This window comes from Cydia pomonella, unplaced genomic scaffold (genome assembly GCF_033807575.1).
Source record: "Cydia pomonella isolate Wapato2018A unplaced genomic scaffold, ilCydPomo1 PGA_scaffold_202, whole genome shotgun sequence".
NCBI classification, from domain to species: Eukaryota; Metazoa; Arthropoda; class Insecta; order Lepidoptera; family Tortricidae; genus Cydia; species Cydia pomonella.
In genome coordinates this window covers 696,697-840,875 of record NW_026907842.1, presented here as the reverse complement: position 1 = coordinate 840,875, position 144,179 = coordinate 696,697, and the positions used below count along the sequence as shown (strand labels likewise).

The 144,179-nt window shown below is 37.1% G+C and overlaps 6 protein-coding genes across 7 annotated transcripts in view; 5 read left to right on the top strand and 1 right to left on the bottom strand.

Moving 5' to 3' along the window:
• The window catches only part of LOC133533701 (actin-associated protein FAM107A-like), a 42,871-nt gene extending 3,078 nt beyond the window's left edge, over positions 1–39,793 (top strand). The window contains exons 2-4 of the mRNA XM_061872732.1: positions 22,131–22,326; positions 31,751–31,854; positions 36,779–39,793. Of these exons, the coding sequence (XP_061728716.1) occupies positions 22,131–22,326; positions 31,751–31,854; positions 36,779–36,924 (446 nt within the window). The 3' untranslated portion in view covers positions 36,925–39,793. The remainder of the gene's footprint in view (positions 1–22,130; positions 22,327–31,750; positions 31,855–36,778) is intronic.
• Positions 39,794–43,546: 3,753 nt separating this feature from the next.
• On the top strand, positions 43,547–62,063 carry LOC133533708 (probable serine/threonine-protein kinase clkA). Its single transcript, XM_061872741.1, has 4 exons — positions 43,547–45,662; positions 52,177–52,368; positions 53,874–54,055; positions 61,871–62,063. The coding sequence occupies exons 1-4, from the start codon at positions 43,584–43,586 to the stop codon at positions 62,061–62,063; spliced, it is 2,646 nt and encodes an 881-aa protein (XP_061728725.1). The 5' UTR covers positions 43,547–43,583.
• Positions 62,064–77,069: 15,006 nt separating this feature from the next.
• Positions 77,070–91,291, top strand: LOC133533768 (protein yellow-like). Its single transcript, XM_061872810.1, has 8 exons — positions 77,070–77,201; positions 79,584–80,020; positions 80,593–80,714; positions 82,384–82,610; positions 86,759–86,873; positions 88,158–88,238; positions 89,415–89,525; positions 90,175–91,291. The coding sequence occupies exons 2-8, from the start codon at positions 79,591–79,593 to the stop codon at positions 90,313–90,315; spliced, it is 1,227 nt and encodes a 408-aa protein (XP_061728794.1). The 5' UTR covers positions 77,070–77,201; positions 79,584–79,590; the 3' UTR covers positions 90,316–91,291.
• A 3,353-nt stretch (positions 91,292–94,644) lies between these two features.
• On the top strand, positions 94,645–114,305 carry LOC133533744 (lambda-crystallin homolog). Its single transcript, XM_061872777.1, has 6 exons — positions 94,645–94,768; positions 97,308–97,495; positions 110,281–110,471; positions 112,538–112,713; positions 113,003–113,167; positions 113,981–114,305. Exons 1-6 carry the CDS (start codon positions 94,731–94,733, stop codon positions 114,183–114,185), a joined length of 963 nt encoding a protein of 320 aa, XP_061728761.1. The 5' UTR covers positions 94,645–94,730; the 3' UTR covers positions 114,186–114,305.
• Positions 100,563–108,087, bottom strand: LOC133533748 (glutamine synthetase 2 cytoplasmic-like). 2 transcript variants are annotated; one of them, XM_061872780.1, is made up of 7 exons: positions 107,854–108,087; positions 105,668–105,726; positions 105,039–105,236; positions 101,945–102,320; positions 101,618–101,875; positions 101,279–101,418; positions 100,563–100,807 (listed from the first exon to the last, which is right to left on the bottom strand). In XM_061872780.1, the coding sequence occupies exons 2-7, from the start codon at positions 105,693–105,695 to the stop codon at positions 100,659–100,661; spliced, it is 1,149 nt and encodes a 382-aa protein (XP_061728764.1). In that variant the 5' UTR covers positions 105,696–105,726; positions 107,854–108,087; the 3' UTR covers positions 100,563–100,658. The 2 variants fall into 2 exon arrangements, with proteins under 2 accessions (XP_061728764.1, XP_061728765.1); XM_061872781.1 differs by lacking the exon at positions 107,854–108,087 and adding an exon at positions 107,216–107,287.
• A 1,671-nt stretch (positions 114,306–115,976) lies between the features above and the next one.
• On the top strand, positions 115,977–143,916 carry LOC133533700 (serine/threonine-protein kinase STK11-like). The gene is made up of 6 exons (XM_061872731.1): positions 115,977–116,838; positions 118,442–118,627; positions 119,745–119,881; positions 137,774–137,962; positions 140,080–140,234; positions 143,801–143,916. Exons 1-6 carry the CDS (start codon positions 116,296–116,298, stop codon positions 143,914–143,916), a joined length of 1,326 nt encoding a protein of 441 aa, XP_061728715.1. The 5' UTR covers positions 115,977–116,295.
• The last annotated feature ends 263 nt before the right edge of the window (positions 143,917–144,179 follow it).

The following is a 144,179-nucleotide window of genomic DNA, read 5'->3' as shown; positions in this document are numbered from 1 at the left end:
TTCATGTGGACATGATTCCGAAACCAAGTCACAGGGTCGTACCCCTGTCGTACGAAAATTATCACCCAAGATCTGCTCAATTGCAATGTCTTAGTCTTACTCGCCTTACGCTTGAGAGACCAGAGAATTTGCAAATTGTGGTAACTAAGTATTTCATTAACGCCTTTTGTGTTTAATGTAAATGCGTATTTGACACACATTTCGCAAGGCCGCTTTAAAACACCGCACCGAAAAGGAATAATGCAATTAAAACGCTTGATCAAGTTATTAACTTTTACGGTATTAGTACTAGGTTAAACGATTGTAAACTCATTCAACTGTGTCAGACTCACACGCCTGGAGTTCTGACGGCTTCCGTTTCGCCGTTTACGTCACTGAACCCTAATTGATAATTATTCTGGCTATATATGCTGTTGTGCCGCCTTTCGCGCGTCGAGGACTCGGGTAAACATGTGACGTCGAGATCCATAACAAATATGGGTCGAAGAACGCACTTAAACTGGTTCTCCTGAGACATGACAGCTCGTGCTCGGTAAGGGATTTGAACGGCGCAATAATGTTGCACGGATACGACGCAAATGTAGAGAACACTGCAGAAAAAATCGTTCAGTAAACGACTGCATAATTTCAACATACATCTTGCAATGCGGTTGCGCGCGTTTGCCGCTAATTTGTGTTGATACAAAAATATACGTTGCCATCGAAAGTGACGCAGTGCAAATAGGTAGATACAACGATCAACTGTATTGCGTGATTAATAAAAAGAAGAACATCCAATTTGCTGTGAACACTATTATTTAAATAACCAAATATTTATTTAAATAATAGTGTTCACAGCAAATTTACACAGATCGACCTTGCCCCAAACTAAGCAAAGCTTGTACTATAGGTACTATATATAAATATATATATACGTAGAAAACACCCATGATTTTGGAACAAATATCTGTGTTCATCACATCAATAAATGTCCTTACCGGGATTCGAACCCGGGATCATCGGCTTCAAAGCCAGGGTCACTAAGTCACTATTCACTACCCACTAGGCCAGACCGGTCGTCACGTCATTTAGAGGTAAAAAAAGAACATTATTTATGACGTTCGTGCAGCCTATACTGAAATTCAATTATATTCATAGGATGTATATTACGTAAGCAATGCTACGTACGGATGGGTACATGAATCTATGTAGCTGTATGCCACGAAAGTATATAGCAATAAAATAACAAAACAATTTTTACCGTTTAGACTATTATTTATTTAACTGATAGCTCTTTTACTCGTAATTATTTAAATTCGCGCTGGTCACATAGCTTTATTCGTAAGAAGTATGTACCTATGTATAATTAGTAAGCTCCAGTTAAACGTCATGAAGGCGTCCTTTAATGTTAATAAAGTTATATTATAAAATAGAATAAAGTGCACATTCTAATGTACATATTGATAGCTCTATTACTAAAGTAAAGTTCACCCCTTACCGTCATATAGTGATTCCCATAGGTATGAGTGGTATATGAATTTATGTTATCACAATTACGTGTTACTAAAGTCTAATTTATTTAACATTATAAAAGCTATTAAACGATAAAGCGCACTTTACTGCCCGTTTTAACAATTACTGAAGAAAGTTTGCACCCCATACTGTAAGTCAGATGTTATGTTTGAGTTGTAAGTATATCAGCAGCCACAGTTGTACACGAACGAAGCATAATAGCAACTAATTTAAAGTTAGAAGAACTATAAAGTTAAATAGTGCACTTTACCGTCCATTGATAGGTCTACCACTTATGTCAGGCGGTTGGTAAAAAATAAGTTGCACAGTGATTTTCTAGAAGGTAAGGTCGGTGGAGAAGACCGTCACACTGTGCTGGATCGGCCGAAAAGAGGACATTCGTACTTTTTTAAGAAAATCATTTCTACTCGATGGAGAATTGTGTAAGGAACAAAAAATGCGGTATAATTTTGTTCAAAATAGAAGAGCATCGCTCTTTCTGCTATACCGACCTGCTGTAAGTGGAGTAATAAATATAATAAAATAATATTATATATAGGGACATTCTTACACAAATTGGCTCAGCCTCACCCTCAGTTAATCGCTTCTTGATCTATAACGATGTATTGAAGCCTCTATTGGTGAAGAAAGTTCGATTGCATGCTCGCTATACCATAATAGTCATATATATTCATAGAAAGTATGTTATGCTATATAAGAATGTACGGCTAGTTGAGCTCGCCACCCATGGAGCTGGCGTTTATCCTGCTCCCGATCCCCTTTGTCCGCTCCCGTGCCAAATGCCGGGCTGCACGCTGCATACTTAATGTGCCGTTTTGTACACAATGCGATGCACAAAAGATAACTGTGGAGTATCCGCGTAGCAAGTAGCGACACGTGAATCGATCATTATACTTTAAACTAGCCGAAATCAGTAGTTGGTAAAGTTAAAATAGTTATGTTAGAATACGTAAACTCGGTCAAGCCATACTGCATTTTATTAATTTCTGAACGGAGCTACTGTCATACGAGAATGTCATATTTTTTGGAAATGCCGTCTCTTTTATGCACTCTTGCCAGCCATCATGCGATTAGATTTAGGGAATCTAACCCTGGTATATTCAGCAAAGAATTGCGGTATGCACTGTAAAAACGTAGGCTAGTTGAGGAGTGTTTATATATGCAGGGGGTTCAATTTTGCAGAAGTTGACTAAATCAAATAAAAATTATATATAGTCTTTGGTCTACTTACTATTAGGCAGTAATTTTGATTCCCATTTGTAGACCGCCTGTTGTCTGCCTCTAAATGTAATCAATTGTTTATTTTTCTTGTATATTTTTACTGAGGTGTGCCAATAAAGAGTATTCTATCTATCTAGTCTTCAAAAGAAATCATAAAGTCATTAATACAAAAATTTATAACTTTAGTAAAAATACATTTATAGAACCATGAACAAATTCAAACGACCGGCAAAACTCCCTTTATATAAAACTAGCCATTATCTTTAAATTAGAATTTCTTGGCATTAAAGTAGCATTTCATTTTGAACATTCAGTTATGTTGTAATATGATAATTGCAAATTCTACGACGCCACGATCTACCTAAGTGCTAATAAAATAATAATTGTAAGATGTAACACTAATTTCATTTTCCTTTGAGCATGGGCAGCATGCGAACTTTCTTCTAAAGTGAATAACCGGCAGTAAATTGTTAGAAGGTACTAGTACTACAGTATAAGTGCGTTCTGTCCTTTTATGGCTTTTAACAATAAATTACACTTTCTTAGCATTAAATCTGCTTTTCACCTTGAACATTAAGGTTGCAGACGTAGAAGGCGATAGACATCAAATGGAAACTACTCAGGCTAGCCTTTGCTCTACTATAGCGATGGCGATACCAATTTGCTAATGGGCTGGGCAGCGTATAGCGCATAAAAGTGGAACACTAAATTCCAAATATAATAGAAACGGCATACAAACGCGTAATATTTTTCACGTTTTTTCCGCTCATTGCGCGTTTTTCGCCTTTTAAAAGAATGCTGAGAATAATATCAGACGAGTTTTTGATACAGTTAAAGTTAATGTTGTACCTTTAAAGAGTTTTAAGTGTTAAGAGGAAAGGGGACGACCGCCCCGAGGAAAATGAGGACTACGTTTGTATGGAGAATCGATTTTCCTCTTTCCTCTTAATGGATAAAATTCGAGTTAAAAGTAACATGAATCGCATCAAAAATTGTTTACAAATCTCATGTTGTAGACCAAAAAGGAAGTCAGTTACGGAAATATCCTGCAATGCGTATACGATTGTTCAATTTCTTGTGTTCTGCAGAGCGCGGTACAAACAATACATTCATGAATAAGTTATCATTAAGTATACCATAACCAGTAATATCGTATTGCTGATTGTGTAACTTATTATATTTATGAGCTGAATCTAGCAATCTAATAAAGTATCCACTTATTCTGTTTCGCAAAAAGACGTCCTTGCACTACATCTATACTTATCGTTCGTTTTCGCGACTCGTAATAAAATCAAACGTGATTACATCAAGTAATATTCATGAAGTATTTCATATTCATGTATGCATTGAAAGTGTCCCTGCTTATTCAAATGAGCGAACGCACGTTAACGACTAGCTGCCATAAAGGGTTAAAATATTGACCGATTGTTACTTTCACGTGTCTTTTTTGACAGAACAATATTTAACCTTACATCTATTTAATTGTAAATCCATGTATTACTTATTTTGTATCCATGTTTAAGATGTTTAAAGGTTAATGTGCCTAACATTAACCGTACCCCGAAATATTATGCGAATACTTTAGAAAAATATTACCTTGCTAATCCGTGAGTTAAAAACGTGCTATTCAATCAGTGCTAACCTATTATACTTACTTGCTTATTTTTTACCTGCAATTAAGTTTCCACCCTCCTACCGCAAAAATAAATACGCAAATAAATATAACAAACCACCACCAAAAGGAATGCCAACCATCTAAGTATATTTATTTATTTATAAGAATGATCACATGTTTTTTTTTTATATCTACATTTTTAAAAGGAGCCTTTATCAATGAGACATGTCGGCTCCATTGGGCCTCTACATTACAGTTTCAATGTGTTACGAGTTGTCAAAAAAACTGTACACGAATTTCGCAGTTTTAGACAGGGGTTCCGCCAGTATCGAGTAAAAAACCCCAATATCAGTTACTGCATAACCCCTAGCTTCAAATAGTTGCGCCCTCTTGTCTCGAGTCCGAACACATTCCACTAGGAAGTGCTGTACATCCTCGACAGAGCCGCAAATATCGCAGTTGGGTGACTCTGCTTTCCTCATCAGATGAGCAAACATATTTAATGGAATGTGACCGGACCGAAGCCTGTGAGCACGTACAATATTCGCCCGGTTTAAGTCAGCCACTTCCCACCAAGGTATCCGAGGAGGCTCACATTGGATGGTCTTGTACCATATTACTTTTTCTTGCGATCTTGCATCAAAGAACTCCTTCCAGCGACCATACATTTTTCCTTTATACTGAGCGACTATTTCTAAGAAGTCTGGAGCAACATCAACCTCAGATCCCTCAGAATGTTTACATGTAAATAAGAAAATATTTTATATTACATTTATACATATAAACTAAATATAAAATACCTCCCCAAAGCAAAATACCTTCTGGAATACTCCCTAGGATGCTAGCAGCATTGCCCCTTTGCACCGCCAGGCTCAATCTTTGGGCAAAGAAGGAGCCCGCCCTGTGGTCGCCCGAGACACCTATTAGTCGGACCGACACTTCCTTCATAAATTGCCTTGTGTCGCTCGACCATGTTTCTACCAAAAGTGCAAAACTCGTCACCAAAAAATATGCAAGTATTATAACGGATTAGCATTAGCACTGATTAAATAGCACGGTTTGAACTCACGGAATAGCAAAGTTATATTTTAGTTTCCATTCATATGGATTTCCGCAAAATAAATATTTACTTTTTTCTTTTATTATTCGATTTTATTATTCGTTTTATTATTATTCGATTCGATATTTCGATTATTCGTTTAATACATACTCATTTTATGGAATTCATTTGTTTAATCTTTTATTTTTCCGTTAATTATGAGATTTAATGGCGTTAACAGTAGTTTGTTACTAGGTTACTACGTAAACTATGGAATTGCATAAAGTAAGACTTTGTTGTATTTAACTTGCGTAATGAGACGGATATTCAACTAGCTAATACTTACTGGCAGCTGGCAGTTTTTGTCAATAGTAGTCCAGAAACTATCAACCTACCTAAATTAGTGTGTAGTGATGAAATTAAATAGATAATATTAATGCCATTCTCGTTAATGATGATATTCTTACTGTAATTTCACAGCTTTATTTATTGTATCTGTGTTGTTGTTAAAAACCAATAAACTGCGTGACAAGGGCATATTAACTGGGATATAAATTTTCTGGAAATCTATATTAAACGCTTTTCTCCAGCTCGATGGAAAGTTAGAAGACAATATCCGCAGTAATCCGTGCATTACCAGCGACATCTTCTTATGAAAGCATGGAATTGTCTTACGACATGGCCATTACGAGTTTCTAACGAGAGCGGAGCAAACTAGTTAATCTAGAAAAAGGCAATTTTGTTACTTAGAGCCTTGCCTTGTTCTTTGAGCCTAATTTACTACAGGTACAGTCGACGGCAATAATTATTTGCTTTACAAGGGGACAAAGTTGTTGTGCAACCCTGCATGCTAATATTAACACCCGAGCAAGCAAAAGATTCCAAAATTGAATCACGACCATAGCGAGTACTTCTAAAGAAGGAATCTTCTCTCACATCAAACCGACCGAACCGAGGAAATTATTGTAAATGAACGTTATTAAATAGTTATCCTTCTACCAGCCAACACGAGGAAACAATTAAAAAAAAAAAATTAGATTACTTTGTGATTCTTGTGGATAAAATGCCGCTTTCTCATTATTGTTTGAAGTATAGGGAGAGCCTTTATGAGCTGTTGTGGTAAAGAGATATTTTTATACTTTTGCACCTTAGTCCTATATGATAAGTCGAAACGACGAATGTAAACATATCTTTGACGTCTGAACTAACAATGAAAACGTACTTCAGCATGTTTTGTTATTTTGTTATTTTCCTTGTTACAAATTGACTTTCTTCTGAACGCTTGGTTTTTACTGGCCTCTATTCCTTTTATTTATGCCACTCCTTTCCATAATAAAGTCCCGTCTTTGTAATATTGCGTAATATGCAAAGGATAGGCGCGCAACGGGTATTCAGTAGGAAAGGACCACGCTTTTATTAGTTTCCACGCCTTATAAGATCACTGGAACTGCAAACTTGTTAAAAAGTGCATTCGCTATTGGATGCGACGCGTCGAAAGCGAAAGTGCAATCAAGTGCGGTGCGGAGCTTTGATCAGGCTGGACTAGAGAAAACTGGGAGAGTCAAGGGCTGGTATTCCAATAGCTTACCAAGGGCATGTCTTTGACCGTCTCTGTGTAACCAATATAACCAGATTCGTTACAACGGTGCGTAATCGAAGATGACACTTAATACTGGTTTTCTTGAGACGAATGCTCGTCGGCGCTTGAATAGTGAAATAGGAATACGGGGCAAGAGCCTCCATTGTCTAGGTGCCGCGGACAGTTAGGAGCATATTGCCTATCAGCTAGTGTGTGAGACTTTATTTGAGCTGAAAGATGGTTGGTTTAATGCATCAATTCGTTTTCAATGCTGCGGTTCGTCCGATTCGTTGAACATCTCTAAATGTTCCTAAAGACCATTTTCAGTTGAAGAGATCTTTTTACACTAGGAAGCTTGGTTGAATGTTAGCTAATATTTATTAGAATTAGCGAATAAACCACTTACATGTTGCTACTGTGTTTTAAATCTTAAAGTCAGCAGAAACAGTAGGTATTAAATATAATGGTCGGCACCGCTGACGCGAGCGCTACTTGCAACGGGCCACGGGGGTACTTCACGAACACTTACATAATTTCAAGTGCGTTTTTCCGACACAAGGCGGCCCTTGAGCACGATTTTCGGCTGAGTGTTACTCAGAACGTATTTTAGTGCATCCGGTGAAGGAAATCTGTCGACAGAAATGTTACCGAGGTTCAGGAACCGTTAATAGCCTTATTTTCTTTGAAATAGTTTTTGCCGACGACAAAGTAGCATGATCGTTCGTAGAACGCTGGTCGTGTTGTAGCCGCGAGAAATCTCATTGATCTGTCGTGTTCTTGCGAAATGACATGACTGGAGATGATGATCTTCCTTCTTTTTTGTCTTGGTCTAGTTCAGTAAAAAGTTGCATTGATTCCTACTTTTACTCAGTTAACTATTAAGAACTTTATAACGAAGTAGAAGTGGCCATAATTAAGGATGTCCACGTTAATGGCACTCCCTTGCAAACTTAACCCTCTTAGGTAATTATTCCCAGTAAAAAGTATCATCTATTATCAAGCTATAGGACTAAAAACTACATTCTTTTAAGTGAAACAAGGTAATGAAATGGAAGACAGGCGGAATTATTTTCGCATTTATTTAATATGACCATGGAATAAAATCGCATTATTACTGATAACCAGTCTTTTTACAAGCGACTCTTATGAAGTTTAATTTTGTTTAAAACGATTAGTTTATTTGGTGTGACGTTTGAAAATTACATGTGTTTATTATGCGAGCTGGGCGGGCGGGCAAGTAGGGCGAGACGCGAAAAGCTCCGTCTGCGGGGTCAACGCCCTCGCCCTGCCCGTGAACCGCTGAAGGGATGGCCTGCACTATCGATGTTTATACAACTATTATCGATATTGTTTACACGCCGTCGATAATGAGATTGGAATGCGAGCGAGATCGGTTTTCATTTGTTTTGTTTGCATGCCCGGAGGCAAAGCATGTTTTAATTGTTCGCGTTTTGTAAACAAAAACTATTCGTTTTTTTCTATGTATTGAATTATACTAACACTGTTATAGCTATGCTTCTGCATGTATGTCAACTGTTTAGATAAGTCATTTCAGATCATAAGTTCTGTCACAAAGATTGTTACTGATAAAAAAAGTTATAGGTAGGTACAGATCTCATATTATTCATATATATGGGTTGTAAGCTTATTTAATGCTCAATTATTTACAATATAATTTAATGTAATTTTATATCTCAGTTTTGCGTAAAATCTGAAATTTTCGAAAATAGTAATAAAAAAAATGCAAAAAATACGCGGCCTCTTCAAGATGATTTGGATACCTATTTATTTATTTTTCTTTTTTCAATTGTTCTATGTTACATAAAACAAAAGCAGCTTTAGATATATATTCATATATTCATGGGTATTGGCCTGCCAAAATTGCAACTGTTAATGTTTTACCTTTACCAAACCTACTTGTTGGATGGCTGTCAAAAATAAGCATGTTACTGAAAAGTACCCTAAGTTTGAAGGGTATTAGCTGAAGTACTCTTACAGCCTTGTTGGAGAACTAAATGCTGATGATAAAATAACGTTCTAATAAAGTAGGTTCGTAAAAATTATTAAACAATTGTAGCTATTTAATTGATGTGACACTGATTTTACTTCCGTTTATGAAGTATAATTTTTCGCAATCCAGCCGCGTATTCACGTCTAACGACAATCCCAAAGTAAACAATTAGTAAATAGTCGCGATCTTATTTTTAAAATAATTATATCACGTTTTGATCAGTATAAAACAAGCTTTCAAATAATGGCTAACTTTTTTTTATTAAAACCTGTTTTTACATTTTTTCAGTCAAGATCTTTGGGACAGAACTTATGACCTGACTAAGTATTACTTGTTACTATTAGGTATGTATATCCTAAAGAGCAAATGTGAAGAACTTTATGCATGTAAATTATTCAAAAAGGACATGGAGCTTCGATTCTGATTTTAATAAAAAATGTAGCATTGGCAATGCGTGAATTTTGATTCGCCTCAGAGACACGTGTGAATGCCTTAGTTGATAAAATGACCACCTTATGATTCACCCGGTAAGTCTACTGACATATTTCACTATTCCTCGTAATAACTGATAGTTATTTTTTAATCCGACAAGCCGCCCCCGGCGTCACGCTATGGGAAAGCCACCCCGGAACGGCGGCGCCGGTATTGTACAGCCTAGATAGGCTCACAAAACATGTCTCTGCTGTCACTGGTGTAACTTGACCCGGAGATTCTCAACAACTCTGCGTGACCGGACGTCAGACTTATACTGGAGACGTGGCTAAGTTTAATTATTACAAAAGGCAAGGTATCTGAATTACACCTGCCGTAACTACTCCACTACATGGTCACTGTTGCCCGGGGTTTCTGTAATTAAAAATACAGGCTTTTAAAGGTGGAAAAGTATATCATTAATTGTGTTAAATTGTGGGTGGTAAACGACTCTTGAAAACTTTGAATCGTGTTTCACTTTTTAAACCTGTTTATGAATATTGAACATTGTTAATTAGAAGAGGGAAGCGATGAAAAATAATAGTAAGAAAAGCTTAAACATATGTGTTTTAATAACAGATTAGTGTAGAATATTATCGTACCGATTTTAGATCAGATTTTAAATTTTAGAGTAGCATATCAATCCAACTTATTCACCTTCATCTTAAAATTTGATTTGGCTGATAAAAAATTCTTAACACTGGTATTAAGATATTTTTAGATGCTTTTTGATATTTTAAGGAGAGTTAGGTCAGGAGCTAACTAAAAAAATAGATACTCGATAAAAGCAGCACGTTACTAATAAATTAAATTAATGTGATAGTTCGCGAAATGCATCAACTCCATCAAACTCCGTAAACGTATAATAATATTGCCCTGCCCCAGATGTTGATATTGCTTGCTCTTTCTTAATCTTTATCGTATTTAAGCGTTAGTGATATTGTAGGGCGTAAATGTTTCGTAAAGTTCGGTCATGAGGATTCATTTTGGTATCTTGAATGATAATACGAGAATAAATGTTTGTTAGATAAGATAAACTGTATTCTGTGTTTCTAGACATAATAATTCTTAGGAATGTGATGGTCCATTCCATGTGTTAGATATCTCAAACTTATAAAAAAAGAGGTGTTATTTGTATTGATGAGTCAGTTAATAGTTAAATCTGTACTGTACGTCTTCAAGTCGAGTCACTGATGATTAATGATGTGTTGACAAAATGCCTTTACGATATAGAGTGCACAATAAGGAAACTATATTCAGTAATTTATGATTTCTGATATATGATTCATATATCGAGTCGATTTTCACATTTAAACTGAAATTGGACTTAATCGCGTGCACTTACTTATATTATTCCCATAGAAAGTAGGACTTCAGTGATTAGCAAAAGTAAGAGTGATGAAACAGAGTCACAAATAATTGGAAGTCGTCGTGAGTGTTGTGTGTAGACAAAGTGACAACGTATTTCGCTAGAAAAGTAAATACTTAAGAGTATCAAAACGAAGTGCGGGTAGTTCGCAAAACTCGTGCAGCCAGAAGATGATGATACAATTCCTCGCCAGTCTGTCTGCGACCACGAACGTAATAGCACGTTAGAAACATTAAACCTAATGAAAGTATGCGCACGTGATTAATTCTCGTTTCAGTTATGAATGTTATGATTCATATTCGTAGACAAAAACACTAGTGATAAGTTAAACATATGTCGTGTTGTTGACATCGATAAACTATAAATTTACCTCTAAAATACTAATAAAATGTAATAAAGTGGTGTGAAGTGTAGAGTGTAAGTCCACGTGGCGTTTAGCGGTCAGTTACTATTTTAGGGTGCGGTTCATAAACATTGTTCATGCATCTAGGTGGCTACGTGCGTAAGTGCAGACATATACGTATTAGTTAAAGCTAATATAGGTACGTATCAGCAGGTACTTACCTACCGCAAACAAGGGGACATGTACGCACAGTCACGGTCAAAAATATGTATGCACATTTTCACCTTATTCCCATGACACAAGGTGGAAAACTGTAATATTGACTATGACGGTGTCTTGACCGACATGGACGACAGGCGCCGTTTTTGTCTAGGACGGCAGCGGGTATGTCGTGCCACCATATCTGAACATAATATTGGGGTCGAAGCCATTCGTCTGGTAGTCCTCGTCAATCCTTACTGATTGACAAGCTTGACAAGTAAAACTACTGACGTACTATTTAGTAGTAAACGCTATTAGGATTCCTAATGTCTCTATATAAAAGGATTAGTTTAGAGATAATTAACTATCGCCATAACATCAGCAACATTAATCCATGCTTAGACAAGAATTTGGAATTAGATAAAATATTTTCTCGTTAGTGTAATAAATCGTTTATTTGAATTCATTAAACTGATAAAGACCGAATTATTACGATCGCAACTATCTGAGAGCGCCTGAATAGCATGCGCGCCTAATAGTCTCCTATTTCAAATTAATCCTGACAGTGTTATGCAAATTGCGTGTCCAGCGAGAGGGGTCATTATGTTTTTTAGGGGTCAATACCACTATTAGAAAACGAATTTTGTATACTTAGTATAAAATCGTACTCTACAGATTATCAAATGTAGGTAGTCCTTTAAGATGACTAAAGTTCTTGTAAATACAAACTAACTTGGTTGTTGCTCCAGTTATTCCCCAAATCGCTCCCTGCGGTTAGATAAATTCCCTAGCTAAATGTCCTTGCCGGAATGTTTACGAACTACGGTTAGCTGAGAATTCAGGCAACCATTTCTTTATAAAATTGATGTGCATGCAAACTCCAACTTATATAAATTGGCTTAAAATAATACGATTTTCTCTCATATTTTAAACACCGTACTCACTTTTATTATTAAAATCTAATACGTTTTAAAATGGTCGTACAAAAATAATATAATGGTGTATAAAAATACCTCGAATAATATTGATGGTACGGTAACTAATCTCATCTAAACCATAGAATTACCTATACTGAACCACAATAGCGTAATCCGAACTCGCTTTGAAGCAATTTTTTTATTATAATATTGGCCAGAGCATGATAATCAGTACTTTAATCAAAATTTTAAAGATTACAGATGTCTGTCACATGAAATCTCTCCATAAAAAGTAGCATGAACTGTGTATATGTTTGGCTCTTGTTGCCTTTTTAAGTTGCGCGGGAGGATAGTGTACGGTACGGAGCGATCAAATGGGGACGTCCCCTTATCGCCATCAACCCTTTACAGTCACACCCCACTTATTTTGAAACACTAGCGGCTTGTGATCTACATTTGCTGTAGGTATTGTGATAGTAAGATTAACTAACTAACTAACTATAAATCATGGAATACAGTATAAAAACTCATACAAAATGTACTTTTTCAATGGTTTTACGTCGAGGTAAAAGCCGTATTGACTCTTTAAATAGTTAACAGATAAAATTACAATATTTCATCGTTTTAGAAGCAAATCATTAATCTTTAGGCAATCGAGTGTTTAGACTATGTCGACTGTTGTATTTTGTAATTAGATAATTTTCTTGTTTTGTCGCTAATTGCTTAATTAGGGTGTGATTAGGAGTGATAAGTATAATTACCTGTAAAAATGATTGTAGAGCATTTTTTTTATTAAGTACGACACACACAAATTAAGTTGTTATTGTATTTATCAAGTAAAAGTAAATATCTGTCAGATGTATGACGTTTACTGTGAAAAATATTGTACGCCTCATACTCTACTATATCAACTAAGACAAATCTAAAACCACCATGCACATGAGACATACAATGATTACATGATTACAACATGACTTACACTGTGATAATTATTAGTAATCCACTTTAAAAGCTATTACTGTTACAAGTTACAACATAACATCTAACCTCAAACCCGCATAATTCATGAAATTAATGTCTTTTTAATTCTACAATTAAAACAAAGAAACATGACCTAAATAGTAAAAGGCTGGTTCATTAATTTAAAACAATGATGTTCTATTTGTCCCATTAGCTGTGCAGGCTTTCTCAGTGCATCTTTGGTCGAATTATTTGACCCCAGTAAAGAGCCCACGGGAACGTATTTGAAATCATAACTGTCATCACGTTAACTGATCCGTACACCCGCATGAGGAAGTGACTTATTGATTGAGCGAGAGCATCCACGGGGGATCGGCTTGACTCTAATGCTGATTGCGCACGTCATCACTATTGCCAAGCCGTTCTGCGCTGTTATTCTCATTGCTTATTGGGTGCCACCAGCAACCGTTCGCCTCGTTAAACCAAGGGATATACGTACCAGGAGAAAAAATATGAACAAATATGCTTCTTTGGATGGGCTGGCGATAACATTGGTATATAATATTCGAACCTGTTTGGAACAGATGGCTTGCACGACGTTTTCTATTAGTTAAACTTTAAAGTCTTTAACTTCTTAGTTCGCATCGCTTTTCCGCTGCTGTCTGATACTTACCTAAGCTTACTAAGCGATGTGAATAAATTGCATGGACTTAATTTACTATCTACTCGTTATGCAGTAGCTCATACATGTAGAGTATTCAAAAGTGTTCCCCAGCCATAATAAGTTACGAGCAATAAACATCCGACCCCAGCTCACACGTGCCTAGGGAATTATAAGCCCAAGCAATAATTTGTCTCGTAACACTTTCTTCGTCTAGATATAAACTCATCGGTTTATTGTCTAATGGTCACACCTGTTTCGAAATGTTGAAACCAAAACCCTGGATTTAGATAGCAGTCTGTGAAATCAAATCATGTAACTATACTCGTGTGGACTATTTAGTTATTCTCAGTAGGTATCACTGAGTGCTATACTGAGAAAAACTATTATAAGTCTAAGCAATTATTTGTCTCGTAACACTTTTTTCGTCTCACTCACCGCTATATTGTGTTATGGTTACGTCTGCTTCGAAATGTGTAAAATCAAGCTCTGGATTTAGGTCGGTCTTATCAAATGACGCAACGTACTGTTGCTACTTGCATGTGCTATTTGGGTTATTCCCAGAGAAGTTACCACCCACTGGAACTTACTATTGGGGAAAACCAAAGCCACCAATCGCGGGAACTAACCGTTATAGCATACAATATTTAGATTTTGTGCTATTACGGTTATGTAATTTTTTTTAATGGTTTAAATCCAAATTTAATTTATGCGTAACATTATCGAAGTTATTTTAGAAGTAGGTATTTTTACATAATCAGTGTATTTTTTGTCGTTGTCGATCATATATGTGTCTTTAGGGTGCAACCAAACAGCGCCAATTAAATCTTAAAAATTGTAAGTGTCATAAGTAATTTTCATACGCCATAATATCTTATTGGCTTGATTTCGATGCTGCTGGTGTAGTTGTGGCGGAGGTTAGACTCGGTCATGTCGTGTTATAAACACGTATCAATTAGGCGGGTAAGGCACATTGTGAAACCAAATAATGGTGGCTTGCGTAAATCCGAACATAAATCCCACTCGTTATTGTCGATTGCCGCAGACAGATAGAGCAATTCAATTAACACAGATTTCCTATTGTATAGGTACCGCTTTTTAGTACAGTCGGGCTCGGTAACTGTGCACTAGAGTATCTACTTCGTCGCAATAACGCGTAAAATGCCATGGCAGGTTATATACGCCAATCCACAAAACGTAACACCTTGTCGCAATTGATCACCGACTTTGAGCCCTACCGTACAATCGTGCGTGCTATGTCGCTCAATTCATTTCACATAGTCACGAATGTCCTTTGGGTGCGTAATGCCCTACATTCAAAGGCATGTTTTTGTATCTAACAATAACATAAACAAAAAACATTTTTATTGTGTAAGTTCGCCACAATTGGACTCCGGGGTCATATATTTTTTATCAAGGCGCGTTCATAAAAGAAAGTAATGTAAGAAGCAAAAAGTCGTCAAGTGACAATAATATTTGTTTTCACGACGACTACGTTATTTTAACGGAAAAAAACAAGAACTTCTAAAGAGCTTTCAAATGCTTTCACGTAAAAGGTTTATTGAGTCGATGATTAAAATTATAGGGTGTCCAGCAATAAATCTGGTCCAGACAGGATAATGGACGTATATAATCCCTCTTTTGTGTGTGGAGCAGGACATCGAGTCACGGCTTTTGTTATGAAATCTGGTGACTCTATGATTTTAGTCGCTTTGAATATGAATAGTCTTGTCTGCAAATCAACAAGTTTGTTTTTTCATGTAGAAAATATTAGAGGCATTTTTTGTTGTTTTATGTATTTTCTGAAACAGCAACTCTAACCCACTTATATCTTAAGATTGGGACTTAATGCGGTCACTGGTTACTGGTCGAAAATACAGATCTTGAAGGCCATACTGGTAAGATCCATGTAAGAACAACATGATCAATCTCCCCTTCGTTAACCACTTTATTTGCCTGTGCAGGAAAGATCATTAGTGATAAAACAATGGACTTTGCAAATGAATCTATTGTTTCATTTTTTGTTGTGCGATGCCATATTGTTCTCTGTTACTTTGAGTACACAGGCTTATTAGGTTGCTAAAGTAAACAAGCTCGCTTGTCACAAATGTCACAATAGCATCGCAGTTTGTATTAGGCACGGTAATAAAAAGAGGAAATGTAGAGCTGGCGCGGAACCCGCAGCTCTCTGAATAGAGGGAATACGGCATAAGAGCCTCCATACAAAAAACTGCGAGGAAAACTTGTAAGCAAAGTATTCAAAGGCATCCCATCTCTTAAAGAGAGTCGAGTGTTCCACACTCCTGTTTCTACTTGAACATTTTCCCTTTGCCTCATACACACCGTGGAGACGTGGGAAATAAAACCTAATAATTAAGCAAATTGTAAAGCTCAAGGCTTGAACGCTTGAAATACCTATTTTGCTATTTCCGACGTTTAGCGGATTAACTCGGTAGATTTAACATGGCAACCTTCTGTTATGACGTCAATTGTTTTAGCAAACGAGCCACAGCGACCTTGCCCAGGTAATATAGCTGGATGAGCTAAATATATCCGTAGGTCAGGGGTCAGGCGATTGGCATCGATTTTTAAATGAGCTGCGTGCAGATTGTATGCGTGCTGGCATGGCAATAACGACTGAATGCTTTCCTACTAACGATATCGGAATGATGATGAATGATTTCAATACCATAAATGGCCATAGGATTATTGCTTGAACTGTATGTATATGTATGAGACATTCTCATATTGCTTCAGAAACTTCTTAGTGGTGAAAAGGTTATTTATTACAAATCTATATGCCGTAATGTGTTGATGACGTTGAGAGGCGCCTCGCTTATCTGTAAAGATAATTCTATAATGACTTTACGACGAGCACTTAATCCTTAAATTTTGATAAGAGCAGTTTACGAAATGTGTCTTCTACCATACTATCACCGACACCTAAAGCAGCCTCGCTCCTGATTACTCCTGAAATACATTGCCCAATTGAATTTTCCCCCGCCATTCAGCTAGGACCTTGAAAAGGACTTGCCCCTGTACGCAGGCGACGCGACCTTCACAGGCTGCTGGTTCAATAAACGGGCCCACTGCGTACCTTATCCTTTCAAGGGCGCTCCTTGAAACTGTGTAAACATGGGAGCATTATCGACCAGTCATGTTAATACTCTATGATAGTGAAGTTATTGGGGGATAGATCGCCAATGGACCTTATCACTTCCCTTTATCTCTTATAAAAACACTTTTCATTAACATCTGCCAAAAACATCAACCAAAAATCTATCTTGTCGTATCTTGACGTTTCGACTTTTTGACGACATTAAAACATCTCGCCAAGACGAGCAAAACGAAGCGCAAGGGCACTACCTATTACCTTTTCTCGAAGTGCTTCGCCGTTTTTGAACCCCCATAACTTGGGTTTGGATTATACCAGATAAACAAAATTCTCGGGATATCATTTCAATAGTCGACTTATAAAGTATTTTTTTTTATTCATATCTAAAAAACCACGAGAAACACTTCGTCACTGACTCACTCACTGATGATCATCAAAACCCTTAGGGTACTTCCTGAATTTACTAAGAAGTAAGTTGAAATATGATATATAGGATAGTATTAGTACACAATGAAATTTTTAGCCCCTTAGAGGGTGAAAAGTGGGGTGGAATTTTGTATGGGGAATCATTAACTGTTGAACCGATTTAGTTGAAATTTGCTATAAAGATAGTTTTTGTTATGGTGAAGGATATATAATAGTTTTCAACCCCAAAAAAAGGGGGAGGAAAAGGGGTTGAAGTTTGTTTGGGGAATCAGTAAAAAAAGCAGATTATATAAAATATATGTATTTCAGATTTTTTTATAGTAAATCACCCCCAACCCTTTAAATTAGAGGAGGATCTCTGGAAGATTGCCACAAGCAACTTACAAAATAAAATCTGATCAAAAACATTTTCATGTAAAATGTTGCGACGAAACCATAAGGCTCGCACTGTCAAGAATTTATCAGATCTCTTGTAGAGCCATGCTTCTAACTCTACAAGCCCTAACTTCATAAACTATACACCTTACTCAAAATATGTGGCTTGGCCGTTTCGTTACTACAAGAAGTATTGTGTAATAAACAATGATTCATAGTATATCAATTTTTCACCTTACGCCCATGTGACGGTAGCGAAACGGCCAAGCCATACATTTTGACTAAGGTGTAGAGTTTGTGAAGTTAGGCGTTGTAGAGAAGAAGCTTGGCTCTACAAGAGATTAACTTTTAGACAGTGCGAGCCTTATGGTTTCGTCTTGGCAACATTTTGCATGTAAATGTTTTGATGGAAACTAACAAAGCCATAAGAAAGCAAGTATAAGAAGAAATTTTCAATGGATATTGCCTATTAGTTGAAAATATTATTGTAACAAGGGTTTTTACGAAACATTGTAAAGCACCTTAATTATAGTTTAAACTCGATTCGTTGCGTCTATGGGTGATTAAGTGAAAATACCTTTATAGCTCTAAATATTTAGTTTGCTCGAGTCGCATTAACACTGTACGTTTAGGGGTAATTTCACAAGTAAATACTGACAACATCCGGTATGTGTAGTGTCCGTAAAGGTATAATATTTCCTGGATTATGGCCACATTAGCGGTTCGTGAGAATGTCAGTACTAATCGTATAATGTAATAACCGCGCTAATGAGTTGTTAAACACTTCAAGCGAATTTAATTAACTTTTCACTAAGAGATTTTCTGTTTACGTAATTGAAAGTAAAAATTTACATTCGGCCCAATTCGAAGAATGATTAAGACACGTTTAAGATCTTGGGAAGATCTTTATAAGATCGATAAGTGATCGATAACTAAACGACATGTCAACGTTTATATTCGATTCCGGTGTGATACCAATAAGATCTTAATGAGAACTTGTCTAAAGCAGAACTTATCATTATCGTATCTCATTCATTGAATCGGGCCGCTTGTTTGAGGTCAAAAATATTCTTATGATTTAAGGTCTATTAGAGCACGTCGACCTAACTGGAAAAAGAACGTCGCGAAAGTGTAGGCCTCAAATGAACACCTATTTTCTTTGTATTTCTAAAGTTGGTACACATGCCTTACTAATGAGCTTAGGTATAGTATATCTTACGTTTAAAATTTAAAACTTTCGCGTTTTGAACACATATTAAATCACATTTATAACCAGGTCTATAACGAATTTGTTTTATTACCTTTATTTACCAACGTTTCGACACTGGTCATAGTCATGGCCAACTGATGTCTCAGCAAAATATCAATACAGAGATTTATGTAACTACCCGATGAAAAGTCTATGAAAATGTTTGGGGTAGATAACACTTTTTCAAACCACCCACTACTCAAATGGTAATTACATATTTGTCAATAGTCTGACACGCAACACGCACAATATCCACCGACACATATCGGTAAATAGAGGTTATAAAATAAATTAGATTATAATTTAGACCCGGTTATGATTGTGACATATACCTTTACGCATATATTTATTTTTTACTGTTGACGGCGTGACGTCATCGAACTAATGTAAACGCACAAATCCCTGTTTAAAAGAGCACCATAAAATTTAAGCTGAGTTCAGGGTCGCCATTAGACTAGGTAAATCTCCAGCTCATAAAATCCATGTTATTAGACAAGCTACGCACGTACTCAAGAGTTCTGTACTTAAAATGACATAACGCACACACTTTATGGGTCTAGAACGCTGGGTCATCGCGGCAAACTGTGACAAAAGAAACGTATGCACGTAACGCCACGGTTTACTATTTCGACGACTACCTCAGAATTAAGTAGGTCATGTCATGTACCATGTACAGATAAAAGATTGGGAAACAAAGATACCTCTGGAGGTACGATAGCTATGTAATATATCTGTACATAAAGGGTGCCTAAATAACTAACGTTGTCTTGGAATGATTCGCTTCGAAATAGTGATATGATTAAACAATGGCAATGGCGTAAAAGAAAATTGAAAAAGTTCCAAAATTAGGCTTACAGGTACCGTAAAATACAACTATTTTTATTGCAATATTTTAAATTATCATAATTCTAAAATACTTAATGACACTGTGACACCAACAAGTTATTGTGTAGTTTCAGGCACCACTCACGTCAGTCTAAAGTTAAGACTCTAAACTCAGCTGTATGGATGGTTGACCTCGCCTACATATAAGTTTTTTTGCACGGGGGCTCAACTATCTCCACATACCTAAAATACCATGAGGTAGTGGTTGGTAGTGGTAACTTTATACTTAGTAGCGAAATAAACTACAATAGTATATTGTGTATTAAGAGCGGTAAACAAGAATTTACGAACAAGTGTTAATTAAGCCCGAAGCCTAAGGCCAGGGCTTAATTAACATGAGTTTCCCGAAATCGCAGGAATAAAAATTGCCTGTTTCATACATTTTGGCTGTCTGACCTTGACATTTTCTATGGGAGAGTAATTTTTTTTTCTCGATTTCGGGGTTTTTTCGCGATTTAAACACCCCGTATAACTCACTCCATCTCAGTATGCTGGCGTTCAATAACACCGTTTACGAGCAAGTGTGATGAAAAATGGTTTATGGTCCTAAAAGGATGTCTTATTTTGATGGTTAACACGGCAGTAAATATGTTATTTGATAACATAATGCGACATAGAGGCATTTGGCGCCGACACATTATGTAAATTTGTCTTATGTCACACATAGGTAACATGTGAGCTTACAATTTGACCTGCTTTGCTAGATTAAGGCCATTGCTTCGCAGATTATTAATGACTGCAAACATTCATGTATCTAATTCGATATAGTATTGCCGAATATCAGAAAAATCATAATAGTTTCATCAAATCGTAAAAAAAATCGTAATTCATCGATTGTAATTTATTACCCATTTGTTACATTTTCGTAAGTAGGTAGATAATCGTAAAAGACTTGTACGAGTATTAAGGTTTTAATAGTTTAGTTATAAATTATCGTCTCTTGCTAGAGTTCCGTGACCACAACGAGCTTCAACTTTTTAAACTTGGTGCTCGGCCCGCCCGGCACGGGCTCGTGAACAAAATGAATTTTAAAGTTCATAACTCAGCCGTTTCCGTTTATCTAAAGTGCCAGAAATGAGGCCGTGGCTGCCCGCGATAACGAGCGGGAAAGAGTGGTGAAACACAATCATTGCACTGCAGGGGTTGCAATTGCAATTGTGTACCCGTGACGACTCGCTTTGTAATAATGCTCAGATTTCGAAGCGAGGCGCGGAAGTAGGGCCATGGCACGCTTATTAGCTTGATTTTATAGGAACCGCAATCATAGTCGAAACAAACGAGGTCACAATCACAACCCCGAGGAACTTATTTTCAACCTGTCAGTAAAAATTTAAATCTACTGCTGATGTTACGCAAAGAAGATGAACTATGGAAATGCTTGCCATGCATTTGCGTGAAGCAACCTAATGGATTTCTCCTTGTATTTTGGCCGAGCGCCAAGAGATATGTTCGCGAAGATCCTTTTAGATTGGAGCATATGCGCAAAATATGTAGGTAACATAAGATGATGTCATTCTGTTACTCATTATTAGCAAACGTCTTTGTGAACCGGTCTTACCTTTAAAAGGATATCTTATATATTTTTAATATACGTGTATTGAAAGGTCGAAGACTTTATGCATTCTTTCTCTGATTTATGGCAGGCGAATACATTTTTAAACCTACGCATGAGGTCGGGGCGCATACTTGGAAGTCATGCATGTATGTGCATTAAATCAATGCGGAGCCTCGGTTGTAACCTCATTCGATTCATAGATTAGTGAAATAACCTTTTATTAAATGTCCCCTAAGGTTATGCTTTACTTTTTTACATAGTCTTATTAAGTACACGCATACTGCTTCGGGCTTAAAAAAAACCATTGCAGCCTGATAACAAAAGAAACAAAACACAAACACAAACAACAAAAGTAACAAAAGAAAATCTATAGTAAACTTATAAAAAACTATATGAAAAAAAAAAGTTATAAAAAACACGCGTTAGCCTTGAACGAAGAATTGATTATCATATACTTATTATTAATCCAACAAATCGTGTGTGATGTTAACCGATTAGAAAACATGAACTAGATGTATTTATGTATGCCAAAATAAAACCGGACGTTAAAGGAGGACAACACGAAGTTCTAACATTTAAATCTAATTTGAGAGCTTTATCTAATCATCACATTGTACTTGTTGCAGTCGTATCTCGTAGCGCGTTGATCGCGTCCGGCAGCGTGGGGCTGGTCCCCGTCGGAGCCCTGGGAGCGGACGAGATGGTGCAGGAGGGGGAGGGGGCCGCGGGCGGGCTCATCGCCCCGCGCCGCCTGCCCAACCCCTGCCTCGACAGCCCGCAGAGGATGGACCTGCATCGGGAGCTGTTGTTCAACCAAAAGATGTAAGTACCTTCTGCTCCCTAGAATTTTGACGTATCCTACCGCAACTCCAGCACAAACCCTAGGTGTACAGTTAGCCAGCCTGCCAGCGCTGCTTGCAGAAAAGATGATTCTGCACCGGGAGCTACATTTCAACCGGAAGAAGTACCTGTCGCAACAATTCCAGAAGTTATCGAGGTGACGTAGGGTGAATTAGGAGTCTCATCGCCTTGTGCCGCCTACCTTTGTCTCGACAGTCCGAAAAGTATCCTTGCTTGGACCTGTACGAGTTGCTTTAGCAAGAATATTTATGTAACGCCTTGCTGCTTTTAATCAGCATCTTATGAAACGTACCACACATACCAAACTTGGTCAATGAACACTTTGTCATTCTGGAGAATCTAGATTCTCCAGGACTCTAGAGTCCTCGCTCGACATTGCCTTCTTGGAATTCTTAATGGGCAGAAAGAAATAAAACGTTGACTACTTACTTACATGACTCCATAAAGGGCTTTTAAATAAAATAATGGTATCGCTTCGGTAAAAATTAATTGAGGATCTCACTTGAAACTGATAAGAAGCTGGTTAAAGGCCAATGTACAAGAGAAGTGTACATAATAAGTGCAGCGATAAAAGTTACTTAAATATCTATGAGTGAGGCTTTAATTATTGTGTACGATCTTCACTGTATCAGCAATCGCCAATAACTTAGTTTTCATGGTGTCGTTATGTGTAGCAAATCATAATGTATGCACATAACTTTGGGTGGCTCGATAGTCCGCTATTTAAGGAGCCGTTGACGTCTAGGCATGTCTTAATACATATCAATTCTATTAATCATTATAGTCAATTCTTACCCGTGACTTGTCTGCATAAGTGCATAGAGTTTATAACAAATTCGGACATATTAGAGTTATCTATTTCGTCCATTCTATGATTGTAATGACTTTGAACTCGGTCGCAAGAGCAATAAAACCGTATCCTAAGATATGTTAGAGGTCAAATACTTTTATCTCATTCTACTTGCTAACTGTGGATTATTCGACTCCTTTTATAGATCTAATCTCTGGATTAATCGTATGTTTGGGTGGTATATTTAAGTATTGGTTTAGCCAGTGTGTAAAATAATTCCAACAATTTAGATTATGTAATAAGTAGGTTGTGAATAATTATTATATTTCAGCACTGCTTACTTTCTGAAAACACTTTCATACACTATCTTACTATTATTTGTGAACTGTATGTCTGTGTGAGCATAATTTTTATCTCGTCCGTTTTCATAATACTTTTATCGACTTTTTCTTACATATACATGTACTATTTATTTTTATTTTATATGAGAATATTGTGTGTACATTGACAACGACGTAGCGCATCGTAAAAGTACGGGCTGGCAAAAGTGGAGAAAGCTTACAGGAGTACTCTGTGACCCGATGATGCCCATCCGCGTAAAGGGCAAAGTGTACAAAACTGCTGTCAGACCAGCAATGTTATATGGTGGAGAATGTTGGCCTCTCAAGAAGCAACAATCCGACTAACTTCACGTCGCTGATATGCGAATGCTTAGGTGGTCTGCAGGAGTGACACTCATGGACAAAGTACCGAAGCGTTAGGTACATCAGAGGCTCGTTCAAAATAAGACCTATACAGGACAAGCTAATGGAAACACGACTCCGATGGTATGGTCATGTCATGAGAAGGCCGGAGGACCACATGACTAGAAAGGTGCTCGAATGTATGAAAGAACCGAAAAAGAGTGGACGACCTCGACTTACATGGCTGTCCGTAGTTAAGAAAGACCTAGAGAATAAGAATATACTCGTAGACCCAACGGCGACCCGGAACAGATATAACTAGAGAAAATTTATTAGGAGAGCCGACCACAAATAAAAATAGGATAAGGCTAGAAGAAGAAGATGTGAATATTGTGTGTGCTAAGCGACTTACTAGGTTGTTTATGTACATTGCAATTTCACTATAAGTTACTTACGCAAGTAAAACTTACATGTTTAAACCCGGCCTTAGAAAATGTACCTATCACAAATACGTATAATATAAACGCCTTTTCAACGTCAGTTCAAGAATTCACCATTTATTTTAAAATCACTGACACTTGACTCACGTCACGACAGAGCCACGTCTATTGGCTTCCTTTAAGAAATGAAGCACTTTCTATGATACCTTCCCTCATTGTTCCCGAGGACCCTTCTGGGAAGCACTTCGCACCTTCCACTCAATACGCTTTGTGCAAAACTGGAAAGTTCGCTCTCTAACAAGCTATCTCGCCGGTGTAAAGATACGTTATGCGGTATTCTAAAAGGTAATATATTTTTTTAGAATATACGTCTAAATAATCGGTATCTCAAATTGTCAAATAAAGAGATAACCTGTCAATACCGAAATTTTCAATATTGACAGGTTGATTGATATGATTGATAATACTTTCTGGTATAGTCCAGAGAGCTCATTATAGTATTTTATGCAACAGTTGTATAAGAAGGGTCAAAAAAGGCGAGTGGCGTGAGTTACAATGTGAGCCGGAGCCGAAGGCGTAGGCGAACATTGTAAAGGAATACGCCACGAGAATTTTTTGACCTACTTATACAATGTTGCATACAATATTTTTCCTACGAGTCAACAAAAATAAATCTTAATTTAGGTAAACAAATTACAGCAAAAGTATATAGCCAAGACGCGCGCGCATACCTTGTGACGCGCCCGGCCCGCCCCGGGCCGCGGCCGGCCGGTCGGCGACACCTCCTCGTAACTCATGAGGCCCTGGTACTTGCTACTTGCTAAATTAAGTTTTTGGACAGTTTTTTCTCAATTTTGGCCACCGTAGCCTACGGAGACTAACAAGCAACGCTAAGCGGTCTTCGTAGTCTATGGGTGTTGCTATATTACGGGTGTCACATGCGTGTTTCTGACTTATGAAGTAATTATTTTTACTATGCAACCAAATGAATATTTAGTTTAAAACTGTATTCGTTTTTGTTTTGTTAGGTTGGTAGCCATTAATCGCAGTAACATTATAGCTTATAAAAGCACAAGAGCTTTTATGAGGAATAGACAATATAGACTTTTCTTGAAATCTTTTATGTATGTTCTTATATTCGTGTTAATGAATGCATAAATGACAGATAACAGTAGAGGAGTAGGAAAAACAAATTAAAGAGGCGAGGAACTTCCTAATTGAACAAAATCTTTTATGCATTGGAAATAATATAACACGGACTTGTCATTGTTAAATGCCGACAGTTGTTTACTATATAGATGGTAACAATCGTTTTTGACTGTTTTTGTTGCTTACCTATTTTCGTGTATTTGTTACGCACGTGTCACAGTTGTTTTGACATGCAAAATTGACGTAAGTAAATACTCCTCATATTTTCTAGAAATAATGGGTAACAGTAAGTTTGTAAAATAATATCTTCATAGAACGTACTTACATTACACATCGTCAAGTACGGTTCACTATTGGCTCTGAATTTGTGGTAGTAATTAATGTGACGCCATAAGTGTAATCTTTTGTTCGCACCGAGCAGCTAAGTAAATATTATCAATATTATCTTTGTAAATAATTACAATTAACGTACGATTAAACAGCTGCTTCATTTCTAAATTCTGTCACTGACAAAATGTACGCGTGAGCCGTATAGTTACAATCAGTATTCAAGTAAGTGTACGGCAGGTTATTTGAACAATAGATCGGTTCCCAAATTCTTCACGCCGGGAACCGACGGGTGCACTTTTTGTGGGCATTCTTGGCTTGAACCAACGAGAACTTACTAATGAATGCCCGGGAAGAACGTATAGCGTTGAAAATTAAAAAGAATTAGGTCTCGAAAATTCTTTAGTCATATTTAGGATTACGGATAACTAAAGAATTACCATACAGAACTTAACTACACAAGTTTCCATCTCTTTAAAATTGCATTTCATTGAAAGTAAACCTAGTTTTTACGTATAAAAACAGTGTTAGTAAAATATCTTAGTTAAATCAAAAGCCTAGACTAGAAGGCCTAATTGATAAAACCGGATGTTAGTGAAGGAACTTAACGTTAATAGTTGTCTGTCGGCCCTATAATTCTAATAAACAATGTGTGACGTTTTTGATTGAAGAAATGTCACTTTGGCACTGACAGATCGCATCGCTGTGACATCTTATAAGCATTTTTCAAATTGGGCCGTGAACCATCATAATAACTATAAAGACCTCTTACAAATTAATGTTTCTGTTTGTGTAGGTACATTTCAATATCTATTTGTAGTATGACCGGATGAAATACTGAAATATGAAAGCATAGTTTTACTCGTACAGAACATGGAAATGTACATAAATGCGCATTGCAGCACACATGTTGGCTTTTTGCTATGTTCGGATTCTTAGAGCACAGGTGCACCGCATCCTGCCTCGTCCTGTGAGCCCGGCGTAATTATCCAACATCTGTCTCCGAGCCGCAACTCATAAAATAAATTGCGTTTAATTTATATTTATACACTTTTATAAACCCGTTCACTAACGTTCAGCTAGAGTAGCATGGTTTAGAGTAGTATATCTGCAATAAAAAATAAAGTTATCTTAGCCCGTACCGTACGTAATGCATTTTGTTTTGTAGTGTTAACATTTTCAATTATTTGTAAACAACTTTACTTATTACTATTTTTGGTAATGAACGATATGTCAATCTTACTGTTCACAATTGCAGTCAGACATTTTGGTGAAATAGCAATTGTTTTTTTTTTATATATTTATTCCAATTGTTTTAATAATGCTCTAATTAGGAACGAGCAGTCTTTGTGCCCAAGAGTTAACCACCGAACATGCTAGCAGCTGTAATTATTTTATTGTCACTGTATTTATACTGTTAAACGTCATTATCGTTTATCCATACAGCCACTGACCCGGTTATCGATTAGCAATTTCTGTTTTTATTCCATATACCACAATTGTTTAGCGAACGTTATGTCATATTCTCACATTCCTAATAGTTGCTACATGAGTTTTGCAATTGAAAAGAACGCGTTGCTCAATAAAAGTATCTCACCGGCATTCCCCGGGGTTTGAATTGGAAATAAAAAAAGCTGGAAAAAACGTGGGAATATTTCCAGTTTAAGAATCTATTGGGTTTGGTTGTAAACTAATGCTTTATAATTGGGCCTCGATCCAATTGTTGTTATAGGTCGGGATTTGTTTACATTATCTCCCATGAAACCGGATGCCGAAACTATTGAGTTTTATGAGTTTATGTAAGGTTGAAAGTTATATAATAAAAAAACTTAATAGTAGCCGGTAGCGCACTGTGGGTCCCGCAGCACCACAACAACGGCTCTTGTTACCGATTTAAATAAATTGTTTAACTTCTAGGAACCCTAACAACCGTTCACAGTCAGACCAGAAAAAGTATTTAATAAAATAAAATATGTTAAACATTTCATTTACAGCTGTAAAAGCGCATGGACACATTAAAGGAATTCATTTATAGTGTCCACGCACTTTGGCATGGATATTATTTGGACTTACATTATGGTATAGGCTCTAGCAAGACTTATAAACAGAAATCATAATCTTGATGCTTTCACTATTAAATGGTATTGGGTTATATTTGGAGAGCTAGACCAGTAACTCAACAATTCTGCATCTTGATTATAAACTACGTGTTTTGGCCGTAACAGTTTTCCCCGTACAAATCTATAAGAATAATTTTTATTTTCATTATTTGCCTTGAATATTATGTCAAGTAATAGTTTCATGATACGAAACACCGAACAGTTGAAATCTACAGTCTACACACAATACCGACGCCGTCATATTGAAAATAATAAAATAGCGACTCATTTTGAGTGTTAGGTACTTGTTGATTCAGCTAATTTCCCGATGAGCGTGCCGTCACCATCTCGGTCTGGTGTGCTATTCCAATCGTTTCCCAATCGTAGTCGAGTCGCACGCTACTGCCAACCACCAACCAGTATAAGTGAATAGCTGAAAATTTAAACACAAGTCAGAGTTACATTTGTTGGACTGGGCGCTCAACTTTGTAAGCAATGATAACACACGGTCTGTTATTTCCGCGCCGCCGGCAGTGCGCCCTGACGGAAGGAAGCAATTCCCAGTCGGCTAACGGGAGTGCAACGCTATACGCAAACACTGCAGCTATAGGAATGTTCCCATCACACCACTGAGTCGTCTCGCCGCACTGACTTCCCAGAGTTTCCATTACAACAGATGGCTAAGACGGTAAGCCGAGGAAATCCAACTTTTCTTAGTCGAACTTTAATCTTACGTTATAGGAGCATTCTATGCAATTATCAACCGTTGTCCCGTAAAAACTCGAATTAATTTCTGAAGACTTGCAGGTACAAGAGTTTCCTTTTCTGTGACTAATGGACAAAAAGATGCACAGAAAAATAATCGCCTGCTTTCAACGCCGAAAAAACTCGCAACTCAGGAAATAAAGTTCGTGGAATGCTCCTACAAATGTTCATTATTATTTAGGTACCACAACGGGAATTAAACGTGTAAAATGACTTAAGTTTTAAATTTACCGGTTTTATTTTAATAATTTAGGTGACAACGCAGTCCTCGAAACGTCGGAAGTAAATTTAATTTTACGTGATTAAGTCCCGTTGTAGTAAATAATAATGAGTGAAATTCGTGAAAGTGTGTTCATGCTAATTTCTTATTTATTGATAGAAGTAATCACAGCTTTCAGCCACATTCGATTCGGGCATCGCGTGAAATGCCCGAAAAGTGCAGGTAACCAAATCCAGTGGAAGTATAAGCCATTTCCCGATTAATCAGTTGTAAACATAGCACGCAAACATTAAACTTTGCTATCGACATCGCCGATCTGATCGCGGAAAATCAATCGCAAGACGTTTATATCTGATACGATAACTTCGTTACTTCGCAGTTGCCGACTTGCATTTACTCGCTCCGCGGCCTTTACTGATTGCATTTCTGATAGGTACGCGCGTATTTGAAGTCTGGAGGCCCAAAATATCCTCATCGTTTGCCGGTTGCATATTCTTATTTCCACTGTACAAAATATCGAGCTTTTGGTATCCAAATTGTTACATGAAAAGTATTTGAAGTGCCCAAGGCAAGTTTATCTAGTCCCGAGAATAGCCGTAGGAACTAGTTTGTGCGAAAGCGACATTTATCTGAATCTCATCTTTCGACCTTAAGGGAAAATTAGGTAGAGTCTTGTTCAAATTTCTCAAGTAAGTGGACAGCTTGACTTATAGAAGTTCTTAAGAATGTCTTTGCTGCCGTTTTGACGTGTCTTTAGCCCTTAAACAATTTGATATTGTTTTCTAGTCATTCGATTACGAACTCTTCTTCTTATTCTTCGATTCTTATTGTAAATATGCGTTTTTGTTTGAACGATGGCAAGTTTGTTGCCGCTCTGGACTTAGGGTTAAACACAGTTACTGCACCTAAACTTATGATCCCCGTCGTCGAACTCGAACCTCGGGCGCCAGTTACTTACTCTGTTCTGCCTGGTGGCCTGAATACGATATGTAAATAGCGTTACATTTCTCCAACACCGCTCGGGCTGTAATTAGTCGGGATTAAACCGTTGGTACCCGTGGTAATGGGACGTCAACTCGATTCCAGTGCACTTCTCCCGCGCCGTTTGCAGGCCAATCGTAAATTTCTGCTCTGCTGAACTCGCTGATTGCAAACTTATTTTAGGCTTATATAATGGAAAATATCTACGTGTTTTTGTTTGATGTGTGTACACGCTGTCCGGCTTTAATTACCGACTGGTCTTTTTTTGCTGAAACAGAGGTGTGAAATTGAATCTGTTTATAGCAATTTCGGATAGTATTCAAGAAATAACTCTACTTATAGTAGTGTAACATTCCTGTACATGTATCTCTGTTGTATCGTTAGTTATTGCATAAAAAATAGACGACATGTTTGACGTCATAAATGCTGCACACATGCAAGTTATATATTCCTTTGCGTGGGAAATATTTAAAGGAACTGTAGTCAACACACATATCTATCTCATCTAATATTGAGTGCCTACTGCATTAAATTAACAACAATTGCGTAATTTTATTGTTTATCAAATGCATAGGTATTATTGGGTTGTTGAAATCACTACATGTTTATCACGTTGAGTAGATTATAGGTACATGTGGGTTGGTTAGTTAAGTAAGTGGGAGTACCTAACTACTGATAATTATTAACCACATTAATATTTGAGTAGGCTAACCTATGATTTCGTATTAGGTATGCTTTAATGGTTTGTATCAGTAATTATTAGTGATCATTGATCTGTTAAACTGAAAACTCCTAAAAAATCTTTTTATTTTATTTAATAGTATGAAATTTTCCTAAATGATATTCCTAGATATATTAAATATATTGGCTAGTAACAGTAACTTCTAGAAAAAATAGCTTATCGATGCCTACGGATTGAACCGACCTTGTGCGTAACTATTATAAGAGTACGGTTCACGCTGCTATTTTAGTTGAAACGTTTTTGTGAGATTAGACGTGTGAGGTGCGAGTAAATGTTTCATACAAATGACCTGTCTGGTTACTATCAGCACTATATCTTAAACACGATCTTATCACCAATCCTTCAGCAAACACTATAAATACGAGCAAGCATGCAAACTTTATTCTCCTTGTAGTCAATGTTTTAATGTGGAAAATGTTTATCAAACAATAGCAGTGCAAACGATATTGCTAATTAACACGTGATTAGTGTTTGGTCGTCCAAACATTACCTTATATGGCCATTAAAAAAGGAAGTGATAACATTCAAGTCTCCGATAAGCAGCTTTGAATTATCGCAAGTTCACGGTAATTCAGAGCGTTAGGTTCTGTTATATTTAGGGTTGCCATAATTATTGAATTGAAACTAATACGGGGTAAGGGGGTAGTAATTAGTTGGAGAGACACTGGTTCAACAGAGATGATTGTTACCATATATTTATGTAGGTATGGAACAGCTAAAAATACGGGACACGATACTTAATACGGGATGTATGGCAACCCTAGTTCTACTAGGAAACCAAGTATACGAGCCGCCGGATAGTAAACGGGTGCCTTAGCTTATCGCTTGCCAAAAGGCACATGTGAGTTGCCGACTTTTTATGTATTAACGACAAAATTTGTCAACATCAAAGGTCGGCAAATCGCGACTCGCGGGCCGGATGCGGCTCTGTGGCTCTGCAATTGCGGCTATTCAAGACATCTACCCAATAATACAGTATATCAGATTTATTAGATCAGTGAAATTAACTTATATATTACCTACGTTTTGCATTTTTCGATTCTCGTGATAGAGAACACTTAATGCTCGATAACTCAATAGCTAATCAATCAAAATTAAAAAGGCTAATTATTAATGTATTTGATAACATTCAAGTGAATGTTCTTTGTATTTATCCCTTTATTAAAGTTTTCTATGTTATCTATTTCAGAGGCAAGAACGTCCTGAACCAGAAGAGCGAACTACAAAAGGCCCTTTCAAAACACAAAGAAAAGCAGATCTTAAATCAAGTTAAGGAACACAAGGAAACGCCAGGTAAAAATATTTTCTATGGTTCTTATTCAGTTAAATGTCAAGGTTAAAAGCTTATCTTAGGTATTATGATGTATGACGTCATAATGCTTCTCAACAGATAAAATTGCTAGTTTTACTTTGAGTAATAGTTTAATTTAGCTTGTGGTTTATAGTTTAGAATTAAAAACTATGCAAGAAAAATAATAACGATTTGACTATGTTATCTGCAGTATCGACACGTTACAAATACGACATGATTTTTTAACATTATTGGGTCATAGGTAACGAATGTAAATAGTAGTTTATGTGACTGCTACATAATGAAAGGCATTAAAACACAAGTGTGGGTTTAAGAAACGAAAAGAAAGTGAGTTTTAATGCCTAATTATGTGGAGTTACATACACTATTTTATCTACACAAATTATAAACTTTCTATGATATATTCACTAACCCAAATTACAGCCAACATTGGGGCATCGTTGCTCTTTTGGCGGAACTCGCGGATATGTGGCGGCGTCGCCGAAATTTGTTTATCGCTCATTTTAAACGAAACTTTTGCTATAGTTACTTTAAAGACAACAAACAAACTCATTTTATATTTAAAACTAATTAAAAGATAATCTGTACATCAAATGGCGGTAAATGAAAACTTTTTTCACGCTTGTCCCACATTCGTAGTTTTTTATTTTTATTCAGAGACTTTCCGTTTCGTGCGACACAAACCAACATGCGAGATTTGTCAAAATTGTATGCAATTTACGTTATAAGTTTGATATGTATAAGAAAATCAATATTATTTTCTAAATGAATTGTGCTAATTACCTTGACCGAACGATTTCTAATAGGTATGTATAATTTAGATTCCGCTAAATTCAACTCATGAATTAAGTTAAAAAAGTACTTAATTAAATTTCCTTAATTGCTAGGTTGCATTACTATTGATTGACGGTCAAGCAATAATTTCAAATGTGAAATCGCTGCAAACTGCGGATGATTTAATACAATACTTGCGAATTGAACGATTCTATAGATTATACAGTGTGTATTTTTTATATAACCGCAAACTTAAATTAGACGTCAGTTTTAGTGTTATAAAACGATTCTGAAAGATTTTTTCAATATAGTCTTAACTACCCGAGCATAATTAATTTTGAAATTTTTTCGAGCGGCAATTTATTCCGTACAACATGGTCACTTGTGACAGTTGTGACGTCGTGTCATTAAAAGCGACGTTTTGAGTTAAAACAAAGTAGTGATACGTTGCTTGCTGAATTATTTTATATCGAAAAATAAAAATCAACCATTTTTTATAAAAGCTATGAAAGTGTGTTCATTAAAGCCTAAACTAACTACCTTTTAATTATGCGGTCGTATCAAAAATACACGCTGTGTATCTTGCCTAATAAAAAACTAGTTACCAGTAAAATTAATAACACTACATATCTTGTGTTATACAAATAAATAGCGTAATCGTCATCGTAAAAATATACTTACTCTTTTTTTACTTCGTTGAAATAAGGTAAAAAGTTAACTTCATAAAAATCTTTATAGAGGTTGCCCAGTGCCGAATATATACAAACGTGCACTCCCAACATGGATTCGTGTTCCTTATCAGTGACAAGTTAGAAAATTATCATCTTATCCGCGCCGATATATGTGATGGTAACTGTACATAAGTTGCATAAGGCCATAAAACTTAAGGTAAATAAACAAAACTCGATAATCTCTATGTAACCTATCGGAAAGGAGAACAATTATGCAATATATCACCCGAACTTGAAAGCTCCCTGAGCACTCGGACGTCGGTATTCGATACCAATCCATATCGGTATAAGGACGGTATTGCGTTCGATTGTTTAGTCGCACGTGCCGCATAATATTAAGGGAGTATCCGTGTATGGCTACTATTGGGTACAACATAATTCATAATAATAGCGACAGTAGAAGACGCTAATAATCTTGGCGGAAGGAAATTGATGGCTCAGATTTCTTGAACGATATTCGACTAATAATTTCGGTGTCAAATTATGGCGATTCATACAAATCGACGAGACCATGAACTAATCTACTAGTCCATGACGAGACTGAACTTTCAATGCCAAAATCAAATTCGATAGTTTAACTACCGCTTATTAAAAATTAATATAATTATGTAGGTATTAAAAATGATTTTTAATGTTGCATTGGAGGGATATGCTCAATTAAGAGCAGGTCAAACGAATCCTTTGCTTTCTGCTTAAAATATCTAAAATGCAAAAATGCTTTTAACTTTTACATAACTTCATTATTTCCAGTCGGCGCTATTGCGTTTACAGCAATGGAATTCTACACTTTCCAAAAGTTTAATAGCTAAATTGATAATAAATTGACATTGTTACTCAAACTTGCTAACAATGTTAACTTGAAAACATGTAAACAATGTTGCTAAAACAAAAGCAAAAATCAACTTGTTATAAACAGAGTTCATGACATGGCGATCATATAGTGACTTGTGATACTTGAAATGGGCGTAAATATGATAAATTTTATAATACGAAGAGAGTTAATGTGTTGTCACAAGATTCTCAATATTATTGTGAGCTTTCAGAAAACACTGTAAAATTGCGGCTAAACGTTAAAAATGTGTTAACAATGTCGTTCAAATACTGCAGTATTCCACAATGCAAGCTTTATTTTCGCACTTATTCCGGTATTATAAAAACTGGTTTGAGGCGAGTTATCGAAGTTGTTTTTGCGTGCATATTCGGCCGGGCTCCGGTCCGGACCGAGCCCATACGACACAGGTGCAACGGACGTTCACCTCGATCCCCACATGTCACTCAATCTCCTTAACCTACTACCTCGCTTTGATATGCGCTCCAGCAATCGTTCTCTTTCGCGAATAAATACCTATTCATGGTGTCATATTTTTCTTTGACATGGAGATTGCTTTAGCTGAGTTATCCAAAGATTGCTGAAAACCACTACCTATCTTTTACGAGTGTTGCTTGATTTAGAATGTCAATAAGATTGAAAAAATGTGCATATTATTTAAATTTTATTTAATCCCTCAATTATTTCTTTTATAAGTACATTAAATTCTCTGAACAGGTATGCGATTATTATCAAAACTGCATTACATGTTTCATCGAAATAATGCAGCATAGTTAGCTTAAGTTATGTGGAATACTTGCGGAAATGATCGATCAATACATTAACTTTAATATGCGAGTTACAATTTATTAATTGTGCATTAATATTGCTAGTTGCTACACATATCTTCTTTGACTTGTTTTAAATTTCTGGTACTTGCACGGATGACTGACAAAGATAAAATGACGAGGTTTAGTAATTCTTAGGTAGGTATCAAGTTTAAAAATACTTGCGTGATTAGCTGGTTCATTAGTATGTACTTATTCATTTTGGCTAGTCGTACTAGATTGCCAGTTATTCATGTATTTCCTTTACGGATGTCGATAGCCAAAGTTAATTGAAAGTGAAATTACATGCAGTGTCCAGTCTCTAAACCGAGCGAGTCTAGCGTGGGAGAAATTGCCTTATGCCGCGGACTGCATTGCAAAATGCATACATTAATTCACTTGATACTTCCTGATTGTTAGTGTTTACACTTGTGTGAACAATGTTCATTAGTGTTTTGTCTTGTAAGTTGCCCCACTACTAATTAAAGACGGTTGATTCAGCGGTTGACTTCAAGAATATGTCTCAGTCATATTATTATTTGATGAAGTAGAAGGGCACCCGACTATATTATTTATAACTATGTCCTTCAAGTCATTCTTACCTATGATGTATTTTTTTATACTTGTTTAAAAAAAGTTGCTAGGTTTTCTTGGAGATTTGTTTTAATCTGAAATATATTTTCTTAACTGATACATGAAATACAAACCAGTTTCAGAAATAAGCCTTGTTTTTTTATGATTAATTACTATTTATAGTTAGTATTAACTTGCCGGGACCTCCAAACCGAACAGTCTACACACTGTTTAAATTAAAACGATAATTTGGACCAAGCAAACATTTAGATTACGAAATGACGTTATTTAAGGAAAAATAATACTTGCGGCGTGACTGTGTGGCTGTGGTACCTACTATATATACCTAGTCAAATTCCAAATTATTCGTGCATGTGACCAATAATGCCAAAAATACCTAAATATTTCGTTAATGAGGTCGTGTACACATATCTATTTTGGTTTGAAGGTCATTCTAGAAGGAAAGCAGGAGAACGAGGATCCTATAAGTAGACTAGGCTTGCATGCTAGTCTGTTCACGAAAATAAAGGGATAAAGTATTGGTTTGAAAGTTAACCTAGCACGGAGTCTCAAATGTCTCAATAATGCATAGAGAAGCCGGCAGATGACCGAACGAGATGCTATTATGGAACTTTCAGTTGGAGTAGCAGAGAAAGTGTTATGATTGTTTGTCCTTGATACAGTCTAATTTTTTATTCTCCACCGTAAATTTTAGTATGGCTTATGGTGGGCTACAAATAACCCGACCAAATTACGTAGGTTGTTTTTGGTAGGTTTTTTCAGGAATGTTAAAACGTGTTTTTAAATTGGGGCATTGCGTAATATGTTCTGTCCCTCACGGGCGCACGCGTATAGCATATGTAGTTGATCCTATCATCTATGCAATAATGTAACTACAGGCTGGTTTTCGATAAAGTTTACAAGGTGCGAAATGTTAGCCAATTTTAGTAGTGAAACTGTTTTTAAATTTTTAATTTAAGTCATTAGTTATTTTATCCCAGATTTAAAACTTCCTAGTAAAATGTGGGTGGTGCACATAATTGACGCGAAATCGATCGGAGTCGTAAGGGCGATATTGTATTTATGCAACCAAATCCGGAAACTTATATCGCCATAGTTTGTCAACGCACCGCGCCATCTATCGAACGACAGTAGATGTTTGCATAAGTGAGCTGTGCTTTTCTCGTTGCAGAACTAGAGCGAGCCATAGCGGAGCGCGCGCGGCGGCTGGAGGCGGCGGCGCCGGCGCCGGAGCCGGACCCGGCCACCAACGCCACGCTGCAGGAGCTGCGCGCGCGCCTGCGCCACGCCGCCCCCAGTGAGCCCGCGGCCCGCTAGGTGCCGCTACTAGCTGCTTAAATATTAGTGCTAATATCGACACTAATCGAACCCTGAAAATTGGAGAGTGAACTGAAATAGTGACCATAGAATGCCGCTCCTAAACTGCCAAATTCTCGTTTTACTAGGCTTTTGATATTTTGGAATTGCTCGACACTAGACAAGGTTCCTTTTAAAACAAGAAAAAAAAAGAGAATAGTCATACATCCGATATTTAAAAAATAAATTTTGGTATTATGACAATTGAGAACATGATAATTCAACCGTCAGCAATGCCTAATTATAATGATGTACCTAAATGTGGGAGGTGCAATATTGCTAATAATTTTATGGTAATAGCTTATGGATAACAAAAAGAAAATGACAAGGCACTGAGAATTTAGTATACATATTTCTGTAGGCCTAACATATGTTTTTCTAATTGTGTTAATTAGAGAGGGACGGGTAGCGTAACTCGCGGGCGAGATACTGTCGCGCCGCTCCTGTGCTGGGCCTACTGTAGCGGCATCTAGTATATTGTAGATCAACCCCTTATCTAATTACATGTTGTTAATATTTATGCTTAGCAGTCATCAGTATTCAATTGCCGTAAAATTAATATTTACTATGGCTAAATCATACCATTTTTGGCTAAGCTTGAATATTGACATAAATAATTTCCAATTTCATGTTGAGTATTACATTAAACTTCTCGTTACCTTCTTACTAAATTCTGTAGTGAGTGAACCTAAAAAAAGTATACAACATTGCAGGTAAAGCCCTTTATTCAAAATGAAAAAAAAAAAATTGTTTCATTTTATCTTGAAAGTAATTTAATATTATCAGTAACGACTAGAATTAAAATTATAGCCATGTTCTTTGTAGCCATAAATTAAGATTCTGTAGACTATAAAATACTTGACGAATAATGGAAATAAACATAAAGTCGATATTAAGTGAGACTACTCGCGACATCTAGTAAGGGCATTCAGTAACTCGAGCCCCCTGTTGAGTAGGGTGACGGAAACTTCGGGCATAACTTTAATTTGAAGGGTTATTAAAATATAATATTGTTGGTTGAATGAGTGATGCGATAGCGGGTGTATTGATTATATAAATAGCATGAGCAAATGTGGTAATAATGGTGATGTGTGCAGTGTGCTTTGAATGCGAGTCATAGTTTTACGGCTATTGGTTGACCTGTCGTACAGGTATTTGGGATTCACTTTGAGTGTCGCAAATATAGCGTTGCGTTCTTGGCATTTTGATTGCACTATGTGCATCGGTAAAAGTTGCTTTAACGGCTACTTAGGTGTGAATACAAGGCGCTTCAATCGTCGTTCGTACTAACTTTGGTTACACAAACTGTATTAACGACGATGGAATCGCCGGAAGAACAACCCCATAAATTATTTATCTTCAGGACAGGAACTATTATTTTGTTACCGTATATTAAGTACACTATTATTTCAGTTCGATACTACGTATACTTATAAATCTTATAATTATCGTCTCGAACAAACGACTGAGAAGGGACTGCATGAGGTATCTAATTATAATAAGGGTAACGTCGTGTAACCAAGAGAATGAAATATTTTTCTAAACTTTTTAATGTCACAAACTTAACATTTTGTCGTCTGTAGAGTTCATTTATAAACATTTACTGTTCTCGTTAACTCCTTACTTGTCTATCATAATACCCATGTGTATCGAGGTAATTGTGTAATATTAACTATTTTATTACATACTTATAGAGTAGGTAAATGTTGAAAAAGAATATAGAATGTATTATTAGTGAAAATAACTCGTAAGCGTGATTTAAATGTAATAAATTATTTTGAATTACAAAATAGAATTCTTATGAATTGTAGAATCAACGATATTATATTCAGAAACAAACCCATAGAGACTTAGACCTAGTTTATTTACAGATAAATGTTGCACAAGTATCCAACTTCTATGAACTTATTAAGTGCACCAATAACCTATAGATGACCAGTACGTTTAAAAGTGTTCATAAAAGTGATAGATGATAATATTTTTGTATACATCATTATTCCGTAGACTAAATGTCTGCAGGATTAAATTTTTATAATGGTTGTTTTGTTTGGTTACCCTAGTCCTACGCTTTTTAATTGGTTTTTAAAAAGTTAATTACCTAACTAAATGTATGGAGTCAAATTGAAATCATAAATGCATTCTAACGAGATGCTTCGAAATCATAATGATACCAAATCTTAATGTATGTCTATTCAAGTTGGTTTAGGGCGTGTAACGAATCTCTGGATAATTACTATATTATAAAATAACCACATTCTACCTTTTATATGCTATGCAGTGTCGTATAATTATAAATTGTAACTTTATTTTTTGTTGCTCTCCAAATAAATATACACAAATGGTATGACAGTTCAAATTATGACCAATAATGCCAACCCACTTAAAGGTGTAATTTCTAAAATATTGGGTTCTCTCCATTGTGCCTATTATATATACATATACGTAGTTGTTATTTACTTTCAGAGTATTAATTATTTATATCAGATTAAGGTAGGGATATTATAAAGGATGAGAATTCTCGAAAAGCTACGAAATTTGCATACCATTCCACTTGTTATTCTTTCACTACGATGTTTTTTTTTATTATTATTGGGAGCTGCTTTTTGTATGTTAAGTGTTAAGTTGTTTGTGTCCTAGTACAAAGTCTTCAGTGCAGGGCTATTGTTTACCTGATCTTGTGTAAGCAACGTGGCCATTTTATTTTAATAATTTAATGTGAATTATAGTATTAAGTAAGTTACTCTTCGTAATGGCAGACAACGTTTTCACAATGAAAACTGTATTAAGAATTCAATAATTTCTATAGACAAATAAAAGTGTTTTAGCAAAATTTAGTTTTATTTAGTGTGCACATTAAAAAAAGTACCTAGCGAATAACTATTATATGTATCATACTGGCAAAGAGCATATAATCACTACGTTTTCATACTGGTATGCAAATAAAGATCTCTATCTCTAAAAAAAAAAGTTAAAAAACAAAATGGACGACCTACATTCCACAGATAAAACACAGATGATACGCAATTTTGGAATTATTCGAACAGAGTTGCTAACCCGCGATTTTTCAAATTTGCCGCGTTTTTCTACTGACAAGATTTGCTTGACCAACATGTGACCCAAAGAGTAAAGTAAGTTGACCTCAATTAGTAAGAAGTTGTGACAAAAATAGTTCAATATTTCAATATTCTAAGCTGTAATAATACATATTAGATATATAAACACCTAATTAAACTTACAAATGCCCATTAGACAAATAGTTAAACTTAAGTACCTAAGAATTTAAAAAATAAATAAATGGGGGTAGGTATAGAAAGATGTCGATTTTTGATGGCTAATTGATGTCTAATTTAAATGTGCTCATAATATGTAGAACCTAAGTACAATATAATGCTAAGTGTCTAAAAAATAAACATATCGGTGCGGACAGTAATCATCTTAAATTAATAAGATATAAGACAGATAAATAAACTCTAAGAAAAAACTTGCCTCGAAAAATCAAGAAAAGATTATGCTCGAATAGATGGCGATATACCTTTGGCCCATACTCGAGAAGATGTTGTACACCGTTTGATATTTAACACATATCTGAGAGAACATGGGCCAAATAGCTATATGCCATTCTAGGAGTTTTAGTTTTGTATCGAAAGATGGCAGTAAATTTATAGACTACAAAATTTACTTTGACAATACGCCTCTATACTAAATTCTCCTTGCTAAAAGTAAAGAATTATTGATTGTAATAGAGAGGTTAAATAAAAACGTGCCCCTAGTTTCACAGCCAAAATAGATGGTGCTGTATTGTGCCATATGTTTTATGAAGTTTTGAAGAGCTCTAGGTCATGAGAGCGAACTTTGGGTTGGGCCGAAGTTTCGCGAACGCCCCAGCTGCATGTCGAATTCTAGCATTTATTTCAGCATCTAGGTCGCTTGCTGTTATAGTGCCACCAAGATACCTAAACCTGTCCACTCGCTTCAACATCTCGTCACCGATACATACACTTTAATTTGGCGCGTTATCAGGAACGTTAGCCATGACTTCAGTCTTTTTGACATTTTGTTTAAGATCAAATGTAGTGCAAGTATCATGATGTGAACACTTGACATTAATCTTTGTAGACCTTCCGCATAATTGGAGACAAAGCATAGATCGTCCGCGTATGTACATATTTTCTGTCATGACGGCATAGAGTACTTTGGTACGGGATCTCTTCTTCTTCCTCGCGTTGTCCCGGCATTTTGTCACGGCTCATGGGAGCTTGGGGTCCGCTTGACAACTAATCCCAAGATTTGGCGTAGGCACTAGTTTTTACGAAAGCGACTGCCATCTGACCTTCCAACGCAGAGAGTAAACTAGGCCTTGTTGGGATTAGTCCGGTTTCCTCACGATGTTTTCCTTCACCGAAAAGCGACTGGTAAATATCAAATGATATTTCGTACATAAGTTCCGAAAAACTCATTGGTACGAGCCGGGGTTTGAACCCGCGACCTCGGTACTTGGTACAGGATCTAAACCTTGAAATATTGAAAAGTCCTCCATCCATACGGAACCGAATGCCTATGCATTCTGACCAGTAGTCATGCTACGTGACGTATGTGCAGGCGACTTAGACTGTCCAAGTCTCCAATCCAAAATATACTTTCGAGCTCCTCTCAAATTAATGTGGTCTACACACCTCTTCAGTCTACCGAAGACAAAGACTAATGCCGGAAAACGTGCACCTGTATACAGAATGGGCGACCACTACAATAAGTCTCTTCTCGAGATCGATATATTCTCAAAATCCCGCGCCCAGAACAAGACAGCAGTCACAAATTTATACTGAAATAACATTATAGGTAAATACCTAGGTAACTTTTTCCTTCCTATTTAGTTACATATATGTAATTAGTATATATACTAAGTTTACGTAATTAGTTTAAGTGCATACGTATATACACTAAGTCTCTCTAAACACTTGTAATGTTGTAAACCGCATGTTAGTGAAGTGGTATTAGGTATATGTTCTTCGTCCATATAGAAGAATGCGGATCGGAAAAGCTGGCAGCACGCGTCTCGCACTGATTTCGTCCGCTCCGAAGTGGTATTAAGTATATGTTCTTCGTGAAATACGTATATGGAAGCATCTGTATTTAAGGACATTTATGCTATTTAAGTTTTTGTTCATGTCATGTATGTTTTCTGTGTTATCTCCTCAATAAATAAATAAAATACCTAAATAAGTTCTTCAAAGACAATGCAAAGTAAAGTGCAAAAAGAGCCAGTGCAAGAACGCAGCCCTGCTTGCCCCCGCATGAAACGGAGAAAAGCTCAGGCGGTTCACCGTTGATTGTAATGCAGCACTTCATTTCATCGTGTAGGAGTAGGAATCGCAGTAGTTTCACAAACTTGTCAGGCCATCCAAGTTTTACCAAAATTGTCCAGATTGCTTTGCGGGGGACGCTGTCGAAGGCTTTCTCATGATCTACAAAGCACAGGAGGTTGATGTTCAGTTGCTCTCTGCTTTCCTTAAAATGTATTAACAGTACATATGGTGCTACTTTATCGCCCTAGTGCGGTAACTCGCATTATACGTGCGTATGTCGAAAATTTAAAGAGCCATATGGGCTGTAAAACGTACAATAGATGCGCGAAAAGGTAATTCGCCACGCGTTGCGAATTTCCTATTTTCGCATTTGTATCGTAATGTATTTGCTTTTACTTACTTACCCTTATATTATATTCAAACAAAACAGAATTAAATACCTAAGTAGTTGAAAATGTATTGGTATCATGTTATCCAATGTTTTTCGTTAACAAGCTTATCATAAACGACGATTTAACGATGATCGTCAATCACGATGAAGTTTCCTTACTTAAATTATGCTTGTGCTTGATACTTAGAATAATAGAAAATAACAGCCCAGCCCGCGTAGCCAGCATGCATGTCAATCGTTAACGCTCCGCAGCGTAGCGTAGCCATCTCTCTCTATCACTCTTCCATATTAGCGCGACAGTAACAGTACAGAGCGTTAACGATTGGCACGTTGGCTAAGGAACCGCACAAAATCACCTTTTAATACAAACGTAGTCCTCATTTTCCTCTCTGGATATTAGCATTACTGAAAATATTTTGACACAATTGGTTGTATATCAATCACGGTTATGTAATTTTTAGTTATTTTAAGAGTTAGGACTATTTAAAAATTTGTGGAATATCTGTTTTTGGCTCTAATTTTTATAATAATCAAAAAATCTAAAAAACTCAAACGTAGGGACCATGTAGGGACATAGCTATGGTTAATATAGGCACATCAAATTTTGCAAAAATATTTTCCATAATGTCAATACCCCGAGAGGAAAATGAGGACCACGTTTGTATGCAGAAGCGGCCGTCCCCTTTGAAAAGGCGGAAGGTGAGCTTGAAATGACACCTCGTTACTGCATATTACATGGTAACGAATTACAAGATTATCGAACTCAAAGCATAATTAGCGGGGAAAATTTGTCGCGGTTAGTAAGCGTGAACGCTTTCGTTTTCTCATGCTGGGGCGGCGCACGCGCCCGCGCCTGAGCGCAGCAGTCGCTCCCGGCACTCCACCCGCTGACCACGCTCGGAAAATGTACACAGGAATAGACAATCATGTCTCGTAAAATATTCCGCGTCGCGCTCTTTTACCTCCTAGTCCTAAGCCTCGATGCGAAAAAATCCAGGAGAGTCAAAACTACTAAATCAGAAGACGACAGCAGCCCGCAACCAAGTGTAGTTTCTTACTCCACATTTGGCTTCAATGATGTCGGATCCTATGATGGCTTCGTACCCAGCTCTCCGGACTTTGCTACGTATTTGAGCAGTAATGTTAACAATCAGGATTCTCATCCTCCGAGGTTGTACGGGCCGGCGTTTCCGTCGTCGTTAGAATCATCTGGATTGGGTAATATAGAATCACAGCCGCAAGATGGCACCTTCAGTTCCGGCGATGACAACAATGCGCAGCCAAGCATATTGCAATATAGTGCAGCATCCTATTTCAACTCCGGTAACAATAATGATCAGGGGCAAAATGGTTCGCCTGAAGAAAAGTACCGACGGATAGTTGACGAAGAGAGCAATTCGCCAGTGTATGGAACTAAGTTGGGTGGCAAAAATAAACATAGATTGTTTAACCAATATAATGAAACTGCAGCGTTTGATGTTTATAGTAACGGAAACTCTCATCCCAGTGAAACAAGATATCCAAATTTTAAAGTAACTGAAACAACTCACGATACAAAGCCAGTATCATATGGTGAGACGGCTAGCAGCCACCAAAACATTTACAATTACGCTCCAACGTACCCGCCGACCGAAGCAGATGAAGTAAAGCCCTCATCTAACAACACATATTCCTTTAATTTTCCCAAAGTAATTGACTTTACAAAATATAAACAATATTATCCCACAGCAGTAGAAAACAAATTCCCTACTGCTACGTTTCAACCAGTAACAACTAAGCAAAAAGAAATTAAACAACATAATAACTATGACACTCACAATACTAATAATTACGAGAGTCACAGCAATAATAACTACGAAAGTCACGGAAATAATAATAATTACGGAAGCCACAACAATAACTTTGACGTGCACAGTAGTAATAAGAACTACGAAAGTCATACCAGTATTAACTATCCATCGCAGTCATTCAAAAATACCTATGAAGTCAAAGAAGAAGATCAAGAAAGTGATCTTCCAAAACCAATTTCCTACACAAATAATGCTTATTCAAATAATTTTGTAAGTTACACTAGTACCAAATCCAGTTTAAAGGATACAAAACCAGATTATGACTACAAGGATAAAGTGAAACCCACTCCGCCATGGTCATATAACAATACTATTAAAAATTGGAGAAACCCCTTAAAAGGCTACGAGTACTCTACTGATTATAGTAACATGAGTTTTAAATATGATAGTAGTGTACCACCAAAAGAAAAACATACAAGAAATAAGCCTTTTCATAGTTACACAGATGAGCTTACACCCGCAAGCAGTAATGTTGTAGATTTATCCGACTACAAATTTCCTGAAACTGACTACTCAAACTTTAAGAAGATCCCCGGTATTAAAGCACATTACGATGACGATGACTATTCTAGCTTACAAACAAAATACAAAGATTTGTTTAAATCTGATGATTACATTAATCAATTTAAAAACCTGTATAGTAACAATAATGCACCGTCAACAAGCTCTCTTTGGGGAAATGTTTACAAAGGCCCGGAATTCACATCTTTGAAATATCCTTCAACAAATTCTCACTTTAGTGATGAGATTACTAGCGATGTAGTTCATATAAAACCCGGTTTAAAGAACAAACAGAAGAATAGATTCAGTTATAATAAATACAGTGATAGTAAACCAAGTGAATGGTCATTTCAAAATAAATACCGGCCTTATAAAGCCAACAAGCCCAACGATTGGACTAAAGATGTGTCTCTGACGAGATTCAAGTCAGAGGAAGACTTGTTAGGTCTCAGAACTCACGATACATCCCACCCTTCATATATACCTTCGTATAAGCCTTTTAACGATGTATCAGATGAATTTGACTACAAGAAGCTCGTAGAGAAATGGCGGCAGTCCTACCTGAAATCAAAATACAAGGAATCGTTCCGCGATTTCGAGACCTATGCGTCAGATGCGAAACCCGTACATGTACCTATACCGAAGCCATACGCGGTAAGTCTTAGTAAATAATCGATTTCTATCAGTAATTTTGAAATAATTCGAATATCTCCGTCTTTTTACAAGATTTAGTAAAAAATGAACAAAAACCATATAGAGGAATGCGGATCGGAAAAGCTGGCAGCACGCGTCTCGCACTGATTTCCTCCGCTCGGGTAAGATGACGCGCGTGTGGCCCAGAGAAATCATGAAACAAAATACACGGCAATTTCATTCAGTAATGCGTTTGCTCGTGTTACTTGTCTTGGGTGCAGACTATAAAATGTTATATTTACGACCATTTTAGATATACAGACAATAACCCAACATATTCTTAATTTAATTACGAACATTGGTTTATGGTTGCGGATTTTTGGAGTTTAAGGATTTGCAAAACTTTCATGTAACTATTTATACATGTAATTAATGTTCCCACCCTCCCAACGCAAAAATAAATACGCGAATAAATATAGTATAACAACCCACCACCAAAAGTACAAATCTCGACACGTGTTTCGCCTCTCTACAAGGCATCCCAGGACCAGGAGGTGCTGGAGATGTTGACGGTCTGACGTCCGACAACTCAATTAAGTTAGCACTGATTGACTAGCACGTTAACATTTCGCGGATTACCAAAGTAATATTTTTTGTTTTAATAATTTACCTAGTTTGCTTCGTCCATTGCAAAAGTCCTGTCGAGATTAAACATGCCTAAATTTCGTTCTCTAGCTCAACCCTCATTGAAAGTGAAACGGAGGTTTGACCGAAGTACAGGGATAATCAATGGTTTTGCATAATGGACGCCTCGGTCCATCGTCCGGCGTTACGGGACATTGGCTCTTCTAAGTTATATGGGTAAGATTGCTTTCACTAGCGGTCAGATAATTAGAGTGTGCATAAAAGTTGATGGAATAAAATAATCGTGGTTAAAAACCGGAACATGGTTTCCTTGAGTTGTAGTTGTGGTCTAATTTGTGGCAATCAACTCATTTCAATTTCGGACACAGTCGCTTATAAATTACATTACCGTCCACGGTAAACTAAAAGCGATTACATACATCTCATGTAACATTATCGAGGACGTCCCCTGATTTATTGTTATGGCAAAATTGTTGACGTGGACGTCCACGGAAAAGTATAAAAGCCCCCAATGAAACCAAGAATAGGGCACAGCTCACAGCTCATCTGTATTTTATATGAGTTAAATTAAGTTATTAAATACTAATGTTTTACTTGTCATCAAACGCTTGGTTCGCGTGCGACTGAAAATGCTAATGTGGCGATTTACATTTGCGCAGGAGTTTCCTCCATTCACGGTAATCTGTGGACATTATAAATAGATGCGTGTGCGTGTATTGCTAGGATATGATGCTATGTTTAAAAAATTCTAATATAGGTACCTAAATACGGAATATTATAACTGCTTTTAACTTTCATTTTAGTAGATGGTCCGCTATCGTTCTGTACCTCTACCATACCTTAAATATCTATCTAGGTAATGTTTTTCTACCCGAGTATTAAGAGGAAAGGAAAGCTGCGGGGGCGGCTCCTAAAATGAGTACGATAAAGAATTAAGGACAACTGCAGCTTGGCAAAAAACCTGCGAAATAATCTCAGAAATCGAGGTTTCGTTCACGACATTTCCACCTCCAAGACTTAACCAATCGTGACGAAATATTCGAAAGATATGATTGATTTTTGCGTTTATTGTTGCCGATTCTGTATGCCATTTACGTTTACGGCGCATTTATTTGGCCGTTTTTAGCGCTTGTTTGAAATAACACTAGTTCTTATATTATAAAAACAAAACGCACAGACACAGGTACTGGTGATATTGAACTCATATAAAAACTATTCATCTTGAGCTAAAACCCAGAGAGGAAAATGTCGATAACGTTTGTACGTAAAAATGAGAACTAATCTTTCCTCTTAAGTTTAGGTAGGTATGTAAGTATATTTTTGTATTCTTAGGTAGGTACATATTCTATGTATACAACCATATCGTCAAAACTACTCTGCCTATTTCGTTGAAAGAGTAAATCCCTTTTTTCACGTTATTTATATATCTTAGTCTTACTTAGTACTCTTAGTTATTATCACAAAATACTACGTTGACTATAGTTGGTCAAACCAATTTGTCAGTTAATAAGAACAAAAAAAACTATACTCGTCCTTTTTTTTGGGTGCTAGTACTAGTGTAAAACAAAGATAGTATGATTCTCTCTGTCTATGTTGACATGAGATCGTCCTTTGACAAACTATATTCAACTTTTTTTGTGAACGCGTTCTCTGTTTTTAAGTTTTAACCGACTTCAAGATTTCAAAAGAGGAGGTTATCAATTCGGTTCTGTTTTTTTTTTAAATTTTTTTTAATGTTTGTTACTCCATAACTCCGTCATTTCTGAACCGATTTTGAAAATTATTTTTTTGTTTCAATGTATATATATAGAGATTGGTCCCGTTTTTGTCAAAACTCAGTTCTGATGATGGGATCCATGAGGAATCGAGGGAACTCTTCAAATGTGAAAGGCATACATATAGTGATTTTTAAATTTTCATCACCAAACCAAGCATTTACATTTGTTAGGCAAATTAAGTTCTCGAGACAAATTTTTGTCAAGCGCGAGATCTGATAGTAGAATCTATGAGGAATCGAGGGAACTCTTCAAATGTGAAAGGCATACATATAGTGATTTTTGTATTTTCATCAACAATTCAAATATTTCCATTTAAAAAAGTGACATTTGATGAAGTGGAACTGCTGATGATGATCAGAATGGAACTCTTCAACGACGCATAGTTCCCGCTTGGCGACTTGTCATCCTCTTTATGTTTGTTAGGCAAATTAGGTTTTCAAGATACATTTTTGTCAAGCTCGAGATCTGGTGGTAGAATCTATGAGGAATCGAAAAATCTCCTCAAATGTTAAAGGCATACATAAAAAAGTGCCATTTGATGAAGTGGGACTGCTGATGATGATCAGAATAGAACTCGTCAACGGCGCATAGTTCACGATTGGCGATTTGTCCTCTTCGCTGTGTTTATTAAGTAAATTAGATTTTAAAAGCATTTTTTTAATATAAAATAAAAACAAAAAATAAATATGTATTATAGGATACCTATTATTAATCATCTTTCTTTCATCGGTCTCCCTCATTGAAGTCGGTTTTTTTTCTTAAAAATTATTCGCTCAAGCAAATGGTTGCTTTTGTAATGTAAGATTTACAACACAGTACCTAGTCGATAGTTACAGTTACAGTCTTATAGTGAGCAATTGAACATGCATCTTAGGCGAGACGCCTCTTGGCACGGTAGTTGCTTGGGTCAAAATGAGCTCATCTAGCGTTTTAGCCAAGCGAGTGACCTTCCATCTGAAAAAAGAGGGGAAAGGAAAGCTCCAGTGATCCAGTCTTCTATTTACCTGTTGCTATGACACCATACATGACCTGATAACTACTCTACTATTCAATTTTACCTATGTAATGTAATGTAATTTATTAGGTAAGTATATAATTACTTTTTAGTAGCATAGGTATAAAGTGTCTAAAGGCCAAATTATTGGACAAAAGCACTTTGTAGACCCACGACGAAAGGACAATTAACCTGCGTCGACACGGCCTATTTTCACAGTAAGCGTAATCTGGGTCTCAAAATTAAATCTTTTCAGCAATTTTTTCGGAGAGGTAGGTACACTGTCTGTTTTTACAAAAAGCTCATTCTAAATATGATATCTTGTAATTAGTATTTTTTTAATACATCTGCAGTGCCAGCATAGTTCCTTTTTTATCACTTGTCAGTATGCCCGTCACTTTCGCGCTTACATACTTGTTAGAACGTGACAGACATGGTGACAAATGATAAAGAGCCGACTATCTTAGTCCTACTGGTTAATTTGTTTTTGAACATTATATAGGATAACATTCACAGTCCCTTGGCATGTATTTTGGAATAATCTATTCAGTCGTTTTCAATCTATTACTTATAGTATAGGTAGCAGTTCAAAGTCAACTTTGCTTTGTGAAATTTTTGGACGTTTTCTCATAATTTGTTAGACTAAGTAGTAAAAACGTTTTAGTATAATAAATACGTTGTGTAATCTACTCACAAAGCCCTTTCATTTGATACAGTACCATCAGTACCATCTGGTAGGTTTTAAAGAAAAAAAAGTCTTTGTACCGCTGACTTTAATGACGTTACAGTTACTACCCCGCCATTTTCGCGCTTGTCATATATTTGTATACAGGGCATCATACTGAATGCATTGAACCATATATACCCATAACTGAGATGACTTGAACGGAAATTAACCATAAACCTGATTTACCAACCTACTACTACGGCGACACGTGATTGGTAAAATCCATTATAGTTTACTAAAGCGTTTCGTAATGAGATCGTTATAGTTGAGTAAGGTCCGACCGAGAACGCTTTTTTTGTCTCGGCCGAGACCGAGACCGAGACCGAGATTCATTGGGATTCTCGGCCGAGACCGAGACCGAGACCGAGAATTTATAAAATAGAGAAAAAATACGAATTTTGCACTAAAATTGTTTTTATAATCGAAATTCGACGATTTATCAGAAAAAAGTTATCATAATCAATTCCTAGCGCTATTAAACAGTATTTTCAGGGTTCTGTAGCCATAATGGCAAAAATCGAACCCTTGTAGTTACGTCATGTCCCATGTCTGTCGGTCTGTGCGTATGTCACAGCCATTTTACTCAAAAACTATACGGTATATTTTATAACCAAAGTTTTTTTTTTTTTTATAACGATAGGCAAGCGTTTGACCACGATCTCACCTGATGGTAAGTGGTGATGCGGTCTACGGTGGAGCACGCTTACCTATGAGATACCTATTTACCCTAGCCTTGTAGAGACCCAGATTGTACTCATGCGGAAACACAGACTCGGGCAGGGCATTCCACTCCTTGGCAGTTGGAACGTAGGTGTAGATGTATTGTGTAAGTCGCTTCTTAGTTTCGAAAAAAATAATGTAAAATATATTCTCAAATATATACTCCGTATAAATGTAACAAAAAGTTAAAAAAAAAAACATGTGGCTCATCATTAGATAGGTCTTTAAAAATACAGAAAGGTTGCTAACACGTTTTTTTTATTAAATAAATACTTTAGTCAATAATCGATTTAAAAAAAAATTGTGTAATCCCCTCTAACTTTTGAACCGGGAGAGCAAAGCCATTAAAAAAATTCTAATTAAGCAAATAATTTTTCAGGAAAATTATTTTGAATATGGAAGAGTTATAAAAAAACTGATCTTATTAAAACCACAAAAGTGCCACTAACATACGCTCTTTTGCTTGTACGGCTTTTTTGTATTATATGAAGGTACGAAACCTTCCATTATGCGTGGTCCGACACGCACTTGGCCGGTTTTTCAGTACGGATATGCACAAAAAGAGGTAAAATAACAATAATCAAAATAAAGAGTTCTATATTGTAACCCAAAATATCCGCCACAGGTGTCGTTTTGTTCTTTGCTTTTTCCCTTTGACACAAACTTATTTAGTATCAAAATATCCAGTGTCATCTTCCACTCACAACAAGTTAATCTAAGTTACATCCCGATAACAATATACACCCATTTATTCATCAATAACAACTACCACAAAACGAAAAAAACCAAATGAACAAGTCATTACTTGCAACCGCGCCTATCCGATCCCAACACTTAGTATTTGATAAGTAATTGGCTTAAAATGTGACTATGAAACCAATTTAAATCACAAAAAACGTCACGCCAACCGGGCGATGCAACCAACGAGTGGCTTAGACCCCGGGGCTCGTGCGCGGAAAATTCAAATTCACCAATGATAACTCATTGCTTATTCTCGGTCTCGGCAAGAATCTCGGCCCATTTTGGCCGAGAACCGAGACCGAGATCTCGGCCCGATTTTTGGCCGAGAATGCCGAGACCGAGACCGAGACCGAGATCTCGGTCGGACCTTATAGTTGATTCAGGAGACCATAGTGAAAAATATGCGATTATAGTTTGGTATACAATTCTTAATTCAACCATTAGAATCGACGAGTAGAAAAACAATATTTGTAGAGACCACAATCATCATCTTTCTAGCGTTGTCCCGACTCGTTGCCACGGCTTATGGGAGCCTTGGGTCGGCTTGGCACTTAATCCCAAGAACTGGCGTAGGCACTAGCTTTACGAAAGCAACTGCCATATGAACTTCCAACCCAGAAGGGAAACTAGGACTTTTTAGGATTAGTCCAGTTTCCTTACGATGTGCACACGCTTGTGAATCTATTATAAAATCTTTCGCTTGCACGGGACTTAAAATATGCACTCGAAGAAATATCAAACTTTGCTCTCTTGTTGTACAAATAACTATATAAAATCAAGAACTAAGAATAATAATATATAATTCATTAGTCAGTTTAAAAAATAGCGAAATCAGCATCGCATCATCCGAACCTGACGTAAAAAAATAAAATAAAAAAAGTTACACAAAAGCATGAATACGCAAAATTTGACTCGCCCCGTACTCCGCAGATTGAAGTGCCCCGGCCCGTGATCGTGCCGGTGCCGGAGCCGTACCCGGTCCGGGTGCCGATACCCAAGCCGGTAGCCGTGCCGGTAATCAAAGAGCTCAACGTGCAGATCGAGAAACCCGTACCCTATCCGGTCTATAAAAAGGTCCCATACCCGGTGGAAAAACCTGTACCCGTACCTGTTGAAAAGCAGGTCAGTGTTTTATAGTTCGATTTTCATAAAAGTTTACCTTGAGCACTTTTCAGAATTTGAAATATGTCTTTTACGATTCAAAATTGCTTTGATGTGAAGAATAATTTTGTTTTTTCTATTTCGCCGCAAGATTCATTAAAAAAATGAAGATATTTGGCCACGAAGCAAAGGCCTCGGAAATGAAATGAAAACCGTTTACTTTGTATGGAAATAGCGAAACAAATTTAATGTTTTTGAGTGTAAATACTACTAATTCTGAGAAAAATATGGATGCATAATAATAATGGGTAAAAAGGTAAACTTTATTGTGAAAATGCCTAATTGCGGCTTGGAATATTTGGAAAATTATTAAATATATTGTTTCCTGCTTACGTACATTAATTTACTGTTAATTTAAGTAATTAAATAATTGAAGGTCATTGCGTATCAGTATATATTAAAATAATATGAGTTTTTATCATTATGAATATTACATATGTATAAGTTATTATATTTATCTCAGTTGGACGTGATGAGTTTATATTCCGTTGGATTGCGTTGCTGGCAGCTTTTTATATCCGTACATTGTATCTTATACAAATATTTATTACATACATTAGTGGCATTTATATACAATTTATATAGGTCCTCCTCATCGTTTTCGATGACGGCGATCCTAAATAAATATTATGGACGTTGTCTAGCATTTTATATACGTATGTATACAACAAATATGCAGGTGCGTACTCGTATATGTATATGTTGGTGTTTTTGCTTTCAGTCTGGTTTTCAATTTACTTAATTAATAGGCACTGCTTAATTGATTCTAATTTTAACACTACTCTTTAATTAAGTACTTAATAAACAATGAACAATGACAGGCTTCTTATTCCCCGAGCTATACTTAACGAGTGAACGTTTTTGCGTGTGTCTTATCGAGATACAGGCATAATGTCTTGTGTAAACTAGACGAGATTCTAGAATAGATAATTCATTAAAATATTTTTTACTGAAATTCGTTTGAATGAATTATCTGATCGAAAAAACGTCTGCTCTGGCTCACTTGCTGGCATTCTCACAACAACAAAAAGTTTTTTTAAGGATTTACCTACTGACGAGTATAACGAGTAGTGACAAGCTTAAAGTTAGGTAAACAAGGTGGCGCCTGTATAGGATTAAAATTAAATTAATTAATTAATGCGTTTTTGTTGAAGCCGCTTGGGTATAATCACTGAAAAACTAATATGTATAATTACTGAACTAGTGTATATATTGTATATAAGTATAACTAATAAAACTTAACAATTCCCTTGTTTTTAAAGTACTTACATCCTGCCCTGCTTTTTAAGTATACATATTTTGTGTAGGCGTAACAAGAAAAACTTTATTTAAATATTAATTTCATTCATGCAATTTGAAGTTTAATACCATACGTTAGGCTCTTAATATTGTTTGGTGATAGTGATAGCATAATATAAAGTCTATGAAGATTACATCCCAATTTCTACCTAACTTTTATAATGTAGGTACCCGTTCCAGTGGTGAAGCCATATCCAGTGCCGGTGCCGCACATAAGGCCGGTGTTCCACCACACGCGGCCGCACGAGGAGCTCGACGAGGCCGGCACGGACGATGAGGAGGACTATCTACCGCGCCCTGATGGCTACAGGACGAGTAAGAAAGTGCCGTATTCTAAGCGGCCTAAGAGGTGAGATATGATTACATTCTATCACTTAACTTTTGAGCCTCTGTTGCATATTAGTGTAGTTGTTCCATTACGACCTCCAATAAATAAAAAATGCACGAAGAAATGACTTATATGATTCTGTGTATTACTAAAATATGTTTTGTGATGTCGCAACTATAAAACACTTTCATTTTACACAACTTAGTGAATTAACATAAAACATTAACAATATATATTTTAGTTTTATGCTCTGAAAGAGGGTCATCGTTGTTCTAAAAAGTTTCGATAAGCAATTGAAATTTGATGCATATGGATTTGATAAATAATATTAATTCTGATATTTAACTCCCCATTCCATAAATAACGATACTTTTACTTCAATGGTTAATCAAAAGTACTCTCAAGAAATGATTTATAAATATTATCAAATATCAAACATTTATTCAGCAAATAGGCCACAGGGGCACTTTTACATGTCCATTTTTACAAATAATAAAAATTAAAAATATATTTACACACGTTTCAAAAAACACATGTATTTTACTTTCCTCGAAATGAGAAATAGAGTCTTTAACTCGGGTAAAGTTTCAGCCTCAGACTATTGACGTTCTCACTGCGTTCGACCGCCTAACTACCTCGGCAGAAAATAGTGCCTTTCATCCCCTGGTTTCTTCTATTTTTTCCTAATCAGTACCCCTAGTGTAAATTTAATCGACATCATAACGTGACGAGCGCGTTTGCGTTAAGTCTCATTTTGTATAGGATTTTGAGTTTCCAAAACGTCCCGCTTGGCGCGCTCTTTCTAAATCACATACAAAATGAGACTAAACGCAAACGCGTACGTCACGTTTCGAAATCGAATTTATTTACACTAGGGGTACAGAACACGATACCCAATATGCCCGTGAACTAGGGTGACCAGATCTGATTTCCGGTTTTACGGGACAACTGCATTGAAAATACGGTGAGAAATCGGTAGATAATTAATAAATACAATTTTATATCGTGCAATAAAGTTTAAAAAAAAAATACGGGGTTCGAGGTCAAAATACGAGACAGGCTGCTTTTTATTAATCAACTTTTTTTAAATCATAAAATTTGTCATAATCAATGAAATAAACTAAACAATTGCTAAATTTCTTTGAAAGACTTTAAAAAACAATATTACCTAAATAATATACAACACAACAATTTTCATATTATCTGGAAGGGAAATTGTGAAATAATCAAAATAGGTATTTTTTAAATCATTAAATGCCATTGGATCTCAAAACTAAACCCATAAAATACGGGACATCTGGCCATCCTACCTTGAACGGATTCCCACTGTTTTAGGTACATTCTGTATTAGGTTGCCTTAATAGGTACTTAGGGTGTATTTTTCAATTTCTATTATATATTTATTTCGAATCTGGGCGATCTAGTAGTGTTAGTAGAGTACTACAAATCTTAAAATTAATTAAGGTTAGTGACATACGATTTACAAATCATTTAATAGACACATTAAGATAGATAACACAAATGGGTAGTATAATAAATAATATTATAACATGTAGACTACATTTTTTCATCTTTTGGGGTTACCTAATGTAAGTTTTTGGTTACAATTATATATGTACAATAATTAGTAGAAACACGATATATAAAGAAAACAATGTTTTTTCCATACTTTTGGCCTTTGGGGTGTAAATTACATGAAAACTTTAAAAAATAACGCAATATTGTCCTTAACTGTTACGACTAATAAGTCGCGTTTATATTAGAGTTGCTATTCAATTTTTTTTAACAAATCTCAGTATCAGCTTTCATTAGTCCAAATCTACTATTTCATTGAATAAAATCCCATCAAAAACATTTTCATGTAAATGTTGCCAAGACGAAACCATAAGGCTCGCACTCAAAAAGTTATCAGATCTCTTGTAGAGCCAAGCTTCTAACTCTACAAGCCTAATTTCACAAAGTCTACACCTTAGTCAAAATATATGGCTTGGCCGTTTCGCTACCCTCACATGGGTATAAGGTGATAAATTTATTCACTAATCATTATTTTTCATTATACAATACTTCTTGTAGTAACGAGAGGGCCAAGCCACATATTTTGACTAAGGTGTAGAGTTTGTGAAATTAGGCTTGTAGACTTAGAAGCTGGGCTCTACAAGAGTTCTGATACCTTTTTGACAGTGCGAGCCTTATGGTTTCGTCTTGGCAACATTTTACATGAAAATGTTTTTGATGAAATTTCACTTCTTTTTGTAAGTTGCTTATGATAATCTTCCATCCACTAATTTAAAGGGTTGGGGGTGATTTACTATTAAAAACTATTAAATACGTATCTGGGCGAATGTTTTATACAATCTGCTTTTTTACTAATTCCCCATAGAAACTTTAACCTCTTTTTCCTCCCTAACGCGCCTTTCCGCCCCATTTTCACCCTTACGGGATGATTTTGGGGCTGAAAACTATTCTATATCCTTCCCCATAACAGAACTATTTACATATCGAATTTCAACTAAATTGTTTCAGCGGTTATTGATTCTCCATACAAAATTCCACCCCCCCTTTTCACCACATTAGGGGTTAAAATTTCAAGCTTTTCATTTTTTTTGTTATTTGTATATTAATACTATCATACATACCAAATTTCAGCTTCCTAGGACATCAGGAAGTACTCTAAGGGTTTTGATGATCATCAGTGAGTGAGTGAGTGAGTGGGTCAGTTTTTAGTCAGTGGGTTTTTTTTAGATATGAATAAAATCCAAAGTATGAGAGCTATGCAGTTGAAATTTTATATGCTTAATAAGTCCACTATTGAGATTGTATCCCGAGGGTTTTGTTGATCTGGTATAATCCACACTCAAGTTATGAGGGTTCAAAAAACGACGAAGCGCTTCGAGAAAAGGTAGGGAGTGCCCTTGCGCTTCGCTTTGCTCGTCTTGGCGGGGGCACGGAGATTGATATATTCGACGGATCACTGTCGAATATGGAAAGTGAATGCAGTCACTACTGTATACGTTATCAATTATCATCAAAAAACGTAATAGGCCTCATTAACCGTTTTTCAGGAAACATTTACTAATGACGGCACTGACATTGTAATATCAATGCATAACTACAGCACTTTCAGCAGTCTAAATCGTGCGTGCATTACATAACATACCGTCGTGCCGTAACTCATCAAACATGCAACTGAAGTTCAAAGACTTATTCAGGTTGTGTTTAACATTACGATTGATATACATAGATATATTCTATTATAAGCCTATACGGTGTCCAACTGCTGGGCAAAGGTCTCCCCCCTCGATCTCCACTCGTCTCGGTTTTGAGCAATCTCCGGCCAGTCGTTGAGATATGCGTCCAGGTCGTCCCGTCATCTCCGTCTGGGCCTACCCGATCCTGGCCCGTCTTGCGGCGCCCATAACGTGGTTATTTTTGCCCACCTCTGTGGGTGCATGCGGCAGACATGGCCGGCCCAGTCCCATTTCAGCTTGGCGGTCTTAGCTCCAACATCATTAATGCTTGTTTTTGAACGCAGCGTAGAGTTACGGATTCGGTCCGTTCTAAATCCGTTTTACTCTTTGGAAAACCTTCAATTTGGTATTTTACATACATACATAGATATTAGACAAATATATATAAGTAAGCATATAGATCGCTTGTCGCTACTATACAGTACAGAAACTTATTCATTCGTATACGTAAGTAAGTACCTAAGTAAATATAAGATGCAAACAAATAAGTTACCGATATTTTAAGAGATTAGATAAAAACAATTAACTTTAAATAGAATTTAAAAAAACTTTTCATAACTTTTTGTTGTTTTAATTTCACATTTTAAAATTTAATAAACAAAAAATATAATTTGTTATCTATCTAAAAATAATCGCATGTGCAAATAACTGACAAGATGTCTACACTATGTACTTTCTGTCATTTCAACATTTTTTTCTTAAATTTCATAGTCAACGCATGCCAATGTGTCATTTGATTTATCAACGTGAAGTGGCCAGTTAAGAGTTAGGTAAAAAAGGTTCTAGAATCTGTTCAATGAGGTCTCATGTTTAATTATCTCATTATCAGGGTGTTTTTATGTAGCAAATTTGTTTTCCAATTTTCTCCCAAAAACATCATAAAACTTATAATGCTTCATACACTTACAATAAATATACTCGAGGATCCGAGTACTATCAGCTGTAAAAATATTGCTAACTAATTTGTTAGCACCTTATATAAGGGCTGTATCGAAAAATAAGTGGACAGGATACTATAAATACGTACACGCAACTTTAATGAATTAAAACTGTTTATTACGTAGATTAAAAACCTTATGTATGGGTAACATTTAATATTAGATACTATATCACAATTCCTTTAAAATTATCAAAATGGGGCTTTTAATTAAGTAACGGTTTTTTTTATCGATTGGTGCAAAATTAAGGATACAACAATACGCAAACTCGTTAAAAAGTGTAAGTTACAGGCATACACAAACTGCTAAATAAGTTCGGAAACATTGACTATGGAAGATCTGCTCAGTTCTTGAAGAAAACATGGACCTCCCTGCATTGCATAAGAAAGTAGTACCCGGGGATCGGAAACCGGTATTTTTTGTATTGGAACGAACACGGTATTTTTCAATTTCTAATTGGGCAATCTAATAATATACTAAGTCCTTATCTAAAACACAACTGACTCCTACATTTGGAGTATAAAATTAACCGAAATACATGGTTATTTCGAAGTTTTTGCAAAAAACCGTTTCCGATCCCTGCGATTTTTTTTTATTCCAACTTTTTCTGTCCGAGATGCTGCCAAGATAGCTAAAACATATGAAGAACTAAAAAATATGTAACCTAAAGTTAGCTTAGTTAGTAAACCTACACGTCAAACAGAAACAATCTAAATGAGAAGATGAAAGCGTCACGCGAATGGTATACTCATTATACTTAACCGATTTTACACACACAATTATATTATTCACAATACACAATTATATTACTCATTTGACCCAAAGAACCTCAATATGGCTCTTAGTAATATAAATGAAGACTTACTAACTATAGCTAAGTGGTCGCAGAAAAACAATCTTGTGTTAAACCCATCGAAGTCGCAATATGTAGTTCTGGGCAATAAACGACAACGCACATCTATCAAAGAACAGAACCCAAGAGTACTGATTGGTGACGAGCTTGTTGCCCAAGTAGAAAGTGCAAAAAACCTAGGTCTTATTTTGGATGGTGAACTGCGTTATATAGATCATATTAATTTGAAAATCCGTAATGCCTTCTACAGACTCAAGGTATTATATAATATCCGCAAATACCTATCAGTTAAGGTGAGAGAGATACTAGTGGAATCGCTGATACTCTCTCAATTTAACTACGCAGACGTGGTGTACGGGCCGAGACTCTTAGCGGTAACGAAAAAATCTATACAAAGAGTACAAAATGCATGTGTTCGTTTCTGTTACGAGGTTCCCAAACGAGCACACATTACTCCATTTCTTAACGACAAGAAACTGCTAAACATGGAGAACCGCAGGCAGCAACATTTAGCTTATACAGTTAGGAAGGTGTTAGACTTCCAGAGGCCCTACTATCTGTATGAAAAGTTAAAATGGATCAAGGACTCGCGCTCCAGGTGGCTGAGAAGCTGCACCAAACTTGCCACGCCCAAACATAAAACAGCTTTCTTTAGAGGGAGTTTTAAATTTGCTGCTTCCAAAGTATGGAATGACCTGCCTCCACCGCTCCGAGAGCCGATATCGTTGTTTAAATACAAAAGGTTAGTACAGGCTCACCTCTTGGCCAAGCAGAGCGATGAGGCATTCCCTCCCTCTTAAAGATGACTCTCATAAGCGTTCACAACCCACTCACATACACATACTCACACACACTTACAGAGACACACAAGCATAATCGCGAGCAATCCTAATCTGTTACTTTTTTATATTAATTATAGTTAATAGTTACCCATCTTTGTAATGCAATACACTAAGAAGTACAAGTGTTGTTACTAAGAGTGACTAAGTTTATTGATAGCTCATAGAAACGGGACTTAATAATGTGTAAAACCGTGAAAGTTTAATCAGTGTTAAGTCTATTGTTGTAAAATTTACCATGTTTTTTTCTTTCAATCTTTTTCTTTCATGAGCACAAAAGTATTAGTATTATATATTTCGATGTATTATGTCCGACCGTCCTTAGTCTGGGACCGGTCTGAAAACCAGCGCCGGGCATGTCGGCCCGGCACACGCTGAGACTGGAACCCTTTGCCCAATACAATAAATACAATACCGGTTGATCTGTTTAAATTATTAATGTATCTTTTTTTAACTATTATGTAACCTTATTCTCCTATGTACTTGTATGTGGCAATAAATGATTCTTATTCTTATTCTTATTCTTATTCTTATTTTTCAGATGACAATCCCAAATGTAATTAAATGTTGGTACCCAAATATCAGATTGGGGGGTGCAACTACATAAATAGCTTGGCTACAAACTGGGTAAACCATTTCTCTAGGCATTCTACAGCCGTATCGATATACGGGACAGGTATAAAATACGGTACGCGACCCTTCAATACGGTGACAGTCCCCTATACACGGGACGTATAGCAACTCTACCTATAACAATCTATATAAATAAAAATGAATGGCCAAAATGTATGTGATCGCATAACTTCCGAAAGAGGGACCGATTTGGCTAATTTTGATATTGCAATCAGGGAAGGTTTAAACGGTGAGATAATATGAAAAAATTAATAGAGCCATAACACGAAAAATTGATTGATTGGGTGCGTTCAGAAATGGAATATATGGTAATAATTTATTAGAGACCTTAACTCCCCCTCCTCGCACTTGGCACATTAAACATGGCGATAAATAATAGACCGCGAGCCAGGAACAATTTCTATGACCAATTGCCTCCCGGCTGAAAACTCGTGTAGTGGTTAACGGCTAGGTATGATGAACCCTCGTGGATGTCAGCTGTCGCTTCGTTGGTGGGTTGACCGGAGGAATGGCAGCCACCGAAACACGTGAAACAAAAAAAAATTCATCGCCTCCCGTTTGATACTTTGTCAAATGATAGTTCAGATGCTGTTGTCAATTAAAAAAATCGTCAGCCGGTTATATCGCGGTGGTAAGAACATCAGCTGGTCGCATGTAGCATTTCATCAGGCGGAATCGCCTAAAAAGCCATCAACGGATTACGCAATCTACACATTACGCATACGTTGCCGCACATATAGTGGTAGGCGCATATTTTTTACATGTTCATTTATAGCTGACGATCATTCCACCGCGATAGAACCGGCTGACAGTTTTTAAAGTATAAAACAGCATCTAAACTATCATCTGACAAAGTATCAGCCGGGAGGCGATGACTGACGAAATATGCTCCTGGCCCGCGGTCTATATTGTTACAAACGTAGTCAATTTTGATGCATTTTATTTTCATATACATTAGGTATGTGGCATGTTCAAGTGATTTGATTGATGTTGCAATCTGATTAAACAATGGAAGTCCATATGCATTACCTACTTTTAGGAATAGAGATTATTCATCGCGAAGGGAATGAGGCAGTGCAATTGTTTAGGTTTTAGGTTTAAATATCTTAGTCTCAATTATAGCAGGTTTTATTTCATGATAATTATTATTAATTTCGAATGCTATTTTTTGTAATATTGTTGAAAATGCCGTGGAGCCGATTTTGGTATACCAATATTACATGCTGGGTTGGATTAAACATTTGACAAAGCCAAATTAAGCTTCCTAGCATAGCAAAACAGAATGTTGTGCATATAAAATAAAACTTCGAATTTAACTATTTCAGCCCGCGCTACCGTGACCGGCCGCGTAGGCCCCAGCGAGCCCCGTACCACGACCGGAACAGAAGACAGTGGCCAGACAGGAGGCCTACCAGGAGGCCCTCGGAGCTTCGTCCTTCGCCGTTTAGATCTCCCTACGATGATGAGTTTGAACGCAGCGACTACTACCTGCACTGCCAGAGAACCAGACTCTGTTAGCGTTATTCCAATTCATGGGACAATGTATTGTTCTGCATTTGTTTACTTTCTTAGTGAGACTGGTTTAAAATTTAAATTAAGTGATGAAGCAAGCTTTTCAATAGTATTTTATGTGACTGTATATAAAAAGCATTAAAATACGAGTGTGGCTTTATGAAACGAGCTGAAACGAGTTTCAAAAAAACATACGAGTGTTTTAATATCTACCTAATAATGTACATCATATACTGCTTTATCCACACACATGTTATAGCTAAGCTCTCTATGATGTATTCAACAACCACTATTGCGGCATTTGATCACACTGTTTGCAATTGTCACATAGCATTTCGAATAAAACTTAGACTTAGAAATAAAGTGAAATCAAATTCTTGTATTTAAAGATGTTGAAATTTGAATGGCGTTATTAAATCAACATTGATATTAATAAAAAATAATATTGACAAAATATTACTACTGCGTAGATTTTTGTTCTAACAAAATAGTTTATGCTGGCCGTTTGCGGTTATTGAACGCATCATAGGCATGTGTCTAAATAAAAATTGTAAAATAACAGTCTTGTGAAACGCAGTTTCCAACCACCGGTAAATCAGTGTACAGTCAAGTGTAAAAATATGGGTGTACACATCTTACTCAAAAATATGTCCCATAGCATCTTATTTCAGTGTAATAAGAGCGTAGTACCATATTTATGAGACGATTCTTTCGATAGGTACATATTTTTGCACTTGACTGTACCCGGCTCATTTGAATGTGAGAGTTGCAACGGGTTGGGTGTCAATTTTATTTATCTTTTTCAGCGTATTAGAATTACCTTACGATCTATGAAAACAAGAGCTTATTTTTTATATTCAGACTATGTGCCAATACGTATGTCGTATATCTTCTTCTTTAAATTTGGTTAATTAGTTGTTTAATTTGAACAAAGAATGAATAGCATTTTGTTATATTTGTATAGTAAATGTTAAGTGTTATAGATTGAGTAAATATTTGTAATAAACAAGGTCGTTTTCTTCTCTTACGGAGACCACTATACTCGTGCAAAATATAAAACATGTTAATAGAAAATTTTCAGACCATCAGACGCCTGAATTCAGCCTTCAACTAGGCATATTGCTAATTAATAAAAAACAAAAGACGACTTGTGAACACAAAACTTATGAAACCGTCTTATTTTGCCCTGGATGGTAAATAATCTTAAGTGGGGTAAATCGTCAATTACTGGCCACTCTTTCGTAAGGTATAAGTACCTACTCTTTAATAATTATAGGGTAATATAATTCATTTTTAATATAAGGTGGCCTGTTATTAAAGAGTGGTCAGTAATTGACGATTTACCCTACTTACGTTTGTTTTTGGTACTTATAGCTCTCATACTTATCGAGCCGATGGATGTTCACACTTTCTGAAAAGTAAGAACTCGGCAGGAAACCTCAGGTGGATCTGATAATTAAGTTGTCCGTACGAGATCAACGTACGGTCGCGCATGGCTGCGCGCTTTTCCCAACGCTCCAATAAACAGGGTGCATCTTACGCATGCGCGTCACGATTAACCGTTTTCCTGCTAATAAATTATTAAAACTGCAGTGACCGTCTGCGAAGCGAGGAATTAAATAGTTAAAATTATCAAACGGGGCTTACCTCGAATAAATTTGCATTGATGTTTGGCATGTCTTTCAGAGTTCATGGTCTCGGTTACAAAGTTGGTTTAGTATAGATTACTGAGTGTTGGTGAGTGTACAGTACCCCTAGTGTAAATAAATTCGATTTCGAAACGTCACATACGCGTTTGCGTTTAGTCTCATTTTGTATTGGATTTAGAAAGAGCGCGCCAAGCGGGACGTTTTGGAAACTCAAAATCCTATACAAAATGAGACTTAACGCAAACGCGTTCGTCACGTTATGATGTCGATCAAATTTACACTAGGGGTACAGATACCTACACCGGTATGTTGTAAAAAAGTTAATTTAAGATAAAAACAGTGTTTTTGCTTACCAAGTACATAGAGCAGAACATCTGTCAAAACAAGTATCTATAGCGGCTGTCCTATATCAAAACCCAGTAAGTGCTTCAGATCAAATTTTATAGATAAGCCTAAAAACATAAAATGAATCAGTCTTCATTTTTTAATTTATTTTTAATAACATTTTGTACGTGAAGGGGTAAATTACTAAACGTTGTATATATCAACATCTAAATATCCCAATAACAATATTATATGCACATTTTATACCCCTTACTAACTTCGAACGTATAAGTACCGATGTTTATTTATTTAAACTTTATTGCACAAAATAAACTTATCGTACAAAAGGCGGACTTAATACCAAAAGGCATTCTCTACCAGTCAACCTTAAGGTAAAGCAGAGAAATTGTGGGCGGTGCTATTTATGTCTGACTTAATCCCGCTCTAATAGCACTATATTAAGTGTGAAGTGTGTGAACTGGTATATCACTCATCAACTATCAAGAGTTTTCGGGTTCTTCCCACTAGTTATGATCAAATTTTTACCAGTGGTAACAACTGAGAAAGAAAAAAAACTATTTACTATTAAATTCCCGGTTAAATTAAAGTTCAGTAAGGCTGAACGACGACGTCCACGCCAAAACCTAGTATGTCTAAATTCTTTACTGATATGGGATTTGTGGCTTGCTGAGTTTTACAATGGTAAACTGTCACTAGACATGCTACTTACTACGTTTGGAGGTGTCAAAATCTTTGGTATTTATGGCGAATTTGGAGCAGGTGTCCAAATAAGACAAAAAACGAATCTCCAGAGATTTGTCCCTTAGTAGGTTTTGATATAGGACAGCCTATAACCTATTATACATGTTTATATTTATATTAGACATAAGTAATCAATAATGCAAACTATCTCTTAAATTTAGGATCCTCGAAATGAAATTAGCATTTTAAGAAAGCATACATTGTAAACCCAGGGACCCTCTGAAATTCCCTAATGTTTTTGTGTTATACTATATACAGCTCAGTTACTAGCCCTTTACAGTATACATTTGAGGATAGAGATATTATATGACAATAAATGACCACTTTCGGTATTTTTGTGTATGTACCTTAACATCTTTTGTATTTTTTTCTTTGCAGAATATTTAGAAGTGAGGAGAGGAAGTGATGAGACTTGAATCGTGTATTTTTAAATCTTGACCGTTAAAGGGTTAAAGAATGTTAAACCGTGAACCCACGTATAAGTTTAATTATATAAATTGGCAGCCGGTTCACGGTCGCGGTTGCGGGTCACGAGTTATTTCGTTGTGGTGCTGCGGGTTACTTCCATCATTTAGCGCGCACAAGCCTAGTACACCCAGTACACTAGTGGTCTCCGACTGCGCCTGAGTGTTAAGGTTGTAAAGCTCACACCTATGCTGACAAGTAGGAGGCAAGATTAGTAAGCTAAGAGAATGTCCCGGGCCGTTCTCTCGCGATGACACTTTTCTCACCATGCCCAAGGGCATTTTTATTTGTGCGTAATTAACAACACCTTTTGTTGATTACGACACTTTGTGACAATTCCGCAGATGGAGTTGAAATGCTGTTTATCCTATAGGTAAATTATATTATGTAGAACACCTAGAACACCATACACAGCACGCCGTACTGTTGGGTTATTCTAGTGCAAAATAGTTTGTTACACTAACATATGTTTTACGATTTTATTATTTTTCCTGCTCTGTTTGTGTGAATGTATTCGCAAAGCGGAAGAACTTAGAGAAGGTGAAGGAGACGGGAAACACGACCTATTAAGGTTGAGACGTAAGTACTAAGTATACTTAACAGTCCATAAAATTATGTTATTTCTACAACTACATACAATAATTATATGTAGATCGTCATTCGAAGTTTTAAAATATCATCTTGGTGCATCGTGACGTGAGATGTGCTTCGAAAATAGTGCAAGCCAAAGCGCTGCGAGTAATATCATATCAATATCAAATGAAGATCAGATCAAAACTCGAATAGGTACTGCTTTTAAGAATACATACATATTACACCAATATATCTGAAATACAGGTTGTTTATTTAATCATAGAAAATGTCAAGGTCAGACAGCCAAAATGTATGAAACAGCTTGTTTTCTTTTCGTGATTTCGGGGTTGGTGCCATAGTAAAAGTTGCTCAGTATGACCTATATAATTATTCACCTCGTAAATTATTGCAGGTGAATAAATAAACATCCTGTATTTCAGATATATTGGTGTAATATGTATGTAAATAAATAAACAATCTGTATCTGTATAACGTTTTTTGCCTGAAATAATGATATAACTGTTAGGTAAACTTACAGTACTGAAGTGAAGTCAGTAAAATAATCGGAGTTTCTTGTATTTATTTTTAATTTTGTAAAGTTACTGGAGAAATAATGGATAATTTTATATTTAAATATTAAAAGGCAGACGCTAATGCAAGCACAAAAATTTCAATTGAAGACAGTAGAGACAGATCTAGTAGAAATGTAATGGACTATATAATAAAACTTACATATTCTACTTAGACCAAAACACACAAAAGTGTTACATAACGGTCTTAGCACCTATTGCATCTAATTGTAATTACCTATCAATTCCTTAGTTTATTTTAGCTAACTAGCTTTGCATGAACATTACATCGCTCGATGATACTGATGATAGCAACAATGTGTAATTTTAAACGGAATTTATTTCACTGAGTTTATGATTTTGAGGCATGTAGTTATTACACTAGATGTTTCTTTATAGGTACAGAATAAATCATCTACCTTCAATAAAAACAATATTATTACATTACGATACAAGTGCGAAAAGCGGGAAATAAACAGCAACTCGGGTCGATTTAAAACACTCACTTCGGTAGTGATTTTATCGCCACTCGTTCCTCATTACCTTTTTGCACGTATATTGTACAACGTTTTACAGTACATAAGGCCCTTAAAATTTTCGACATACGCACGTATAGTGCGAGTTACCGCACTAGGGCGGCAACGGAGCACCATATGTACTGTAATAGTACATTACGATACAAATGCGAAAAATAAGAAATTCGAAACGAGATACGACCGAAGGGAGTGTTTTAAATCGACACGAGTTGCGAATTACCTATTCGTACATGTAATCGTACAACGTTTTATAGTACATAATATTATGGCCCTTTAAGTTTTCGTCATAGTTACGTAATGTACTAATTATCGTTTATGTGGCGCTATGCCGTCTTTAATGTAACTTACAAGCACAAATGTAGTATCTCACAATTTTTTATTATATTTTTATTAATACAACCCGGCAGCTTGAACATGTCATGCTCGCTAAAAAGTCTTTACTTACGGTGGCGTCGTTGATCGGGTCGCCACTTTCCCGAATGAAGGTTGAGGGAGGCGATGGCTGAGATACACGTCATACTCGTGAACGGGTGCTGTTTGTGGAGACCGATCTGTTTAAGCTTACACGGGGTACAGGTTATGTTAAAGTATATAACTTTACTTTTGAGTGACATTAACGTGAGACACTTCATTCGGTTCTTGTCTGTTTTATTTTTTTTGTCTTTTAATTATTTATATAAGAATTCAAGCCTTGGCGACCCTCTACATCTCTAAGGATAATTTAATATATTTTTTATATTTTATCTCTGACACTTAGAGACTTATACATCTCTAAAGAATTTTAGTATTTTATGGTTTTATTTTTTTATCATAGTTTTTTTTTGTGTAATTTGACATTTAGAGACAGTATACATCTCTAATAAAGTATTTATTATTTCATAGATTCGATATTTGTAATTGTTTTTTTTATTTTATTTATTGTTTGTAAAAATGGACATGTAAAAGTGCCCCTGTGGCCTATTTGCTGAATAAATGTTTGATATTTGATATTTGATATTTGATCGCACTAATGCGGTAAAGTAGCACCATATGTATTGTAAAAATAATTGTTTTACCGATTTGCCATTTCGACTACGGGACCCTTCATGGAATAAAATTACTTTTAAACTGTCAAATACAAGTCTGGTGGACATTAAAGTTTTATTTATATTATATATACTTAGTCAGGTCATAAATTCTGTCACAAAGGTTTTGTCTGATAAAATGTAATACAAAGCTTTTATTTAAAAAAGTTTGCCTTGATTTGAAAGCTTGTTTTATTATACTGATCAAAACGTAATATAATAGTTTAAAAGTTAGATCGCGTCTTTATTTACTACTAGTTTACCTTGCGATTGTCATTAGACGCGAATACGGTAATAAAATACAATTACAATTGTTAAAATACAATTAATTGCTTATGTGTATGAATCTACTTTATTAGAACGTTATTTTATTACCAGCATTTAGTTCTCCGACAAGTCTGTACTTCAACTAATATAATCTTCTTCAAACTTTTTACTTTCTTTCTCTTTATTTTTCTTTTCTTTTTTTAACTGGCATCCAACGAGTAGATTCGGTAAAACGCGTACAGTTGCAATTTTGGCAATAACAATACACATGAATTATATATTCGAAGAAAGATAAAAGATCTAGCTTTTGCTTTATGTAAGATTTAACCATGTAAAAAAGAAAATTAAATAAATGGGATCTAATTTACCCTGAACAGGTCGCGTATTTTTTGCATATTAAAAAAAATCCGAATATTACATAGAATTATGCAAAACTGAAACAGCAAATTAAGTTAAATTATATTGTATGTATTTCAATTCAAACCATATATATGATAAATAAGGAATCTGTACCTATACTATAGCTTTTTTTCAGTCTTAACCTCTTTGACAGAACTTATGACCTGACTAAGTATATAGTTAGGCAGATAACCTAATTGAAATAAAAAATGCATCCACTGCGTTTCATTTTCCGCAGAACAATAGCGTGAAGATGGCTAACTTATGTAAATCATAGATTGCTGTGTATGGATACCGGTCTAGATTCTTGTCTTTTCTAATTACTTACACTACTTAAATAAGAAGGTTGCCTGAGTATTGTTTTGTTACTTTTATATATGTAACATTGTTTAATACAAAGCTAAATAATGTAAAGGCACCAGTGGTCAGTCAGGAACTCAGGAATAGGAAGTAGTCAGCACACGCCTATATTTGGCAATTGCTTAAATTTTCTTACCACTGTAGGTATACCGTTTTACTGATGCTGTTGGTAAGAAGTTGTAATGGTCAAAGAACTACATGTCAGCTGCGGACTGGTTGAAGGCTTGGCTGCATCAACCTGATTTGTAGCAGAGCTACAGGTCGCAATAAGCTTAGCTCTGCATATGGTCTTTCTCTTGGTAGTGTTATGGCAAGATAAATACAATGTTTCTGTCCGTCTCGTCTAATGTTGAATCGTAAAACATTACCTTAATTAACTAAAAGGACGTCACGTTGGTAAGAGATAATAAACGTTATTTCTTTTTATACCAGGTTGGTTTATTGCTAATTAATATCCCTAGTTACTATCCCTTCTAAAACAGTACTTCAATATTTAATTATTTAATAATATAAATATTATAAATACGAAAGTAACTCTGTCTGTCTGTTTGTCCGTTTGTTACCTCTTCACACTTAAATCGTTGAACCGATTTAGAAGAAAATTTATATTTTGAGGCACGAAGAGGCCTGAAAAATTACATAGGGAGGTTTTTTCAATACGTCACGTATTGAAAACGTTACGTATACGTTATTTTATTAGAACAAAAGATAAAAAAATATTTTTTTCGAACAAAAGTTATTTGCAATAACCGACAACAAAACAAACTTGTTTAAGCCTTTTAACCTGTCGATATAAAGTGCGTTATTTTTTGGAGTTTCTCGTGATAACCTATTAAGACGTTCATAAACAAATATGTGTTCTATTAAATTTTGACGTTTAAATAACACTTGCATAGTCTGGGCTATATAAATTGGTGCTAACTCACTATCTAACCCTATACTCCTTCTACAAACAAGCAAGCAGAGGGCAGACTGATATCTAATTTATTTCGGGCTATTCTGATCTATCGACTCACGACAAAGCTGACAGATATGGAGCCTTCGTGTGATCAATTTATCTTGAACCAGCTAAAACGGCAAAATCCCGGTAAAGTAAAAAGAGTGTAGGTAGTGCACCTTGATAGCAATATATATCATGCACGACTTTATTTAGATTCACGAACAGCGGCATTATGCAAAGTAGGAAGGTTTTAGAATTTAACGATTAAGACTTTCCTTTTATCAGATACCTGTATTATATATGTAACGAACGAAATATTGCTACAAAACAATAATAAAATAATGCTTTGTAGAGAAATCAAACCTAAACAAAATTTATAAAACCGATATTTGATACCGTAGATATTGTATAAACTGTGCCGTTCCGCCGTTACTCCCCTAATAAAGAGCACATTTCCGTTATATTTGGTTCCCTAGGGTAGGGTATAAATATGGTATAAGGTATGGTAGGGCAGGTTATATGACGCAACCAACTAGTTCAATTAGCCAACTAATTGGTCGCCTAGGTCGTTTATTAAATGACGGCATCCAACTTGATGCCGAGGGAGATAGTTAATTTAACTAGAATCACTCAACGTTTAACAACTTGGTGTCTTGAAAGTAAGTCCTTTGAAAACGACTGATTCACTAAAACCTAACCTAAAATACTTAAAGAAAGGAAATAATATAAAATACAAGAAATAAATTTGCAATACATTGCAGACGCTACCGGTGATCGTAGAGCTGGCAGCTTCCTCGCACAGAGAATAAGTATTGCGATACAACGACGAAATGCTGCCAGCATCTACGGCACCATGCGGCAGGGGGATAGTTTTTAATTATTTATTTTAAGATTAGTTTTATTTATTTTGAGATTTAGATTTTAAGTTTTATATGTATTATGTTGTTGTTGGTATTAAATTATATATTTTATCAATTATTTACATAACTATATGAATTTTATTAAATGAGACCACAGGTAATTTCGGTTCAAACATTAAATAAATGAGACATAAAATAAAACAATTAATAAATACAACAACCTAACCTAAACAAACATTATAAATTCAGCATGTCCAATTTAACTAAATGACTAGGTACACAACGTTCAGCTATATAGTCACACGTTGCGCTCAATGATTTGGCTGCTTGTTCTCCAGTCTTTGAATTAGATGCTAGCGTTTAATAAACAGGCTAGGCGTCTAATTAGCTGGCTAATTTAACCAATTGGCTGCGACATATACATCACCCGAAGTGCAATGATTAACCTTGCTCGGCGCGATAACTTGCTCCGAACATTTTCTACTCCATATTCGCCGTATAAAATGAGCTAATAGGTAGTAAGGAGTTAAGGACTAAGAACTACACTAAATAATCTACGTGGAGATATATCATATTAATGTGAGATGTCAATTATTTTTTAATACTCAATTTCAATATCAATTTCAATAAGCCTTTATTTAACAATCTTATTAACTAGTTTACAAAATATAATAAACATCTTATTTCCTAGTTTAACTTATCTTATACTTTAAAAACTATTATTATATATCGATGCTCAGTTTCAGACATCGGAGTCGAGATTGTCTTGCTTTCCAGCATAGGCCTCCCCCAAGTTTCTCCAAAGTTCCCGATCATGGGCTTTCCTCCGCCAAGTGGCACCAGCAAGAGCTTTGAAGTCGTCTTCCCATCTTCGTAGAGGTCTATGATTTTTTCTGCCACCTTCCCTAGGATACCAATCAGTCACTTCTTTGGCCCATTTGTCATCCTTGCATCTAAGTATGTGACCTGCCCACTTCCATTTGGTTTTTTTGATAGTATATGAAACATCTTTAACACGTGTTCTTCTACGTATGGTCTTTAAGTTGACACGATCTATTCTCCTTATGTTCAGCATACTTCTTTCGATGTTATGTTGTGATGTTTCTAATTTTCGCATGTGTTCGTTTGTTAATGCCCATGGGCATTTTTTAATTTGTCTTAATTTAATGACTATTTATTGAATTACAGTTATCGAAAGTTTTCGAGTTAAGATGTCTTCGTTATCGGTCATACATTATGAGGACATTCATCCAAACGGTATACTTATTTCTTATTTATGTTTGTTTAAACTTCTTGACGTTAAGTTGCCAGTAGACAGTGTGACTTATTAATTAGCTACGTGTGAAAATTTGTCGGTTTTATTATGTCTTATATTCCCAGTTGAATAATGTACTTATCTAAAAATTCATGACCTAAGTATTTAAGACAAAGAACGTGTTATTTTTATCAAAAGCGATTAGTATACCTATTGCATTGTAATTCATACAATGTAAGCCAAAATCCGTATGCAATGTTAAAATCTCTAATAAAAAATATTCCTGGACTTATAAATCTTATAATGTATATGAATGTCAGAAACGAAAAAAAAATTAACCACAAAGACTTTATCGATGGTAAATGTGTCTTACATATAGGTACTTAGACAATATTCAAATCTATCCAAATTTCCAACCATATAGGTATTGTACATTGTAGAGATATACATTATTTGTAAGTTAATTATAGATTTATAATCTGCGTACATTTGATCGAAATGCAATACAAAACATGTGGAAACCGGAGCTAAAGACACACGCAAGTCCTTTCAAGGCGCGTAGCCAACACGCCAATCGTTAACGCTCCGTAGCGTAGCGTAGTCATCTGTCTCTATCACTCTTCCATATCAGCGCGACCATAACAGTTGCGTTTCATTCGCTACGGAGTGTTAACGATTGACACGTTGGTTACGCGCCTTGAAAGGACTTGCGTGTGTCTTTAGCTCCGGTTTCCACAAAATCATGTTAACTTGTCTGATGAGCGGACAGAAGAATGCAAATGAATATTGCTAAAAACAAAATTGGATAACTGCAGAAGGAATGCTTTTATTAGGGCCATTAAGTATTTAAAATGCCCGTAAATCTACCTCAATTTTACTCGGTGAATAAGTTATTTGATTATAAATAAGACGTATTCTCGTAGTTAAGTTAGTAGCATGATAGATTTCAGTTAAGCATGAAATGTACATAAATAAAAATTTCACTCCTGTAACATTCGCACGCCAGAAAAAGGTGTAATATGCAGTTTGCATATCTATTATATTAATGTAATTTAAGACCACTGTAACCATATTACTGCGAATAAACTATTTCTATTTTGTGCGATATTTGCGAGAATAGCCACCGATCGGCGAACAAGGAGAGATTTAGAGCGGAAACCTTGGACACCTAGGTATGCAACTGTCACACTAATATGGAAGAGTGGTAGAGAGAGACAAACGAAACTTCGTTGTTGTAGCGCAAGCGAATGTCACCTTGGCTAGGCACCCGGGTAGGCGTTTGACGAACGTTTCTATTAATTCATATGGACACTATCGCGGGAGTACCTGGGTGCGTAGCCAATATGCCAATATTGGCCTGCCAATCGGAAACCTTGGACATCTAGTTTACCGCCCCATAGCCTCCTAAAGCTGACCGCAAAATTCACCTTGCACCTTCTTTAGCAGCCCGCTACTCCGGACCATGGTCTTCTTTTTGGTCCAGGGCAAATACGCCCCTGGCGAGGTACTGTAGCCCGCTGTTACGTTTGGTAGATAACATCAAGCGTCTCGCGGCAAAGGAGTGCAGTATAGCACAAGCGAACAGCTGGCTATCATCTTGTGTGACCATTGTAAGGCTAGGGTGTGAAGCCAATATGCCAATCGTTTACGCTCCGTAGCGAACGAAATGCAACTGTCACTGTCGCACTAATATGGAAGAGTGATAGAGAGAGACAAAGCTTTTCGCTGTCGTAGCGCAAGCGAATGTCACCTTGGCTAGGCTTGGTAGGCGTTTAACGTACGTTTCTATTGATTTAGATATTTTAGATGGACGATGTATCGCGAGTACCTGGTTGCGTAGCCAACATGCCAATTGTTTACGCTCCGTAGCTAACCAAACGCAACTGTCACTGTCGCACGAATAAGTTTGGAAGAGTGATAGAGAGACACAAAGCGTTTCGTTATCGTAGCGCAAACGATTATCACCCTGTATCGCTAACGCATCGCAACCGAATTGCTGCTAGTGCGCTGCATAAAGTATCCATGTGTAACTGGTCTAAGGCAGTGTCTTACCTGAGCGAATAACTCGCGAACGCGAAGCGGCGCGGCGCGGCGCGGGTGAATTCAATCCTTTGATACCTATGGAAGTGTCCTACGTGGGCGATCTCTGAATGCGCCGCGCCGCGCCGCGTCGCATTCGCGAGTCATCGCCCACGTACGCCGCTGCGTAAGAGTTACTCAACCCCATATTTAATTGAAATCTATTCGTCAGCTAGACTAATCGTTTGAATAGGTGGCGGATATGTCCGTCACGGGGCTGGCCTTGAATTACCGCATCCAATTCATCGTGGGCAATAGCTTCGTATAAATGTGACTGTAATCACATGGCAAATTATCTGATTTGTTATTACACCGTCATGTAAAGTCAAAGAGTCAAGTTATCCCATCGGTATTTTCCTACCTTAAAAGTTATCCAATGATTTAATTCTCGATGCTACCTACTTTATAAGCCCGGTCAAAACTCAAACTACTACGCCATTTTGTCAACCAACGGATAAATATAAATAAATAATATAGGGACATACATCTATTATTGTTTTTAAATCAATATGTCGTCGTCATCGTCGCACGCAAGATTCTTGTTGTTGTTGTTGCATCTTTACTGCTCCAGGCAGCGTTACCTACCTACATTAGTGAGAAATGAACTATGTCACCAGGGCTCGGTACCCGTTAATATCGTTCCAAAACGGTTATATTATTTCGTTCACTAAAAACCGGTTAATTAATAAAACGTAAACTAAAAAAAATCATTCTCTCTCCTAATCGGTAAGAAGAGGGAACGGAATTTTGTGGTTCGCGGGGAACGATATAATGTAATACCGGTTAATTTCGGCTTTCGGAGACTTTCGGTTAAACTCGATCTAATATGTGAAAAAGACAGCAATACTTACTTCTTCTATCTCGCTTCCATGTTTTCAATTTAACCGGTTAATTTCGTTCTACAAAAACGGAAAGCGAACGAATTTAGCACAAACCGATATCTGAATAGAACGGTCATTTAACCGGTAACCGCAAACGGAAACGAAATCATTTTCGTTCCCAGGTGAATGAACGAAACAGGTTTATAAAATAAAACGGTTTCCGACCCCTGGATATCACTGTCAATTTCTTTGATAAGTTATTGTTGCTGCAGTTGTCCTAATGCTGTGGTGATTAGCAAATTAGAACATTTAATCCGTCATTCAAAATGAGTGAATAAATGAGATTGCGTGGAGGTCGTGATAACGCCCGTTTCACGTTGCTGCAAAGCTGCATCGGCAATGCTGCTGCAGTCGCATTTAGAATGTTAATGTGTCTTAATGTTGATGTTTATCTTTTCAAGTTTTTTGTTACGTTACGTCGTTTTTTCTTCGCGTCCGAATGCGCCTTAACTATAAAACCTTATAGGATTATAAATTTTAGATCCTACAAGGTTTTGGTTATGGAAGGTAGAGGCAAGGAACAAAATCTCCATATACCAAAAAGTGTCCGGCAAAAAACCATAAATAGGTGGCGCTACAATACCTAGAATACTTACTTGAGAAAAAAATCTAATCATAGACAGCGCACTTCACTCCGTCAATAACGCCTAGGTTCTTAGCTACTCTAGCGCTACTCTGGAGAGATTTGGAACTATTATTTATAGCTGACAGCTGGACACTTTTGCAACAATTCTGCCTAAAGAGTTTCTGTTCCTTGCCTCTACCTTCCATAGTTTTGGTAGATCTTAATCCACTAAATAATATGTGTAAAAATATATTACTTCTAGTGAGGGGACTAGAAAATCGGTTGTAACTTAGTAATTTATAATTATGATTACTATGTTTATACCAACGGAGTTAAATGTTAATATCTATGATACCGGAAATGTATGAAACCTACGAATTTAACATTGTACACAAATCCTAGGAAATGTATAAAATATTGTTTTAAACATTTTTCTATACACACATATCCTGAGAAATGTATACATTTCCTAGGAATTGTATACAATGACGGATTACATACATTTTCGATAACATAACTTATTAAAAAAACCGTTTTAATTACTACCGGCCAAATTATTGGTAATGACATCGGGTATTTTTGTCAAATAGCCGGCTCACCGATTCCTCCTAATAAAGTTACTCGTATTGCATCAAGAGCCACACGAACTCTCCGCCAAAAAGCCGCACCTATACAATCGAATTTACGCTCTCATTTTAATACGACATGCTTAATAAATGACATGAAACATGTCATGAATTTTTACGTAACACACAAATATATCTATGTCTGGTACTAGATTTCGTTGCTATATGTCTCGTCGGCTGAGAATACGTTTTTTGTGCCATATACATTTTTGTGTAAAATCGTTTTTTCAATTCTAAAATAACAAAAATAATGCTATAAATGTTACTAATCGATGCGAAAAAATTTTTTTTTTCATAAATGTGCCATTTTACTACGATAATTTACACTCTGTTAACAAAATTATCACAAAAGTTGTGACATATCTAAAATTTTGTTTCATGTCATAAACTGTACGTTACCCATTAAAACGGATATGGCAATAATAAAAATGCTTTTATTTCATTTCCTAAACATAAAATTTTTCGAAAAATATATTTTATTTCTTCTTTTCGCTCTCCTGCAAACCAATATAAGTGGCGTATGGCCCAATAGTATTGTCACCCGGCGATCAATCGAAAAGAAAATAGCGAGTAGAAATGTTGTATGTAAAACATGAAAATGGGAGCGAAACTTCGATTGTAAGTATGGCGGCGGCTAGGTCCGTGTGACTCTTAATGGTCGCAGTCCAACTTAACCACTAACTGGGCTATAACCGCGAAAATCGAAGTTCGTCGATTGCGGACATTTTTCTCTGTCACTCTAATTACGTTTTAGTGAGCGTAAAAGAGAGAGATCCCCGCAATTTGCGAATTTCGGGTTTCGCGGTAGGCCCCCTGGAACCATAGAACGCGTATTGAATGGTGAAGTTGTAGCGAATATATAAAGGTTGGCGAGACCTCGAACTGTTTAGTCTGTCTTTGCGGCCCCGCTGAACCGGTCGGCCTGACGCCTGACCCCGCCCAACTCTTGATCAACTAACTGCAATAACACGTAAGTTTAATAACAAAAACAACCATCCGTTATAATATCCCTCAAAATTGGGCTATAATGTTACCTTTTGGCCTAGCTAAGATGACAATTATACATCGACAAACGCTAAACGAAAAGTAAAAATGTATGGGTAAGGGATGTCAGATGCTATAAAAGTGATGCGAATATTTCCATACATTATTTTATGGGTAATATTACCGTACATTATGATTGGCTTTTTCTATCAACGTTTGTCACCTTGGCAAGGCCCCCAGGTCAGAAAGAGAGTTATCCAAATAAGTATTTATAATTTATAACTGTAAGTACATTACTGGTAAATTGTCTCTCCATCTGCATTAAATAGATATCGTTTATTTTCCACTTTATTTAGCTATTTTAACAGTTGTGTGTAATTCTATGGTGCAGTTTTATGGCCGTATCTAAATGCGTCAAGATTGCGTTTCAGCCGTTTCAGTATAGGTATTATGTTTTTTTTAACCCCAGAGCAACGGAATCATTGCATTGCATGGATGGTGCGGTCATGATTTTGGAATGAAACGATTGTTACCTATTTGTTACATACTGTCTTCTAACTAATTTGCTATTATTAAAAAAAATCATACTTTGTTTTCGTTTGAATTACCAAGCATAAAATACGGGTCTACATTTTTTGCATTTTTTTAAATTATGTATTTTGCCTCATCTATTTAATAAGATTAAATATGGAATTTGTTCACATTGTATAAATAAATTTCCTGATGATAAAATACGAGCTAGGTCTCTTTATTACGAGATTGAATTGGCAGTTACTGAACCAGTGAGTTTCAATTTAGGCTCTATCGACACTTTTAAACGAGTGATTAGGGTCAATTACTAGTCACATTACAATAAACTAATCATTTCACGTATGCTTATCGAATGACACAAGATATACTCTGTTAACTCTACAAACCGATGCGTTTTAATTGACAATATTTTGGGCAAGATTTAATCACACATATTTGATAGTGTCGGGAAATACCTAGCCGTTACTCGCTTCTTCCGTGGAAGGTCATTTAATAAACATTCATTTTGCGTGTACGAAACACCGTTGTCACTGTTTAATGGGAAAACACTACGTAAGTAAACGGTTTTGGAATTAAAGTGCCTAATAAGTACGTACATTCTAGGAAAATACAGCAATTAGGATATGGGTTAGGTAGGTAAAATACTTTGAATGTTTACAAAACAAATGAGTCATTTAAGAATGCCTATTAATTAACGAGTTTAAATTGCCTATGCACAACTCGTGATAACCATTTTGCTGATAAATGTAGTTATTTTTTTATAATAAATAGAATTACTATACGCCCGCATGTTAAGTAAGTAGTTAATTAAGAAGATTTTTTTTTAAGTTACACTTAATTATGACCCAATAATTAATTTTCGAAAATTTACCGAGCTGCAATGTGCTGCAAACATTATGGTTTAAGAGCCAAATCACATGATATTACAAGATACGGGCTTTTTATAGTAACTGCCAACAAGCGTTGACAATTACTTTAAAAAGCTCGTAACTTGCGTGTTGCTTTACATTTCGGGCTGAATTATTTTGTATAGTTAATATTTTCATTGTATTTCTAAGCTAAATTTATCTCAATTTAATTCTAAGGTCGTATGCTAACCAACGTTTAAATATTCGCCCCTATTGAATGTACACACTCTAGAAAAACTTAAGCTACCTACTTATATAGTATAAAATAAGGATCAGCCGGTTGCAATGCAATGTTTAATACCTATGCAAGTATCAAGTACTTATCAATAACTTAATGTTGATTTATTTATGTAAAAAAGCTGACTCAGATGCATTGTATAATAAAGGTTAGACTCGGTCGTTTAATAATATAAAGTGAATAATGAGGTAGTATCAATCAATCACCATATCACGCGTGCCCCAGAAGTTCTCGCGCCGTCAGCGTCGAGGGGGTTGTGCAACGCGTCACAGTTCCCAGGCTATCCGAATACATAACTAGACTGATCTGCTACGATAAGGAAGACTAGCTGTTGTAAAACCACCCAACTTGTCGTTTCCCAATAATAAGATCACAAGCCATCCGCAAAAACGTGAGCCAGCCATCTTTATTATGGAGCTGGCGTGGTGCTACACAATGCCGTCATTACCAAGTTACAACATCGCGAAGTTGGATGACTATTCATGGGTACTGCGCTATAAACAAAACACAAGGTTGTTATTTGACAGCTTAGATAATAGTGGTTAGTTAGCGTGGATGGCAATAAGCCATTGCTCTTGTAGCAGAACCGGTTCCGGTACCCACTCGTGCTTGGGCTCTACTTTACATAGGTAAACCACAAGTCTTATAATTGCGAGCACAATTTAACTCGATTGTTTCTGCTTTGTTACAGAGGAAATATGCGGGCAATTTATTTTATAATAGCCGCTGCGGTGCTGGCTATATGTAAAGCAGCATCACCACAACTTCGTTTCGCTTGGAAGCAAGTAGACTACGCCTGGGACACGCCCGCTGATAGGGAAAATGCCATAAAAGCCGGTCAATTTGTACAAGAACATAACTTAATTCTTGGCTTGGCGAGATGGAAAAACAAGCTGTTCATCACCGTCCCAAGATGGAAGAACGGCGTGGCTTCCTCGCTAAACTATGTGGATGTAGATGGGGCTCAGGACCAAATTTTGAAGCCGTATCCTTCAATGAAAGACAATTTGGTTCCGGACGACGCGAAGGAGCTCCCTTCTAATAGCTCTATTATCTCCGTGTTCCGGGTGTATGTCGACCCCTGTGACAGGCTATGGGTTATGGATTCGGGATTAGCTGATATTTTTGGTAAGTTAAATGAAATTACTTCAGAAGATTATTATAAACCTATTTCATGACCATTTATGTGAATCACTGATCTAGAAACGATTACTATAAAAAGATTTCATTTAACCTTATTATTATTTTTTCAAAGTGTTTTCCTCTGTTTAATTGATCTAACAGGACATAAAGACATGGATTTCAAAGTTTCTAATGTCAAGTTGTCAATGAAACTATTTATGATGGTAGGTACTGAATAGGATGATTTTAGTATTTAAGTAGTGAAGGCTCAGTTTCATTGGGTGAGGGCCAGCATGCGGGGTAGCAATCGGATACCTGTCAGCCGTCAGCGGTCGATAGGGCCCGCATGCGGGGTGAGGGAGATTTTCATAACGCATTCCATAATGAGTTTCATTACTCGTTATACTGCCTTACCGCCTGGGAGGATTATTCAGATCGCACGCTGTATATCGACCGCGACACCGGGTTATCGTACTCCGATGACACTGCGCATTTAGGTCGAATATTTCTACCGAAATATTTTCTTTATTTTTACTTTTTTGCATTTTAGGCATGTTAAATAATCAAACTGTTTGTAGGTGCTGGTAACCAAATTGCGGGGCCGTCTCTAGTGGTGTTCGATCTGAACACCGATCAGCTTCTTCATCGGTATTTCTTCAAAGTCTCCGATATGAAGGAGGACTCGTTCTTTGCCAATGTCGTAAGTACTTACTAGTATTTTAAAACCATTTTTGGACAGATGGTCGTTACCATAGTAGCTACCTAAGAAATCTGCGTGTAATTTAGGAGCGGTTGTCTGATCTCATTCTAATTTATATAACTAAGATTTCCTTATCTGACAATGAATCAAAGGGCTTACCTACTTGAAGGAAAGCGTATCATGGACGCTGCCAGTTTCAAGAGTAGACATCTCAAGCACATTCTCTTACAATTCCTCTGAAATCGTTTCAAAATCCACAGCATCATGCACGAAAACTCTGCAATCTGGATATTGGGCCTGGAAATGCACTTTGTAAACAAAAATGCCAAAATTAAAAGCCGCCAAAAATACCTACGACGAACGATATTTTAATTTCAATAAGGTCAGAAAAGAAAACCTGAACATTCGTACTCTCTTTTTAACAGTGTTAAATCTGTGGCATGCAATCGGAAACGAAGCAAAGTCGTGTAGCGCGCCGGTTTTATTTGTTCGCGAAAGCATTCCCATGTTTTAACGAGCGCGTTTTAAAAATAACCGTCTGTACGGTACGTGTGTACACTGTTGTCAACAACATTGGCTGCAATCTTGGTAACATCATTTGAGTCCGGTGTTCGTTTATCTTTTCAACTGTCAGATATATACGGCCCGATTCGAAGAATGATTAAGATCTTGGAAAGATCTTTAAGAGATCGATAACTAAATGACATGTCAAAATTGACGTTTATTTCGATTCCGCTGTGATCCCAATAAGATCTATCTACGATTCTTCTAACGTCAAAGTGACATTGGTTGCCCGAATCGAGCTGCTTCTGTCAATTATACGACATATAAACGATATCTAAATGATAACTTATCTAAACCAGAACTTATCGTTATCGTATCTCATTCTTCGAATCGGGCCGATAGGTACGTAAAACACGATTTTCAAGTATTAATAAAAACTAAATTACTTAAAACAGTTTCATGGGAGCACAAGTTTTTACTGTACTAGATACCTACTGACTTGTTAATGTTATTTTTGGCATGTTTATCCCAAAATCGTATAGGTAGTTAGGTCCAGTCAGCATCAAAAGTAGCGGATCAAATAACGCTTCATAAGTATCTACCATTCTGTAACAGCTTAACAAAAGTGATGTCTTTGATATAGAACATCTAAGACTGTAAAAGATATACTTTTGAACTGGAATTTTAGAAATTCATCTATTTTTGGAAAAGTTATCCGGAATATCAGATACTTTTGGCGCGTTGTTTCATCCGCTACTTTTGATGCTGACTGTACTCTGTACCTAACCAGCCAGTACCGTTTTAGTGGAAGTCGCATGTCATTTAGGAAAATGTAGAATTTACCAAACGAGAATGTGGAATTTCATACAGTAGGTAAATGCAGCTATGTACCTACGTAAATAATGTAGATGTAAGTAAGTATACAAGGTTGTCTGGAAGAGATCGCTTTTTAGCGATAAGACCGCCTGTTGTTACCTGGTTCTATTTTCCTTTAAAATTCATTTGTAGTTTTACATGTATGTAAAATGTATAATTGTTGGTGCAATAAAGAATATTTACTTACTTACTTAAATATTTTTTTATTGCAGCACATACAAAACAAATTCAAACAAGATTTACAAAACAAGATGTATGTATTATAGTTATACGTAAATAATATTTCCAGGTAGTCGATGTGGACAAAGACACATGTGAAAACGCTTTCGCATACATCCCGGACCTGGGCGCGTACGGAGTTGTGGTCTACAGTCTAAAGCAGAATGACTCCTGGCGTATCTCGCACCACTACTTCCACTTCGAGCCTCTGGCTGGCCAGTACAAGGTTGGCGGCATCGAGTTCCAGTGGACTGATGGAGTTTTCGCGCTGGCGTTGTCTGAGCCAAGGGAACAAGGGTAAGTTGAATTCGACGGTTCAGCATTGATTCACTCTTAAGAGGAAAGGGGACGGCCGCTTCTCCATACAAATGTAGTCCTCATTTTCCTCTCTGAATATTGACATTATGGAAAATATTTTTGGATAATTTGATGTATATTAACCATAGCTCTGCCCCTCGTTTGAGTTTTATCGATTTTTTATTTCTTTAAATTAGGAGCCAAAACCATATTTCATACAATTTTTAAAAATCCTAACCTAACTCTTAAAATAATTAAAAATTTGAAAAAATCAAACATAAGGGCATAGCTGTAGTTGATGTTGACCAATTGTGTCAAAATATTTTCAATAACGTTAACAACGTTAATATCCAGACTATCCAGAGAGGAAAATGAGGACTACGTTTGTATTAAAAGGTGATTTCGTACGGGTCCTCCAGTTTCGTCTTAAAAACTCGCTATTTGCATGCTTATAATATTTGAAGAGTTCCCTCAATTCATGCATCGTGGCTCCCAACCTCAGAACTAGATTATTGACAAAAACGGGAGACATCTGTAAGTATCAATGGTCAATCAAAATAGTTATTTATACAACATGAGAGCAAACTTTGATATTTCTTTGAGTGCTTGTTTTGAGTCCCGTGTAAGCGAAAGAATCTATAATACTCGCTACGCTCGTGAATCTAATTTAGAATCTTGAGCGTAGTAAGAGACTCAAAAGCGCACGAGATGTAAATAACTTTGATCTCGTGTTGTAGGTACACAAAATTTTTCACGTCACGTCAGTCAGTTTTCTACGTCGTCAGTAAACTATTTCACTCATGTTTTCTGAAGGTATTCTAACAATTAACTTTAATTACCGCAATAGAAGAAATTTCAATAAAATAATACAAAAATCAATCAATCAATTTTTCGTGTTATGGCTCCATCAAGGTGTTGATGATTCTGCCAATGTCGAGGTTGGATAATACACGGCTAGTATATGAATCTTATCATATTACGGTCATAGACAGTGTTCGGTGGAGTATCTGATAAATCTGCAAAGAAACAAATTACCACTAATTAAAAATAATACAAAAATAATGAATTTTTGTAACAAAAACCTTGTAAGATACGGTCCGAATTGCGGATACTACAATTTGTCAACTATAGTAGAGATCGTTAAAAGTAGTTAAGTAGAATTATTTACTGCGTAACAATTGCGTACATTTGTATAAGTTCATTGTTTTGATTGTATAATAAAATACGTAAAATATGGTGTTTTTATAAAATTTTAAACTTTTATTTCATTAATTAATTATTACGAATGAAGACTCGTAGGGTGTTTTGGAACGATGCGGTCTGACTTATTTCGGGAGTCTATTATAAATCGTCAATATACCGTTGAACGTATGCACTTTTTTTGTCTCTTTTTTTGCTAACAAATGATGTCACGGTCAAGTTACTTACTCTTTATACTTCTATTCTAAGATATGATTTATAAAATAGAAATTGTGTCTAAAAAAACCACTGTACACGTCTTTCTGTAAATGTTCTGGTACTTTACGGTCAATAACCCTATTGAGGATCTAATCCTTTTGGAATATTGAAGTCGGTTAAGAAGTCATGTCCGATACCGAGGTTCCCATTCTTGTTAATTTCGAGCACATAAGGGCCGTGTTATATTATACAGGGTGTTTATTTAGTCACCTGCAATAATGTACAGGGTGAATATATTGGTCATACTGAGCAACTTTTACTATGGGAGCAAACCCGAAATCGCGAAAAAAAATTTGGCTGTTTCCTGTTTCGTACATTTTGGCTGTCTGACCTTGACATTTTCTATGGGAGTGATTTCGGGGTTGGTTACATAGTAAAAGTTGCTCACTGTGACCGTAAATTATTGCAGGTGACTAAACAAACAACATGTATATACTACATTAATATGCCCTGCGTTCTTCAACTTGAGGCCAGTAATATACATAATAATCGGACAGACAGACGGACATGACGAATCTATAAGGGTTATCATGTTTCGTGAAATCCTAAAAATCGAAAGTTTTGCGCAATAAACGGTACGCATTATTTTAGTTAGAGACCAGCGGCTGTTTGTGTCTAATCATAATCACCATTCTAACCGCCAGGCATATTAATAACTAATCGGAGTTTCGAAGCATATTACATATTATGACGTATTTCGTAGTGAACAATGAAATGTTTTTTTTTTTAATTTTGCCCGATAATTTGCAACCGCATTGAAAATGGTATCAGAAGACCCAACAACGAAACACATAGAAATAGGTGTCCTTTGTGTCTAACTAAACAGTAGCGTCGTCGAAGACCTCTGTCACGTTGAGAGTGTTGAGACCTTGCTTTTTGTTGCACATGTTTGCTCAGTTACGATCACATTCACTATTATTTATAGTTCCAATTAGTATTTTAAAAGAAACCACGTTTAGGTAGGTACGTGGTGAATTAAATGACTACACTAAATGCTTGCTTGCAAGAAACCACCTATTGTTACGTACTGTAATTAAACAAATGCGAAGGAATTGATAACTTAAATGACTGCAGTAAGGTTAGGTATGTTAACATGGTGGTTTTCCTTAACACTTCGATCAACAAACAAAAAACTAATTCAAGAGACAAGTCAGGAAACACGTTTTACACATAGGAGGAAAAACGACGATTTTATCCAGCAGATTTTTTTAAAGAAAAGGTTATTATAAAGAGTATTTTATGATATCGAGATGTGAAGAACCTCTGTCAAATTTATTGCTATTTTGTAGGCATTGTTGTGGGTTTACGAGGTATTTGTAGACATTAAATGGGCTTTACCATTACTAATTATAACATCACGTGATAAGTTGTCCTCCCGACTATAACTTCATCAGGCGGGCCGTATGCTTGTTTGCCACCGGCGTGGTATAAAAAAACTTTAGCATCTGTTTGCTTAAAATATTTAAGGTACATCTTATCATCTTTAGAAAAGTAGGAGATTTATTCAAAACAGGTTGCAATGGCCGACATTGACCTCAAATTAAACCAACGGTAGTTACATTCAAAATTGGAGGTCAACGATTATTGCTCTTCTGATGCGATAAGATAGTCAGTTATATGGCTAATTTCGCAACGATGTAAAGATTAATTGCTAATTTATTCCAATTACATATTTGATACATACCCGTACCTCACCCGTACTTTCGAGAAAATCTGGTATCTACCAACGAGACTTTATGTAGCGTAACACGAACATTAATTACCATCTCAGCTGTATTAAAATAGATACTGCAACATCTCACCAAATGTTGAAGCGGGCATCTGAATAAAGTCAGAGTTTTGTTATCATGTTAACTTTTGTCACCGATTGTATATAGTGATGTACAGGGGTCGGACAAAAAGTGCGGATGACGTAAAAATGACGTACTTAATCTTGCACACAGGATGATGTTTGAGTTTGTATTTAAACTTCCGTGTGACATGTAGTAACAAAGTAGTATTAATGAAGTAACAAAATAATCGTAAATAAATCCATGGAATTAATAATACAGGTGGTAGGGTGATGTAGTGAATAAAATAAATTTCACGAAACTTGTTACCATAAGGTATAATTATTTGAAATTAGTTAGAACAAGTCTGTGGGATCCTCAGATAAATAGGTTTAATAGTCAAAAGTGGGAACAGTAGGTAAGATTAGCAGTATACGTGTTTGTCACGTACCTCCAAAAACGGAAAATTGCCACAATATTCGAGTAACGATGACATTTTAGAGCGTTTTCTTATATATTAGTAAATATAAATTTTAGCTAAATATAATCGTGAGGATACAATAGCTAAACAATAACGAAGTCAATTTATTGTTCAGTCAGCGTCAAATACTTCGTAGCAGTCAAAGTAGCCAAATAGTTCGGTACACCATATATTTAGTATGGTGTACCGAACTATTTGGCCACTTTGACTGCTACGAAGTATTTGACGCTGACTGTTCATCTGATTGACAATGTGTCAGTCAAAAACGTACTTACTCATTTCAAGTGGCGATATCGTTTAATAAAGAGATTGATAAATGATACGTGATAATTGTTTATGAAAATCAAAAATACTATTTGAAATCATCCTATAAGTGGTTTGACGTCATTCGCACTTTTTGTCCGACCCCTGGTGATGTATCATTGTTTATTATCCTTCAGGTATCGAACGATGTTTTTCCACGCGTTCTCGAGCACGAAGGAGTTCTGCGTGTCAACCGAGCTGCTGCGTAACTACACACACATCGATAAGCACGAGGCATTCCACGATTTCAAGGTTTGAATACTAAATGCTAGTAGTAAAGCTCACAGATTGCAACACGTACTGTGCCTATTCAAGCCCCGTCGATCCTCGAACTAAATATAATCAAAGCCATTCCGTTCTATTTTTCAATGATAAAACTTCTAAACATTTTTTACTTTGTTGGTTTTTGTACCTATATTATATAGCTAGTATAAGTTGTAGGTAGATAGTGTAGACACAATAAATGATTATACTATTGTAGATCGACACCTATTTCATCATTAGGTAGGTACTCATTCAAAATATTATAGGGTGTTTTTTCTCACCCTTAGCCAAATTTTACGAGGTGCATACTTATGCTATTTATGGGACCAACCCCGAAAACGCGAAAATTTGGCTGTTTCATACATTCATTTTAAAGCAAAGAACGGCTAAATATATCCTATTAAAGTGAAATCTGTCTTGCGAATACATTTTTGTAGGTTCGTGGGCTTCGTGGCTTCTGAAAAATATTCTTACGATCTTGAGAAAAATACCTAAAGTTGAACTTAATATTTTGAAAAGAAAGATGACACTTCCTTATGAATTTTATTTAAATACAAAACATAAAACGAAGGTTGAGTTTTACTTTGGTTCATGAAAGGAACCTGCTTTAATTATTTGAAAGGTGAATTTAAACTTCCGGTCTTGCTTCGCAAAAAACTTGTCTGCGCGGCCTTTAACCATGTATAATGAGCATATAGTTTAGTTATACCTAGGTAGACCAAAACCGTACTTACACACACGCACTTATTCGCACTAACCGGGGTTAACTAATTAAACTGTTAACAGGGTGTCAAATTGTATTGGTAACTATGGTAACTCCAGGTTTATCCGATTAACCCGCTAATCCAGCGTCAAATTGCACTGGTAACTAAGGTATCTCCAGGTTTAACCGGTTAACCCCGGGTTAGTGGGATGGTGTAAGTGGGGCGCTATTGGGAGGCTCCTCGCTGCTTATTACAGGCTGGCTTACGAATGGTCAATTAACTGCTTATAACATGACTAGCTTAACCATATCTCGCTTCCATAGTAAACACCCCCTTTTTCAACCCCTTAAGGGATAATTTTCGTAATAAATCTAACCTATGTTCTTTCTCGAGAGTCAAACTATTTCTGTGCCAATTTTCATCTAAATCCACTTCACGCGTAAATTGTTTAAGCAACAAGACGGATTGACAATCTGGTAAACATAGGTAAAGCTATTGGGTACTTACAAACTTACATATTGTTATTATGGCAAAGGTTAACTATTTTGTGCCCTGCTTTCTGTTCCAGTTGCTTGGTGATCGCGGAGAACGCACTCAGTCCTCAGCCAGCTTCTACGATCCCAAGACTAGTGTTCTCTTCTACACACAGGTACGTAATTAAATATACCTATGTATATTTCACGAGAATCGGTTAAGAAATGGAACCTTCACAGGAAAGGCCCTAAGCTGAAAGGGAGGCTTAGCTCGGTGAGTAATTATAGATACCGGGCAAATTGTATTTATGCTCTGACTGCATTTTAAATACGAGTAAGTAGGTACACTAGGTATGTAAATGTGTACTGTGTAAATAAAAGGTACAATAAAGGGTAGTAGAGGTAATTGGGTCAAAAATCTTTTCGTTGTTTTGTTTGTGATCACTCTGCCACGTTTGTATTTTTTCTTTAATATAATAAATAAATGAAAAATCCGCCACTTTTTTTGGAGACAAAAACAGACAACGAAAAGAATTTAGACCCAATTGTTGATCACAGCGCACTTACTCAAAGAAATGGCATTCTAACTTTATAACTTCGGTAGCCATAGCAAATCTTTTTATTTAAGAGGGAAGAATAGCTTTTCGAATGTAACAAAATAACGGTAATTTTCCTGAGATTCCATTTCGGGAGAAAACGGTTTCCACTAACTAAATCTTAACAAATCACTTCGATTTTGATGTCGATCGTGTTGCGTTATTAAACGATAAATTCACTGCCGCAGTTTTACCCGTATTTGACCTATGCCATTGACATTGAGAGTTGTAAACGGTGCAGTTTTATGCAAATACAGGTTTTACTTTTTAGTTACGGTCATCGTCCACGGTTTCATTTTATTGTGGTTTAATTACAGTTTTCGTGGTTACTAAGTAATGTAGGTAGGTAAGTAGGTACTATAATCACGGGCATTATGCAATTTACGCTTGTAAGTAAATACTTTTTTTTTGTCGTAATGTTAGGTTACGATATTGTAAGTATACTTTTATTTTATTGCAACTGTGATTAGATATTTGTTTAACAAGGGAGTGAAGTTGTTGTTTAACACAAGTGCAACAATACAGAAATGCATCACGAGCGTAACCGGCAGGTCAACAAGTGGAATCTCGAGCATTCAGAATTAGGAATAACAAAAATTGTATACAAGAATTTCTAAGACTTTTTTCCTCTCAAGTATACAACATCACAGTTTCAAAACATTAGATAGCTTAGAAAAGTCCTGGGGAAAATAAAGTCTGGACTAAAATGGGTATGTATATGATAATAATATTTCAGTGGAGATAATGTTGTTTCAGGTGAACAGAGACGGCGTCGGATGCTGGAATGTGAATAAGCCCTACACGCCGGAGACCAACCCTCTCCTCTTCAGCGACCCTATCCTCTACGAGTTCCCCAACGACTTGAAGGTAAACAATCTTTGAAAGGTACAAAGTAGGATGCTGAATCGTAAATAAGCCCTATATGCCAGAGACTAACGCTCTCCTCTACAGCAACCCTATCCTCTACGAGTTCCTCAACGACTTGAAGGTAAATAATCTTTGACAGATACAAAGTAGGATGCTGAATCGTGAACAAGACCTGCACGCCGGAAACTAACCCTCTCCTCTTCAGCGACCCTATCCTGTAAAACTTGAAGGAAATACTCTTTGACAGGGACAAAGTGGGATTGTGGATCGTGGACAAGCCCTGTATGCCAGAAACCAACGCTCTCCTCTTCAGCGATCCTATTCTCTACGAGTTCGCCAATTAATATAAACAGTCGTTTGAGAATGACAGCGTGCCATGCTGAAACGTGAAATATGTACGCCTACTTGTCGGAGACTAAATTCGTTGTTGATCAGCGACCACACCCCTTTATAAATTCCCTAACTACTTAAATATAACCAGTCCCTTTGAAAGTGACAGTATCCAATTCCGATAGGAGAACAAGTGCTTTTTTATACCACGACGGTGGCAAACGAGCCCTCACTCACTCGCTGCTTTTTATACATAACCACTTGATAATATTACTATTCACTTGTAAGTAGTATTTCTGTATATGTATTTGAATCGCAGGTGGACGACGAAGGCACCCTCTGGTTGCTGACTGACAAGCTGCCACGGTTCCTGTACAAGACGCTGGACCCTAATGAAGTCAATTTCAGGATATTCAGCATCAACACCACCGAGGCCATCGCTGGCACCGCCTGCCAATAAACGCATTTTGTCAGTTGTAAAAATGTACTGTAAACTGGATAATGCCCAAAATAGATTGTTCTTTACCTTTGTTGTACCTTTGTTTCTTTGTTTGGTATGTTCTAAAACGACAATGTTCAAAAATGGCTCATAAAGACTTAACATAAGCTATTACATGTGGTTGTTGAATATATGAACCATTCCTGCAAAGGGTTAATGCCATTACACTCTGCTCTCGAGCAAAGAGAACATAAACCAATACGTGCCAATACGTTCTACTTCTGTCTTACCAATATTTTGTCCTACATTGAAGTGTTTCCCACATCTCCTTTAGAACAAGATATTTTACTTGTGCAAATGTTATAAGATATTAAGATAGTTTAGATCTCGATACCATCTAAATTAAAATGGAATTAAATTAATGATTCTGTCCTTTTGTTATTACTTACTTGTATGTAAAATGTACAGTATTCTGCACATTTATCAGTATTCAGGTAAACGAGGCTGACGGAGCCCCAAAAACGATCTAACTAGACTAAGTTTTTGGGGGAAATTTGTGTGGTTCAAATATTAACATTGTATTAAGACGAAGTGAAAAAGTATAGGAACATATTTTTTACGTCTACTTTACATGTTTACTTAATTATATGAATGAGTACTTATACTGATGTGAATTTGCACATTTATTAATTTGTTTTTTGACTATTGTGTAACACATTTACCGCCACTTGCACCATCCCACTAACCCGGGGTTAACCGGTTAAACCTGTAGTAACCATATGGTAAAATTTGACACTGGGTTAATTGTTTAACCGCTTAACCCCGGTTTAGTGGGATGGTGTAAGTGGCGCTAACTTAGAACGTGATGTTTTATTTCTTTAAACTTAGCCTGTGAAATAATAATTATTATTTGATAACAGTACAAAACTCATCGTTTACGTAGGATTAATATAATTTAATTAAGTAGCATAGTATAAATAAAGTCAAGTTATGATAATGTTAGTTTTATTATTTATATTTTAACCAAAGTGTCTTTCTCATATTAGGTAAAATCTATTATTAATTTTATTACATACCTAGTTATTGTTTAAAATTGGGTCCTAATTCTATTAAATGTTCGAATAAAAGTAAGACAGACATTTTATGTTAATTAGGCGGTTATCATTGTAGACAATGGACTCCTCCTTCTTTTTCCTCGCGTTGTCCCGGCATTTTGCCACGGCTCCTGAGAGCCCGGGGTCCGCTTGGCAACTAATTCCGAGAATTGACGTAGGCACTAACAACAACATACATAACAACAACAACAATACACACACAACACACAACAACACACATTGACAATGGACATGAGCAAATAAACATCATTAAGTAAGTAATATACAAATATGAAGCAATGTCTCTTATTTAAAATATCCCGAGCTGCGTCAATATTGAGCATATCTGGCAATCATACACTACAAATTAATATTATACAAACAAATATAATTGAGGAAAAAAGATATTTTTTTCCTTCAGTCGGAATAATAACTGATAAACAAAACCTAAAATTAATAACACAAACATCGAAATAGAAGAAAATAATAACGAAATTGGTCACAAAACTGAGTGTAATGAAACATCACCTCTTAAAATTGATTCGGAAGGAAAAACTGCATACAACTAAAAATGCATAAAAAGCAAAAGAAAAAGAAAAATTGACATTTAAAGAAGAAATGAATAAAAGACAACACAACAGTTGAACCAGTGATGGTGTGCTATGTAATGTCAAAGGTACTAGCTGCTTTAGCAATGCAACTTTAAATTTAGAAAAAGCTTGTGTTAATTATAATTTCACAGATGAAATATGCGATGCCTTTCATTTACGACAGACTGAAAATTACACTTTCTATGAAGACGAAGTCCAGAAGTTAACAGAAAATCTGAGAGCTTTGCCTGTGTTATTGATCTTATTCATTGGTGCATGGAGCGACCAAACTGGTAAAAGGTAGCCATGCATGCTGTCTGGTATTAGTACTAGTATAGTACGCGACGAGTTTCTATCTTGTTTAAGATTCATGGTAAACACTTAACTAGTTACTACCTAAACTATATTCAAGAGTTTGAATCTCCATACAACGCCAAAAAATAGAAACCAAAACAATTCAGAATTCTTATTAAACGGGCAAAGAGCATGTCGGGCCACGCTCATTGTACCGTTCCGTAGTTATTCGTTGATCAAAATAGGCTGCCTTGAACGGGGGCTATCAGTGGGCATCCTGGGCGGCTACCGGGAAAATCGTAATTCGTCAATTGCGGGCATTTTTCTCTGTCACTCTAATTACGTCTTAGTGAGAGTAAAAGATAAAGATCCCCGCAATTTGCGAATTTCGGTTTTCGCGGTAGGCCCCCTGTACATAACAACAAGCAAGGGAGTACCTTTGTAGCACTTTTACTAGGAAGGGAAACTTTTTGCAACAACTTATTTCGCTATAGTTTTCCTTAAAAGTCTTTGATAGGCTTTAGTTTCACTATTTTTTGGACCCATGGTTCCATGGTGGACCTATTCAACGACACCCCACACAATAGGGTTGAAGCAAAAAAAAATTTTTTACGGCTCAAGTTTTATATTGAGCTAGGAATTTAAAACTTTGTAAAAAGGTATTTTACAAAAATAAAAGATAGTGCTAATTTAAAAATAAAGAAGCGCTGGTGGCCGAAATAAAGGCGACTTTTAATCCGGAGGTCGCGGGTTCAAACCCCGGCTCGTACTAATGAGTTCAAGCCAAACTTTGAAGCATATCATGATTTTGGTGCGATTCGATAAGTATGCGGCTATATAAATAGGTATGTAAATACAATACGTTGGATTGCCTTACACGACAACAGTGAACATACTTTCTGTAGGTAAGTACCTAAGAACAGTAAGAACACACGGTCGAACTTTCTTAGCGCAGTCCATATCATGTTTGTCGGTATACATATTAGTATAAATCCAATGCGTCGTAATTTTTTAAAGAGCTATATTTACTAATTTTCGAACTGTCCATAGCACGCAAGTGTGAAATTGAGACTGAGATATTTCCAGTCCCTTATCCAGAGAACTTCATTTTAAAATATAAAAAAATTCAAGGACGGACTCCTGTCCAATTTCACCTAAATCGATTCAGAGTTTTAGCCGTGATAAGGTAAAAAAGAGACAGACCGAATTAATTTCACGTTTATAATACCTATTAGTCCTATTACTACAGTTGTAATGTGTGTAGACATACAGCTGATTATATTTGACATGTATTGTTACTATTTGGCTTGGCACCGACTTCAAACATATCAGTTGGTAACGCATACCTATACTTAAAAAAGGTTAATACTTTGATGAAATGCATACAAACCAAACAAACCATCTGTCAATGTCAATTACATAATATAGCCGGTCAAGCAATATTGTCGCAGAGGCCGGAATTCTCGTGGCATTTTGGAATTGTCCTAGGGACTTCTCATTTATCGACTACTGATATACATATATCGATACAAAATAAAACATAGAGATAAACAACAGGCGATCTTAAAGCTAAAGAGCGATTTCTTCCAGAAAACTTTTGAGTAGTTGAAAATGTGATGTAGAGATACGCGATAAAAAACAATGAAAACTGAATAGTTAATAATTTTACATTTAATTACTTCAGTTCACTGTTTTTCTTTTTCAATTGCATGTTCAAAGTCTGTTTTCGTGCTAACAAGTGTTGCAATAGTATTTTTAGAAAAGAAACGATAATAATATTTTTCCATATTATTTTGTTAAATTACAGTCAACTAAGTATTAACTTTTTAAAATGCTGTATTCTCAAATTCAACCGATATATGAATGTCGGAAGTCGATAAACGAGAAGTCCCTTTGACAGATCAAAAATGCCACGTGAATTCCTTTGGTGAATTCCTGCCTCTGGTCATTAGAATAATGCGCGAAATTCAAATTTTCTATGGGACATTAACCATTGGCGCCTACATTTTTTAATTCTGTCGTTTTTTCTACTGAAGGAAATGGCTTGACAGACTATATGTAAGCAACACTAGGTAGCACAGAGACGACCTAAATAAAACCACAAATATCCGACGCAGACGGGTTTCAGAGATTAGAGCATGGCAAAACAAACTTAAAACATTCGTAGTTACGGCACCGTCTTTCCTCTGACAGATAAAATACAAGTTTAGTAGCTACGCAATCCTCCAATCCAAGGAAGAAGTGGTTGTTTTATAATAAGTCCTGATACCAATTATAACTCGAGAGCTGATAAGCACATCAGTATTACATAGCAATAATGGCTGTAGCGTAATCAAAGTCAAGTGAAGTTAAATCAATAAATAGTTTACTAAAGTGTTTTAATAGAACTGTAATACCTAAGCAGCAATCTCATTCGGTATCACTCGCGGCACTGCAGTGGCATTGGTCGGACGCAGACATGGCACCTAGGACAGAAAAAGTTGGCATTGTGGGCAGGTAAGGCTATTATTTTGTTATTCATTGAATAAGTCTCTTGTTTGGTATTCGCAGATTTTATCCTTGAGCATCTTGTTGAAATAAGGTTAAGTTAATAGTTAGTTGTTAAACAGGAAAATGTGGATATTAAAATTATTAGAAACCTAAGTAGATAAGAGTTTCTATTGTTTATTTTGCTGTAAAGTATATTATTGTTGACTTTACTTATTATGACGTTGTTAACTTTTTTTGAAGTTTAAGCTCTTAATCGAAAAAACGTACCTAAAGTTACTTTAGTCTAAAGGTACTTAATATGACAGAAACAGGAATTGTCTACTTAACTTTAATTTAACACACCTTGAAAATATTCACATAAACACCAGATAACACCAATGTAGGTACTAGGTAGGTACCGAACTAATTATTGTGCCTGCAACAATTGTGCCCAGTGATATAGATATGGTGTGTTATGCTGTGACCAAGTGAATTAGTGTTGATCCCGTAAAATACCGCTGTTTATAAGGGTATTTATATATTACGTTATGGCCTCCTCATAATTTACCTCTTAGCGCTTTCTTGATTGCACTCTGCAACCTAAACCCATTAATTGGCGCAAGCATTACCTAGTTTCGTTTGTTAAAACCGATGTGTTTTCTGCCAAAATTAAAAACTAGATAGGTACAGTCAGATGCAGAGAGAAGTGATCCCAATGCATCACCTATCTCTGCAGCTGACTGTCCATTCAATTCCGGTAGGGTCAGTCAGTATCCGAGCTGTCAACAAGGATGTCACAAAAGTCGACATTGTAATACAGGGTGCCTAGCCAACGTGCCAATCGTTTACGCTCCGTAGCGTATCTCTCTCTATCACTACATCTATATACTGCCGTGTCACGCACAACTCCGTTAACTTAAGTTAAATGAATTACGTATAACCAGTTTAAATCGTCTTTAAGCCGTTAAATATAAATCTACTAAAATAACATTTTGAAAATCTTATCTATTTAATGAAAAAAATATACATATGACTAAGTCATGTAACTTCATTTTTTGCCGAGTAGCATGATATATGCATGACTGGCACAACCAAAACATCACCCTTGTTTCTTAAGTTACTGGAGTTTTAATACGAGTACGCATGACTGGCATATTTCCTACATCTACATTATTAAAAAAATGAACCGTCAACGATAACAGCATTTGAATAATTAAAACATTAAACGTAATTTTCTCGAAACTCATCTTTTAATGTTACATGAGTTGTGCGTGACACGGCAGCTTATTAGTGCGACAGAGGCAGTAGCTACGGAGCGTAAACGGTTGGCACGTTGGCTAGGCATCCTGTGCATCTTTATATTAATATTATATATTACCTATTCAAGTCGTTAGTTTTATTAGCTTACAATTTGGTAATTAAATATGATCGGCTGAGGATGCTGAGCAAAATCGTTTTTTTAATTAATCCTAAAATAACAAAAAATATGCTACTATATCAAGTTAAATTTAGAAGCAGACTGCTAGTCAGTTTTATTACCTACTTTATTTAGTTAAAGTACAATAAAAACAAGAATCTTGTCTTCGATCGGATCTTATTTGAGATATTTTTCTGAACCTAACACAACACAACAATGAACGTATCATATATTATCTTAATGTCACAACTTTAATTGCCGTTGATAACATATCGTACGATCTTGACCTTAGCGGACCAAAATATTATGTGGAGTCATCCCTGATTATTATCTTTACTTAAATGTATTTGTCATTTACCTTTTAAAAAAGCGACCTTTTGCATATGTACCTACCGTCTATATTATTTTCTTTAATTTGAAATACGTATATCGCTTGCGTACGGCAGTTTACTAAATAAGTTTTTGTCAAAAATTTCATTTTTGGTACAAGCTTTTATCGCTGACTGTACTTTTCTTTCCACAGGCAACTAATACTCATCGAGCAAATTCTAAAAACACCAAACACAATTAGGTTGCGTTGTTTTATCACAGAGTTCCTATGTCCACCTCTTGTCTCCATCATCTGATCAGCTCGATGGTACCATAATATTGCATTGTCACCCGACATATGTATGCAAATTTTCAGCTTAATCGGAAACCGGGAAGTGGATCAAATTTAACTTGCAAGATTTGATTACAAACAGACAATCGGTCAGGTGAAAGTAAATAAAAGCTTGTAAAAACATTACGAATCTGATAAAAATTGTGTAGGTACCTATTACCTATTAATTGTAATGCGATCTGATGATGATGATCACTGCATTGCGCCAGAAATATATTATACTCGTATTATTAGATTTCGAGTTAACGTAATCGGGTATACACTTAATAGAAATAATGTTTTATAATTATATAGCATATTTTAATAGTAATTACTGCCAACTGTACAATAGCATGGCCTAAATAAGAATGAATTCATTCATAATGTGTCAATTTTGCAGCTCTCTGTTCATAAGTAATACAATTACATTATCATCCAAGAGCTGACCTCCCTATACCAAGTTATTAGAGGACAAGTAAGTGTAACAAACAATTTCTTGTGCATTACAGTGGCCTCATCGGAAGGTCATGGGCGATGCTGTTCGCGTCTGTCGGCTACCAGGTGACCGTGTTTGACATCGTCCCAAAACAAGTGACGGATGCCCTTGCAGACATCAAGCAGCAACTGAAGACCTTGGAGAAAGAGGGTCTGCTGCGGGGTGCACTTAATGCTGATCAACAGTATGCGTGCATTAAAGGTTAGTCAAGGGCGTTTTTAGGTACCTACTTACTTTTGGGATGGACTGTACACATAGTGTGATAATGATAATGGACGTTATTTAGTAATACAAAAACCGGACAAGTAAACTAGATGATATTTACTATCACTGAGTTTATAAAACATTAACTTATTTGTGCTAAATAACTCGTGATAAATATTTTAGTTCGAAATCGAAAATATTTTTGTCCATAAATTTCAAAGTCGTGAAGCCTTGACTTGTATAGATAGGATTTTGACAAGTCACTGAAATTTCTAGAACCCATAATGCATATATTTTAAATATCTTTTCGTTAATGAACACTAGTTTGACATAGCCCGTTTCTAGCTTGATGTTGAGGGTAAAATAGAATTTCTGTAATATGTGAATTAGATTTTAGACGATTTTATTTATTACGAAACCCAATTCCTGTTCCTCGTTTTCTAGGCATGGCAATTTGAAGTCATCATTTATTTTATTAATTAAACGCTATTACTATGGATCTTGTATGTCTTTCAGCGTTATTTAGGTCATATATTGCGGAACAACTGGACAATATATTATACGATTTTTCATGAATACATAGCAAATATCACTTTTCTATTAGTTGGCTGCAAATCCACGGGTGTTAACAAATTCTATCGTAAAGCGTATGTTTCTAATACTCAGACTCATTAAAGAACCAAAACAATCTGTTATTCATAAATATTGATAATAGACCACTTTTTAACAAACCTACATGAAGGCTGTCCAAAGGTTCATACAATATTCCATTATTTAAATTTAAGGCAACTACGACGATGTTTCTTAAAATCAGATGATGGCTATTAATCATTTATCATAATAAAAATAAGCCCCCAGGGCAGCTTACCCCCATACCCCCGAGAGTCGGTCAGGCCTCTCTCTCTCCGGCTTGCCTTGATTGGCCGGCTGGAGTGAACACTGAGCAGGGGCCGCAGGACTCTCACCTCTGGCTTGCCTTTACCGGCCGTCCAGAGTGGGGTGTCAGAGCTATATGTTCGCAGGGTGGAAGTGAATATGCATAAGACGCGATCTGGCACAGTGGCTGCTTACAGCCACTGGGTAGAATAGAAAGCGGCGCGGCGCACACCTCTTCACACCCTGAGTCGCTCACACAATGTTCACTGAAAAAAATAGATAGCCGAACTGGTTTTGTAACTTTACTAAATAACTAAACTACGGTTATAAGAAAATAAACTTTCAGTGTTGTCGCTCCGTCCGAGCGACCGTTTTCGGGGACCCATATTGTGAGTTGGCAAGTCACCACCTGACCATTTTTTCGTGTTTTTTAACATATGATCAGGGTAGGTGCCATAGTCTCCTCCATAGTCCCGGTTACCAGTCCACTAGCAACTCAACCCAATCGAACGGTTTCTTTTGTACCTTTTTCTTTTTATTTCCTACACTAACCGGGGCTTGTCCTTGGGTGCACTACTATAGTGCAAACAGGGATAACCGACGGTTGGTGTCACATTACATTTAGAGTAAATTGTCTTAATACAAGGGGCCTCTACGTGTGGGCTTCGGCCCCACGCATGTCTTCCAATGCCCGGGACCCCATGGTCCCGAGAATTTGTAAGATACATAAAAAAAATATTCTTATTTAATCCAAGATCTTAACTTCATTAGTCAAGTTTTTGAATATCAGTTTCATTTGTATGATGATTTAAAAACATGAAATAGATCTCAAATGTTAAATAAGTACTTAATAATCCTATAAGTTTATTATTTTACTTTTGATTAATAATAAAACATAGTTTAAATAGGAATAATTCTTTGAAAACCATTTCCCGTGCCCGTAAAATCCAATTCCTATGGACAGAAAAATTCCCGTGCCGTGATCTAATTTTCAAATTGAAATATCTTTTGAAATTTCATGAATATCTGTACCCTGAAATTAATACTGGCTAATATTGTATGGCTACGAATTATCACATTACATTTTATTATATTAAATCAATATTTCAAAATTCCATGGAAATTAGATAAAAATACTCGTTTGGTGAAATTGACCCGTACCTAAACTATACATATTAAGAGTCACACGAACCTAGCCGCCGCCATACAATCGAAATTAGGCTCTCATTTTAAAACGACATTCTGAAATTACATAAACATTTAAGTAACATTTATCTGTCTGGTGCTAGTATTCGTTGCTAGAAATTGTATTATAAAATTTCAACTCGCTCTATTTTCTTTGTACAGTTTTTTAAAAACGGCGGGTGCGCGTGACTCTTAAAGTTGTTTAAATTTAAGTTTATGATTCTCACGACAAGATTTCACCTCAAATCATGACAAATAACAAATGTGATTCTACTACCTACTGAATTCACAACGCCTTTACTTTGAAATTAAACGATCTAATGACAAACAAAACACGGAGAAAACATTTGAACAGTGTGATAAGTTGATAGTGCGTTATATAAATGATTCTAGCTACTGCTCTTACGATTACATAACCTGTAATTATGTCGAGTTGACATAAATACTCGTATGCCTACTCAAGATATTTGTTTTATTCACCTCACTTTATTTTCATGTTGTAGATTGGCAGTGTTTACATAAACTACCACTATGACATGACATTAGAATTAAAATAGTACTTATTTCAAATCCATGGGGGCGTAATGTACAATCTGTAACATAGAAAATATTATTGTCAGTTATAAATAAGTTTATTTTTTTGTGGAAATATATTTACCGTAAACGCTGAGGTTATTATGCACATGTCCATTCGTTGTTATTCGTTGAGGATGCAGGTGCGCAGAAACGCGTCAATGACGGCGCAGGGGTCGCAGCTGGAGGCCCGCCGTCTGTCCTCCAGGTAGCCCCCTCCACGATAGCGCGCGGTATCTGGACGCTACCGCGGCTGGCTACGCCTGAACATACTCGTATTTTAACAATGAAAACAACGAGCTGTTCTGATGATCGAGCCGGAAGATGGATAGTGGAACTCTTCAGTCGCTGCTAGCAGAAGTAGACCTATCGATATTGGCCTCGTTTTGATGATTCCAATTCTTTATGGGCGTAGAGTCGGTAATAAATGAAAGTTAAAAAAATATTTATTTTGTAGAAACTTATTTAAAATAAATGCATTTATAGCTTAGGTTATTGAGGCACATGCATAATTTAAGATTTGCTGTTATTCGTTGAGGATGCAGGTGCGCAGAAGAGCGTCGATGACGGCATAGGGATCGCAGTTGGAGGCCGGCCGTCTGTCCTCCAGGTAGCCCTTCCTCTCCTCCGCTACCGCGCGCGGTATCCGGATGCTGCAGCTGCGGCTGGCCACGCCTAAGAACATAACACACGGACGTCACTAACTTATTCATCATGTCGCAGGCAATCAGAGAGGATTAAGGCACACGGTGCTTAAAATGTTATGAGTATATATGATCTAAAAGCGAGAGACTACCGATAAAAGGCGTGCGATTTTTATACCGGAGATCGCTCGTTCAAACCCAGGCTCGTACTAATGAGTTTTGTACATAAGTTTCCAAAAACTCATTAGTACGATCATTTGATGTTTACCAGTCACTTTTCGGTAAAAGAAGACTTCGTGACTGGACTAATCCCAATGAAGCCAGTTTTCTCTCTGGGTTTAAAGATACGAGTAAGATGGCAACCGCTTTCGTAAAAACTAGTGTCTGTGCTAATTCTTGGGATTAAATGTCCAAGAGGACCTCAGACTGCCTGAGCTGCGGCATAATGGCACGACCACGCTATTAGGAAGATGATGATGATGAGAACACATTGATAACATACCTGAGCTAAACTCGTGTAGGCTGGCCGTTTCGTATTTACCAGTCAACCTTCTCGCGTTGTCCTTTCCCCCGCGGGGGTCGTACACCTTGATATGCTTCATGTGTGTTTTCGAAAGCTTTTCTATCGCCTTGTTGATTTCGCTGCAAGCATTATCAGCCGTTAAAATTGTATGGCAATCGTTTTGGTGTAAGGAAATTAAGTATATGTAACAATTTGTTTGTACCTTATACCAGTTATACCTAAGTCTCTTCTCTATTTGAATTCTTTAAGTTTCACTTACACACGTGTGTGAGGTTAAAATTGCAATAGAAGCGTATTTAAAAACTCTCAGAGACTTACACAATGCCGTTTTCTTGTCTCATCTTTTTAGTAGAGAAGTTGGTATGCGCTCCCGAGCCGTTCCAGTCTTGCACAGGCTTGGGGTCAAAGCTGACGATGACGCCGTGCTCCTCGGCGAGGCGGTGCAGGATGTAGCGCGCTATCCACATGTCGTCGGCGGCGCTCACGCCCACAGACGGACCCACTTGGAACTCCCACTGAGAGGGCATTGCCTCGGCGTTCGTGCCAGCAATAGGTACGCCAGCATAGAGGCAGCACCTTTAAAAACGCATTGGTTAAAATAAGTTTTAGTTTTCTTATAGTTTTGACAATTAAAAGGTCAGTTACCGGTAATGTGAATCGACGAGATCTCTGGCGAAAACTTTGTTGGAGCCAACACCGCAGTAGTAGGGGCCTTGTGGTGGGGGGAAGCCGCCTGGGGGCCATCCGAAAGGCCTGAGATCCGCGTCGAGGAGGGTGTATTCCTGCTCGATGCCGAACCACGGCTCCTCGTCTTCGCATTTGTCCGCAGCTTCCTGGCACTTAACACGATGGTTGGTTGCCGTGGCCTCCATGTTGTACTTGTAGGTGTCGCACATGACCAGCACGTGGTTGCCGCGGCGGAACGGGTCCTTGTACAGGGCGCGAGGCACCAGGAACGTGTCAGAGTTGTGACTGTCCGACTGTCCAGTTGAGCTGCCATCAAAGTTCCAAATGGGCAAATCTGCAATCGTAATGTACATCTTTGGGTACGATGGAACATCTGATTTTCTGAAATCCACTTATGATTTGATCCTTAAGTTTGTAAAAATGCCATGGTTAGTCTCAGTCAGTTATTTAATATTTAAACACAGAATGTTTATTTATGACTTGCAATAATTTACGATTTGAATAAATAGCCCACCCAGACCTGCTAGCATGAGTTGTATACTCGCGCGCGACTCCTTACACCTAGCGCGACTTCTAGTATGGACTATGGACGCGCGTGTGGGAACGCAACTCATGCTAAACGGCCTGAGCAACTTTTTGTATGGAAACAACCTCTAAATCGCGAATATATTGCTGACTGCCTGCAAGTGTGAAGCAGATTCGACGACATGCTACGTATTACTTAGGTCATACTGAAAGTTCGTATAATCTCAAAAACGGTAGTGGATATATATAACACTTTATTTTATAATTCTTTCTGGCACTATGTTTTTTTTTCTTTACGATAGGATCATTTTCTTCAGGGACTTTTTGTATGAAAATTTAGGCCTTCAGTGATTTTGTATCTAGATTGTGGGGTATCTATTTTGATTTTATGTTGACTATGTTGTCTGACGTATACGTGTGCATGTAGGTTTTTTTTACCTGCGTCATTTGGAATACCTGAGGTTGTCTGTATTTGTTTGTAGCTTATTATTATTAAGTACACAGGTGCAATTTCAGTTTGGAAAGTGGTTGTTGAAAGACGGCCTTCTAGATTATCATCCATAAAATTAATATGAAAACACCTTTTTAGGGTTCCGTAGTCAACTAGGAACCCTTATAGTTTCGCCATGTCCGTCTGTCTGTCTGTCTGTCTGTCCGAGGCTTTGCTCCGTGGTCGTTAGTGCTAGAATGCTGAAATTTGGCATGGATATATAAATCAATAAAGCCGACAAAGTCGTACAATAAAATCTAAAAACATAATTTTTTTTAGGGTACCTCCCCTACACGTAAAGTGGGGGTGATTTTTTTTTCGCTTCAACCCTAGAGTGTGGGGTATCGTTGGTAACGTCTTTTAAAACTAATAGGGGTTTTCAAGAAACATTTTTTGATAAAGTGAATATATTCGGAGATAATCGCTCCGGAAGAAAAAAAAATGTGTCCCCCCCCCTCTAACTTTTAAACCATAGGTCCAAAAAATATGAAAAAAATCGTGGAAGTAGAGCTTAAGAAAAACATTAAATGAAAACTATAGCGGACATTATCAGTTTAGCTGTTTTTGAGTTATCGCAAAAAGTTTTCCCTTCATAGTAAAAAGACTTACTTTAATTAGGTACTGATTATGCAAATTTGCCTATTTGTTTAACTCGGGTGAAAGGTACCGTTTCATCCCTTGGTTAACAATTTACTATACTTTAAGCCCCAGTTTAGCTTATTGTGACGGAAGAGTAACTACGGAACCCTACACTGAGCGTGGCCCGACATGCTCTTGGCCGGTTTTTTATAGAGGATAGGCAGATGTTTAACCATGATCTCACCTGATGGAAATTTATAAAATCTACCACAGACAGATGCATAAGAACTGGACTTCACTATAAGATAATACTCGAAGCCTGATACAAGCTTTCTGTCGACTGAGGGCACATTGAAAGTTGTATAAAATTCTAACAAAAAAAAAATTCTACTTATATTTACAAAAAAGCTGGACATACAATTTTCAAACTGCCATCATTCTTAATAATGACCAAATAAATTGTACCTCAAAAATGTTCTACGGAATTATATTTTCAAACAATATTACATTTTTTATTTCACTGCGTCATATCTATTATGTAGCTCAATATACGAACTTTCAGTGTAGGGTGGTTTCTGGGGGGTTTCAATTAGTATTATGCTACTTGACGTCATCTTTACGTCATCGACAAAATAGTTAAGAATAGATGACAGTCAAATGATAAATGATGTTAGTGAAACCTTTCAAGTTCTCATCAAAGCTTTTATTGGCGTTCGCACATTTCCACATTTTTGGCGGGAGAACAACAAATATTGTATTGTGTTTTACTAAAAGGAATTAGTGCTTGTAAAAAAATTACATATACAAGTTGGGCAAATAAGATGTATACATTTTGTTTTTAAATTTTAACTACATTAAATACACAAATTATTAAGTATTGTTTTAAAAATATATTATTCAGGGTTGGAAAATACATTCGGAACATAATGTCTAACAAATGTCCACCACTAACAGCAGGCACATGTGAGCCCTTATCATCGCAATTTTCACACATTCTCAGCGTTATCTTCGTAAATTTGTGACGGATGGTCAATTTTAACTATATAAATTTCATCAGGTTGATAGCATAGACACGTAATTTTAGATAGCTCCACAGAAATAAATCAGGAGCTCCAAAATTTAGGATTTTTGGGTGCCAATCACCGTCACTTTTCTCGAAATTAATCGAACTAACAACGTGTTTTAAGAGGGAAGTATGGCACGATCTCGTCCATACAAAAAAGATAAAATGTTTTTCCAGTTCTAAATATTTTCCATTCTCCATGAGTTTTTAGTATGTTATTGACACAATGCAAAACTGGATTTAATATGCATTCCTTTTTTTTTTCAAAATTTGCAATATTTTTTTTTTCAAAAAATTGAAATTGTTTGCGTCATAGTCCCTATTAAAAGGCTTTTCGTCTCTGTATTAAGAAATGGCAGTTAACCATGTGTATATTGTATGATGATGGTACTAACCTTTAACAACTTTCGGTATAAAGTTCACGGTGCGGTCCTTACACCGCATATGTTCGCCCGTGCCGTCAATCCAGATGTAGGTGGCCAGGACCTTGTCGCCAGGCAGCGGGAGGTCCTTGTACCGGTTCAGCAGAGTTTTGGACAGCACCGCGTTGGGCGAGTTCGTCAGTACGGGGCCCGATAGTATCTTGGGGTTATCTGAGACAATAAAAATAGACATGCAGGCCAATTCGAAATGTGCACTGACATCAAACCGATATTTGAATGATATGGGAAATATTGGAATCATATCAGTTAGCTGTCATTTTGAATCATACTGAATCTGAGCTCCAAAGCAGCAGTAGCTAAGATTCATAATAATATTTAATGATTACATTATGTAACAATATCTAAGGCTATATTTGAAACATGATATTAAAAGATTTGAAAATTCTAAAATAGGCATGGACTTAAAAAGTAGACACAGAATAAATATTTAGGAAGGTAAAGAACTGATTGTCTGAACAAATAACCACAATTCTTTTGGTACCTACCTTCTAAGCAGGTAGATATACTCGTATGTATACGAAGCATATTTCAGAGTGATTACAGGAGATATAATTTTCTATAAGTAATTCAATTAAAATTACCTTGTACTTTTCCCTTTGCGTCACTCATTTTACTGTAGTCTTACTGTTTTGGTTAAAACCTGTAACGAAATAAAATCTTATAAATAATGTGGCCTTTATAAAGAAAGACTACGTTCGACCAAAATAACCCTAGCCACAGCACGAAATCTTCCGTACGGAATGACAGGTGTAAACGAGACAGCACTATGAATTTGTACAGCGACGTTCCGGGCATCTGCGGCTAGTAGTCGGCCGGGCTACGTATAAGGATTACTGAAGGATTCTATACGTATTAGGTGACCATTACACCGACGTGAAGGACGGACGATGAGTTAAAAAGCAGAAGAGTGATAAATACCTAAAATGCCTAAAAGTCGCCACTTATCATTATCAAAGTTACGCTCTCATATCTGGTATTGTTTATGTTGTTAAAAATGATTACACAAACAAAATAGTGTGAGTAATAGTTATTTGTTGAACAGGGGGGCAAAGTTGTCGTTTAACCGCTCGAGCTAATTTGATAGGGCAAGCGAAAGATTCCAAAAGTGGAATCTTCAGCGTTGCGAGGGTTTTCTTGAAAGCTGCCTTCAAAGACACAAGGGTTAAATTTTTTTGCCTCTGAGTGAAACACAAAATTTTTACCACAAATCACAAATCAAATTAAATAAACCGTTATTCAATATTTATCATTCCAATTCATAATTTAAATAAAAGCCAGTCTAGTATAAAATGCAGTTTCTCAGCAGTTTTTGAACAATCTAGAGAGCATTTGAGCTGGTGTGGTGAAACTGGCGAAAAGGTGTTTTATTGACTCTCAAAGTTGCATAGTTGAATCGTATTATTACCTATGATTCAATTCCATTCTAAAAATATTATCACTATAAATCACAAAATATTTTCAAACTGCAGTTTACTCTTTCATATTCTGAATATCACTCATAGACCAACAATAATAAAAGTATTATCAAATGACAAACAGTAGGTCGCACTATATTTAACCTTGACATTTGAATAATACCAGAAGGTGTTTTTACATAAAAGTCACCAAACCAGTAAACAGCTGTTCAGGCTCTTTGTGAATAGCATCCTAATACAGGTTGTAACAAAAATAGTGCCGATTGATGCCATATTCGGTAAGTATCTTGTTCTGATTAGAAAAAAGTTGAATATTTTTATTTTTTCCGCGAAATTAAAAATCAACTCCATTCCAGGTCAAAAGTCTTTTTTTTTTACTTTTTCCTAATTAGAACACGATATACCGAATATGCCCTTAAACGGATCCCTATTATTTTAACACCTTGTATATTCACCCTCATTTATTCATAACATAATTATGACTTCCCAAGATTCAAAATATTGTGTTGCATACCTACTAAATGTTACAAGTAAAAATGTATAAGATAGATTAAAATTTGTGAAATAAAAAGTGAAACTGTTTGTCAAAAGTTGGAAATAATTCTAAATACGAGTACGACCCGAGCACCCCGACCAATTTTAACATCAAATCATCGAATTCAATTATTGTAGCAATGTAACATTTTAACAGGTAATAATGCAGTATATTTTTACCTTAAACATTTATGAGTAAAGTTCCCGACATTTCGTCCACCTTCTGACGTTTTAAATGAGGTCTTCCTAAACATCACACTGAGCAGCGATCTACCCTCTTAATGGTTCACTTTTTACGCATAGTGTCACCGACTACTGAGGGCCTACCGCAAACAGCCAAGTTCACTCTAATTACATATGTACACCTTAATTGGAGGAAAAGATAAAGATGCCCGCAAGTTGCGAACTTCGCTGTTCGCGGTAGGCCCTTTGTGCCCAATTTCACTTAGAACTTGGTCACTTTCGCGATTCACTGCAGACATAACTTAAAGTTATTCAACTAAACTTTGCGTAATCTTGGTGGGTGCTGTTAACAACTTTGAAACTTAAAGTGAGATTAGACTAGCCGCTGTCACAGACACAAAACTAAGTACATGTAAATGAAAGCGTACCTAATAAAGGCGTTTTCAGAGTGAAACTTAAAGCGAAACGCCATCTAGTAATTTGAACCCCTCTCAAAGTTAGTTCATGTCATCCACGATGACGCGCAGATTAGTTAAATCTAGCCTTTAGTAACATGTCAACACGAGTCAAGGCACGCGTCTTCGTGAATGACACGATTGATATGGCTGTAAAATGTTTGTTTACAAATACAATACCTTAAAACTAGTCCTTCGTTGATGTTGATGCAAAACGCGATCAGAAAGTTTATGCTTCGCTATGAGCGTGCGTTGCGCGTTCTGTTCGATCGCTGAGTACTTACGGATTGACTGATCGTCGTGCGATCGCCGGTGAATATATGCGCGCGCAAAGTTAGGCGGTCGCCATACTGCAGCTCAGTATCTGGTATGATAAGTGATAACCACACCCCCTGAAAGTGAGTCGAAGTTACTCGAGAGAGGAAAAGAATTTAAGCCGATATAACTAAGTCGCCTGTATTTTAACTTTGCGTTAGCAGTCATTTTTTAAAACAGAATTCTACAATAAGTTTACGACTGGAGTTTGGGAACTAACTTTTATGTGTAGGTAGTACATTTTTAAATATATGTAAAAATTGGGAAATAGAGGCGATGTTTGGATGATTGTTTCGCACGTCTGAAGTCAATTTTAGTATTATACAGGATAGCCCAAAAATACGTCGACAAAAACAATTTTACTGCATGTGCATATTGCTGATAACCAACCTGTATCCTTACCACGAGTTTGGCACTAACGTATCCGCTAGCGACTGCGTAAACTAATTCACAATGCATCTCCCTCGTACTGACAGTGGTGCAACTGCAAGCGAGATGCACCGCCGTGTTTGAGTTGACGCAGTTGCTATTAGCGTCAAGGCTGCGTAAAACTCATGGCGAGGGCTCTTACTAACTTTATTACTAAAATTTAATTTCGTTATATTATTGGGGCCAAGTTGGACATAGAAGGCAAAGTTAGAGCGCCTTACGGTAAATTTTATATTTTTTCGATAACGGGATATAGTGATACCTAACCGCGTTATAATTTGGACTTTGGTCTGAAATAAAGTGATTTTATTTATTTATTTATTTATAATTTAGTAGGTAGGTATAGTAAAAAGATATTTATACATCCAGAGCATATATGCAGACATAATAAAATTACGTTAGGCGTTTGGGGGTGTATTGTTGCGTAATTTACGTAAGTACCGCTTGATTGGTTTCGTTGAGACAATCACTTATCACTAATTGATACCGTACAGACCCATAGAGTTCACCTGGTTAAAGGACCCTGCATGTTGGAGGGTCTGCCTCCTATTGACCTAAATTATAACTTAAGGCCCCGTAGGTTCGTGTCCTTCTCTCACTCTCACTGAGTGTAGTACATTCTCACATTCTGTTCACGTGACTTGTCTCTTGAGTACACGTGCAATATTTATCACCTCAGTACTGTAGGTAACGTGTTTCGTAGCGTTCAGTCGTCTGTCTCCATTGCTGTCGTGATTACTGTACCAGTAGTCTAGTATATTAACGGATGCCAATATTTATCGAAAATTGCGATCCGGAAACTAGAAATCTAGATTGACGTGATAAATATTGTGATCCGTACAATAAACCTACTAGACTAGTTGGTCAATAAATATCACAATATTTATTGGATTATAAGGAAATTAGAAGGAAACGCCAGGTTTAGTCCTATTGTAATAATCACCACTGTAATTTATGTTTCATAGCTGTTTGTTTCACAATAAATAAAATAAAAATAATATATTTCATACATATAAGTAAATTACAGTATTTATCGTAGAAAGAAAAGTACAGTCAGCAATAAAAGCTTGTACCAAAAATGTTTTTTCTTTTTTTCCAAAAACTTATGATATTGGTGAGCTATAAAGAATATATTTATGTATTGTATTGTATAAAAACATTTCCTAAACCTTCTTCTTTAATTTTAATTTGCATTAATTAATAGCAAACTCTATAGTGAAACTTTAGCTAAGCTAAGAAGTCAATCCTTACAGTTATGAATTGACCCTTAACGCTATCGGGTAAACGGTAGGTCTTAGCTTCGTAAATATAAGGGTTAATTCCTAACTGTCAGGATTGACTTCATAGCGGCGTTTCACTATAGTTTCATCATAGTAGGCACATAATGTGTTGTCACGTATTGTTATTGTTATGATCGCGAATAATGTAACAGAGATTGTGTTCAATTCAAACTATCATTCGACGGAAAAATACTCACCTACCTACTGTTCTAAAAATAAAATTTGCATGAATTATCTTCGTCGTTATCTGTTACCACTATCAAAAGTAAGTTAAAAAGCAACATCGATACATTTTAATTAAACAATAATATTCAGCAATTATTGCGATATTATTGTAGGCATGTCAACGTTATGATGATAATGATAAAAATATGGACATAACAACAAGCAAAACCAATTTTTTGTGAGACGCCGACTTATTAAAGATATTAAAACGGGTAACTTACGTTTTTTAAGTCGAAACCTGAAGTTCGAGTCTGCGTCGGTCAGTCTACGCGCGCTTCAGTCGAAGTTCCTCGTTATAGAGCGAAATATTTGTTTTCTCAAAAGTACCTATAATCAAAATGATTTCGCCTGTTTACAGGGTCATCAGACCTTGGTGCCACCGTAAAGAACGCCGTGTTCGTCCAGGAGTGCGTGCCAGAAAACCTGGACCTGAAGAAGAAGCTGTACGTGGACCTGGACAAGCTAGTGGACGATAACACCGTGCTGTCCAGTTCCACTAGCTGCATCCTGCCTTCCAAGTTTTCGGAGGGCTTGACACATAAATCTCAGGTTAGTAGTAATAAGTGATCTGCGACATGACCCTTATTTACAATTCCTCAGCCTTGCAGCAGTCTCGGGTGTGGCAGTGTCTCAGTCACAAAACCTTAGATGGGGTCACTCAAATTTACACCCAGTAGGTAACACCCGGGGGTGATTGGACACGACAAAGGAGATTGATGACTACGTACAATAGTTATTTGTCCTACCGACAAGGGGGCAAAGGGACGATAACGCGAGGGAAATATGTACAGAATGAAGGTAAAACATCAAACAAAATCAAACCAAATCAAATCCAGCCGAACGTTATTACCGGAGGCTGGAATTCTCGTGGCATTTTTGAATTGTCCTCGGGACTTCTCATTTATTGACTACCGATATACATAATATAACGTATATCGATGCAAAGTAGAACACAGTATATTAAAGAAGATTTCAATTAGAGGCAAACAACAGGCGATCTTAAAGCTAACGAGCGATTTCTTCTAGAATACTTTGAGTAGTTGAAAATGTGATATAGAGATACGCGATAAAAACAATGAAAACTGAATACTTAATAATTTCACATTTAATTACTTCAGTTCACGGTTTTTCTTTTTCAATTGCATGTTCAAAGTCTGTTTACGTGCTAACAAGTTTTCCATTAGTTTCTTTATAAAAGAAACGATAGTCATATTTTTTCTATATTATTTGGTTAAATTACTTCTTGTAAAAGTCAACTATTAACTTTGGGCTTGTGCATAAATCACGCGAGGTTCGACAGGGGGGACGGGTCACGAAAAAATCACGAGAGATCACGTTGGGGGAGGGGGGTATAAGAAAACCTCACGTGTATTTTTCTATGGTGAAAATATGAATACCACATACTTATTCTCGGTTTTATTAAACATAAATCTACACTTGGCACTTCAAAATAGCGATTCTAAACAAGATTACTCTATACAATACTATTTATCTTAAAATTAGGTCGAAAAAAAAATAAAAAAAATACACGTGGGGTTCGCCAAGAACCTCACCAATTTCAAAAAGGGCGGTCAAAAAGTAGTCGAAAAATTCTCGCGTGACTTGTGGACAAGCCCTTTTGAATATGTTGTATTCTTAAATTGTATCGATATATGAAATATCGGAAATCGATAAATGAGAAGTCCCTATGACACTTCAAATATGCCACGAGAATTCTGGCCTCTGGTTATTACATTTTGATATCATTCAAAATCATCATTTAAAAGTCAGTTTTATATCTATATTTATTTATTTAACACAGTGCAAGCTTACAGTACTACACCAATTTGCTTACACACTAGAAAAATAGATGTCAGGAAAATAAAAACATGCAAACAGATAAAATGTCAAGAAAAACAAAATTTACATAGTCAGTCAATTAATTACAATATTTAGAATATATAAAATGTCAAGGAAAATATTTACAAATTCAGCCCATTAATAACAATAATTCGAATTTAGAAAGTGTCTAGCAGTATTGGATAGGTAGGTACGCTAAACTATTGGCAAACATGTCGGCATCTGAGTACTGAGCGAGCATTGAATATAGGCTCGATAGAGCGTGCCTCGCGTAGCATGTGTGAGCAGAAGGCCGCTGCAACAGGCATTGCCGGCGGCGTGGTGTTACTGCCCCGTCCACATCCTGGGGTATAGGAACTATCAATCCCAACTTCTCCAACACCTCGGGATTCTCGACTCGATGGTGAACGATCGAGAGATAGTGAACTAGGAGTAAGAACTTCCTCCTCAGTTCGAGTGTCTCCAGCCCGACCATCCCCGAGACAAAGATGGAGGGATAGAGATACGGATAGTACCCATAGGCTTTTTCCAGCTAACATAAGGAAGCAACTCAAAATTTGACCAAATTACTTTACCACTCTTGTATATAAAATGCAACATTCTCATAAGTTTTTGAACAAAGAGAGCTTTAACGAGTTGGTGTGGTGAAAAACAAATTGATGATTGTCTATTACCACCATATCATAGTTTCAAATTTCAAAGTTCATGGTAAGCTTTACGCGTGGATGGTAGTAGACCTCGCATATTATCATTTAACATTTCAAATATCCTTACAGGTGATCGTGTCACACCCTGTCAACCCACCCTACTACGTGCCGCTGGTGGAAGTCGTCCCGGCGCCGTGGACGCGGCCCGACGTTGTGGCCCGCACGAAGGCCATAATGCTCGAGATCGGCCAGGAGCCCGTGGTGCTTGGCAGAGAGATCGATGGCTTCATTCTTAACCGTATCCAGTTAGTAGCTACAAACAATTGTAAACATAATCCTCCTTTACATTTATCTAATTATCCTACCTAGTGGTAGGGGGTAGGATGCAAGGTTGCTTGCTTGCCGCGAGAACGAGGCGAAAACCGAAAATTGAAATTTCTATCAAATGCTTTTTTGTTTTTCTTTATGTGTATAGCCCGCCGGGTTTCTATGTAGTCGTATGTACCAAACAATATATACGAAACGATCCTTTGTCTGAAAGACCTTTTTACATCGTAGCGTCGTTCTTTAATGGGTACCTATAAAAATTTTCAGGTACGCGATTCTCAACGAGGTGTGGCGTCTGGTGAAAGACGACGTGGTGAACGTGGAAGACGTGGATAAGGTCATCTCGGAGGGGCTTGGCATGCGCTACGCCTTCCTTGGCTCGCTGGAGACTGCGCATTTGAACGCTGAAGGCATGGCCAACTACATTGAAAGGTAATTCTGAACGAGGTGTGGCTGGTGTATTATCATGTAGCCAACGTGGAAGACGTCGACAAGGTCATCTCGGAGGGGCTCGGCATGCGCTATGCCATCTTCGGCTCGCTGGAGACTGCAAACTTGAACGCCAAGGGCATGGCTAACCATGTGGTGAAGCTAAAGACATGGATAAGGTCATCTCGAGTGGCCTGAGCATGACCTATGCGTTCCTCGTCTCCATTGGAGCCGGCGCAGCAAATTGAACGCTGAAGGCATGGTCAACTTCAGTGTTTAATGTAGTTACATTGAAAAGTAATTCTGAATGAGGTATGGCGACAGCCTTAAAATTAATTAAAGGCACATTTTTACACATTACAAGGAACTGTCACTGTCACCAGGCCCCACGCGGCTGATTGGTTCGGAAACTCTTCGGTCCAGTTAGATGACAGGTAGATGGCGATTAGATACAATATAATTATATAGGTAAGAAAGAGTAAATAGGTAAAACCTATCTAGCTGTGAATTAATTATGCAAACAATATTTTTCTCTGAAGGCAGGAAAATAACAAACGCCCGCTATAATTATGAGCAATCATTGTAAAAAATAAACAAAATGCTTTAGTTAATATAAGGCTTAGAACGCAGTGTGATTAATTTCTTGCGTTTGCAGTCTATTTTCTCGCGGTTTTAGTCTTGCAAGCACGTGCGCGTATACTTTTTGCGGTTCTGAAGCCGCAAAAAATTTATCGCAGTGCGTTCAATGCCTAAGGTAAATTATTCATGTCCCTGATAATTCTGTACACTCGTTTTAATTATGTTTCCGATTCCCAGATACGGCGAAACCATCTACAACGTAAGCAACACAATGGGCCCGATTCCTCGCATGACACAATGCCCAGGAGCCGCCTCCATCTGCCAGCAACTCAACCAGCTCGTGCCCTTGGACCGGCTCCAGGAGAGGCGTGCGTACCGTGATGCTGCCCTCACCCGTCTCTCCATATTGAAGAAAGAATTGAAGAACACTTACAAACGCTAAATACCTAAAGAATGTTAGCCTGTTCATATTATCTCCTCGATATTTTTAATATACAAAACGTACAAACGTGTACAAATACCGCGTGAAAAAATGTAATGTAATAAATACGTACCACATATATTTTATGACAACTTATTTATATCCACAATAGTCCCATGACCTATAATTCCCTAGCTCTTAGATTTTTTTTGGGAAAAAGATAGTATTATTTTTGAATCATTATTAGGTTTCACCATGCAATTTCGCACTGTACATCGGAGCGGCCTAATTCAGAAATTTGTGAACAAGGTGTTATTTGATATATCTGATAGCGACTATAGGTAGGTAGTTACCTACTGGTAATGTTGAATTAAATCTTTGCCTTGATTTGTTGCACTCACAGACTGATATTAACTTTCATACCTTCAGACAGCCTTCAGACAAGTAGGTGCTTCTCGATTTTCGACTTCACACGATATTTGCCGAAGTTTGCCTCCAGTGGATTTTAAATGGCCAAGAAAATGTGCTGAGTGGGGAGTGGGGGCCGTTGCATGTCTGTCGCCACAATTGGCGAGTGTCATAAAGTTGTTAAGCGCGACATCACATGCAATTGTTATTTATTATTCTGTTCTAGTGTTAATTACCTCGTAAAAACTCTTGTTACCTACTAAATGTTCTCATTTTTTTGTCAATTGTACAATTCGCTAAATGATACCAATACCTCTTCAATTAGCGGACCAAGGGCGGGTTTAAATCCAGCAAGCTGTACCCGCACCTTTTTCATTACTTACACAATCAAATTGTTGCACATTGTTGAGATAAATACTACCTACACTTTGTACCTAAGATGGACTACTTACCCACTTAATACATATTTGTACCTATGAACTGCTGTAAAAAGTAACGAAATAAACGTACTTGTATTTGTATTTTTGTATTTGTATACATATTCTAAATGGAGATTCAAATAATCAATGAAAAATCAACGTAAAAATAATAATCTACACACAATACCTGTAGAGGGGACATTTCAATATTTTCCGCCTGACCTAATCCTAGGCCGTTTATCAGCGTCACAGTAGCCCTCAGTCCTCAACAAGGAACAAAAATGTTCTCTGCTCTGCTATATATAGTCTATGAAATTAGAAAGGAGCAAGAATGAACCACGGACGTAGATAATAAGATTATAATTATGTAACCTTCATGAAATTAACTTATTTAAAGTAAATTGGAAAGTTGAGAGTGTTCCCGCCAAACGCAAAATTCCCGCCAAAAACGGACAAGGCCTACTATGGAAGGTGGAGGTAAGGAATTAGTACAATCTCCATAGGCCGAACTGTTGCAAGTGTCCAGTTGTCAGCTATAAATAATAGTTCCAAATCTCTCCAGAGTAGCGCTACAGTAGCTAAGAACTTAGGTGTTACTGACGGAATGAACTGCGCTGTTTATGATTTGAATTTTTACTTCAAATATTCTAGGTATTGAAGCGCCACCTATTTAAGGTTTTTTGACGGACACTTGGTACATGGACATTGTATTCCTTACCTCTACCTTACATACATCTAATCCTCCGAATAAGTTAAGAAGTTAACAACATAATATCAACTTGTACGAAGGTATAAAGTTGGTATAAAGTTTGCGTAGAATGGTCACTTCCTAAAATTGTACACGTAAAGACGGTCAAATGTGTAGCTGGAACAGCCCGATACGAATATTTCTAGCCCATAGACTAGAGAGTAATGTGTAAATAGTTGAGAATAAAAATGTCTTATATATTTATTCATATTATGCCAGACTAGATCTTGCTACCTTATGTTTAATTACTTTTTTGTGAAACAGTATAGTGTTATTTACGTTATCGATAGCCATATCAGATTTAGCTCCGTAAGAACTGTCATATTTCATTCATTCATCCTTGTGGTTTCGTTGAATTTCTCGGTTTACTTACAGATTTATTTACATTTATTGAAATTAGAAAACGAAATCGTTATATACCCATCCATTTCCAATACGTTTCGATTGACAAATAATGCTCAATGTAACTACAAATAGAGCTTAAATTTGTGGCAAGGCGGCCTTCAACACGCATAAATTCACAGACATTATTCCAAATGTATTGTTTTGATAGATAATGGATCCGAGAATGTGCAGAAAAATCAGTAGTAGTGAAAGTCTTCCAGATGCTGAAAATGTGGAATACGAAGTGGCGAGCATCATCGCGCCGCAAGAGAGCGAAGAGAACCTCCTGGAGGGCAGCCCCGAGCTGCGCTCCGTCACCTGGCTGGACGACGACCAGATCGAGGACCTAGATCTTAATTTAGACCAAACTAACCTATTTTTCCATAGAGTCGATAGTGCAGATATAATTTATAGAAGCAAGAAGAAAAAATGCAAAATGGTCGGGAAATACGTTATGGGGGACATATTAGGGGAGGGTTCGTACGGGAAAGTAAAGGAGATGTTGGACTCTGAGTCGCTATGCCGGCGCGCGGTGAAGATCCTGAAGAAGCGCAAGCTCCGCAGGATACCCAATGGAGAGCAGAATGTGCAGCGAGAGATACAGCTGCTCCGGATACTTAGACATAAGAATGTGATAGAACTAGTCGATGTTTTATTTAATGATGAAAAACAGAAAATGTACCTTGTCATGGAGTTCTGTGTGGGTGTGTTACAGGTGAGTTAGCTTACTTTCTGGTAAAAAAACTTTGCCTCTAGTTTCTAAACTAGATATATATATATTGGAGACCATTATCTATTCCACATGAATTAGATAATTATATATGTTCTTGTCTATGTACCCACAACACAAGCCTTATTGAGCTTACTGTGGGGCTTAGTGAATTTGTGTAATAATGCCCCATAATATTTATTTATTTTATCAATAATTTTATCATGCATGATCTAACTAAATTAATGATTAATTAATTTGAATAATACAAGTATTTTCTATTATAAGTTTAGAAACTAGATTTATATATATGTATGTATATATACAATATTAATAATTTATACATTTATTAGTAAACAATTTCATCATAACAACAAGGAAGTAATTAAATAACACTGTTTGTCTAGTATTGATATAAGTCCAGCAAGTTGAGTGTTCGCTTGACCTTCCTCTGTTTACTGGATCAATATTTCCTACTGTGAGGCCAGTACTATATATTTTATACATGCTTGAGTACACATTGTTGTTTACATTTACTTCGCCATTTCAAATAAGTCTGACATTAATATTACAAAGTTGTTTTTGAGCTGCGTTAATGGAATCCTATTTCTTATTAGATTTTGATGTAAACACCTCTCATGTTACATATCAGTATGTTTTGTAGAGATACATACACCTGCAAAAATTTTATGGCCATTATTATTGTATTTTGTTGTAAATATGTATTGAAGAAGGTCTTTGTTTTTAAATTGGTTGCTTTTAGTTGTATTATTTAGTATGTTGATTTGCCATGTTGGGATAATTATATAGTCAGAAACCTGTTTATTATATGTTTTTGACTAGCTAACCAGTCTATAGAAGTGGAAGAGAGGTATAAGTATAGTACATCACACATTAATATTTTAGAAACTTTAACATGATAGGTAACTGTTTTTTCATACAGAAACTCATAACTAGTTTTGATGGTACAGTGTCGCAACACAAACATACACATACCTATTGTTAAAACCATAACCCTTCTCTTTGATTTTGTAGAAGTCGGGCATTAACTCTGAATTAAATATGCTATATCATTGCTATCATAAGCCAATAGAAACAGTTCAAACAAATAGGTTTATCTTTTTATTATTATTTGGAAAACACAATTATGCTTCATTTTTATTACCAACACGCTATGCAAACCTATATTATTAATCAAATAAGTTTTTCAAATTCTATTTGTAGAATTAATTTGTATACTTAAGACAAATTTGACAATCATCAAGTTTTTTCTTAGGTATTTTACTACATCAAATAATACTTCATACAGAGATCAATATTTCTTACCAAGCTGTTCTAAAAAATTAACTCAGCATTGAAATCTTTTCATTTAAACCAAATGCAACTTTACATTAGGAAATCTCAAGCACAGAGGCCCATGAGACTCAAGGAAAAGCCAAGTATATTTGTTATTATCTCTTTATGTCAGCAGCACCTCCATCTTGGGGTCTTCCATGGCAGATTTGACCATTTGATTGATTTGATTTTGATACTTAAACTTACTACCATGATTATTTGGTGTGCTTTAATGGCTTAAGTGAAATATTGAGCCTTTCTTCTTTGTTACCAGGACATGTTAGAGTCAAGTCCGGGCAAGAAGTTCCCGCAGCAGCAGGCCCATGACTACTTCACGCAGCTACTAGACGGACTGGAGTACTTGCACGGGCAAGGAGTCGTGCATAAGGACATCAAGCCAGGCAACCTGCTGCTGACTCTTGATTCCACACTGAAGATTACTGATTTTGGTGTTGCTGAGGTGATTCTAAAAATTATCATTGACTGTTTTTTATATCTTAAATTATTATTTATTTTAGATTAATCTTAAACAAATTGATCTAGTCCCATCGTGATTATCTTAATAGATATAGAAGCTACTCATAAGTATTGTGGGTCCTAGACAATATATGAATATAATAGATAAATAAATTGAAAACATCCATAACCACATAACTCAGGAAATTTTTTTTAGGGTTACGGGTTTTTCTAAAGCGTATATCAATAAAAGAAGTCAAAATTGTTTACCCTTTTTCAAATGCTAAAAAACAAGGTAATGATAAATGTAAATAATTGCCTTACCGAAATTCAAACCCAGGACCTCCAGCTTCGTAGGCTTGCCCAATATCTAACCATTCATCAAGATTATCTACAGTTAGGTATATAAAATTTAACATTTCCATTATTATGATAGATAGTGCATGCTGCATACATACATATTTGTGTACGGTTTTGTCATCGCAATCAATTAAAACAGAACGTAAATAAAAGTTATTCAATGCCAGGTAAATATCGCAACACATAGATAATATGATAACAGATAGCGTGAGTAGATCTGGAAGATTGCCAGTTTGTGTAATGATTTATTGATGCAATCCTCTTCAGACACAGCTATTGGGAAATACAATCGAATTAGATAAAAGCCTCTTCCATTTCGTTAGGTCGAAATGTTTCTCTCGTACATATCAAAAATGTGGCTTCTAAGATTGATCATTTGGTCCAATATTGCGTATCGCTTTCGCAAAATAGTATTATGGACGTATTTATTCGTGGTATGCTGTCCTGTTGCTAGTCCTTATGCATGTAATTTTCGAATTTCCTTAGACATATAATTGGTACGGGAGACACGTGGGGTGAAAATCTACATTCAATCTATTGTTCAACAAATTTTACCCTGATTTTACAATTTAAACGCCTATTCGGTCGCGTTATTATTTTACACGATTACCAAACAAATTGCGTTTTTGCAGAAAAGATTTTGGTTTTTTGGCTTAAAGGTTTTGACAAAGAATAAATGAACTCTCCGACTTCTGACCGATAGACTTAAGTAATATCATATTAGTTTTCCAGCCAGACTACTTTAAGGATTCTGGTTGCAGGCACTAGACATGTTCTCGCCGGAGGACACGTGCTACACAGGACAGGGCTCGCCCGCCTTCCAGCCGCCGGAGATCGCCAACGGCGCTGAGCAGTTCTCGGGCTTCAAAGTCGATATTTGGAGCAGCGGCGTCACACTGTAAGTTCTCCATTGTCACTGTAATTCATCTCTCAACCAAGCCACTACACATCTCTTTCTATTTAGTACTCTTCAGAAGAGAAAGATGTCTCGTGAGAATTGCGACTTCACAACTACACTTCGGGCAAGAAGTTCATTGAATCGAAGCCTGAAAATGCGGGAGTGAGTTGTGGGTATCCTGGTCCGAGGGCGCTAGCGGCAAGCGAGGTTCATTTTGTATCCTCAGATCTCGTGTTCGCGTTGTAGTCTTGTCAGTCACTCAAGAAAAAAGTGGGGAGGTAACTTTTCGAGATTAGGGCCGAGTACGGAGGTTGTAGGTTTACTAATCCTATTCGAGCTAAAAATGAGGTTACACTCAAACCTCTTACGACGTGTAGCAGATTTCTTGCTTTAAAGTCGTCTGCATTTGAAGCTGTTACGTAACATTCTAAGTTCACCATCACTGTAAAGTTACTTTAAAACCAATAGGAGAAACAAACGTTGCAGGGATTAAAGGTCTTAATTCTTTTTAGGACTGCTAGTATTCTTCATGGACTTTATGGTCTTCATACCGCTTACGGCGACGTGCAGATTCGAGCTACAGGATAGGCATTTGGAGCAATTGCGTTACATTGTACCTAATTTAGCAATACCGCAGAATAAATAAAATAGTAGTACTATCGTACTTCCGTACAGAAATGACACTTCCTACAAATTCGAAGTTTGACAGCGATTCAGGGACGAATCATGCCGTCCCTTTTTAATGTATGGCACTTAAATAGCCCAGGCTATTTAGGGTTGTCAAAATTCAAGTCATTATTTTATCTGTGGTCGTGCACGCATAGGGATTCTAGGGACGTCCAGTTGTGCCAACCCTAATAATTACTCGGAGCAATGCTGGGCCGAGAAATCCCGAAAGGAAGAGTGTCGCCCCACTGGCAATACTTGATGTGATAACTATACGGCTACCATGAGTTGACACTTAACGCTTACGCTAGCGACTGTATACCTAAACTCGATCGCAGTCGTTAGCGTAAATGCCAAATTGACAACTCATGGTAGCCGTGCTGTTATCCTCCAAACTACACTGGAAAATAAACCTTCAACGGGGACATGGAGTACGGTTACATTGTGAGTTCCGCAATGTCACGGTAATGTCTCCTGACCGTGCATGCCGCGTTGTTTACGTCTAGCCAATCTACTCGCCGATAAATCTATTAAAAGTATGTATGTATAAACTCTTTATTGTACAAAACACATAAATACAAATATGGTACAGGATAGGCAGTACAAAAGCGAACTTATCCCTTTAAGGGATTTCTTCCAGTTAACATTTGAATAGATGAGAGTTGATGAAAAACGGCAGACAAATATAGAACATAGTATAATAGAATAGGGGAAAGTCAGTAAAATTATAAAAGAGGACAGATTTATATAAGAAAAAAAAAAGAATAAAAATTGGAAGTAACAGTATAACAAATATATAAAAGTATTGTTATAAATATCTAACATGAGTATGTATGTTGTAAGTATGTATTTGGATTGAGCTAACTAAATACATGACTTAAATAGTTTTCAGATGCCCTTTTTATACGGCATCCGTGGAAAACAGGCGTAAAGCCGATCTAATGGCAAACTTTACTTCTTTTTGAAAAACTCCATATTGAAGTTCCTCGATAAAGCCTCTTTCATTTATTTGGATAACTTTAATAATGTATTGAAAACCGCTGTAGAATATACTAGATTTTTCTTATTTTTTTTTAAAGCAGCAGTTGCTATTAATATACACAAAATATTTATATTTCAATATTGGTAGCCTTTTGTATGAATTTGCGCATGAACATATTAGAGGTGACTCACATACCAAACGTGTTTCTGGTTTCAATACATGTGTTAGGCAACAAAAGCTATTTTCGGACAATGATCCGTCGAACGCCCTGGATTCAATCCGTTTTGGATTTGCATATAGGTATACTTAAGTATATTGTGACGACCGGTTTAGCCTAGTGGGTAGTGACCCTGCCTACGAAGCTGATGGTCCCGGGTTCAAATCCTGGTAAGGGCATTTATTCGTGTGATGAGCATGGATATTTGTTCCTGAGTCATGGATGTTTTCTATGTATTTAAGTATTTATAAATATTTATATATTATATATATCGTTGTCTAAGAACCCTCAACACAAGCCTTATTGAGCTTACTGTGTGACATAGTCAATTTGTGTAATAATGTCCTATAATATTTATAAATTATTATTATTATTATTGTATCACAACAACGCTATACCTACATAGCATGTACCTATTTATAATTATTTTGTGCCAAATTCAAAAGGATGTTGGCATGTGAAGTCGTTGCAAATAACTTTGTGACCCGTTTATGTTATAATTCCATTTAAAGTCACAATTTTTGAATACGCCATGCATTATTTATTGTTTACCAGGAAATTCTGCTTAAGAATTAGGTATTATGTATGACTGTAAGATGTGTTTTTCCTTTTTATAATCGCGTGTGCTACGCGTTTGTATTGTATATTATTGATAAGAGACACTTAATAATAATAGGTAGGTTTATTTACCTTCTTATTAATTGTTTTGTGTTGTTTTGTTTGTTGTATGTTTAGGTATACTTATGAATATAACCTGTTGTTGGTGCTACGAATGTAAAAAGGATTTGTACTTGTTACTATACTGGCACATACGAAGATTGTCAATAAACGTCAGTCAGCTATAAACCGGCTTTCAATTATTACATTGGCGACGGGATTTCGGATTTTATTTGTGTTTTCGGTTAATTTATCGTGCTCGTTTGTGTTTTAAAATGCCTATCGGGAAGTTAGAAACCTTTGACTTGACATCGAAACAGTGGCCGGCATATATCCGCAGAGTCCAACAGTATATGGTGTTGAATGAAGTAAAGAACGAGCTGAAGGTGCCCCTGCTGATAACAGTTGTCGGGGATGCCACGTATGCTCTTATGTGTGACTTGTGCTCACCGACACTTCCCGAGGATACAACATTTGAAGAGCTGGTAAAGTTAGTAACGGAACATCTAGAACCGCAGCGATCCGAGATCGCAGAACGTCACGTCTTTAGGCTGCGCCGACAGCGAGTCGGCGAGCCGGTCGCCGAATATTTGCAGAACTTAAAGCATCTAGCGAGCACTTGCAGTTTCGGCACCTCGCTCGAGGAGAATCTGCGCGACCAGTTCGTGTCGGGACTAGCAAACGAGGCGATGCGATCGCGGATATTCGCTGAAAAAAACATTCAGTATAAAGAAGCGGTGGAGCTGGCTCTCGCCCTTGAGGCCGCGGAGAAGCATGCGGAGGTGAGCGGCGCGGCGGTGGCGCCGGCGAGCACCTCGGGCAGCGGCGGCGGCGGTGGCGATGTTGGTGAAGGTTTGCATCACGCGAGTGCTCGGCGCAAAAGGCGCGGGCCCGGAGCCGGCGGCGGCGCGGCCGCGGCCCGGGGCGGCACGGCGCGCGGCAACCAGACGCAGTGCTGGCGGTGCGGGAAGGCACATCGGCCAGAGAAGTGTAAATATATGCATTACAACTGTGACGAATGCAACACACGTGGTCACTTGAAGGTGATGTGCGGCAAAGGACGCGATCAGGCTGGTCGACAGTTCGGACGTCAAAACTACATGGACGAAGAATCTGATGAGGATTTATTTAACATTCAGGTTTCACCACAAGGTAACAAACCTTATTTTATTACATTGAATGTGGACGGCCAGGATGTTGTTTGTGAGATCGATACGGGCAGTCGTATTTCTGCTATCAATGAGGACTTTTTTAAGCAGAAGTTTGCTCACAAAATAATTAAACCTAATGATAGTTTTTTTCGCTGCTACTCTGGGTCACCAATCGAATCTCTTGGATACTTATCGGTTGACGTGGTACTAAACGGTATGAGGGCTACTAACTTGCCATTGTACGTCATCAAAAATGGTGGGCGGCCTCTTTTGGGTCGTGAATGGATACGCGCTCTAAAGGTCAACCAAATAACTATCAATGAGATCGTAGAGGAGGATAGACTTGTGACCCAGCTGTGTAGTGAGTTCCCAGAGGTGTTCACGGATAAATTAGGTACCTGTAAAAAAGGCATTCAATTACAGCTCACAGACAGCGACCCTATATATGTTCGTGCTAGGCCGGTACCGCTCGCGTTGCGCGAACGGATTGAACGCGAACTTGAACGTCTGGAGCGCGACGGAACCCTGTGCCGCGTTGATCATTCGGACTATGGAACCCCGATAGTACCGGTAGTAAAACAAAGTGGGGAATTGCGCATTTGTGGTGATTACAAGGTGACGATAAATCCTAAACTTAAGCGCGATTATTATCCCTTACCCCGCATAGAGGAGCTTTTCGCTAATCTTAGCGGGGGGGAGCAGTACACTAAACTGGATTTACGTCACGCTTATGAACAGTGTTTGTTGACGGAGGACTCGCAGCCGTACACTGCAATCACCACTCATGTGGGTACTTTTGTGTACCGTCGCACACCGTATGGGCTTTCGTGCATTCCGGAAAAGTTTCAAAAGCTTATGGAGGAAACCCTGCGCGGGATTCCTAGTTGCGTTGTTTTCTTGGACGACATTTGCGTGACGGGGCCTAATAAACAGGCGCATATGCGAAACCTGCGAGCTGTACTGGAACGCTTACGCACCATGGGAATGACCTTAAAATTGAGCAAATGTAAATTTTTACAAGATAAAGTTAATTATTTAGGTTTCATTATTAACAAAGATGGTTTACGACCCGATCCTGCTAAGCTGGAGGCCATTTCCAATGCTCCGGAACCGAAAGACGTGTCGCAACTTAAAAGTTTTCTCGGGATGTTGAATTATTACGGAAAGTTTATTCCAAATTTAAGCACGTTATTGCATCCATTGCATGTGTTGTTAAGAGCCGGAGTTGAGTGGAAATGGGAATCCGCTTGTAAACAGGCCTTTTTAGAGGCAAAGCAAGCTTTGTTAGGCAAACGCGTTTTGGCGCATTACGAGGAGGGGCGCGAACTCGTTTTGGCAGTTGACAGCAGCGCCTATGGCCTTGGTGCAGTGCTTGCGCACCGGTATGAGGATAGCTCCGAGCGGCCCGTTAGCTGTGCGTCACGGACGCTTAACGTACATGAGCGGAACTACAGCCAACTTGACAAGGAGGCTTTAGCAATATACTATGGCGTTACTAAACACCATCAATACCTTTTCGGAAGACGCTTCACACTGAGAACCGATCATAAGCCGCTAAGTTATATTTTTGGAAATAAAAGTGGAATTCCTCAGACGGCTGCAAGTAGCTTTCCTGTGGAGATAATATTAACTTATGTCGTTCTGATGAAGGTATAATTAAATACGGGGTGCCACAGGGTTCAGTACTTGGGCCCTTATTATTTCTAATATTTATTAATGATTTACCAGTAAATCTTACTCATGGCACACCATACTTGTACGCCGACGACACCAGCATAATATTAAATGCGAACAGTGCTCACGAGTTTTGTTCACAAATAGAATCATGCTGGATGGAACTCGAAAGTTGGTTTACTTGCAATGGTTTGAAAATGAATTGTGGGAAAAGTTTTTACACCATCTTTCGCCGGAGCTTTAGAAGTACTGATTTATGTTGTAATTTGCCTATAGAAAAATCTGATTGTATTCGATTTTTGGGAATAGATCTTGATCCATATCTGAGGTGGCATAGCCAGATAGAGACAGTATGCAAAAGGTTAGCCAGTGCATGTTACTCACTAAAAAGCATTTCGAAAATTGCAGATTCCACTATCTTAAAAACTGTTTACTTCTCATATTTTGAAAGTATAATTAGATACTGTATTGAAGTTTGGGGTAACGGCTCAGGCATTAATTCGGTGTTACTCTTGCAGAAAAAGGCACTACGTCTTATTACTGGATCCACACGTATACCAATTACCCACAGAGATATGTTCAAAGATCAAAAAATCATGACGATCACCTCAGTGTATCTCTATCGCATATGTGTTTATGTTTACCTACATAGGAATAAGTATCCCACATCTAGTGATTGTCATGATTTCAATCTGAGAAACAAAAACAAACTAGCACGTACTAAATCAAGTTATGGCCACTTTAATAATAGTTTTAATAACATGGCAATCAAAATATTTAATAAGTTAAACCAAGACATTAAGGATTGTCAAGATTTTAGATTATTTGACAAAAAAGTAAAAGACTTCTTTATTAATAGGCCGTATTACACAATTAATGAATATTTCGCGAATTCACTTGACTAATTACTCCTCACATTATCATGATTGATTATTATTTTTACTTAATCCTATTGAATGATATGTACGTACCCCTTAATTTTAAAATGCATAACTCCCATACATACCTAACCTTAGAATAATCAGTTTTAGCATGTAAGTACTTTAGAGTATATTTTACAATTGTATTTGCATGTATTTATACGTGAAAGCAAATAAATGTTCTGATTCTGATTCTGAGCTTGCAGAGATGGGCTGCGCGCCTGGCGGCTTACGATTTTTCAGTAGAGTTTGTGCGTTCCGTAGATAATGGGCCGGCCGATGCTCTCTCCCGCCTGCCACTGCCATGCGAGGGCCGCGCTTCGGAGGCTGTAAGCTATGTTCAATTAGTTGAAGACTCGTTACCAGTTAGCTTCAAAGAGGTGGCTAGGGAAACGCAGAAGGATTCTGTGTTAAATAGAATTTATGGTTATGTTCTGTTTGGGTGGCCATCGGTCGCGAGCTGTGAGGACGAAAAGGCTTATTTTTCGAGGAAAAGTGATTTGTTCGTTGACATGGGTTGTTTGGTATATAAATACCGTGTAGTGATTCCACTGGCTATTCGGAAGCGTGTGTTAGACGAGTTACATGAAGGGCACTTGGGTATACACAAGATGAAAAATATTTCTCGTCATTACGTATACTGGCCGGGTATTGATGGAGATATTGAGGCGGTTTGCCGCGCCTGCAGCGCGTGTCGCGCGGTACGGGATGCACCCCCGCACGCACCGCTGCATCCATGGGAGTACCCGTTGAATCCGTGGAGTCGACTGCATGCGGACTTTGCTGATTGTGATGGAAAGCGGTATTTAATTGTAGTTGATTCACACTCGAAGTGGATAGAAGCTATTTTGATGAAAAACACGGACGCTCGTGCAACTATTCTGGCGTTTCGATCTATTTTTGCGCGGTTTGGCTTTCCTGAGCAGCTCGTGACCGATAATGGTCCGCCATTCTTTTCTAACGAATTTAAGATGTTTTGTATTGAAAATTGTATTAAGCACGTTACGTCAGCACCATACAGGCCACAAGGCAACGGTGCCGCTGAAAATGCAGTAAAAACAATTAAAAAAGCTATTAAAAGAGCTCTGCACGAAGGCGTGGACGTAACTATCGCACTTAATACCTTCCTTTTCCAATATCGTAACTGCGAGCATGCGACGACTGGTGTGTCTCCGGCCGTAGCCCTAATGAGGCGGCGCCTGCGCGGGCGGCTGGACGCCCTGCGCCCCGACCGCGCCGCCGGCGTGCGCGCTGCGCAGGAACACCAGGTGACGACCGCTGGTGGCACACCACGCTCCGTCAATGTGGGGGACGTGGTTTTCGCGCGTGACTACACTTTAAGAGGGGAGAAGTGGTCGGAAGGTAGGGTCAAGTCGCAAACAGGTCCAGTTTCTTATACGGTTGATATGGGTCAGGGAATCGAATGGCGAAGGCATGTTGATCAAATAATGCCGGCCAATAGAAATAGATATTCACTTTCACGGGCAAGTGTTTGTAATCCGGATGAACAAATGAATGCACGTGCTAATACACCCGAGGCGGGTGCTGACGAAGCGTTTGAGGATGCATCGGACGGTGAAGTTCAGGCAGCACCAGAGCAGCCTCTGACGGAGCACCTTCCCACTAGCTCGGGGGTCTTTACGTCGCCGGTGGATGCTTCGACCGCGCCACCGCCCGGTGCTTCCGCCCGTGCGTTGCGCGCTTGGAATCGGGCCCAAAAGTCTAGCTAAGTATAAGTGTAGTGCTATCAGTCAGTGGTACTTAGTTGTGTTTATGTTTATTGCTGCATATAATTAATATTAACTGTTTAACGTTTAGTTAAGATTTATTTTATTATGTCGGGTAGTAGTTTTAAAAGGGAGAGATGCTACGAATGTAAAAAGGATTTGTACTTGTTACTATACTGGCACATACGAAGATTGTCAATAAACGTCAGTCAGCTATAAACCGGCTTTCAATTATTACAGTTGGTTGTATGTACTTACCTATATCTTTAGAAAATGTGTTTCTGTTACTATTTATTTAATTTATATGAAAATAACTTTTCACCACACCAACTGGTAAAGGCCTTCTTGATTGTTCAAAAACTAATGAAAAAGTTGCATTTAATTCACATGTGGGGCAAAGCAATCAAATGCAAAGTTTGAGTTGTATCCTTATGTTAGCTGGTAGAATTGACTTTTAAATGATGATTTTGAATGATACTTTTTTTTTATTACGTTCATTTGGATTTGATTTTTTTGTATTTCATAGTTAGCATTTTCCTCGCGTTGTTATGGAGAAACATTTCGTGTTTCACTCGGACGCAAAGTTTGTTTAACCCTCGTGCCTTAAAACCCTTGCGACGCTCAAGATTCTACTTCTCGAACCACTCGCTACGTTCGTGGTTCTATTTTGGAATCTTTCGTATGTTCGGGTATTAATATTAGCACGAGCGGTTAAACAACAACTTTGCCCCCTTGTAAAATAAATAACAATTTTATATCTGAATTACTTTGCTGATTGTCATTTGTATTTATTACATTTACTTAAGTAACTAGCCTTCGATTTCGTATGTGTGGAATGATGATGATGATGATGATTGAGAAAATCTGTCCCATCTCCTTCCCTGGACCGTGAACTATATCCATACTAAATTTCATTTAAATCCATTCAGAGAAATAGGCAGGATGGTCCCTTATTCCATTGTTTGAAATACCACTTTAGAAAGTCGACATTCTCCTTTTAGCGTGAAGAGGAAACCTGCATACATCTGCGAAGAAATTCAAAGATGTATATGAAGTCCCCAATCCGCATTGGGCTAGCGTGGGGCGTTTAGCCCAAGCCCTCTCGCGCATGAAAGGAGGCCTGTGCCCAGCACTGGGACGTATATAGGCTGAATGATTATTATTTATTATTATTATATGTTGTCATATTTTTAACTGACTCCTAAAATGATGATGATGCTCTAAATTCTTTAGTCTTTTTAGGGTTCCGTAGTCAACTAGGAACCCTTATAGTTTCGCCATGTCCGTCTGTCTGTCTGTCTGTCTGTCCGAGGCTTTGCTCCGTGTTCGTTAGTGCTAGAAAGCTGAAATTTGGCATGGATATATAAATCAATAAAGCCGACAAAGTCGTACAATAAAATCTAAAAATTTAATTTTTTTAGGGTACCTCCCCTACACGTAAAGTGGGGGTGAACATTTTTTTTCGCTTCAACCCTAGAGTGTGGGGTATCGTTGGAAAGGTCTTTCAAAACTAATAGGGGTTTTCAAGAAACATTTTTTGATAAAGTAAATATATTCGGAGATAATCGCTCCGAAATAAAAAAAAATGTGTCCCCCCCCCCTCTAACTTTTGAACCATAAGGCCAAAAAATATGAAAAAAATCGTGGAAGTAGAGCTTAAGAAAGACATTAAATGAAAACTATAGCGGACATGATAAGTTGAGCTGTTTTTGAGTTATCTCAAAAAGTTTTCCCTTCATAGTAAAAAGACTTACTTTAATTAGGTACTGATTATGCAAATTTGCCTATTTGTTTAACTCGGGTGAAAGGTACCGTTTCATCCCTTGGTTAACAATTTACTATACTTTAAGCTCCAGTTTAGCTTATTGTGACGGAAGAGTAACTACGGAACCCTACACTGGGCGTGGCCCGACATGCTCTTGGCCGGTTATTTATGTATGCGCTCCGATTTGTAGTAGAAAACTTAACCGATAAGTTAACCTTTGTTTAAAAGGTAATAAATTTGAAAATGAAAAATTATTTATTTCCATTTTACGCTGCAGCCACAGGATATTCCTTTTACAGTAAAGGTTTAAAATCTTAATGTTAAAGCCTAAGATTAACGATGGTCCCCACACTAGGCAAAGCCTGTATCGTGGTTACCGTGGTTACAAACATTTTTGTTTTTTTTTTTTTGTTACATGCATTTGCTTGAGCATAAAGGTGCACAAGTTAATATATATTTTAATATTTAATATAGATATGAAATACAAAGATTAGTGTGTGTGTGTGTGTGTGTGTGTGTGTGTGTGTGTGTGTGTGTGTGTGTGTGTGTGTGTGTGTGTGTGTGTGTGTGTGTGTGTGTGTGTGTGTGTGTGTGTGTGTGTGTTAGGGAATGCAAAAACCGGAGGTTTTTCAAAACCGGTTTTTTCTTCGGTTTTACCAACAAAAAAACCGAAACCGGTTAAAACCGGTTTCGGTTCGAAGGACCAATAATTCTTAAATTCATCGCCATGGAATAATGAAAAGATTGCTTCACGTGTAAAAACGAATGCAAGTATAGTATATACACGATTTTATCACGAAATTAAAGACAGAATATCTGACTATTTTATTGTATTGTATGGGAATTGTCAAATGACTTAATGTTATTTGTAACTAGGAGTAGGAACACACCAATTTAATTTAATTATTTTTTTGGTTTGTTGGTTAGACACCGATGGGATAGGTCATTTTTTCTTTAATATATGACAATAACTTATCTAAAGCATTTGACGTAATAAGTCACACAATGCTCCTGGATAAGTTAAAATGTTATGGCGTAACGGGTGAGGCGCATCGCTTAATTGCTTCATTTTTGTCGGGCCGAAGACAACAGGTTAAACTGTCCTCAAATGGCAAACGATTCCAGTCTGACATTGGCCATATCAAGTTAGGCATTCCCCAAGGATCAGCCCTTGGAAACACTCTGTTTCTAGCCTACGTCAATGATATCCCATCTGCCATCACAACCGGGCTGTCAGTACTATTTGCAGATGACACTACGGTCATAATCAGCGCGCAAACATACAAACAGCTTGGCGAGAATATCAATGAGGCATGTAGGCAGTTAAAACGGTGGTTTACTGCAAATGGGTTACTTCTTAACGTCAGCAAGTCTAACGTCATGTTATTCTCAGGACGGACGACTACTGCGCCCCCATGTGTAGTGGACTGCCCTATGCCAATCTGCAGTGAAACGAAGTTCCTTGGCTTTATGTTGGATTCGAATCTGAACTGGAAGTGCCATGTTGACCAGCTATGCAATAGATTGAGTAGTGCAGTCTTTGCGTTACGGAAGTTGAAACCCCTTGTTTCGTATGTTACGTTAAAATCGATTTAGTACGCTCACTTCCACTCACTAATGACGTATGGTGTACTCATTTGGGGAAACTCTACGCATGCTAACCGAGTGTTTATCATGCAAAAACAGGCAATAAGAACACTAGCAGGTGCGAAGCCTAGACATTCATGCAGGGGCCTTTTTGTGACGCACAAAATAATGACGCACTACTCGTTATATTTGTTCGAAATCCTTATGTATGTTAGAAATAACCTATCTTTGTTTAAACGCGTTGAGGTAGCTGGTATAAACATTAGAACTACAGGTCGATTACGAACAGTTCCACGTCGCATGGCACTTGCAGCTAAGAACCCGCGTGTCATCGGTCCGACTTATTATGAGCGATTACCTACAGAAATAAGGACGGACACATCCGATACAACATTCAAGCGTCTATTGAGAAACTTTTTACTGGACAACCCATTATATTCAATAAGTGAATTTTTTGACATAACTGTATAATTTATAATTGAATAATGATTTGACATTGTGTTTGCTTATTCTTGATATTATTTGACGATCCTTTTCAGGTGAAAATTTTCATATATATATATTATTATTGAAATTAATTTATTTGGATTATCTTGTTATTATTTAAGTTTATTTCTGACGATCACAATATAGATTCTTATAAATTGACATTGATGTAATTTGTACTGTAATCATATGTTGTGAAATAAATAAATCTAAATCTAAATCTATATCAATTTATAATTTAATGTTATTTGTCTTAAATCAAATGGCCCAATCCGAAATCTTGCTCTAAGTTTTTCGCTGTCTTCTAGTATATATTCAAGTAGTTAATTCGTTTACTGTTACTACCTTCCTTTATAAAATATTTGCTAAGTTATTATGGATTTGTAAAGTAGGAAATAAATGAAACAAGCTTTGTTTTTACTCTATAATCAACTTTAATTAGTATTTGTACTATTAATCTCAAAAAAAGGTTCTCGGTAAGTCGTTATCACCGAACCAACAAAAGACTCTAAAGCTGCCATTGATATAATTGATTACGTGGAATTTTTCTACAGTGCATCGCATAATAAAATTATAAATTATAAGTAAGACCTTTTATACCCATTTTTATTAAAAAGTACTACTATACAATTCGTACACCAGCACGGATGTCTTGCCACTGCCAGTACTTTATATTAAGTATTTAAATCTTTCGTATTTGTGTATTTTGTACCGTAAAAATTCATTTAGCGTTACAAATGATCAAACTAACACAACACCACATTATTTGATTTGATGTCGATTCAACCGGTTTAGGACCGATTTATACCCTTATAATGAATAAAACATGCAACTTAGGTAAATAAAAAAAACCGAATAAAACCGAAACCGGTTTTTTCAAATTCTAAAAACCCGGTTTTGGGTTTCCGTCAAAAAACCGGTTTTAACCGGTTTTTTCGGTTTCGGTTAAAACCGGTTTGCATTCCCTAGTGTGTGTGTGTGTGTGTGTGTGTGTGTGTGTGTGTGTGTGTGTGTGTGTGTTTTTGCGCACGCATTAAATCATAACAAGGAGATGCAGCCCTACGAGGGAATTTGTTCTCTTGGGATCAGATACCAACCGAGGTTACTATCTGCTGCTACCTTATAACTTTCAAAATGTCTTCACATTCGTCATAACTCCAGGATACCAGAAGAGACTGGATTTGCATTTTGACTTGACTTAACCGACAATCTTTTATATTGCAGGTTTTGAGTAATTTGTTATATATGTGCGGAAACAGAAATGCTTTAAACCGTTTAGCAAAAGCAGATTTAACGCGTGGTTTCGGGACTTGGAATATTCTTTTCTGTACCATATTTATCAGATTAGATGTCTGGCTAGTATTTCTGTGCATGAGCATGGCAACACGTAAAATGAATAATTTTCTAACTGACAATACTTGAGCTTCACTATAGAGAGCATGTGTAGGATATCGACGGGGTCTAAGTAAGGAAACCTTAAGAACAGCCCTTTGAGCTCTTTCCAAGTCTATTAAAGTGGACTTAGCACAGCCACCCCACGCAAGAATGCAATAATCTAAAATAGATTGACATAATGCCAGATATACCATTTTAAGAGTTTGTCCATCTGTAGCCGCTCTTAGTAGTTTCATTGTATAAATAAGTTTTCGAACCCTACCCGCTGTTATCGCGATGTGCTTTTTAAAATTAAGTTTCTCGTCTATTTCTACCCCTAAGTATCTTAAAGAGTTAGCTTTGTTGATACTGTCACAGAGGCATGAGCAGGGTGAAAGGGGAGAGTAAACATCACAGTTTATAGAATGGATTTTAAGGTTGGTCATTGATGGAGGGGGGCTTGAATATGCAGATTTATGGAAGCACAAGAATTTGGTCTTGTCTGGATTCAGAGTCAAAATATTTTGGTCCAGCCACTGGGACAGCTTTTGGAGACTTAGCGTTGATACGTCTTTGACCTGGTCCCAAGAGTGACCATAAAAGATTATGGCAGTGTCATCTGCGTAGCAAAATACTTCACTATTTGAAAGATTGAGAGACAAAATATCGTTTATATATGCGATGAACAGCGTTGGGCCTAAGATGCTGCCCTGGGGAACCCCAAATGACACAGGCATTGGCTCACTGACTATACTACCGATTTTAACGCGCTGCCCCCTGCCAGTCAAGTAACTAGAGAACCAGTTCAAGGCGATTCCACGTATGCCAAGTGCTTCTAATTTTCTCAAGAGGATAGGAGTAGAGACAGTGTCGAAAGCTTTTGAGAGGTCTAAAAATACTCCCAAGCAGCACCTGCCCTCATCTAAGTGCTTGACTACACTGTCTACCAAAAGAGTCACAGCCTGCTCGGTAGACCTGCCCTTGCGGAACCCAAACTGCCGATCTGAGAGGATGGAATATTTTTCTAAAAAGCTAACCAGTCTTTTATTGACGATACGTTCCAGAAGCTTAGAGTACGCTCCAAGAAGGGATATAGGGCGGTAATTACATGGGGAATCGGTTTTTCCTCCTTTAAGGATTGGAATTATAGCAGCAGTTTTCCAATCTTGTGTAAACAAACCAGAAAAAAGACTTAGGTTAAAAATAGCCGCCAGTGGCTTCGATATGATAGTACCTATATTCTTTAGCAGTCTGTTACTTATGCCATCATTGCCAGGAGCACTATTTACATCTAGTCTATCAATTAGCTCGGCCACTTCTTCTGCATCTGTGGGTTCCAGGAAAAAGGAATTGGAGTACGCATTTCCATTGAGTTTGTCTCGTACCTTTAGTGCTAACGACTTTTCAGTTTCATTCATTTTTGACAATATAGAGCTGGCCAGATTTGAGCCCACAGAGGAAAAGTAAGCATTGCAATGATCTACCGACTCCTTAGTTGAGGGTTTAGTTTTTAATAAGTTATCTGCTGAAGACACGGGAGGAGACTTGTGGGTAATCCGCTTTATCGTGCTCCAGAGTTTTTTCGGTGCGTCCTTATTTAGTTTCAACTCTTTACTATCATATTCTGATTTTATATTTCTTAAAAGAGTAATGTAATAATTTCTATAACGAGAGTATATTAGCTTTTTAGTTGCATTATTGGGATCTTTGCGTGCTTCCTGGTGTAGTTTGTCCCTATGTCTGGAGCATCTCAACAATCCTGGAGTCATCCAAGGTTGAATAATGTGAACCGACTGTTTAATTTTTACAGTTTTAGAGTGTTTAGAAAGAGCATTTTGGATTATATCGGAGAAAATCTCCACGGCGCGATCAACGTTAGAGCAGCTTGTTACCCGTGTCCAATCGACGGTCTTCAATTCGGTCTTCAGTGAACAAAAATCGATCTTTGTTTTAGTGCGGATCTGTTTTATAGGTTTATGAGAATGGAGGGCAACACCGGCCATTGTAATGTCATGGTCTGTAAGATCAGAAGAGCATATTACTGACTCTGACGGGCAATTGTTCGATACAAAAATATGGTCCAGACAAGATTTACTGTGTGTTACAGAGTTGATGCATGAAATAAGACCGGATTCCGACAGGACACAGAGATACTCTCCAGCATGAGAACTAATATCATTAGTGTCTAAAATGTCAATGTTTAAATCTCCAGTGACAATCAGACAAGGGCCAGAAGGGATTGCTTTAAGCGCCGAATCAAGCGAGAAAATGAACGCATCGGGATTATAAAAACTAGGTGACCTATAAATTGCAACAACTTTAAAGTAATTTGGAATTTCAACGAGAATACAATTGGCATCATCTACATCAAGTTCTGAAAACTGCGGATTCCATTTGTTATTTACATATGCAATAACTCCTCCGGATCGATTTATATATTTTTTTGAATTAAACGATGTGTAGCCCTGCAACTGATTAATGGTCGAGTCCTCATTTATCCAGCATTCAGTAAATACAATTACATCGAATTTAATAGCTAACCTTTCCCATAAGACAAGAAAGTTGTTAAAATTCTTATTAACACTTCTGATATTCACATTAAGAATTTTAATTGTATATTTTGATAGTATATTTTGACATTTTTCCGGTTGAGATATAGTGTGGCATTTCACATTAAATGTTTCATCAATGTCCTGTAAAACATTTAAGGGAACCACGGATATATATTTGGAAAATATGCTTTGTTATACTGGGGACTGATTGTAGCCACACTAGGTAGAAAAGAGAACCTGAGACTCAAATAATCATCTGTATTGTATAATTTAAGCGCGCTATTATGAGTATTTTTGTAATGTGTGATTTTTTTGTATAGTTTGACATAATTTAAACATATTCTAATCTTACAGCTATTAGTCTCTACATTACAGTTATTAACACCACAGAGAGAGAAAAGAACATTACTCGTAGCTATCATGTAATTAGTCGATGGGTGTATTGGCCTCTGCACTGATGTTCTCTTCGTAAGCGCTACGGTTTTGAAGGTCAGGTGGTGATAGCCGGTTGAGGTCTTCTTCGGAGTAGATGCGAATAGCTGGGCTTCCGTTATTAGCATCACGTTTCCTGATAAATATTGAACCATTATGAACCCAGCAATGCTTGTAATTGTTAGCGCTCGCAAACGTTCTGGCACTACGAAATAACAGTCGGTTTTCTCTCGTCAGGCGCTCATTAACGTAGATTTTGCATGGGAGGGCATCTGGGGCAACATCAGCGGAGTCAACACGTCGAGATTTTGCAGCCTTCAGGAACTCGTCTCTAGGCCTCCTCCTGGTGAAGCGCACCACTATGGCCCGTGGAGTGTTACGGCCGGCGCGTGAAGAGACAAGAGAGCCGTTGATTTTACTTTGAGGTCCTTTTTCACCGTCTAATGTTGATTGCAGGTTTTCACCGACTGGGGACGCACTGCTTAGTCCCGCGGGACGAGGCCCTGCTCTCCATACACCGTCCACATCGTATTCCGTCAGCTTCATTCCAATTTTAGTAGCAACTGTACAAACAATGTGCTGCAGATTCTCATTGCTTTTTTCAGGGCACCCAATAATTTCCAACTCGGTCCGTAGAGCTGATTGCGATTGTGTGTTTAAGCGCTCCTGTAGCTCGGTGACAGTGGCTTTTAAGTAAACATTTTCACTCTGGCATTGTTCTAATGTTTTTATTCTGTCTTCACATTTACTTACTTGGTTCGTAACGGTGTCCAATCGTTGATTACACAGACGAATTGAGGACAAGACTTCCTCTATCTGGGTTTTCATTGCCGAAACATCACTGCGCAAGTGCTTTATTTCAGCGGTTAGTTCTCCAATTTCTGAGTGCACCGGCTCATCGTCCGGCAAAGGCTGCCTCGCTTTTGTAGGAATTGTAGGCAGAGTAATGTTCTCTATTGAGGGTGACGCACGTACTGGCGTGGAGGAGTTATCGCCACCTCGCTTTACGGTGGCCCTGCAGTCCGGGCATGCCCAGGTTGATAGTTGCGCTGGGGAAAGTGTAGCCGCACTAATACAGAGATTACAGTATAATTTCCCACATCCAGTTATTTTACAGGTGGCTATGCTGTTTTCTGAGCCTCTTGCGATAGAATTTTGACATCCAGAACACGATTTGGCATTCCTAGGTCTTAGAGGAGGCCCCATAGCAGCAACAATCACTTGATGTAAACAACAGAGTGACCTGGTACCACGCAACTTGTTGATGCGCAAGCGAGCGATAGATTTGTTCCCGTAGTGTGCCCCAATAGGTTTAAGAACGCGTATCGTGGTACGGGGATCGACGTGGTTGTAAACGGCACTATTTTAAAAGTATTTCACGTTAAAATCCGGATTAACCGTGGCGCGATTTGTATGCGAACACTCACAATTATAAACAATCACATGTACTTTGTTTTGAAGTCAATGTTAAACTAATATTTAGCATTTAAAGATATTATTTATAATTTATTCACAGAGCCAGCGCTTACGTGCGCGGCGATCTACCCGCCTCAATACTTTTTAGTTGTGCCAAGTCACGATCCGATAAAGACCTCTTGGAGAAAATGAAATTTTATAGGCACACGTGTTTTGGATATTTTCACATGCATTCCTTCTCAAAGCACCATTCTACGTGATTATTCTTCAAGCACTTTGACCCCAGGTACAACATGACGACGGGCCGCTACCCGTTCGAGGGCGACAACGTTTACCGGCTCCTGGAGGCGATCGGTCGCGGCGAGCCGGCGCCGCCGCCCGCGAATCTAGGGTCTACGTTGCGGTCCCTACTTATCGCTATGCTGCAGCGCGAGCCACAGCGGAGGCCCAGCGTTCATGAGATCAGGAGACACGCGTAAGTACACTAGCTAATCGCACTGTTTTTTCTTAGATTGGGAGATAGAGAAGCACTGTTTATATCGACACTGCGGTCGCTGCTGAACGCCATGCTGTTCCGTGAACCGTAGAAAACATCATCAATATTAACGATTTGATTTCGAGGTTGGTCCAATAACAAAAGCTCAGTACGACCATGTCTTGTTTGTCTTGTTGACCTTCGCAAAATATGGCTAGCGTTTGCAACAGCACCCCGTATAGAGTCGTACATTTGAAATAGAAAACATTATACCTAAGGATGGTATTCCACCTGTCCAATTTGCATTGTGGCTCACTCTCTCATTAAGCAAAATGTGAGATGCAAATACACATTGGACCAAGAAACAGGTCTTTAATAGGTACATTTAAATTGGAATTTCTGCGGAGTTGATTTAAAAAAAAATACGTTCGTGGCTAATTGCGTATTTCATTTTCGTACAATGTTTTTGTCTTGTTTCAAAATTCCAATAATACAGACATCATTATTTATATATCAAAAGTAGGTATGTACAAATAACTAAGCAAACACCTGAACAAATAACTCACTAGCATTCCATCTCAGAAAATAATCGTTCATTGTTTTACATGACGTACTCTCATTCCCTTAAGGCCCTGTAGCTTCGTGTTCTTCTTTCACTCACTGTGCGTAAGCGTGAGCGAGATGGATGTGCGTGCTCGGGATATGAATTTGAATTTTAATTTGTTGTAAGTTAAAAAAAAAGAAACAAGTAATCCTTCATAAATAAAATTGCGCATTTTTAGAAGCAATTTTTCATGTTTTTAGCATTTGTGCATAAATTGTTAAAATTAAAGTGCGTTTTGCGTGCGCTGTTAAATATGTGACGTAGTTCGTTATTTTTTTTCTATCGAGCGAAAGTCAAAAATCAGTATTCGAATCGCTGAAGTCGTTAGAGAAAATCCTCAAGATTGCTAATGAAATTTTTGGCAACCGTTAACAAAAATAGCGGGACGATTTTTCTAAAACTCCACTATCTTAATCTACGGCACCTTAAATGTCTGTGCAACAATCTATCGAGTTTACCTCTTTTAAATTAGCCAAGAATCCAACTGTCCGCAAAGTTAAAATAATAGACTATAGATAACCTATACCGGCTAGCATGCTGCTTACGTCAATATATGCATTATATTCGTTTAATTTATATTAAGAGAGCTAGTAAACAAGCATCGCAAACTTGCGGCTTACTGCGAAATAAATTAACTTTGTTTACAACGGATTTATGATACCTTGTTATGTTTATTGCACAGATTTATTTAATGACACAATTAATTATATCGGTCGACATACTACATTATCTATATCAATTATAAATGAGCGTTTCTCTCTTAGACGTGTATGCACTACTGGCTCAAAAGCCGTTACAAAACATATACACGATATTTATTTAGATGCATTCTGAATATAAATTGCATTTAATAAGTTGATGTTCGATATAGTGCCCAAAAAGGACTCGTGTCTGGCCTGACTTCATATAGTCTGTATTTCAACCTGAGCTAGTCGGAGAGTCTATTCTCTATTGTATTAGAAAACAAACCGGATAAAAAGATTCATTACTCTATTTAATGTTTATCAATTTTGACCTCTATGGCCCTGTATGTTTTTAGTTTTCAACCTGAAGCAGTCGGAGATTCTACTGTGTGGCAGATACAGTAGAATCTCAATCTAGTTTAGCTTGAAAACTAAAAACTATACCTGGGTATTAAGTTCTTGTTCGACCTCATATTTAACTGAAATAATTATAATACCTCAATGAATTATGCAATAAATTATATTTACTCATATGCACGCGGAGACAGCGAAATATGAGATTATTAATACCGATATACGAAGTATGCACAAAACAAATAATTACGTCGCGTATATTGTAGTGTAATTTATTTATTCGTAGGTATTATGTAGGTATATGTACTACAATTGAGGGCACTGCTTAAAACTATACGAAAATGTTTAGATTAATTACTGCCAGTTATTGACGAGAGTAGTGCTGGTAATTAGAGATTATAGTTCTACATAATATGTGTTTATCCTTATTGTAAATTATATTATGTAAGTATTGTGTTGTGATTGTTTGTTTTCAGATGGGTGCAAGCGACGCCACCGCTGGAGGCCGGCGAGCGAGCAGTGAGCCCGCGATCACGGCGCTCCGACGACCTGCACACTTCCACCGTGCTGCCCTACCTCGTGGAGCGGCACTACGGCTCGCAGGACTACTTCACCGGCGACCTGCGCCACGGTCAGTACATCATCTCAGGCCAGCTACCCTCCACGACCTGCACACTTCCACCGTGCTGCCCTACCTCGTGGAGCGGCACTACGGCTCGCAGGACTACTTCACCGGCGACCTGCGCCACGGTCAGTACATCATCTCAGGCGAGCTACCCTCCACGACCTGCACACTTCCACCGTGCTGCCCTACCTCGTGGAGCGGCACTACGGCTCGCAGGACTACTTCACCGGCGACCTGCGCCACGGTCAGTACATCATCTCAGGCCAGCTACCCTCCACGACCTGCACACTTCCACCGTGCTGCCCTACCTCGTGGAGCGGCACTACGGCTCGCAGGATTACTTCACCGGCGACCTGCGCCACGGTCAGTACATCATCTCAGGCTCTCCACGACCCACATAATTTTACCGAGCTGCCCTACTATACAATACGTGTCTTTTAAATTTGAGCCTGGGGCACGTTGGCGCTATTTGCGAGATGAACATTAGGGGTTCTAAATATTGCCACGGGTCGGTACGTGTTTTATCTCACTTGTATTGTGACTTACTTAACCCTTTGAATGCTTTATGCCATAAACAAAAACATCATTCAAACGCCAAAATCCCGGGCGCAAGGGAGCTAATGTAGACCTTACTCGAAAGTGTGAAGGTTACTTTGACAGTGTCCGCCATAACACCTATAGTAATCCTTGGCGCTGTGGGCACGACTAGTTAGGACGCCTATAGGTGTTCGTGGCGTTCAAAAGGTTAAATTTGGTAAACTTCTTGTCTTTTTACACGATATAGAAATGGCTGCATGTACTCATAGTTCGCTGCAGTGATATCTTCCCCCTACATACAACGTGTCTCTACTCTCTAGATATGAACCGAATTCCCGAGTAGAGTTCCTTCTCAGGAATGTTTTAATATGGTAAATTATTTGATTAGACGAACATAAAAAAAATCTTTTCAAAGTTAAATTAATTCAAATAAATCATAGATAAATAGGAGCATACTGTATTAGTCGTTTAAAATGACTATCAGATTAAAGTGATACTAGTGACATGACATACTCTTTAATTACCGTGTATACATACAGGCTGTTCTTCCAAGGTATTAAATCGTAAATCATTAAATTCTCCGTTAATACTGTGGCGTTTGAAATGACGTCCTATTAATCTGTGTCCAGAGGGCAGAGACAGTATAAGTTTGTATACAAGGGGACAGATATCTCTACAACAAACTGATCAAGCTATGCAAGTGTAAAAGCGAATCATTTACACATTTATAATACATATTTTCGTCACAATGCAACCTTAACTTTGCAGAGGCGGACGCGGCCGACGGCTGCGGTAGGGTGCGCGCTAGAATTTGTTCGTTGAGTTAGGTTCGTTGCATGCGTGTGAGGGTGAATCCCCCTTACTCCTTTAATAAGGATTATGATCTTTATATTTATTACTGTTTTATGTAAATATGACTTAAAGATTAAATGAAAATATTGCATATCACGTAATTATGTTAAACCCGGTTCTATTTGGTCTTTTCTGTTCCTGAATGTTAAGAACACACAAAAAAATGGTGGATATAAATTAGAGCTATAAACTACACTCCGCCAACGTTCTTTGGGAACAAAAGAAATAATTAACCAACTGAGATAACTTATAACAACTTGAGTTCTCTGTGTGTTTAACACTGAACAATTTTTGAAACTTTACTAATCAGTTCATGTGACATAAATTCAACTGTTTTTGATTAAATACATTTGCAGTGAAGCACTCTTTGTACTGGTGCCTTAGTAATCCACTAACAATAGACTTGAAAATTCACCTTGGTCATCATGTTACCTGAGTAATCCGGCATACTTTACTCAATGACTCACTGACTGTACAGTAATCAGGGTTTGATTAACATTTTCAGCATAATTTATTCCTTATTATAACTTTCAAGTGCAAACTGAAATCAGTGGTCATTGAAATACAGTGTCATTTTATTGTGATTTCGACGTTTACTCAATATTTCGTAAAACGTTGTGCGTTATTTCGATTTATTGTGATTAGTTTTGCATGTTTTTTTAGTATCAGCATGATGCTTTAGGATCTCTAACCTATGCATAATGAAAGTGGAAGATTATGTCTGGCCCTTTGGTTTTACTTACGCAATTTCGTTGTGTTTTATTAACATAGAATACGTTATACGTTACGTTATTCAAATCCTTGTTCACTAAAGGTTTCTTGTTCGTCCAACATTTTCTTATCTGAGGAACGAATGAATGAAACAAATATGTTTGTGATTATTAATAGTCATCTACTTTAGTGTAGGAATTTAATCTAACTGTTGTCATACTTAAAGCAATTTGGTAATACTGTAAAGAGTACGAGTAAGAAGATACTACAACACCATTAGGTATTTCATTCTATTCAATACGAGGTGCTAAAGATATAATTCTGTTTGGTGCCAGTTTCTATTGTGAAAGCAATTCACGTGCCTTCAAATGTGTATTACTTTTGTTCTCGTAGATCAAAGATAGATGGGCCGATGAGTTATCTTTACCGATATTATACATGTTTATGCTTATAATGTATTTTAAATCATTATATAAATGACTGTAAGGGGTAAGGTTCTAGCTATAATAAAACACTGGATTTAATCTAATTTACTTAAAATTTATTTTAATAGAATTTAAACTGTCGTGAATTATACTTACATAGAAAAAAAATGGTTTAAAACCCATATATTCATTATTTTACTTGAATGCCGAAATGCAATACTATTGGACAATTGAGTTGAGAGTGGGATCCCATAAGTGACATAAACATAACATTAATTTTCAAGTCGTAGATGTCGCTATTGACCCACATGATCATTTTGAACATATTTGAATAAGCAGTTCCATTTAAATAATTAACGTTACGCTTCAACTTAAGTAGTGTAAATACTTTAAATTAATGTAAAATACATAAATATCGACGTAACTAGTATGGTCAAAAAATTATGGGATGTGTAAGATATGTAATCAGAATTTACAATTTTACCACCTAGCGGTTCGTTGGCAGTGAATGTGTTAACTGAGGCAGTTGGTAAAAGTTATTACAGACAGCTACGGTTAAATTAATTTTCAAGAAGAAGAAACGTCTGCGAACGATGCTATTAGCATCGCAGACGTTTCTGCTACTTAAAAAATATTTTAGTATGGGTAGCGCATCATAACTGGTGAATTTCCAATATGACTTGGAACTCCGATAGCCGTTTAAGAAGTGTAACACTCTTACGGTAGATGTCGCTAAGGTCCCCTATACCCATATAGTGGAAAAATTCACTGACTATGGATGAGGTCTTGGTGGCTCAGTTGGCAGAGCGCTGGAGTATCGATCCAGAGGCCGTGAGTTCAAGTTTTACCCAAGGCAGTATTTTTAAATTTGATTTGTAAATTAAATATTAAAAATTTCTACTCTCAAATCACGCGCGAAATTTTTTTCCAACCACCTGAGATAAGTGGTAGATATAAGGAACACATTTTTGTCTTAGAATTACTAAGATATTAGAATCAAAAAGAATAGTAGAATACAATCTATAACTGTTTGGTTCGGTGTTTCAGAGCTGGGCGACGGGGGCTCCCGCACCCTGTCCACGGCCGAGTTGTCCGAGCAGTCGTCGCGCAAGCACCGCTGGCACTCCGCCTGCGGCCGCCTGCCCTCCTGCCGCCTCACGTGATCCGCCCGTCTCCGACCCACTATCTAGGACCATTGAGGTTTAGTCGCCATACAATGCCTCCAGAACTCCACGGTGGCTCCCGCATACTATTTACATCTGGATTTTCTGAGCAGTCGTCGCGCAATCACCGCTGACACTCCGCTTATGGCCGCCTCCCTTCATGCCGCCTCACCCCATAATTAGGACCAGTCATTCTATACAAACCTAACAAGAAACATTATTTCGGTGGATCAACTTTATATTGACACTTTCGTCTCATGCAG

Bases quoted from the DNA above. Each gene is read 5' to 3' on its own strand.
- LOC133533708 (XM_061872741.1), top strand. From the start codon at position 43,584: ATGTCTCGTAAAATATTCCGCGTCGCGCTCTTTTACCTCCTAGTCCTA. The intron at 52,369-53,873 runs GTCAGTGTTTTA...TTTATAATGTAG, and splicing joins CCGTACCTGTTGAAAAGCAG to GTACCCGTTCCAGTGGTGAA. The intron at 54,056-61,870 runs GTGAGATATGAT...TAACTATTTCAG, and splicing joins TATTCTAAGCGGCCTAAGAG to CCCGCGCTACCGTGACCGGC.
- LOC133533768 (XM_061872810.1), top strand. From the start codon at position 79,591: ATGCGGGCAATTTATTTTATAATAGCCGCTGCGGTGCTGGCTATATGT. The intron at 80,021-80,592 runs GTAAGTTAAATG...AACTGTTTGTAG, and splicing joins GGGATTAGCTGATATTTTTG to GTGCTGGTAACCAAATTGCG. The intron at 89,526-90,174 runs GTAAACAATCTT...TTTGAATCGCAG, and splicing joins AGTTCCCCAACGACTTGAAG to GTGGACGACGAAGGCACCCT.
- LOC133533744 (XM_061872777.1), top strand. From the start codon at position 94,731: ATGGCACCTAGGACAGAAAAAGTTGGCATTGTGGGCAG. The intron at 97,496-110,280 runs GTTAGTCAAGGG...GCCTGTTTACAG, and splicing joins ACAGTATGCGTGCATTAAAG to GGTCATCAGACCTTGGTGCC. The intron at 112,714-113,002 runs GTTAGTAGCTAC...AAAAATTTTCAG, and splicing joins TTCATTCTTAACCGTATCCA to GTACGCGATTCTCAACGAGG.
- LOC133533748 (XM_061872780.1), bottom strand. From the start codon at position 105,695: ATGAGTGACGCAAAGGGAAAAGTACAAG. The intron at 105,237-105,667 runs GTAATTTTAATT...TTATTGTCTCAG, and splicing joins CGCAAAGGGAAAAGTACAAG to ATAACCCCAAGATACTATCG. The intron at 102,321-105,038 runs GTTAGTACCATC...TTACGATTGCAG, and splicing joins TATACCGAAAGTTGTTAAAG to ATTTGCCCATTTGGAACTTT.
- LOC133533700 (XM_061872731.1), top strand. From the start codon at position 116,296: ATGGATCCGAGAATGTGCAGAAAAATCAGTAGTAGTGAAAGTCTTCCA. The intron at 137,963-140,079 runs GTAAGTACACTA...GTTTGTTTTCAG, and splicing joins CATGAGATCAGGAGACACGC to ATGGGTGCAAGCGACGCCAC. The intron at 140,235-143,800 runs GTCAGTACATCA...TCGGTGTTTCAG, and splicing joins CACCGGCGACCTGCGCCACG to AGCTGGGCGACGGGGGCTCC.